Source organism: Callospermophilus lateralis, chromosome 2, assembly GCF_048772815.1.
Source record: "Callospermophilus lateralis isolate mCalLat2 chromosome 2, mCalLat2.hap1, whole genome shotgun sequence".
Lineage (NCBI taxonomy): Eukaryota > Metazoa > Chordata > Mammalia > Rodentia > Sciuridae > Callospermophilus > Callospermophilus lateralis.
Window position 1 is genome coordinate 70541032 of NC_135306.1, and position 144179 is coordinate 70685210.

Genomic DNA, 144179 nt, shown 5'->3' on the forward strand with positions numbered 1-144179 from the left:
ATATGAGAGACCCTGTGTTTCCCATCAGCTGGCTGATTTGTAGCAGCCACATTTCTGGAGCTCAATCAGTTGCCTCACCTGATAGAAAATGCTTACAAACCTATAAATCACTTTGGAATAAAATTTCTCAGTAGAATTAGAACAGACTGCTAGCTCCCAAAGGCCTGAAATGTGTGTATCAACTTGTATGTCCAATTTAACAATTGGAGAGGATTAATGACTAAAAACTGTAAAAAAAATAAATAAATAAATAAAAATAAATAAATTCTATTAAAAAAAAAAAAGAGAGAGAGATAGACAACAAGTGAACCGCTTTGTTTAGGGTTAGAAGTCCAACGAGTAATATAGGAAACTCAAATAAAAATAGTAGATGAATGCAATTGTGTTTGAATCACACACACACACACACAAAAATTACAGACTGAAGTTCAACAGTGGGCCTATTATTGTGTTAGTACAGTGATTCTGAAACCTGGCTTCATATTAGAATCACCCAGGGAGCTATAAAAAAAATTCCAATGCCCAGGCTGCACCCATACCAATTAATTCAAATCTACAGGGTGGGGTCCAGGCCTCTGTATTTTTTAAAGCTCCCCATGGTGATTCCAATGTGCAGCCAGGATTGGAGACTATGGTCCCACCCTGCTGATGCTCAGCCTTACAAAATCTACTCACTGGATTTGCTTTCCTTATTTCCGCCAATAACTTCTTTGCAGCTAGAATGCGGAACTTTAAAAAAAATCACAGAGATTCACAGACACACATGTATAAAATACATGCATACATTATTTTTATTTATTTAACTTAGACCCTGATTATTAGTATATAAATCAGAAAAAAATGAGTGCCTTGAAACTTACCCATCCTCCCCAAATCTTTAAACAACCAAACTCTAAAAATCACACATCATAGATATTTAACTCATAAAACACACATACACACAAACTTTAATCACTTTCAGGAACCATGATCCAATAATATATTTAATAGGTAAGATCTCACTCATCACTATACAAGGGAAACAACAACAACAACAATAACAACCCACACCCAAAAAACAGATAACCAAACTTTGATTAAGACACGTGCCCTTAGCATGAGCACTTACAGTTAGAATGGTTTATCGGTAGCACTTTGAGGTAGCATATTCTGTAAAGTAACAGAAGTCACAGAGCTGCTCTGTAGTGTCTCCTGGACACAGAAGTACAGGCCATCTTTCTTGGCCCTTGGTAGAGGAAAGTGAATTTGTTCATGCTTATTTCCAAAGTCCGCCTGAACACCCTTGGCCATCCCTCCACCAGACTTGTGCCTTGTGGGTTTATAGAAATATAAAGGCATTTTGAAGTATCTTTCCTTCTGATGTGTAACACCCAGGCTGTGGAGCCAATCTCCTTTTGCCACACACAGCCGTCACTGGCAGGAGACACATGATCCCAGCGGAAAGGGAAACTGGGTGTCATGATGCCCTTTTTAATTCTTTAACCATTTAATGCAGAGTGACTCACTCCTTTAAGGCTATGAAGAGGCTCATTTCTCAATATTCGCTTCATGATTCTGACCCTTAAAAAGCCTGCCTCCCCCCATCATTCTGGAGTATCATTAAGCTTTTTGATTTTCCTGGCAGGATGGTGAGCAGAGAAGCTACTGAAAAATCCACACTAAAACATTAACAAAAAACCTAGGTGCAAGAGCAACACCAAGAACACACTTCCCTTGTGCAAGTTAAAAATAACACAAAGTTTACAGTTCAGGAAAACATCCTGCTTCTTTAAAACAAAACAAAAACAAAAACAAAAATGCAACTGTTCAGCTCAGCTCTGCACTTCAAACAAATACACAGTCAAGACAGACTAAGGATTAAAGCTGCAAAAACTGGTCCCAACAACCTCAAACCCTGGTGCAGGTCAAATTTTTTGTTCAATGGTCACAGATTAAAGGGATTTCTCGTCCCCCAAAGCCCTTTTGCCCCAATATACTTCCTGTTTGAAAATTGATTCCTTAGAAGTTATCAATATACAAATGAATAAAAATAGCACATGTCCAGGCAAAAAAGGGCATGAGCTGGGACTGAGTTGTCATGTAAAATTCTGTCATTTGGCATCATACAAAATTCTCAAAGGCTTCTCAGAAATAGGGCCCCAGGTATTGTTGAATGAGCCAGACACCCAAATCAACTGCTTTATGACACAACTGAGCGTTAGACTTCAAGTATCCAAGGTGCTACAGTAGCAGGTCCTCTAAAGAGCTCAGGCTGACTCTCAGAAGTCCCCATCCCACCCCGCCATGCCCATTATACAAAATGTATATATATATATATGGTCATTACCAAATAGTAGGGCGCAAGGTGAGGAACAAGAGAACTGCTCTCTGAATACACCAGCCTTACCAAGACAAATAAATCCTTAAACATTTTGTACAACTAGAAGGTGCGCGAACTGGTATTCAAGCAATCCCTTTAAAATTCTTTTCTCCCCTTTTAGTATCAAACAAGAAAATGGTTCTGTTGGGTTAACAGTGTCATTTTTAAATGCCATAAATTAAATAAGTTAGTTCACATTTTTTCCCCCAGCACTTAAGTTACAGTCAGTCTCTAAAGCGCTTTTGAAGCTTGCTTTAACAATTCCAGATCTCTTCTGCGGATGCTTCCGGCCCTGGGACATCCATAATCATCTAGCTGCAAAGGTATGAATTCTTCAAGCACCCCAAGGCCCTGTCCAGCAGGACTGGTAAATAGCTTAGTCCATGATGGTTTAAAGTTTCCACTGAATCCCAAAAATATGGTACTCCCTAAAAAAAAAAAAAAAAAAGTTCAATTTGTATAGTTACTAATTTCCAGCAAGATAATGCAGGAGGTAAGTCAGGGCTGAGCAAAACGAAGATATATATACATATAAACACTCTACAATTCCTCATATCAGCAAACGAACTCATGAGCTCTTACCACCCAAGTAACAAACCATATCCCAACACACTTCCTCTAACACTGTCCCCCTTATATAGACATTATCTTAATGATGCCCATACCTGCCAAACAAGCTCATGAAAACAGACTGGTAGCTCAATTCCACTGGTAGAAGTGTATATGCTGTTAGCCTCACAAGAACTTGATAGAATAATACAAATACAAACCTTTGTTATAAAGGTGAGCTGGTTTGGCTAATCCCAGAGGTATTAATGAATCTGAAATATTCAACCGCTTTATTTCTCCTCTTGTGCTCAACAGAACAATAGACCTGTAAGTGAAAGTGAGAAAATCGGTGTCAATTCTCATCATCCAGCATTTATTGAGTACCTTTTTGAACAGAGTACAATATAGAAATTCCAGATAAAAGCAGAAATCAAAAAGAAAAACAGCTCAGATGCTTTTTTATTCTTGCTAGTACAGGCTCCAATTTTCTGGCTCCAGATGGAACTTCTCACTTTACTACAACATAGGAAAACTCCAAAGTAGAGAAAGCAAAAGTTACTGACGTCTGACCCAGAGAGCAGCTAGGACTTGGCTCTTTTAAGGAATAATTTGTTGCTCATGAGAGTATGGCTTTTGTTTTACTTAAGATTCTTTATTTACCTATGGTTATCATCATAAACGCAATCTTCTTTTTTAAATTTTCATTTGTTATATATGACAGCAGAATGCATTAACAATTCATATTACACATATAGACCACAATTTTTCATATCTCTGGTTGTACACAAAGTATAGTCACACCATTCCTGTCTTCATACATGTACTTAGGGTAATGATGTCCATGTCATTCCACCATCATTGCTAACCCTTCCCTCCACCTCCCACCCCTCTGCCCTACCTAGAGTTTATCTAATCCTCCCATGTTCCCCCTCCCAACCCCACTATGAATCAGCCTCCTTATATCAGAGAAAACATTCAGCATTTGTTTTTGGGATTGGCTAACTTCACTTAGCATTACATTTTCCAGCTCCATCCATTTACCTACAAATGTATGATTTTATTCTCTTTTATTGCTGAATAATATTCCATTGTGTATATATACCACATTTTTGTTATCCATTGATCTATTGAAGGACATCTAGGTTGGCTCCATATAAACATAATATTAAAAAATAAAAATAAGAGTTGAAAATGTAGCTCAGTGGAAAGATGCTTGTCTAAGATGCACAAAGCCCCGGGTTCAATCCTCAGGACTACAAAAATAAATGAATAAAAATAAATAAATAAATAAATAAATAATAAAACAAAAGCTGTTCTCCATGGTTTTTGAAAAAAGTTTACATCTTTTAAACCTTGCCATCGTTATAATATAGTAAATCGCCATAGTACTCTGATCCTTGTGGACCCTTTTCCTGGTTTAGTTACTATAGTTTCAAGGTTTATTTTAGTATTTTATATTAACAAGTCCCTTGTATTATTGTAATTTGTTTAAAGAGTTTATACTAATACATTACTGATGGGATTACAAATTAGTACTGCCACATTGGAAAACAGTATGAAGATTTCTGCAAAGACTAGGAACAGTATCACCATATGACCCAACTATCCCACACTTTGTTTTTTATCCCAAAGAACTAAAATCAACATATGATAGTGATACATACATACCACCTTTTATAGCAACACAACCTACAACAGTCTAGTTATGAAACCAGCCTAGGTGTCAGTCAGCAGACAAATGGATAAAGAAAATGTGATACACACACACACACACACACACACACACACATATATATAATGGAGTTCCACTCAGACAAAAAGAAAAATGACATTATGGCATTTGCTAGTAAATGGATGGAAACGGAGAACATTGTGCTAAGTGAAATAAGACAAACTCCCATAGTCAAGAGTTAAATGTTTTCTCTCATACGCAGAAGCTAGAAATAAAAAAGGAATACAAAAAGGAGATCTTATGAAAATAGAAGAGATCAGTCAAATAGAAGAGGGGGACCAATGAGGAGGGAGGAGGGGAGGGAAAGAGGAAGAACTGAGGAATGAAGTTGACGAAATTACGCTATGTGCATGTATGAATATATCACAATTCAGTATTGTATTTAATTTCTTAATGTGGGTCTTGACTTTTAGACTAAGACTGTTAAGTTCTGTGCTGGGGTTGATCTTTCTAAAGCAGTGGAACCTCAATTCAAAATCAGCCAGAGGACTGTCCCCAGCAACCCTGAAGACATGACTTTTGTTTATAGGTCAGAATTACTCAGGACTCTGTTGTGAGAACATTAACAGATCAGCTTGCCACCACGTGCCACCGTGTGCCCCCAGGTATATGCACACAACCACACACATACATGTACACACACAAGCAAGCCTTCAGTCTTCCTAGAAATCACTGCCAGTTGCCCCATAATTTCTCAATACTTGGTTAAAATGCAACATACATACAGGAACACATTCCTAAGTGTCCAAAAGACTTAAGTTTTTGCAAACTTAACATAGTTGCGTTACCAGCAGCCAGATCAAGAATTGGTATTACTGATCTCTCAAAAGCCTTTCTTACTCTTTCTAGAAACTACGTTTTTAATGAGTTAGTTTTTAACTCAAATCTACAGGTTAACTTGCAGGACTTCTGTGTTGTCCTAAATATTTGTGGTGAAATTTATATCCTAGACTGTTTTAGGGGAAATAAGTGCATGTGTTTTCATCATTAGGAAAAGCTTTGAAACCCTTAAAGAATAAGGTAACCTCCAATAATTATCTTGAACCATAAGATAAAACTATAGCCAACACTCCATATCCACAGGTTCTGAATACATGAATTCAAGCAATCAGATCAAAAATATTTGGGAACAAAACTACATCAGTATTGCATATGAACAGACTTTTTTTCTTTGTTATTGCTCCTTAAACTATACAGTATAACAGTTATTTGCACAGCGTTTATACATAATCTAGAGATGATTTGAAATATACAAGAGGATATGCACAGGTTATATGCAAATATGACATCATTTTTATATGAGGTGCTTGAACACCTTCAAATGTTTGTATTCACAGGGGGTCCCAAAACCATCCCTCATGGATACTGGAGGATGACTTTATATTACACATGGAATACTGCACCAAAATAATCCAGTTAGTTCATGGGACCTGGTCCTGTGATCTATAAAAAACATAAGTAATAACATCAACTGAAAACGATTTGAAAGCTAGACAGGTCTTCACTCCCTGGGAAGCTTATGCTCTTCCCTGAATGGCTGCACTCAGCATCTGCAGCAAAGCTAAGGGGCAGAGAGGACCCTGAGTTCACATCTTTTCCCCCAGGAAAGGTCTGACCAACCCAGCAAAAGAAAGGTTTCTCTCCTGTACATCTTTCTTCAGATATCAACAACAACCCAAACCAGACAGACCAGACACTCAACCACTTAAAAATTAATTTACCCTTTTACAGTCATTTCCAAATGACTAAGCAATGACTTCCTAAATATAGTAGAGTGCTGTGTAAGGGTCAATCAATGGGACAAAGAAAACTGCCTGGAAAGGTACTTCAAAATGGTAATAAACCTTCATAGAGCAATTTAGTACTAAAAAGCAGCACAGTAGTGTTCCACACAAGGAACTTTCCTAAGAGCATTCCTATCATTTGCAAAATCTTCTAACATCACAGTTCTGCCATGGATAAGTAACAGCTTGTCAACTGATTGGACCACACAGGCATCACGCTGAGGTGAAAAGGAATGAGTACCTTTCGCAGAGCCCCGAATGCCCACAGAGTTAAAGACCAGATAGACATACCAAAGCTGCGAGGTGACCAGTGTTACCTGTGTAGAGGACTCCACATCCTCAAGATGGCTTATCCCTGGTACAGAGTGAGCCAGACCTACCTTGGAGGGATGCTTGTTTTCAAATACTCTTCCATGCGACTGAAATCAGCAAGAAGGAAAAACTTTCTTTCTGTCAACCGGAAGGGAACGCTGCACGCATCCACGAGGAGGAGGAGGACACCTGCGCTTCGGAAGGGAAAGTCGGTGCCATTGACCTGAAGATACAAAATGTCCTCTGCTATCATCACTGTTGCAGGAAGATCTTTGGGATAACTGGTCTTTCTAGCCCCTTGTAACCCATGAATCAGACTGTATTTCAAGGACTCGAGTTACATGTTTTACTTATTCTTCCCATCCAATGTCTGAAACTGCACCTTGTTCCTCTAAACTCTGCCTACATACTGTGCTTTGATCTTTGCTGATAGAGTAAGAGGCTCTAAGCCCCACCAAGCTGAGCTGGGTGACCCTTCTGCACTGCTTGGGACCTCATGTCTACACACAAGCACTGTCACTAGGACGAGAGCTCTACAGTGACCAGGGGCTGGCCTCTGTGCTACACCTATATACAGATCACAATCTGATTCATGGAGTTTGAAATATCATTTAAGTCCAACTGTTCTATCTCTTTTAGCTCTAAATATAGCCCTCTTCTGACGTCAAAAGAGCAAAATGGTGCTTTTGAATGAGCTACATTGTATTTTACAATGATCATGAGCTGAATTTTCATAATCATCCTCTTTAATGGTTTGTGATCTTTTCAAGAAAGAGGCATACTCTGGACACATCCAAATATTATTAAGTTCTCGGCCAGAAAGGAAAAATAAAACAAAGCTGGCTAAATACTACTCCACAGGCAATGTTTCTCTTTGGAAAATCATAAACTGAACTAAAGTGAGCTAGCCAAGGAGAAACACTCTCACCACTTCACCTGACCTGACTTGGAGATATTATATTCAAATTTTATTTCTAATCATATTGATCTTCCCAAAATTCAAAATAGTCTTGTTACTTATGTTTAAATTGCTCTAATCTAGTGAAGAGATCTGGAGATTCTGAAGTAAATTTTCTATGTGCAAAGACTAGAAGAGATTCCCTTATTTTTAAAAAAATCTGAATGCTTAAGATTGAAGTACAGCTGGATGTGGTGGCACATGCCTATAATCCCAGCAGCTCAGAAGGCTGAGACAGGAGGATTGCAAGTTCAAAGCCAGCCTTAGCAATTTAGCAAGGCATGAAGCAATTTAACAAAACCCTGTCTCAAATAAAAAAAGAGCTGGGGATGTGGCTCAGTCATTAAGTACCCCTGAGCTCAATCCCTGCTATCAAAAAAATTTGAAGCACATTTGAGAAAAAAGTATATAATGATTTTCAATACACTCCAACTGTTCTTGTGAAAAACTATCCTCCAAAACCTGTTAGTTAAATTAAAACTTTCCATAAAAGACAACGCAATGCCAAGTCCCAGGAAAGAATGCTTATATTATGTATCTGCAAGAGGGAAAAGCTGTTTTTCTGTCAACCAGAAGGGAACGCTGGAGATACACAGTGTTCCTTGATTTTTCCAGGGTCCCAGGCACCCAATGTGCAGTAGTAGAATCAAACTAAGTCTTCAGACCTTGGGCATAACCTTTCTGAAGGTTTGTTGTTGTTGTTTGGGGTTGGGGGGCAAAACAATTTCTTCTTCAATTATCTAGGGAGCTATTAGAACAGTGGGCCTCAGCACCTACCCTCCTCCCTTATGCAACCCCCAACAGATGTAATCAGTAGGCTGGGATCTGCCTTCATGAATGCATGAAGAGGCTGAGCTAACAAATTCCATGCTCATAAAATTACATCTTCAGCATCCAAAATAAAGGACTGTTAACACAAGGGAATGAATGTCAATACAGTCTTTAAGAAATCTTTGAGCTACATCTAAACAGGAATCTCCTTAATTCAAAGCTATTAAGTAAAATTTAAATTTAAATTCTGGAATTAGGGTGGTGGCGTTTGCACAATATGAATGTACTTCACACCACTGAACTCAACACCTAAAAATGGTTAAGATGGTAAATTTTGTGTTAAGCGCCTCTTACTACAACAAAAACAAATTGGGAAAGAAAAAAAAAACTAAAATTTAACTTTGTCCACGTATAAATGGATTTTTGATCATGTTGTCCACCACTGGGGAAAAACAAAAAATGAACTTCTAAAGAGATCATGTGAGACAGGGTGCAGGTCCTGGCTGGCTATGAACGGGACGGCTAGATACCTGCTCCCCCAAAGAGCTCTTTACAAGGTGGCTCCCAGGTCAACCTGGTTTGGGATAGGTCACAAGCCAAGGTTCGATTCCCATGACTAACTTGACTCTAAGCTCAAATTCTAGCGTTGACACTGAGACTCACTACTGTACTTCCATTAAACCATTTTTTAAAAGACAGCTAATTCTTGTATTTTCACTTTCCTCACCCCCCCCCAAAAAAAAACACTAAAAAAATAGACAATCTCAAAATAAAAAGCTAAAGAAATTTTAAAACCTTCATTCCCCATATCTTGAGAGCTCATTTTAAGTTGCAAATCAAGGTAAAACAGTTTTCTATGTGATGACTGCCTATAGCAAACCAAAGATGCCTTTTCTCTTATAGAAATGAAATCAGGGTCATCTATAACAGTGACTAAAAGATAATGTGAACAAGTGTTAACATTAGCCCAAAAGTAATCAGTAAACAATCCACTTGGAAAAAAAGAAAATTTTGATAATAATGTATTTCAAAACACATTACAAATGTTCAAAGAGGTTTTTACGCCTCATTGTATCATTTGCCACCAATAATCAAAAGGTTGTTGAAACCAGTGACTACTATCAGAGTTAATATAGGTCATCAGGATAAAGGATAAAAGCAAGAATCCACCGCAGGATACACACCTGCTCTGGTCAGAATGTTGTGGGGGCAAAACTTCTGTTGTATTCCTAATTCCTGAAGTGGTGGTATTGGGAAGCGGGGCCTTCAGAAAGTGACTGGGACATGAGAGGGAAGCCCTCAGGATAGGGACTAGTGTCCTTAGAAAAGGAACTCAAGAGAGAACCCAACCTTTCCACCATTTGAGGACACAACAGAAGGCACCAAGATACAAGAACCAGAAAACAGATCCTCCTCAGAGGCCACATCTAACAGTGCTTTGACCTACCTGAGTGCTGCCCAGCTGCCAGAACTGAGAGAAATAGGTTTCTGTTGTGTGTAAGCCACCCTGCCTCACAGCAGCCCAAATAGACTAAAACAACACAAGACAGTACTTACAGAAATAATAGATGGGTCTCCGCGCTGAGTCTCTGCTTTGCTGGGTGACTGAAATTGCACAGGGAGGTAGCTCTTGTGAGGATCACTGGTAAACACCACCTAGATAGGAAGAGGTTCCATATTTAAGGTGACTATATCCTCTTCCCAAATGGTCCATCAAGAGAAACTCAATTATATTATTAGTGCCATTGTGTTTCTATTTCTGATTTTTTTGTACATATTGCAAAACCTTGAACTCCGTTTTTTTAAAATGCTTAATACAAAAAGTGTAATTTTTCATTTTCTGGAATAATCTGTTTCGAACAAATATAATCTTGACAAAATTAATTCAGGGGCTGGAGGTGTAGCTTAGTGGTAGAACATGGGCTCAGTATGTGCTAACCCTTGGGTTTGATTCCCAGCATCCTCCCCTCAAAAAATTCAGTCATTTCAGTAAGTGCCTTAATAAATATGCATTGAATTTAAATTGTTGTAAACATTTTGGGCAAATATAGATACAAATCTTTTTAAAAGTTTTTTTCTGATCAATTATCGTGAACTGGGGCTCAGTCATTCTAGGATTGAGGAAAGAAGTACCTACAACAAGGGCTACTCTGTTTAAAATTTCCAGTGGCCTTGTACATGACCAGGTCTCAGCATACCTCTGTGACCTGCAGAGTCTCATGACAGAGCTACACCTAGGGACAGGCCTTCATTTCTCTCCAACCTATCACATTCAAGAGGCAGGGCCTCTCCCTCACTTCCCCATGAGCTCTGCACCTTCTTCCCCACACCCTGCCTTTGTGATTCCTTTTCCTCATCCCTGCCGCTCCTCCAATCTCGCCCCAGGAGGCTTCTGCTCATTCAAAACACTTAACTCTCACATAATTTAACACTTCAAAGCGTATTTTCTAATAAATCAATGTCAAAAACTTTTTTGCAAGAAAAAATAATCATCAGAAGACTAAGCAGCATTCAGAATCTGGACATTTCTTTGAATTTCAGGTTTGGAGTCAAAAGTTCATCTGAATTTTCCTACTTACTTCTAAATACATATGTTTCGTTTTGATATTCAAAATAAAAATTCCTCCCAAACTTCCAAGTAAAAGTGATATTCCCAAATACTTCAAGTATTTTGCAACTGAACAAAGTCAGTACTATAAGACATTAAAAAAAATTATGATCAGTGCTTCTGGCACAAGAATAAAGAATGCTACACGTTAATGCATGAAACTGTTTAATGAAATAAAGCCTAGGATGTTTCCAAGGATGACTTAATCACTGTCACAAATAATGTTGATCATAAGTTATATAAAGTCTCTTCAGCAGCATGCAGGTGTAGCTCAGTGGTAGAGAGCTTAACTGGTATGTGACGGGGCTCTGGGTTCAATCCCCAATACCACAAAAAAGTAAAAATTAAATAAAATTTCTTCAGCAATGAAGAACTCTCTGAACAAATCCAACTCAAGAATGAGGCTGGAAAAAATAGTCTCTCACAAAGATTATCTCAAACTATCACTTTAACAGTCAAAATATTGCATAGGGGTTAGGGTACAGCTCAATGGTAGAGAGTGTGCTTAGCATGTGCAAGGCCCTGGGTTCAACCCAAAATACCACAAATAAAGAAAAAAGAAAGAGAAAACACGGACCAACAAAGGGCCCGTAGACATGTACATATACCCACAAACTCTTCATATACACAAGGCTTTTTTGTTTTGTCGGTTTGCTTTTTGGTTTTACTTGTATGGGAGAATATAGGCAACTCAAGAGTATGGGAGACTGAGTTTGTGATAGGAGTTGCCATTAAAAAACAACAACACTCAAATCCATCTTTCTCTCCCTGCTTTCACTGCCACAAAGCCAAAAACAAATGAAAAGAGAGAACGAAATAAAGAATTTATGCAGTGAGAGATTTTGTTTCCTCAAATTCATCAGGCTGATTAGAAATGAAAGCTCAAGCTTTAGAAGTCTTCTCCGTATAAGTAGGCAGTATGCATTTCTGTGATAATTCAATTCTTGCTCTAAAAATCATCTTCAGTAGAACTCAAATGTGAATAGAATTAGAATTACCTGCAGGACTATTAAACTGCAGGCTGCTGGGCCCCTGACCCAGAGCTGCTGACTCAGTAGAACTAGGGTAGCCCAAGAATTCCCACTTCTCACAAGTTCCCAAGGATGCTGTTGCTGCTGGTTGGGGGGGCTACACTTAGAGGATGATTACCCTAGCCCATGTAGGTGAAGACTAAAAATGAGTCGGGGCAGTATTCATTCTGTATTTCTTTTTCACTTGGAACTGGTCTGATTCCTTTGGAACCCATTCATATGTGGAATTTAAGCACATTGTTTGGGTTTATTTCCACTGCCATTTTTGACCCAAGATCTATTAAAATATAGTAGTCTAATCAGAAATCTATCAAAGGAAGCATTTTTCACTTCTAACCAAAGTCAGTCTGTTCTTTGAATTACAAGAAAATTTAATAGCACATGCTTCAAAATTAAAGAGTGGCTTTTCACCTTAAAAAAAAAAAAGGAAACAATTCTTACACAAGCTGCACATTTTGAGGAGAAATTTCACACTACCGATAAAACAAAGCATTTTTATATCACTTTTTGATGTATAAACCAAGCAGCAACATTGTAACAGAATCACAAATCTGGGAAAGAAAAAAGGATGGCCAATATAGTAACCTCTAATTTCAAACTATAAAAGCCACAGCTAATCAGAATAAACTGATGTCTCACAGGGAACAGGTACTTTTGTTATAAATTTGGACTACTTTGCTTCTTATAAGGATCACATTCTAGAATAGGCCCCAATTTAGGAGACACCAGCAAGTGTTTATAAATTGGCAACACATACGTTTCAAAGAAAAGTGCTCCTATTCCAAAGAAACCCCCTGATTTTTGCTCCCAAACCACAGCCCACTCTTCTTCCTTATTTACCTGGTGAGTGCCACAGCCTTGACAGAGTCTGGTGAGCACGGACGGCATGCGCTTGACCACTGATGGCTTTCTATAATACTGTGGATATGCTTTGGCCATGCAATTACTGACGTCTTTTGAGTCTGTTGATGCCAGGATCTTGACTCTTTCACATCCCTGAGATGAACAGTAACTGTGGCCATCCCTGTGGCTTTTGGCTTTGAGATACAAAAACAGTAACCTGCACAAAGCAAAGAGCAATCCATTTGGTGTTAGACTTCCTCTCAAAAACTTATAAAATTCCTCAAATCAACTCATGGCCAAAGGGATTTCTCCAATAAGTAACTTTTCATAGGAAGAAAAATTAATTGCAAAACCAACAGAATTGTTTCTCTTTCTTCCCTGTCCTTATAGGGTATTAAGTCAAATGCGGTACTGCTTTGGAAAATATTTCAATTCTTTGATTCAGTCATTCTGGAAGATATCAAAGTTGGTTTCTGGTTTAAATTAGTTAAATAGGTAATCTGAGAGCATGGAATTTGGCCTGGCTCAAAAATTCCTTAGAAAACTATATACTTGTATTGAGCTTAGGATTCCTAAATTGATGTGGTTTCTTCTTCTTCTTTTTGTCTTTTTGTTCATAAATCATTTTGGTTTAAGGTGCAAAATTGAAGTCATAAAACAACAACTCTGCTTGGCTATGGTCAAGATAGTCTCAAATCAAATCCTGTGATGTGTTTCAAGAGCACATGGGCCTGGGGTCCTTCAGTCTGTAACTGAGCAAAACTCCGTCTAAATCAACAGTTCCACCCTTTCCAACTTTTCCTCCTACTGCCAAGATGGTCAGAAAAATCTAACCAGGCAGCAGTCCAATATCTATCTGCAAACCCAGTCTTTCTAAACCAAGGCAAGTCAAGATTCTAAAGGACTTTGATAAAATGATTGATAACCAGTAATCAAGAATTCATATTTTGGGCTGTGGCTGTAGCTCAGTGGTAGAGCGCTTGCCTCGCATGTGTGAGGCACTGGGTTTGATCCTCAGTGCTACATAAAAATAAAAAATAAATAAAGCTATTGCTACAAATAAAAAATATTTAAAAATAAAAAAGGATTCATATTTTAATATGAGGTCACTGAACACTGCAATGTTGTGATTAAGAGGTAAAAAATTGGGCTGGCTGTAGTTCAGTGGCAGAGTGCTTGCCTACATGTGTGAGACATTAGGTTTGATCCTTAGCACCACATAGAAATAAATAAAATAAAGGCATTCTGTCCATCTACAACTACAAAAAAAAAAAAAAAAAAGAAAGAAAGAAAGAAAAGAAAAGAGAGAGAGAGAGAGAGTTAAAAAGGTAGTCACTGCCTTAACATCCAATAATTTTAGAATGTCAGGGACCTGAATTAAGTGTAATTTCTGAAATATAATTAAAATTGTAAAAATAAAGGGAATTTAAAACAAAATTATTGTTCAGAGGCTGATGGATTCTTGAGATACCCAGACCAGAAAATATTTACCTCTTATTATTCAGGTAAATCATTAATTTGTGGTTACCAGACTATCCTTACAAATCTGGGTACTCCATTTATTTTTGTGGAAAAACAACTGGGAATGTGGAATTTGTCATCTACAGAATAAAAATGCAGGCAGATGGTTTGAACTCTAATTAGAAATTAAGAATTAGTGATGATTATTAAGAAAAAACTTAGGCTGATCACACCAGTCACTGCAGGTCCTGGAGAGAAAATGAGTTGCAATTTTTTTAAAGGCCAACCAGACACTCAACAATTGAACCCTAATTTTCTTCCCCCAATCAATCCTGCCACCCTTCTCCCCACTCTGAGCTTTTTGCCTTTCCCCAAACATGCCATGCCACATTCTTCCATGCGTCCATGCATTTGTGCACACTGTTCTTTCCGCCTGCAAACCTCACCCATCTCTTTTTCCATCTCCTAATTGTTCCTTGGGAGGTCCAGTGTCACCCTATCAGGATGTCACTGGTTACTCTAGGGTAAGTATCCACAAAGGCACATTAAATATCCCATTATAGAACTTACAGCCTTTAAATCTTTCACTCTCTTAATTACTTGCTTTGCATGCCCACATCTTTCAATGGACTGTGAATTTGTGAAAGAAATGCATCTTATTTACATTAATATCTTTACAGTACCTAGACAATGGTATATGGCTGGAATGTCAGCTTAAGGATGGAGACTGAAAGAGCATGCCACTTGCTGGAATAAGACAGGAGGTCAAGCCTACCATAACCCACAGGCTGAGAGACTGTAACTGGACAAAAGCAGACAAAGCCAACAGGACCCCAGGAGAACAGGATTAGAATTAAACAGTGGAAAGATGCAGCCTAGAGAAAGTTGAAAGCAAATATGCCATGGTTATACAGTGACCTTCAAAAACTCAAGGTCAACTTGAAAGACAACCTTAAGGCAGCAACAGGAGAAAAATGCGCTTCCACTGAAATCTGAACTCTATTACATGTAAATAACTACCTTAGGACTTGAAGAAAAAAGGATTTTCATTTTCAGTTGGGTCTACTGGTTATTCATTGTCAAAGATAACTTCTCTCCCTAAATTGTCTTAATATGTAAATAGCAAACATCTTCACTCAATTCCTACTGCCAGCTATAATAACCAGTCATTCTAGTTCTCCTCTAAACCCTTAATAACGATGTGCAGAGAAGCACCCACATCAGCTGCTTTCCTAAACAGCTATCACATCACAGGCAATTCTTGGCTACAATGAAGAACTAGTAATTTCACCATTAAAGAAAAATAGCATTCATTCTCATGACCTGGTTCCACTGAATTACCCTGTGCTGGAGTCAAAATAGAATTTCCTCTCAGACTGCTTCCTCTGCAGTTCTTCCAGCGAGTTCACGGGCTCATATTCTTCAACTTTGGATAATGAGCCACTCTGCCGTTGTAAAAAGCCAAAGGTAACTTGAAAACTTGTGTTTGATGGATAGCAGAGGCCTACTCGAATCCAGTCATTCCTTTAAAGGAGATACAATTAAAAAAATTATAATTCACACTTGAGTTAAAATCCTTTGGGAATCATGGTATATATAAATTTTAACTATAATTTATTCCTTCTTAAATTTCCACTATATGTTAAGCCACTAACAATGAAAATCCCAAACCCTGACATACTAACCAATCACCTCTGTTGCCTACATTTCTCTTATCAATAAATTTGCAGAATATATTCTACAGAGAAAAAAAAAATCTGGTTTCAACAGGATTTGGGAGGCTGTGAATAAACATTGAATAAATATACTCAGATACTCCAAATGGATAATAAAGCCAAGTGAGATGATTGGGTATGAGTGTATCGAGACAGAAAGACTAACAGCCTGGTGGTGGAAGTGTACAATGGTAAAATCATTCTGAAGACTTTTTCTATTCATAAATATATTTTTATCTTTTGTAATAATATTAAGAAATTTCTAGTGGCAGGCAGAATTGCTTTTTTAATGCCTTTGATGTGTATCATCAAATTACGTTAGTATTTTTAATGTTGATAGATATTGAGTTATCCTTTTAAAAAGTCATTTAAAATAATTTACTTTTTTTTTTTTCATCTTTTTATTGTTCACCATTTTAACCACTTCTAGCTGTAGCGATCAGCGGCATTGGGTGTATTCACCTGGTTGTGCACCCATCACCACTCTTCATTTCCAGAACTTTTCCATCGTTCGTTCTAAAGAACTTTCTCAATCTGTTATAAGACCTTTAAATTGTCATACAAGTTTTACCCAGTAATCCCACTGATGAATAATTAGAATGCAAACAGATATTCCATGAAGTTTTTATACTAGCAAACGAGCAGGGGACAGGAGAAACACTAAATATTGATGCAGGAAGGGGCAGTTAAAGAAAATTTCTGCACACCCCTATGTGCAGGAAAATCTGAGTGTGGATAAAGAAGAGAACAATATAAATGTTTACATGCTACTCTTTAACTAGAACTACAGATTTTTTTCAATTTTCTTTTTTTAATGTTTTTTTCCCTGTACTTTCTTTATTATGTTAAATAAGTGAGTATGGCTTCCTAACTCTTTTGGGGGGTACATACTGCGGATTGAACTCTCATGGTGCTTCACCACTGAGCCACATCCCTAGCCCTTTTCTTTTTCTTTTTCTCTTTGAGACAGGGTCTCACTAAGTTGATAAGGGCCTCCTTAAATTGCTGAGGCTGGTCTTAAACAGGACAAACCTCCTGCCTCAGCCTCTTGGTTGCTGGGATTATAGGCAGGCACCACTGTGCCCAGTGGTTTTATAACTCTTAAAGTGTTATTTTCAGAAGTGGAACTATGACAAAGTCTATGATTGCTCTATAATTATATTAAATTTGGGAAAAGAAATTACCCACGTCTTCCTCTTGCCTCTCCTCATCAAATAATTTTTATAACTTCTACCTAATTAAATAGAAAAGCATGACTAACTTTTAGGCCCATGTGGATTTTGAAACTTTTAGGTTCAGCCTTTTTTTACTTGAAAATGTTTTTTACTTGCTTAGTATGCGATGAAAACCTTGCATAGTACTTTATACAGAACTTGTGCATTTTTCCCCCCAGTACTGAGGACTGAACCCAGAATCCTCTGCTTGCTAGGCAAGAGCTCTACCACTGAGCCACATCCCCAGCCCTGCATCATTTGATTCTAACATTTCACCTCAAATGCATAAGCCTGCTCCATGTAACTTTTTAGAATACCGATCACTTGCTGACATTTCTTCACCATCCTCCCTGACTATTATTTGTTTCTTTTATTGAATTCTCTGGAACACACTGACAGTCTCAGACTGGACTTTAAGAAATCTCACCCCTGGAAGAGGGTATTTCCTCCATAAAAAAATAATAAACACTTGAGAAGACAGATATGTAAAACTTGACTTAAATACGCTATGCATACATGTATCAGAACATCATGTGGTAACCCATGAATATGTGCAATGCTTATGCTTTCATGTATCAGTTTTGAAATAAGCTTAAATTTACAAATAAAAAAAAAAAATCTCTCCTTGAACACAATGTGAACTAAGCATCGTACATAGGGAGACTTAGTAAGAGGCTGCTGCAGGGTTCCAAGAGATGGTGATGGAAGCCGGGCATACTGGGGCATGTCTGTTATCCCAGAGGCTCAGGAGGCTGAGGCAGAAGGATCGTGAGTTCAAAGCCAGCCTCAGCAAAAAGTGAGGTGCTAAGCAACTCAGTAAGACCCTGTCTCTAAATAAAATACAAAATAGGGCTGGAGATGTGGCTCAGTGGTTGAGTGCCCCTGAGTTCAATCCCTAGTACCCATCCCCTCAAAAAAAGGCGGGGGATTGATGATGGCCTGAATTCAGTCATAATCTGTGGGAGTAGAAAGCAGTAGAGATCTGAGTGACATCAGGAGCCAGAACCAACAGGGATGAAGAGGGAAGAGGGAAAAGGCAGAGTGAGGAATGAGTATGGGAAGTTTTAGAGAAGTGCTAGAGAGAAGCCATGGTTCAGTGTAGAGCACGTGCCATCTGCCTAACTATTTCAGAGCAAGGGCACCCACCATGATGAGCACCCATTCTTGGAAGTGACCTATTTATAGCTCAACTGTAAGTTCTATTCCTCTCTGTTTACTTCAACTGGGTGTTCAAAGAGAGTCCGATGAGTCAGAGCTTTATGACCAGTCAGGTGAATGAGCCATGGCAATTTTCTAGGCACATATCTGAGCAGCTTCATAGAACCCCACAGGTTAACAGTTTTATAGATCTAGATGGCTTTGCTCCTGCCCTTCAAAATACAGTGGGCCCTCCTTATCTGCAGAGTCGACATTCACAGGATTCAACCAATGAACCCCAATTCAAAAATATTTTCAAAATAAAAAATTGCAGCTGTAGTGAAAACACACTCTTTTCTTATTATTGTTCCTTAAACTATATATAATTATTTGCATAGCATTTATATCATATTAGGTTTTATAAGTAATCCAGAAGTGGTTTAAAATATGCAGGACGGTATAACAGGCATTGAGCATCCACAGATTTTAGTACTCATGGGTGGGTGGGTGGTCCTAGAAACCAGTTCCCCAAGGACACAGAAGGACAACTGCAGTCCCCTTTCTCCGATCTGACTTCACTTTGGGTCACTTTTCCTGACACCCTATGTTCCCATCTCACCAAATTCATCATTCCCCAGGTAGAGTAGGCCCTGTCCCAACTCTGATTTTGTAACAAGACTGACCAAAGTATCACTTTCTGACTGCAGTCTGGCCGCACTCCCTAAGGCAGATTTAGTTGCCATATCCTCTACCCACCACAGGGAAAAAAGAGTTTGGGTTTATCTATTCATTCAGGTTTTGTTTTTTTTTTTCTGCACATCTAGTATGAGTTCATTTTTTTTTTTTTTATCAACTGACACACTCGCGTAAATTAATGTAAACATATCAACTTGGATTGAGTTTGATATCATTGAGACAAACAACTGAGAAGGGACAAAATCATGCTTTAAGTCAGGGCATTTAAACCCCAACTCCCCCCACTTACCCACAGCAGATATTACCAATCTAACCTACTTTCTTCTGTCAAGTCTAAACCTGGCCTCAAAAATCCTTTAATTTTACCGGTGCCCATTTGGAAAATCATATAAAACTTCTTCCAACTTCAACTACAGGGACTTAAAGTTCAGCAGCCTACCTTAAAACTTATTGCTAAATTGCTTTATGTACACAATACCTTGGTCTCAGAAAAAAAGAAAAGTTTTCAAAATAACAGGACCCAATTTATATAAATAATCTCTTTACTCCATCAACACAACACAGTCTCTCCACAACAGGAACAAAGTACATGAAACAGGCATTCTTGATAGGAAGGAAATATGTTATTGTTTTCTTCACTAAGTCAGTACTTGCTCAACTGTTTGAAATGACAGTAATAGAAACATACTTGTTGAAGTTTACGAGGTATAGAAATGTAGTCCGTGGTGCTGGCCCATTCCAATGGATGGTATAGCCCTTCTCCAGCATGATCACAGGCTGGTACTGAGGAAAGGCAGCCCTCTGGTTAATCCCCCGGAGTACCATAGGGTGGGATGGATACTCATCTCGTGTGATGGTCATACTAAGATTCTGTGTGTTCCATGTCTGTACATAGACCTTGAAAAAACAAATAAGAACTGAATGAAAGAGGATGAAAATTGAAATAACTATACAAATCTTTCTAGCATAAAGTCAAGGGTCTCTACATTAAAAAGAGAGATTCTGTGATCTGTGCCAGACTACATGAGCAGTGGCCAACTACATCCTAAGCCACACTTAACAATGCAGCCTGCTTAAACTAGATGTGGTCAGAACAGACCCTGCGTTCTTGCTAGCCAAGATCTTCATCATCAGTTCCACCACTGCAGGCCAGCTTATTCATCAGAATATAAAACTCCTGTGGCTTATTCAGCCTGTCATGAAATCCCTCAATCTGAAGAACACATGGGCAAAAAAAAATTAGTAAACTAATGTGAAAACTGATACCCTCTACTCAAATCTAAGAGATTTTCCTCCAAACCAAGAGATGGAAAATTTATATATCTTGGGGCTTTGACTTTCAATTTTCCATGACCTACATTAGCCCAAGAAGTCATTTTTCACCCATTCAAAAAAAAAAAATTATAAAGTACTCTGTAGCAACTGGAAAAACATTAAGCTGAGACAAATTTGAAAATCTTGATTTTATTCCAGAGGCATTAGAGCACTCTTCATGCCAAAACAAAACCTTCCACAAATGCATCTTCCAAAGGACAAACCTCAGAACAATTTCCTAAAACAAAGCAGTATCCAGTAACTAAATTCTCCAGAATTATTAAAACGTTTGGAGAATATTGATGCTTAATGAAGAATACTTCCATATTTTTTCTGCCATTTCTTACAATCTTGTCTATAATGACTTAATTACATATATGTTCTTTTGTTCATGTCTGACTAATTTAATACTCTTCTAAACTGACATCACTTAAAGACTTAGAAATAGATGGAAAACATACTTTTAATATTTCTGATTGTTTTCATTTAAATACCCATGTAATATATACTTTAATATATATTATTTTCTTAAATCTTTTATTTATATTTGACATATATTTAATTTGGGAGGAGGTGGGCAGGCAGACATGTACATCCCCCACTTCCTGCCCAAGGATGACTGGAGGTGGCAAAAGTGACCTTAATTCTTTGTTACCACCTTTCTTCCTGAGTATCTTTATGCATCAGGTATGCAAAGAGCTCATATGCCATTTAAAAATGTTTACATACAGCTATAAAATAACTATTCTATGTTGGGATTCAGATGCTACTGTCTTTTGCCTACAAATGTTTGCTACATTATTTCTAAGCGAGAGCAAATGGTTACAGATGAGAACTTCCAGCCCAAATTACAAATTCTCAGGCGAGAACTCCTGACCCGCAGTTTTACCATTCCCAGAGTCTCCTGGGAGGTCCCTGATGACTTATTTTTTCCTGCATCTACAACTACAAATGGAACTATTCTTCTGCTTTGTTAAGATAGAAAGATTAAGTTCCTACCTCAAATAATGTTAAAAACCCAAAGGGATAAATAATTCATGAGTAAATATTGAAAAATAAATAAAAAATACATATAAAATTTATTAATAAAATTAATTTATAAAAAGTATGAGTTATCATAACCATGTACTTTATAAATTCATAATAATTTTCATCAGTGAGCATCTATCACTTTAAGAAAGCAGACAGATACCCACATGTGAATACACATGGTTGACAAAAAAATTTAATGAAAACTGTAGCTATTAAAAGACTGAGGGCTTTTTATTTTTGGCTTTTGCTTTAGTTTTAATTCTAGAATGGCCATAGATTCCTAAGTACAGATGGGCAAACAATTTGAAGCAAAGGAAATTCTGGTTAAGAATAAAATGAGAGAAAAAAAAAAGAAATCATATTTTCGAATCATTCTTCTCAGTATTATACTGCAGTTAATTCTCCATTCTCTCCTTGTCCCCCAGGACTTAGTCCTATATTACTTTTGTTCTGTTTTTTTTTTTTTTTTTCTTCTTGGTAATGAGAAATGCCATAACACAGAAGCTAATAACACATTAAAATAAATGAGAAGCACTGTCCAGTCTTTATCACATTTAAGCCCTTTGTCTTGTTGATAGATCAGAATCCAAAAATTGTTTTTTAAGTTTTTAAATGTAAAAGTCACATATTTTAACAGTCATGATTCAAAGTCAGAAGCGTGGTGAACAATTCCACTATAAGACGCTCCAACTACAGAAGCCCAAGTGGTACAAATACAGTAAGCTCCGGGTGCTCAGAGAAGGGACAGGCAGAGTCCACGAATGCACGCTTAACAGGCAAAGCAAGCAGAGGCTGGCCGTGGGGAAAGATCACAAAACTGGTCCCTTCCCAGGAAGAGTCCAGACGACGGAATAAGAGCATCTTCCCAAAAAATGGAGGGGCAGGAGGGCTTCTTCCCTGCCTTGGGGGCTTACAGAGCCCAATTCCACTTAAAGGATCTTTGCTCTTCCTTTAATTTCCCTATGTTCTAATCATCCCCTTTCCTTTATTCTTTTATCTCCCCTGACAGTCTATTATTAAATCCTAACCTCTCATTGTCTAGAATATGGGCAGGGGCAAGGGGGGTCTGCTTCCTTCAAAATTCTGGGCTGTTGGTGCCTCCGTTCTATAATCTCTTCCATTCAAATCTCACTGTCAAATCACCTTTGCAACTTAGAGCCCTGACTTTCCTGTGCCATTCCACACACTAAATCTTTTCCTTGTATTCACGTGTCTGTCATCAGGGTCACCTCCCAGAGAGGAACTTCCCACTTTAGTCAGATTCCCTAATTAAGTAAAGAAATATGTCCCTGAAAGCAAAGGATAAAACTTCCTCTAGGGGGACAGGGCTGGGACAGGGCGAGAAACCGAAGAGCCAAAACACAAGCGTTCTCTCCACAGCAATATTTCAAACCTATTTCAACAAGGGTGAATCATTTTGTCCCACTACAAATCACTTTTTCATTTGCCAAACTGAGGTGGCTTTCAGGAAAACTCACTCCCCCACCCCTGAAAAAAAATCACTCTTGGCAAAGCACCAATCACACCAAGAAGCCGAAGTGACCTCCTCACAGAGGCAGCGCTAGGAGAAGCTTGAGGACTCAGCATCCAACTGCCTTCTGGGCCTACCTGGGCATAGGTCCCACTGCAAACCACTGCATTCCACTCAGTCACGTTGACACAGCTTGGATGGCGGATCAGGTAGTTGTCCATTCTTCCCACATAAGTATCCTTGTACCCTGTCACAGAGCCATCAATGTCATGGAATATGGAGTTCTTGTCCCCATCCAGCTCACAATCTTCAAACCAGGGCCCAGGTTTTCCAAAGAAGACATTCAGAGAGACCTGATGGCAGTGAAAACCAAGGACATCACAAAATAAGGGCTCCTGCCATCTCGGCATCAGCCTTCGATGACCCAAGTGCCTGCCCATCACACAACTGCTTTAAAGTGAAAACAGTTCGGAGTTAGGGTTCATTGTTGGTAACTATGGCACCCAGTCAATCAGAGTTTTCTACTTAATTAATAGCCTGCTTGGGGGAAAAATGTCTAAAGCCTTACAAAGGTCAATTGGCAAATACTGAATCTCATCTTTTTATTCCCTTTTTTTCCCCCCACTGAAAACTATTAACCTGCTCTGACAAAACTAATTATGGTAAGGGAAACCAGCAGAGTTGAGAGAAAACTAATTATGATAAGGGAAATGAACAGAGTTGAGGGAAAAAGAACTATGAAGTTGTATATAGAGAGTTGCCAAAAATTATAAATTCCACACATAAGACCTATGTATTTCCCTGCATGCAAATTATACCTCAATTAACTAAAGACCTATTAAAGTATATCTTTAGAGCTAATTAATGTGTTTTACCCCAAAAGCTTTAGCTACTTATTCATATGACCCTCCCCACCAAAAAATAAGTATAGTTCAAAACTGATATATCATGTAAGCAGTAGCTTAGTATATCTGGGTTACTACTGAACTCACTGAAATCTGCTGAAATGTGTAGACTGCTGTCTCTCTCTCCTCAACCTGACCATGCCCAGCTCAGTGATTTTTATATCGGGTGGTTAATTTAAAGCCTTTACTAAACATGTAAAAGTGACCTGCAAAGCAGATTGCAGATGACAGTTTATAGCTGCTTCTTATTTGTGGAAAATTACTGATTTCCTCTAACATTTTTTTATTCTTACATCACCCAAGGACATTTATCATTTAGATAAAGCTACTCATTGGAAAACAGTGAAGTTTGTAGTCAAGTAGGTCCAGGTTCTTAAGTTCTACAGTTTTCCTTTTCCTTTGTGCCTCCTATGGTTAAATCTGAGAAAAGCTCATAGTACATTTTCTACCTATTTATGCAGAACAAATTTTGCAAACTGTTTCTTTTAGAAACTATTCCCAGAGTATCACCACCACAGAAAACTCCAAGCAGGATGAACCACTGAACTTAACCGACATGCATGCTCTTATGCTGTTACAATTTAACATTACGACTCTCACAATAAATGCAACATTTCAAAAACGGCTTTTCAATGTGACCACATCAGTGGTCACTGAACTCTATGCATGGAGGACTATGGGGAAGTCCACATGGGCAGTAAGCAAACAGCCAACCTTCACACAGGAGAGGTGCTCTAAGGTCCACCATAAAGGGATGGGGTTGTAGCTCAATGGAAGAGCACTTGACTAGCAAGGCCCAGGAGTCAATCCCTAGCACTGAAGAAGAAGAAGAAGAAGAAGAAGAAAAAAAAAAACTTCCTACTTATTTTATATGGGAAAACATCTCTCAGTATGGCCCACCTCTTAACCTGGGGTCACGTCACCCAAAAGAAAATCAACCAATTAAGCTGAGGACCTAGTTTTTGCCCCTACCTCAGTCTAGTTTTCTAAAACAGCCTTAGCTGTCTCTATCTAGATAGAGATAGAGACTGATAAACCTATCTTGAGCTTTATTTTAAAGTGGTCAACCATAAAGTTTGTGACATGAGTGAGAGAACTGAGAGCTTTGAGCTATTCTCCAGTTTTGGCTTATGTCACCACCACCGTGGACCTGGCAAGATGGCAAAGTCCTGCGAGTCCATAATCGAACTGTCCTGTGTATTACGGACAACAGGGAAATGGTGAAACTGCTAAGAAATTCACTTCTATGGGCTACTACACTGTAAACAATGGAAGTCTATCTTCTTTGCAATTTTTATAAAATCCACCCAACAGTTCATGACAGAACACGATGTTGATCACACTTCCCAGCATTCCTTTGTGTCCCCAATTTTTTATATTCTAGTTACCCAGAAAAACAGCTTCATATAAGTAAAATACCAGATAGGTCCCAAATCCTCCTAGTGGAGATGGGGCTATAGTACTAGCTTATTATACTCAATTTCCCAAAATCATAAGTCCTCATGTTCCTGTGACATGCCCCTCTGTCATCACTTTAAGTCATTGACCTAATCAAGATTATCACTTGAATGTCAGAGATACCCCAAGTCATCTGGGACTTCTGTTCTTGCCTTGAACTCAGTGGGAAAGAGTGAATGGGATTAGGAGTTACATGTATTCTTCTTCCCCAACAGTAAGACTTACTATAAACCTTTGTGTTTTTGTCCTTCAGAATCTGTTATCCCTCCTTTTCCCACTAAAGTCATGTGTAGGAACCTTAAGAATGTACTTACATGTGGACCAAACTTCACAAGGGAAATGTTATTTCTGGGGGTTATCTGCCAGGTATTCTTCATGAGGAAGCCAACTGCACTGCTGTACCTGTCTGGAGTTGGCACATATTTTTTGAAAGTACTCCTGGTGAGATGAATGGGCCCGTCATAAATCTGAAAGCCTCTAATTGGGAATGTCCTGTTAAAATACAAGATTTTGTTTTATGCAGATAGGCCTGCCTCTTGACCAGCACTTATTTGTGTTTACAAACTGCTAAATATCCATAATTCCAGGGTACAGTGGTAACCAAAACAAGTCCCTCCTGGAATAAAATATATACTGCAGTGGGAACGATAAACAAAAAAAAACAAAGTGAAAATTTCAGATACTGAGTGCAATAGAGAGAAAAAGATATAAACACAATAGACTGGGGGAAGATAGGCTACTTTTGGACAGAACAGAGGTCTCACTATAGAGGTGACTTTGGATTCCTTGCATCAACTCAGTTAAGATGATTTATCGAGGGCTGGAGATGAAGCTCAATTGTGGAGCACTTGCCTAGAGTGCGTAAGGCTCTGGGTTAGAGCCCCAGCACCAAAAAAACTCCTCTGAAGCCACTAAATGACAGTAAAAGGGTGAAATGATATAAATAAAAGTAAAAAGCTTAAGTCTTCAGGGCTTGCTATGTCAAAGGGCTGGCTAGATTGAGAACTTCTTTGTATTCATATCCTTCCTTTCTCCTTAGCCTACTAATCATAAATCTTTAGCCAGAATTAATGTACAAATCCTATAATATTCTCAATTCCTTAAGTTTAATTTCTTGTTGAATTCTTTAATCACACTGCAAAGATTTCTACAGTAACTAATTACAACTTGGCGATATGCTACAACAAAAGCATACACCCTAGCAAGAAAACCCAGTATTCTGTGTGAAAACCTGTGCATCGTGCTATGTTTCTAAGCACATAACTCAAAATGGTTTTCCCTCATAGAAAATATTATAAAAATCAGTATAACAAAAATAATCCATTCATCAATGTGAAATTTGTTTTGAAAATCTTCCTGGGCAAACAAAAACAAATTTGAAATCAAACTGGAGGACAATGTCCAATAAAAAAAAAATGAAATCAAATCACCCACCATGATACTGCGGCCCATTCCCCAACCAATGTGGCTCCTTTTGTTTTTTTTCCATCTACACTATTAGGAGAGGCAGGTGCAGCCTAATTATGTTAGCTATTAAAAAAATTCATTAGCTTCTTTTCCCAGTGGCTTCCATGGGATTTCTACATACTATAGCATATCCTGATGCTCAATATTCCACAAAGACAAGCACCACTGGGTTACATCTTAGTGGCAGAGGATCAGTCTGATGTGCAGGCCCTGGGCTCAATACCCAGCATCACCACAATAAAACAGAGTCTCAGAAAGCCAGGCACAAGGGCAGAGAAGCCAAGCACAGGCCACCCTTTGCCAGAAACTAGTAAAGTTGAGAGTCTGTTTGCCCAATTCTCCTACCTCTGACCCAATATCCAGAGAGCACACTCCTTTAAGGAGCTGATTCTTGATGAATATGGCATAAATTTATATTTCAGGTCTTTAGAACATGCTTTGATTTTTCTCTACCTGGTTTTCTCTCAAATAAAATGAGGATGACTCCAAACAGACTCACAGAACTGAAGTAGAGATTAATTAGTTAACAGTTTTCTAAAAGCTTTGAAGAATCTTTCTAGTGCTAAGTACTATGTTAATGGCTCTGATCATGCTGACAGAAAACAAGCCAAAAGTCTGCCCCTCCCTAACACCTCAAACACTGTGAATTATACAGTCATGGTGGGGTTTTGAATCAATTTTGGCATCAACCATCTCCTATTTTCTAGGACTCGTTTTCAAGAGGTAATTTCCTTCTTCCAGTGGCTATTTCTGAAAACCAACATCACAAACCGAGGGAAAACTGACCTAATGTCATAGTTTATGGTTTGGCAACTTTTTATGTCTCAAGAAAGTAAAAAGAAAAATAAAGAAAAAACACCATCTTACATAAGGTCTTACATATAAGAAACAAGGTAGACTTCCTTGTTATAAAATCAATGATAGAATCTATGAAATGACTAATAGTTAATGCATGAAATTTGATGAGGATAATATACACAATGATAGTAACAGGAGCAACAGTAAGATACGAAGTTACAGTAGGAACAATCTATCCAGAATTATTACAGAAAATTTTTCAGTGTTACATTTTCCTTCTATTGCTTAAATTAAAAATCTCTATTACCAAAGCCATGTTTACCTATTCCGAGGTAATGTCCGAAGCTTCTGGTCTATTCCTCCAATGCCAAAGTACTTGTTCTGACCACCCTGAAAACCGTAATTCCTGCTCTCCCCAACAAAGAGGGATTCAGATACCTCCTGGCTGGAACCTTCATCACTTGGGAAGCTTCCATCACTGTTAAAATGAAGACAGTCATCAGCCCCACTCCTTCAAAAAATACAAGTTTACCTCACAAGAATGCAAACTATAACTTAAATAGCTTAAAAAAACAAAGACTTCAAAGCCAATACCTTTTTCTACTACACTATCAATTCAATAATTATCGAATCACCAGGAACTGACTTTAAACTGTGAAAATACCTCTTATAAATTATTAAGTGCCTTGCAATTTACACAGAAACAAAGGAAATTTAATTTAGTAGCCACAACTGATTGGTTTCAAGCAACAGCACTGCAAATGAAATAATAACATGGCGACAACAATGATTACCATCCAGAGAAAAATATTAACACAAAATGTTTAGTTCTTAATGCTAAACTAAAGCAGCTTCTAAAGGAAAAATATTGGTTTTTAACCTCCTGTTTCTCTTTCTCTTTCATAGCCTACTTTTTAAAAACTGCAGTCTAAATCTCAAATGCTTTCTTCTAAGCAAAAATTATGACTGGCTTGTTCCTCTGCGGAATTCCAGCCAGATTAACCTACTGCTTTGGTATGAATTCAATTAGTCAACAAAAATGTATTTTTGGCCCTCTAGTGGTATCAGAAAGAGGGTGCTAACTTTTTTTTTTTTTTTAATGTTCATGAATAATAAAACATTCCTGTGCATTATCTACTCTATTCTCCACCGGCCTCCCATCCCTGGAAAAAAATCTAGGGTAATTTTACCTGGCTTTATAATAATCAAGTAAGCATTTTTAAGCAATTACAAACCTGGCAAAGGTTAGTCCTATTCCATTATCTGCAAATCTGTAAGAGAACAGATGATGACAGAACACTTTAATTTACCACATAAGAGATAATTCTCTAATACATAATTGTGAAATCCAGGAAGTCCCCATGTTTACTCTCTCCAACCACACAGAAGCTGAACTGCACACTGAAACACAAACTGTGAAGCGGTGGCACCTGGTTCAAATCCTGGCTTTGCCAATTATTAGCTGTGTGACCTTGGGCAAGTTATTTGACCTCTTTCTCCCTTGATTTTCTCATCTATAAGCTGAAATAAATAATATAACCACCCTTAGAGAATTCTCTTTCTTCATTTACTGGGAATTGAACCCAGGGGCACTTAACCACTGAGCTACGTTCCTAGCTCTTTTTATGTTTTGTGATGGGGTCTTGCTAAGTTGCTTAGGGCCTTGCTAAATTGCTGAGGCTGGCTTTAAACTTGCCATTTTCTTGCCTCAGCTTCCGGAGCTGCTGGGATCACAGATAGGAGCCACCATGCCAGGCCTCGGAGAATCCTTGAAGCATTAAATATACTAAATAACTTCAAGTATTTGGAATAGTGTCTGACACATAGTAAGCAGCATGTGCAAGCTAAAATTATTATTTTTAGAATTATTGTTTGGAAATAATTAGATCATAGTATTCTTATCAAAAATGTATAATATGTGTTGCCTAAGTCATTTCTACAGATTCAGTGTAATATCAATTTCCTCCCCACCTTGGTGATAAAAGTCAGAAATGATGGTGAAATGCCAAGAAGCTATTGGTCAGTGCCAGAAAAAAAAAAAAAAAAAAAAATCAAAATCTTCTTTCCAGATGGTTGAACACCAAACCTTTAGCTCAACCTGCATCACCAAACTTTTAGCTAAACCTGCATCAGGCCTCTCTTCAAACAAGTAGAAAAAAAAGAAATGAGAAACTTCCTGCTTCAAGTCATGGTAAGAAATAAGTCAACAGACTCAGTAAGGTGGAATTATACAGCTTTGCTTTGAATGGCAATGGAGAAAAAAAAAAAAAAAAATCAGAAAAACTTTCAGGACTTTCCAAGAAGGGGGAAAAAGAAATACAGGTAGTTTCAAATATTTAGTGCTCTGACATAAACCACGTTAGTACATAAAGTTAGATCCTAAGCTTCTGTTCAGTCTCATTGCAAATCTCTCATGTCACCAGACAAGTTCAGTTCCAATAAAAGCACAAGAATGAGACGATTCCAAATATTTGCAGTCTGTTAACTCTAGCACACTTCCTTAGAGCTTGTCTTATTAATAAAAATAATAATAACAATGTGATTCCAGGAATCACCACCATACTTTCATCCTATTGGTTTAAAAAAAAAAAAAAACTTAAAAACAAATATATACATGTCATCAGATAATAACTTGGTCAAGAATACCCACGCTGAATTCTGAACGATAATATCCCCTCCTCGCACCCATGCTCCATAATCATTGTTTTTAAAAGCAATAAGTCTGTCGATGACAGCAGCAACTCGTGGCTTTTCAGGGTCTGCATCCTGATGAGGTCGAAATCTGAGGGTTTAAAAAGAGGGCAATTTTATAAAAAATAAATAAATAAAAAGGAATAAAAATTAGCTGTTTACAGTCATAAGCTGAAGTATCAAGAAGCAGGATTTAAATTTGGCCAAAACAAACATCTTAAGACACAATAATTCATATTTCAAATGTCAAAGAAAAAAAGTAACATTCATTTACACACAACTTCCCACAGAACTTCTTCTTAGCCTCTTTTTTTTTTTTTTAAGTCAGATTACAGAATGGACACCACATAACATTATAAACACAAAAATCATTTTCATTAAAAACAAATACACACCCACTTAAACCAGGAAAATTAGCATGTTTTCACAGACTCTTAGGTTTCCTGTTACTGATGTAAACTAATCACATAAAGTAATCATATATTTCAACATACACATATGTGAATTGAATTATTTGAATTGTGTACTGGTTAAATGTTTCAGATGTAGAAATACAATCTATTTTAGATTTAGTAGTCTAAATCTAAAATAGATTGTATTTAATTGATTTACTTATAAAGCCTGAATTTCACCTTTTCTCTTTCTTCTCTCTAAACCATTTGTGAAAACCTTAATGAAAAAGTCAAAGACTTGGTGTCAAAAACTATCCACTATAATGACTCAAACAAATAATCCCCTAAGCCCACTACTTCACAAAGTTAGGGGAAGAACCTTTAAAAAACAGACAGCTTTTCAAAAATCAGTTCATCAGGTTGAGATTCTCAATCATACAGTCAGGAAATAGCCTTGCATAATGCTACTGTCACACTGACTGGCATACAGTAGGTGCTCACTAACTGCATGATGTGAGAAGCAGCTCTGTAGAAAGAGGAGCAAGTACACATGCTCCTGGGCACACATGAGCTCAGCACTCCACTCCAAGAATCCATTCCAAACTCTAGAGAGCAAAGCAAGGAAGATGGGCTGGAGGGCAGGCTCCTGCCAGATGAGCATGTGGGTCTTCCTTCATTCAAGGTGCAATGGGACCAATGGAAACTTGGAATTGGGAGTGAGGTATCAGGTTCTAGCAGATTACAGGCTGCTATTTAGGAAATGAATGGCCTCCAAGGCCATTCTGGAGGCTGTATTTCAGGCAGATGCTGGAGGTTCAGACTAGGGTGGTAGCAGTGCAGACAGGGCATTCAATCCAAGTATGTGACTCAGGGCCTTTACCCTAACTAGCTCTGACTTAAGTGGTAAAAAGTCTGACTCTGAGTCAACACGTACTCATCTGTCATCACACTTGCTGCAAATAGCTGTGCAGATATGACACAACATTAAGCAGATAGACGAGTTCTACAAAGGAAGCTATCTATACAAGGTAGAAACTATTCAAAAAAAAAAAAAATCTACCATAAAGAAACAACTGATTTTCTGCTCTAGCCATCTTACCTCTTCTCAACTCCCTATCCATATAATTCAGTCATTAACCACTTGCTTCAATATCCTTTATTTTAATCTTCTTTCCCATGTGGTATATAGAAAATATGGCTAACTGTCCTGATTTTTCATCATCATCTATGTGACTCAGCACACTTTCAGCCTTAACTGTCTTCTGCTTTAACTGTACTGGGTGGTTCTAATGTTCTGTCATTTATTAGATAACATTTCTCAATTTCAAATCAAGTGCTTCCATGAGTTAAAATTTCCCATTTTTGGATTCTTGTAAGTTCACACACATCTTAAAGACAAGGAAAGGCTCATCTGATTAATTGTGAGTCAACTTCCTCTTTGATGAACTCAGTATCTTCTGGATCCCAAGAGCCTGGCATTTAATTTGTAGACTAGTCTACCACTCATTTATGTTTTAGCATTTTTAGTCATGTCTGGATTATATGAATACAGGTGGACACATTCTATACATTAGTCTATGCAAAGTTAAACGTATGGAACACAGTTGCCAAATGTCTCATAACTCATCTTCTATACTAAGTTCATCCAAATGGAGTCCAGTTCCTTACCAATCTGTATAGCACTTACATACTGGTAAGAGAAATAATTGGATGCATTAGAAAGATTATCATTTTCATAACACCATAAACAAACCTCTGATACAAAATTTCTTAAGCCATAATGAGTAGAATTTTATTGTCAAATCTAGTTAAACTATCAATGGATTCTTAAATATGTTTACTCTTCTATTCACACTTGTGTTTGTATATATATTAATTATATGTATATGTGTATATATACACACACATATATACACACACAGCAATATTATTTAAATTATATAAACAATTTTTGAAGGAAAGGAAAGGAGCCAACTGTGCTGTATTTAAAGAGTTACCTGGAAGCACTAAGTTAGCAATGTACATATTACTAGTTCTACAAATTATACTAGTCCTACAAATTATAATAAACCCTTAAAAAGCAGGAGAGACCTTCTAACATAGATTTCTTTATTTGCTAATATTCTTTTGGTGGTTCATAATTTGTTCTCATCTTTATGCTCCTTTTTATTAATTTTATCGTCCCTATCTATCCATTTCATGTGTTGATTAACTATGAACTATACAGTATCTTGTGTTTTACTTAAATAGTGACCATCATTTCTGGGCTTTCCGATGCTATCTGATCATAGCTCTAAAATATGACATTGCTCAAATTGACCTATGAGGCATCCTGATGAGTAATTTACAAATTACTTTCCCCAGTTTCTCCTGACCTCATGCTCTAGTGATATATTGCAAGGATTCTGCATCACACTTAGATTCATTAACCAACAGTATGGTTCCTCCTTTATTCCCTTAAGAACAAATGGGCCTGGCATTCCTCTCTTAAATTTCTATTAAAAGAGCCCATTAAGTCTAGCACCTGTTCAACTCCATAAACTTGTGAATCAACCTGAAGTATAGAAAAATAATATTTATACCATGTCTACCAAATATGACTGTAAGTTGCCATCTTTCCCAGAAAACTTTATTTCCATCTGAGATCCTTTATTTATTTTGGCTCACATACAGGTTGTAACAGAACTCTGCTGAAATGCTGATCCATATCCCAACCACATTCTGTGGTTACATAGGAAGCAATACAGAGCCTGGCTAGGATGTGGATCTGAGGCCACAAACAACTGAACCAGAATCAGCTTGGTCATCAAATCAGGGATCTTTCCCTTTGAAATCGATTCAATGCAATGTTCCATTTTGACCGCTAAACAAAACTCTATATGTTTTGGTTTTTCAGGATTAAAGTGAAACATCTTAGTTTAACTTATTTTTCAATGAGTCACACTTTTCTCCAAATATGAGAACTTTTCAACATCTCTTTCTTCTTTCTCTTTCTGTAACTCCCTCTAACATCAATTTATCACAATGAAAAAGGAGAAAAGCACCAATTTGTTGGCATTTCAGTAAGATAAATGCCCAAACTCAGGACCTGGGACAGCAGAGAAATGTTTTTCCAAAACCCTCTGTACACTTTCAAAACGTTATCCCAAATGTGTTGCCAGAGAAAAGAGCACAATGTGCTCCACTCGGAAAGTTCTGCTTTGGCAAGATAAGGCTTGAGTGTGAGTTACAAGAGCCAGCTCTACCTTGCACTGTTATCCAAACAGAGGTATTCCCTCGGGTCAGCAGCACTGGAGTTGGTTGTTTTGACACCCTTGTCAATAAATAAGCCAGCCTGAAATACATAATAATGGACTAAAATAAATATGCATCCCAAGTTACACCTACATATATTATGAGTCATGTAAATAAGTTCTAGTTTATCACTTCTACCCAGAATGCTTGTAGGGGGAATGGGGTAAACAGCAGAGCAAAGGCAAGAAAAACAATGACATTCCTGGATATTTTTATGATTTTACTCATTCAATCATTCAACAAATATTTATCTAGTGCCTACTCTGCGGGAGGCACCAAGTGTTATACATTAGCTAACAAGTAAAATATGATGTGCAGTTACTGAAGCAGAAACTATCAGGATGACCTGAAATTAAGTAAATAATTACAACCCAACACAAGAAGCTTATGACCAAAAAAAAAAAAAAAAAAAAAAACAGATGAAGGCTGAGAAAGGCAGGAGAGAACGGCTCCTAGATACGGCCTTTTTCGTGGGTGGGACAGCACTGAGGGAATGTTCCCCCCTTAACAGAAATGACCGCGTAAAGCTGAAACCTTCAGGATGGGAAAGAACAACCATGCATGGCAGGGGAAGGTGGGGAGCGGCTGAAGATCCCAGAGGTAAAAACTCAGGGCATAGTTTGTACAAAAGTCTCGAGATGAGAGAGAACATGGAACAGCTGACGGGGGAATAATTCTGGATGGACTGATAAGAATACACCACATCAGGGGCTGGGGTTGTGGCTCGGTGGCAGAGTACTTGCCTCGCACATATGAGGCACTGGGTTCGATCCTCAGCCCCACATAAAAGTAAATACATAAAATAAAGGTATTGTGTCCATTCACAACTAAAGAAGTATTTTAAAGTATATATACACCAGATCATACAAAGGTGATATGCTGCAGGAATCAAGAATTCAAAAACTATCGCAACCAAGGACAGCTTAAGAAACAAAACAAGCAGTGTAGCTACAAGATGAAACCACAGTTGAAAAGGAGGAAAAGAGACAAGAAATGAAGTAGAAGATGACTTCAGTTCTCCAGAAGAGAAATAAAGATGACCTAGACTCGTGGCAGGAGGAACAGGAAATCAGACAGACTGAGAACTCCTTTGTTAGGTAGAACAGGGTTGATTTAATAGTCGATAAGATGTCTGGACGGAGGGAAAGGCAGCCAGAGTGGCTCATGTTTTTTGGTTTGGGCAACAAGGAGACTAGTGGTTTCACTCCATGAAACAGACATTGAGGAATAGGTCAGGGCCTAGAAATAAGGATTTTAATTTTGAGCATTTTTTTAAACGTGTCCATGAGACACTGAAATGGAACTCAACAGGCAGGCACATAAACATGGCCAACCTGGACTAGATAGAGATTTGAGAGGCATCAGCAACCAAAGTCATAGGTGTGTGTTTCAATGATGGCAGGTTTCTTTTTGTGGACTCCCAGGGTTCGGTTGCCTTTAGCTATAAGTATTATCCACTAACATAGTCCCAAATTTAACAAACTAAAACCTAATTATCCACTCATATTATTTACATTTACTATTACTATAATTAACAAGAGATTACTACATCATGGCATGTGACATTAACAATTTAATTAGAATCAGGTGGTTTCTGTACCATTTACAGTTATTAAAAATTGAGGATTTTCACTTTGAGATGTTACTTTCAAAAATTATTAGGCATTAACTCACAAAAATCATAGCAAAGCTATCTCCTCTCCAAAGTATTCACCAAGTGATTCTAAGCTCTTCAAATCACAATACATGTTTGTAAAGAATCTGAGTATCATTCACAGAAAGAATTTATTGAACCAGGTGCAGTGGTGCACACCTGAGTCAGTGACTCAGGAGATTGAAGCATGAGGATTGCCACATTTGAAGCCATCCCCAGCACCTTAGTGAGGCCCTATCTCAAAATAAAAAATAAAAAGGGCTGGGGATGTGTGCTAACACCTCTGGGTTCAATCCCCAGTACCAAAAAGTTTATTGAACTTTGATATGAGTCACATGGAAGTAAAGGATTTAGTCATTATATATATATATATATATATATATATATATATATATATATATAATGAAAATATTTAAATACTTTTCAAACACAAAAAGAAACAAATGCATTGATCCCCAGGGCACTGGGGAAGGGGGCAATGCCAAATACCATGGAAACTGAAGCTTCTGAATCACCTGTAGGTTACTTGATCTGCAGCATTGTAAAGTAGGTCAAATATTCTTAAACAATATTTCACTATCTATATAATCAGTATTAAATGCCGAAAAGAATGTTTGACCAGACCTGTGATGGACAGAGGGAAGTATGCAAGCTTCCTAATCCCCATAAGTACTTCATCCAACGTGCACATTCCAACCCATAGATGTTGAAGATTAGAAAGAAGGTGAAAGAGAAGGAGGGAAAGGAGAAGGCGATGAAGACACGGGGATCAAGTCCATGGCATAAGTAAACAAACTGTGTGTGTGTGTGTGTGTGTGTGTGTATGTGTGTATGTGTGTGTGTTGTGCACACCTGTGTATGTACAAACAGAGTGCTAAGTGGAAAGGTTAAATGTCTTTTTGATCACAAATTACTTTCTCCAATGACAAGTTTTACCAAAAACTGACATTTTCCTTGTGATCTCTCTGATTTGAAGATGTCTCCCAAGACACAGGTGTTAGAAACTCAAATCTCATTGCAACAGTGCTGGGAGGTGGGGCCCAGGGGTGTGGGCTAGGTCAGGAGGCTCAAGAATTGATTCACACCAGCCATAAAAGAGCTTGAGGATGTGAATTCAAACTCTTGCTCCTCTTTGCCCTCTCTTGGCCTTTGTATCACACAGATAATGAAGCAAGAAGGCATTCATCAGATCCACGGGACCCCTCCATCTTGGATTTCCCAGCCACCAGAGCCATGAGCCAAATAAATTTGTGTTCATTATAAATTACCCAGTTGGTGCTATATTGTTACATTCTGTTACAGCAGCACAAGAAGGATTAAAACATAATCACAAGAGTTCATCCTTTTACCCTGTAAATCATAGGTACTGATAGTTAAAATTTAAGAACCTACCTTAAAACTTGAATGGACCCTGTTGTTATAAAATATACCCAGTGGAGTGAGTTCTGGTTTCTCTAAGAACTGCAATCCACTGGACTCCCCAGTAGGTTCCTTGTGGAATAAATACCATATTCCAGCATCCTATAAATGAAAGAGCAAGATCATTAAAGCCTTATTTTATAAAGACACTCTATGAATCACCCTCATACCTTAACTGCTTTGCCAGCAACATTAAATCTTTGTAACACAAATTTTTCATTGTTTTTGGTCCAGAATTGACTACAAAAAGCTGTGCACACATCTAGCAGCCTCAAAGCATTATATGAGGCATATTTTTAAATCAAATTTAAAGAAATAATTGACTGATGCTAAAATTTCCTTTCAAAACAACTTTCTCTTATTATCTACTTTACAACATTTTGCAGACTTAGAATCAAATAAGCCTTCCATGTGACCAGGACAGCACAGCCTTTAAGCAATGTGGTTTTGTTCTGTTTACCTCCAAACCTGATCAATAGATGAGTCATGCCTATTAAACAACTGTCCACTAGCATGTAGAGCTCACTGACTTCTTTCAAATAACTCCAATGCCCTTCCTGTCCTGAGGCAAATTCGTGCCAAAGGAAAAATAAAAACCACCACATGCATGAATTGGGATGCTGTCTCCGTCTGGAGTCTGTCTGTTCAATTTCAATATTGCTGCCCATAACAGGAGAACAGTTTAAAAATTTTTGACAAAATGAGACATGAAAATGGAAAATAATGTTCTTAATGCCTGTAAAAATTTTTTATATTATGATTGAAAATTGGCCCAATGTGAAGGACAAAACTTCACATTTTGGAACGTTGATTAAACAGGTTGTTCAAACATAAACATACAGTATACAAGGATTAATATTAATTCAAATTCAGTACACTTTTTTTAATGTACACTACATGCCAGGTGTACAAAAAAAGACTATTCTCAAATAATTCCGTCTTATGAGAAATACAGAAATACCTAAAATATATGTAGTAAGTATTATATTAGTTGCCAAATCCTCTAGGAACATAAAGGAGAGATGAATTATAGAAAGCATATGTACAAAATGAATGTAATATTTAACATTTTTCCATGATAAACATTTACAAATGGGTTTTAATAAAATAAACTACTCTGAAAAAAATGTTTGCCTCTTCAACTCTTTTGGAAACAAAACAGACAACTCAACAGCAGACTTGAAGTGCTGGTGAGAAGTCCAGTAACATACCCCTATGAGCTGAGGACCCAGCGGACCCTCCCAGAATGCAATGGGGTTGAAGGGTAGCCTCTGTTTGCTGTTAAACTCTGTGGTGTCAAAACAGGTACAGGAAGCATTGTAAAAGGCAATGGAAAGATACAATAAAGAAACAGTTTGGTTTACTTTGGGTGGAAAACTCTGCCAAACACTAGCTTTACTGGAGAAGACTTTTTTTAGAAAGAAAGAAATCCACGAAATGAAACAGAACATACACAGGATGCTTTCATTATTCTTATCGGGGCCCTGGAAGGGCATCTGGTAATCTCACCTCACATTTTCATGGAGGAATTGAAAATTGCTTTATTCTTCAACCCTTGACTTCTGGAAAGAGCTAAAAGAAGCTCTGCTCTGGCTGCTGCCATGCAAGGCAGCATAGATCAGAAGATGGTGCCCGGCAAGGCTGCAACCTACTCTCAGCCATCCCTTCCCAATTAGACACTCTCGGCACAAACCTCACACAAGCTCAACAAATATTTGATGGAAAATGAATGAATAAAAGCCTGAAATGATCAAATGCCCATGTCTTTGCCCTGTCAAATAAAAACCTTCAAATGACAGGGACCTCCAGTCTACGTTTTATGTTTTAAAGAAAAAGCACAGATATGAGTTCAACTGTCACCCAGTGACACTCATATTCTTATCTAAAAGAAATACCTCCTTCAACTAATCTTTTACTTAATCCTTAGAAATGACGTAGGTATTCCTTTCCTTTTTAAGTTTTTAAATAGTCATGATGTAGCAACACAAATATTTAGGTATTACTGCAATGCTGATATTTCTCTACTGTAATTTTCAGCACAGTTACAGTCTTAACAGTATTCGTTCATAGTTTACATTAGTAGTTTTAAATCACACTCACTTGTAAGTGTAAATTTCTCCAGGTTTATCAAGGGAACATTTCTACCATTTAAAAAATATTCTATTTATTTATTTTCTTAAACCTTATTCGTGTGTGTGTGTGTGTGTGTGTGTGTGTGTGTCTGTCTTAAACATATCAGTTGAATCATGGCACATCACTGAGTTTTTAGCTACATTATCAAGGACATAAAATACCTAAAAGCTCACAATCCCTGCATTTAATAAAAGGAAGTGCTACTCAATCAGAGTGACTACTAGGACAGTATTCAAGACTAATCCACTCCCACAACAAAAAGCTGAGGCTTTCTTTGCTCATCAACACTAGAAATTGAAATGATCAGTTTCTTGACAACGGAGGACTGAAACATGAGAATCCAGAAACTACGAATGCACTCTGGAGATGATCTAACCCTGGAGATCAGCTCACCTCTTTTCCCCTTAATAAACTATGGAAATGAACTGTCATAAATGATTTAGAAAACCCACCTCAGATGTCTCCTGCTCTCAACCAGTCAAGCAGTATCAGAAACGAGGTTATGCTTGGGTTCCAGAGGCACGCAAGACATCACACCCTTATAAACCAGAGCATTTTTAAACATGAATAATACAAAAAATAATCTGAAAACACTTCAGTATTATTTACCTGGGAACCTGCAGCTGCATTATCAATTAGATGATTGTTGGGATGAGCGATCCAGAAAGTTGAAACAGCCCTGCAAGGCATTTTTGAAGGTGATTTAAACATTCTTCATGAAAAAGGATGCCCATTAACAACTTCCTCTAAAAAGCCTTCCCCCAAAGTCACAGGCCTTGCCCATCAAACTGAAGTTTTCCTCTCTGTCAATTACTCACATACAGTCAGTGGCGGGGACAGGGACGTAATTCCCAAATACTTTATCTCGCATGTTGATGCACATGGAGTTGTTCCTATCAGTGGGGAGGAGAGTGCCTGGCTTGGTGAGTAGTCCCAGATTGTGAAACAAAGTATTTCTCTGCTCAATACCATCTTCCAAAAAGAAACAATGACCTAGTGTGTCGAATCCAATGGTGTCCTTTATCTGCAGAAATACAAGTATATAATGTCATTAGTAACAAGATGGACTGGGATTTAAGTGACAAGTGTGGCTCAGCACAGCACACAGTACAAATGCAAAAAGAAGCTTTTAATCTTAGCAGAAGGGGCAAAGTCAAATTTTATTTCTCGCCGAAGAAGATAATTTGGATGATAAAAAACGTAGGCTTCCTTCAAACAGAAAAACAGCAGAATTCTCAGTAACAGCAGTTTAGAGTAAGGTATGGAGAGAAATAGTTTACTTAAGCAAAACTGAGAAGCCTTGGGAATTAAGGAGAATCAACCTTTCAATGACAGATAATATCAACGTAATGGAAGCTACTCACCAGTAAGCCATTGGTCCCATGCACAGTGATGCATCTGGAGAAGCTGTGATGAATAGACAGTCCATCCACAAATGTTGTGTGTCTGTACCCGCCTTTATAATCCACATCCCCACACAGATGAAAATGAATAGGGTAGCGCCCCAGCTGCTGTTGACCCATGTGCTTCAATTCCACATAAGAGAGATGGACTGCAGTAAAATTTTTCCTTATCTACAAAACAAGGTAATCAAAAGCAAACTGACACTTCAGAGAAGAGGAAAGGAGCAAAAACTATTGTTTAAATACCAAACATCTGAAGGATACTACATGTTCAAACATTTCTTTTGCACCCTGTTTTCCCAGATCCCTAATTAATAATTTAGGAGATGCTTCATTATATAAGTGAATGCTTTAAAATACCATAAAAATAGCTTTCAATTAGGAATAAAGGCAACTGTAACCAGGAAAGCTGCCAGCAATGATTTCTGTATGTTTTAACTTGTTCAAATGCAAGTGCTCCCTGACAACTTTGGATGGGGTTATGTCCAGATAAAACCATTTATTAAACTGAAAATACTGTAAGCCAAAAATTCGTTTAGGGGGCTGCAGTTGTAACTCAGTAGTAGAATGCAGGCCTAGACATGTGAGGCACTGGGTTCGATAAAGATATAAAAGATGAAAAAAAATTTGCTGAGTACCCAACCTACAAAACATCCTAGCTTAGCAACAAAGCTAAGTGTGGATTGTTTCCCCTCGTGGTCTTGTGGCTGACTGGGAACTGCAGCTCACTGCCACTGCCCAGAATCTCTAGAGTACAGAACTGCACAGCTCTCTCCCCAGAAAAGATCAAAATTCAAAATCTTAAGTAAGGTGTCTACCAAATGCATAACACTCTTGCACCATTGTAAAAATTGAAAAATTGTTGAGTCAGGGACTATCTAGACTTTGGTCATTCCTAACCTCATTCTTTTATTTCTATAACCTCCACCAGAGTCTAATAGTTATATATTTCTAAGTTCTCCCCAATATTTTAGTTACCACAGAATATTGTTTGCTTAGGTTCTTTTAAAAAAATTCTTCTGTGATCTGAAGTTGGAGCAATATTTTTAAGCACTAGATTTTCAATGATATAACTAAGAACATAGGAATAATGATGATCAACATTTCCAAAGTCAGTAAAACAGGAATGCTGCTAACACCCACAGCCTAGTCAGTGAAGAAAGTGACTTGGAACACATGTTGCCAGAAATCAATTAGAATACAGAATACTGCCTCCTGTGTACTAAGTACTCAACATTCTTACAAAATAAAAATCTGCATTAAAAATATATACAGAAATAAGCAAATATACTACTACTTCTCACTCTTTAGTAATATCATATTTTTTAAAGAACCAATTGAGGGCTGGGGCCATGGCTCAGTGGTAGAGCACTAGCCTAGCATGTGTGAAGCACTGGGTTCAATCCTAAGCACCACATAATAATAAAATAAAGATATTGTGCCCATCTATAACTAAAAAATTTTAAAAAAGAACCAATTGATTCAGAAATTTTATGCACTAATAACAAGATTACTCATTCTTTTGTCTCTTTATATTTGGGTTTTTCAAAATATGTTGATTTAATTCTTGAAGGAACATTCTTTTTTTTTTTTTAAAGAGAGAGTGAGAGAGGAGAGAGAGAGAGAGAGAAATTTTTTAATATTTATTTATTTTTTTTAGTTATCGGCGGACACATCTTTGTTTGTACGTGGTGCTGAGAATCGAACCCGGGCCGCACGCATGCCAGGCGAGCACGCTACCACTTGAGCCACATTCCCAGCCCCGAAGGAACATTCTTAAATGATTGAGCTATAGGCCCAGGTCAGCTAAATAAAGAAGCAATTATTTTGTTTTGTTTTTTAAAATATCCTCATTTATTTAAAAGATAAATAAAATATGATTTCTTTTTATTATCCATATATCTCAACCACTTGAAAGTTTCTTCAAATATGTACTCAGCAACTAGGATTTTCAAAGAAATCGTCAAATCCTTTTGCTCACCATGATGTGTCCCCCAAAGGTATCATAATCAAAGAATTGGCAGTGATTGTCTCCATAGCATGAGTCCTCCATTTCTCCATGGATCACAATATTCCGGGTGAGAATTCCAACCTCAGCTCTCATATCTACACCATCTATGATCTCTCCCATGTGCAGGAACTGAGGGGTTTCTGGTCAATGTGGAAAAAGAATATTCCAACAAAGAAAACATGGAACTTAGTTCAAAACTACATTCCTCTCCATTCCATAACTCCAAGACACGTACAATAGCTTGTCATCTCTCATTCTCCAAACTTCCAAATCACAGCATCCCAGGAAGAACAATTTCAAAGATTATCTGGTCCAATCACCCACCCAAAGCCTAAATCCTCATTACCAGTTGTCCTCCCAACTCTCAAACCCTGGCAGGAACAGAGAGCTTGCTGAAGAAGCCCAATTCTCCTGTAAACAGCATTAAGGACCTGGAATCTGCCTAATAATCTAGTCTTTCCCTCTAGCTCCTGTCCTTGTTCTAGCCTAGGACAAATGAAGAACCAAATGCAGTGAATCTATTAAAAAAAAAAAAAAAAGAAAGAGAGAAAGAGAGAAAGAGAGAAAGAGAGAAAGAGAGAAAGAGAGAAAGAGAGAAAGAGAGAAAGAAAGAAAGAAAGAAAGAAAGAAAGAAAGAAAGAAAGAAAGAAAGAAAGAAAGAAGTTAAAATCAGGGTGTCAAGTTGTTTATGCTCCTACTTCAAAAGTAAAGTAATCTGCAATGGGACATTAGCCATTCAAAAATTACCATCTTTTCTTTCCCACTTCTTGTTTTAGTATTAGTACACATTTTTTTAAATGGCTACCTTTACTGGAAGTTCAGAAGTAGTTTCATAATCAGTTTTTTTCTCTGATGCTCTTAGATAAACTCAGGAAGGAAAAATACAAATAAATCATCAAGTTGGGCTTACAGAGATCAAAATCATGTAGATTTGTCATCAGGAGTGGGAATTTCCAAAAAATTTTTAATGCCAGATGGTATCATTCTGGGGGATTTTTTTTAATTGCTTTTATTTGGGGTTTTAGTTTTTTTATTTGTTTGCTTTGCCTCTGCCCTGTATTATCAAGAGAAGGAAAAGTATAACATTGAATGAAGCGCAGAGAAAAAAAGCTGAGTAAGTTAATCATCATATCTTAAGTAGAAAATGCTCCTTTAAAATTCAAAGCTCTCAATGATCTATTACACTAAATTACTGGAAAATTGGGCACTTATCAAAGTTACTGTAAACTCTTTTGTTTTATACCATCATTATACTACCTTAAGTACAGAAACAAGGAAAACAATAAGTAGATGTGCAATGAATCTCATATATGAATCTACAGGGGACTGTGCAGAGTATCAGGCTCACAAGAAGTACCTGGTGTCAGCCATTCTTTCTATACTCAGCTTACAATGACAAACCCTTTGTGTATTACTCTCCTTCAAAAAACTGTATTAGTCAAGATTATGACAGGAAAGATTATAAAAATATCAGATTCCATTTTAAATATTGGTGAGATTTATTTTTATCAAGCAAAACTCAAAAATCACAAATTTTTTGGTTAAGAAACATTTCTATTAAAAATAGATTTGGTTAATAGTTGGTTTGTTATTATGCAATAATGGGAAATTAATAAAGAAGAAACTAAAAAGGACTTGGAAAATCCATTCATCTGGTTCACATCTTTTTTGGTACGAGGGATTAAACCCAGGGATGCTTTACCACTGAGCTGCATCCCCAGTTTTTTAAATTTATTTTTTCTTTTTATTTCTTTGAGACCGGGCTTGCTAAATTGCTGAGGCTGGCCTCAAACTTCTGCCTCCAGCCTCAGATTCCCAAGTAGTTGGGATTATAGGTAGATGCCCAGGTAGTCCACATCTTTATTTTTTTCCCAAAGAAACCTAGGCACAGAAACACTAATCTGCCTGCTACACATCATTAATAGCAAGAATGTTGTGTATTAAGTATTTCTAATTCCCTCTGGAAGCTAATGTTCAATGTTCTACAATGTTAAAATCTTTTATTATTATTATTATTTTTAAGGTGGAGGGTATCAGGGATTGAACTCAGTGGCACTCAACCATGCAGCCACATCCCCAGCCCTATTTTGTATTTTATTTAGAGAAATGGTCTCACTGAGTTGCTTAGCACTTCGCTTTTGCTGAGGCTAGCTTTGAACTTGCAATCCTCTGGCTTGGCCTTCCGAGCCGCTGGGATTGAGGCATGCACCACAGCACCTGGCCAAGATCTTTAATATTGATGATGATCATCATCATCATGGTAAGGAATGGGTAGAAAAATGATTCCAAGAATCAAATCCCTAAGAAAGAGTGTTTCCCATGAAATACTCTTAATAGTCTGATACCTTTAACTTTGACCTGAAAACGGTTACACTCTGGACAGGGGAGAACAGTGAACTCCTCAGCTTGGTACATGGAATAGTCTGTGCTTGCAACCACAATCTGGTCTCCAGGTTTCCAGCTACTAACATCATCCAGCAGGTGAAGCTTCACTCCATCTACAGGCTCCACCCGGAATCCTGAAAGAGAAACACCTAAACAAAAAAACAAAAACAAAAAAATGATGTATTAACAGGATTGTATTTTTCTAAAATCAACCTTCTTCCTGATTCACAAATCAAAAGTTAAGATAAAAGGAATTTAGGAAATATTTACTAGTGCTATGCACATGCCAATCACTGCATGTATGAATGATAAAAATATGGAAATATATGTCCTAGCTCTCTAGGAAACAGATCTCCATGCACCACCAGCCATGATACAAAAACATCACATTCGTAAACTATGCTTTAAAATGTTGACGACTCTCAATCCCCAAATCCCTTGCTGTATTTCAACTCAGTGTTACAATTGTAACACTGCCCCAAACAATCTTTTTGTTTAAGCATTCTTATTTTTTCTTTTTACTTTTATTTACTTACTTTTATGTGGTACTGAGAATTGAACCCAGTGCCTCACACATGCTAGGCAAGTGCTCTACCACAGCCCCAGCCCCAGCCCCACCAAAACAAACTTAAATATGTAATAAACACTTCATCCTTTACCTGGACTGCCCCCCAACTCTTGCTGTTCACCATTTTGGGGGAGGGTGGGTACTAGGGATTGAACCCAGGGGTGCTCTACCACTGAGCTACATCCCCAGGTCTTTTTATATTTCATTTTGAGACAGGGTCTCACTAAATTGCTAAGGCTGGCCTCGAACTTGCAATTATCCTGCCTCAGTTTCTGCAATCATTGGGATTAAAGGTATACACCACTGAGCCTTTCACTGTTTTATTTTTTATAAAATTTAGGTGAATCTTTAAAGATTTCTCAAACATCGTTGCCAGCAGTAAGCTCTTTCCGGTCTTCTACACATTCCCATCATAACAGTTACGATGGGAATGTATAGAAGAGCTTACTGTTGGCAACGATGTTTGAGAAGTCTTTAAATCCACCTCCTCACAAGGTGCATCAGTGAAAGCTGCTGCATGCTTCCGTTGATGTACTCACTACTCTATGTTCTTCAGAGCACAGCTCCACAGATGTCTGCTGAGTGAACAAATATGACTAGCTTGATCTATGTGAACCAAGGGCACATGACGCTGCTGCATTCCTGGGATGATGTAAATTATATAACCTAGTAACTACTAATGACTGATCTTTCCTAATATCTTCTTTGAAATTCAAAGCTGGTTCCCAATTAGGCAGAGGAGAACTAAAAAGATTATCAACTCCTCCATCACTTATACTTCTTCAAAATGCAACCCAGGGTTGCATTTCCTACTTCTACAACATCCATGATGGAATCTGTCATGAGCCAAAAGCTGATCTCATGGAAATGTGTCTGGAATAGAAGAGAGTTACTTCATAACATCAATGGAGAAAGAGAAACAGCCCATTTCAAGACATCTGTAATAAACATCTGTACTTCTCTCTCATTCTAACAACATACTACTCTGGGGCTACTTTAGGATGCTGACTCTAAAGGGCAATAACGAGAGCCAAAGAACACATTTACTTAAGCCAGGGAAATCAAAAGGAAGGAAATTCAAGCAAGGAAGAAGGAATAATATACAGTCTTACAGCCTTAAGCCAACTATCCAGATAAAACCTAACCTGGGAAAATTTTGGATTCTGTCCTTTTACACTTTGACTGTCCTGTTTCTGTGTGTCATAAAAATACCTCATAAACTTCAGATGCTTTTTGATATAATTCTTTCATCCATATACTGAAGCCTATAATAGCATTTTATCCAAAAAAGTAATATAAATAATAATAACTCTAGTAATTATAATAACAACTTTTAAAAATTTCACATGCATAATCACCTTTCATCCAACTGTGAGAGACAGGAATTATATTCACTAGAGACAAAAAAAAAAAAAAACAAGATCTAGGAGCTTGGATAATAGCTAAAAATTATAGCTTAAAAAAACCCATAACTGAAAACTAATCTATTTCCAGAATTCAATTTCTTTATTTTTTATTTTGAAATAGGTTCTCATTAAATTGCTGAAGCTGGACTCAAATTTGTGATCCTCCTTCCTCAGGCTGCCGAGTTACTGGGATTTCAGGCATGCGCCTCCTCAGGCATAATCCAATTTTTTTTTTCAGAGAGAGAGAGAGAGATTTTTTAATATTTATTTTTTAGTTTTCAGCAGACACAACATCTTTATTTTATTTTATTTTTTATGTGCTGCTGAGGATCGAACCCAGCACCCCGCACATGCCAGGGGAACGCGCTACCGCTTGAGCCACATCCCCAGCCCCATAATCTAATTTTTTTTTTTTACCTGTATATTACTCTCTCTTTCCAAGAATAAAAACAGGAAAATTGAGAACAAAAATAATTAAAAGCTCCACAGCAGCAACAACAATCATTTCCCAAATTTTCAGTTCTAATAAAAGAAAACACTCCCCCTATAAAAAGGGCAGCTAGGACAGTCATGGTGACAAATGCCTATAATCCCAGCAAATCTGAAGGTTGAGGCAAGAGAATTGCAAGTTCAAAGCCATCCTCAGCAACAAAGCAAGAGCCTGCATCAAAACTTAAAAAAGGGTTAGAGACATAGCTCAGTGGTAAAGTGCACCTGGGTTCAATCCCCAGAAAAAGAAGGGCAGGGAAACATTCAGTTTCACATGAAAATACTTTTTATAAGTCTGAATTTGAAAGATGATGAGAATGGATTTGTTTTAAAAGAAAGTGAGAAGGTTAGATGGGAAGGATCGTACCATTCAACAATTCCTCACTTTTTTCTAGGTTTAGAAGAAAATTCTACAGGTTATCTCCTATTAGCACATTGAATTGGAAGTTAAAAAGGAAATAAGTTCAGTCCCCTGCTTCCTGGGGAGAATTTCCACCTCTTCCAGAAACTAACAGTCACTGAGAATACTGGATACAAACAATAGCCTATGATACAGAAAGAATGTTCCTTCCTCCAGAAATGTCATTACTAATGTGGAAATGAAGACATTTTCTACAAAGGAAAAGCTGACTCAAAGTCCGTCAGTAATCTCCCCTGCCTGGAACCTTCTGGAGACAGGATCACGAAATTCCATTGACAGGACCAGATACTGCTAAGAAAAGCTTTTCACCCACCTATTTCGATAGAGACAACCATGGTGCGGTAGAAAGAGCAATAGTCTTGGAAGCAGAAAGCTGGGGCTTGGTTCCAGAAAGTTGCTTGGAGGCAACATGTGAAAGTTCCTGTTATTTGTCAGGGGTTCCATTTAATTGTTGTTTTAAAGCAAAAGAATGTCTTTAATCATAGTGATAAAAAACATCCTTATAACCCCAATTATGTTTGCATCATTGTTAACATAACTGAGTGCGACATTCACTGTACTAAAAATAAAAACTTCACATTCTTCACCTCTGCAACCCTGTGTGGTAGCTTCCATTGAAACTGAGGTTTGGGAAGTTAAAGTTACATGCCCAAGATCACATATTAAGTGAAAGAGCAAGGCTGGGAGCTCAGGCATTCTGTCAAGAGAAATCCATGTTAGTAAACACTTTGCTACATTGCTGCTCAAAACTGAGGTATGGCCCAGGTTAAATCAAAGTTTTCTGGGTAATCACACATGTGATAAGCGCCTCTTAATTTTGCTCATTTCACATTAATTCTGTTTAGATTTGGTTAGAAAAGAAAGGCATTATGTTCAGTTAGAAAAGAAAGATAATAGACAAGCACAGACAAGAAGAAGCTAAGATAATTTGGCAGCAAGATGGGTTAAATTTTTAAATTCTACAGTAAACATCCTTAAAAGAAAAAAAAAAACAGATGCTCCCTAAACACCCTGTGCTAGGCAATATTTGAATAAACTATAATCCTGAAAGATGAACTATGAAAAAATTATGTTGAAGAAAATTCAAATAAATAACTGTTAGGAAGAAGGTTAAAGAAAAATGCAGGGAGGAAGACATAGAAGAAAAAAGATCCTAGACTATCATGTACTGAAATAATTCTCTCCAAATAATGGGGCTGAAGATTAATTTTTATCTTATACTTCTCTGTGTTTTCGATTCTTATGATAAAGTGTATTTGCCAGATCATCAGCGGGGAAAAACTGCCTAGTAAGTGAGAAGTCTGTTTGCACAGCAAGTGTTCAAAGGTAATATTAGGTGGTATATCTACATAAAGAGAAGATTCAAAGTACAAATCAGGCTCACTATCATTGCACATAACCAAAGAAAGCTCACCCTATCACATTCAGATTGGTTCAGTTAGTGCCAACAGGAAACAAATTAATTTTTACTACTTAATCACACTCTATGACTCAAAAAAAAAAAAAAATCAAGAACAAAGTCCAATTGGGATGTTCAAACTAGAACAGATCATTTTTCGAATCCAGGAAGAGCTCTTGAATCTAAAAGATTTTAATAGGGAAACAAATCTCAGCTTCAACTGGTAAAGAATCCAACCAGTCATGTGAATACTATTTTTTTAAAAATCTAGTCCAATACTTACCAATGTCTTACAAGAGTATAAACCACCCTTGCCTACCTTCAATCCATTCACTATAGGCTGTCACAGAGAACTTCTGACCATCCACCGTATAAAATTCTCTTTGGGCCAGAGCCTTCCCGCCACTACTATGGTTTTCATAGTTTCTCACAGATTCATTGCAAGAAGTACTTCCACCATCAATGACACCAACTAAAGCCCAAGCTTGCCTAAAAGGAAAAAGAGTGTGTCCATCTGATTATCTGTCACAGTAATGACCTAAATCGCTAACACAGATGTGATGGTTGCTTTTTAATTTTTAGATTTCTTTTTTTTTAATCTATTTATTTATTTTTTGCATTACAATTCTTAATACATCTTTATACCACGATTTATCGTATCTCTGATTATATATAAGGTATGTTGACACCAAATTCATATCTTCATACATGTATTTTGTATAATGATGAGGGTCTCCTTTCACCATCCATGCTATTCCCCTTCTCCCTCTTTTTCCTTCCCACCCCTATTCCCTATCTAGAGGTAATCTTCCTCCCATGCTCTCCCTCCCAGCTCCATTTTGAGTCACCTCCCTTATATCAGAGAATACATTCGGCATTTGTTTTTTTGGGATTGGCTAACTTCACTTAGCATATAGATTTCATTTTTACAGATTGCTTTTCCCATGAGGTTGTAATTCAAAACTTTGAAGTAACCACATGTTAGAAGCAAACATGCAAACATGCAAATACTTGCTTGTCTAGCTCTTTAACAGGTGGAACACTGACGACTATGGTTTCAATTAATCATGGACTTCCTTCCTCAGCACACACCCATATCACTCACATATCATTCTGGGCACAGATCCATTTACTGTCTTTCTCTTTAAATGATTACTCCCTGTTCTCTTTTAAACTATCTTCTATAATGTTCTCAAAAATCGAGATGCATCATAGAATCACATAGGGAACTTTAGAAATAAGATCAATGCTCAGACCTAATTCAGTTCTACGCAATCAAAATATCTAAAGCTTGGGACCAGCATTAGGATGTTTTTCAAGTTCCCTAGGTGACCTAAATATGCAGGTAGACTTCAGAAGCACTGTGTTACAGCATGGCCCTCAAACTTAAGTCAGCATCAAAACCATCTAGAGGGTGAGGCAATATGCTAGATCCACCCAAGTACCCAAAGTGGAACCTGAGAATCTCCATCTCTAATACATTTCCCAAGGATGCTAATGCTGCTGGGTCAGGAGACGGAACTGTGAGAACCCCTGACCTTGAGACCTTGCTTTTCCCATGAGGTTGTAATTCCAAACTTTGAAGTAACCAACATGTTAGAAGTAAACATGCCTGATTCACATCTTCATACATGTATATTATAGTAGGGGTTCCCAATCTTGATTGCATTTCAGTTGAATATTACAGTAGGAATTCCCAATCTTGATTGCATTTCAGTTGCTTGGGGGACCTACCTACCAGTAAGATCCTGCTCTAAGACAGGCTTTAGGCATCAGGAAGTTTTAAAGTCTCCAGGTGTGCAGGCAAGTTTGAAAAACAGCTGAGTTAGACTTTCTTAACATTCTTAAGTCTCAGAATTACTATTCAACAGAGTTTTGATTTTATATACCACTGTCTATTTGTTGAAAGCAATGTATTTGAAAATGCCACTTTACTTCTGTGATATTAAATATCCAAGGGACTTGCTCAAGTGTATGGTGGCTAAAATCAAAGGGGAAAAAAAAAAACACACAATAACAAAAGCAAGAAAATTTGCCTTAAGCCTCCTGATTCAAAACATGAAAAGAAAAATGTGAATTTCCTACTTTAGAAAAAAAAAATGCCAAATATAATCTATGCCAGACAGATGGCTGGATATTCACAGACAAAAGCTAACCAAAGCATGCCTACACCCTTAGAAACCCAAAGCCACCCCTGTGTGGATTAGCTACTCTTTGGCTGACAATGCTTTGTAGCTCTTATTTGTATCCTTTGGTACAGCAGAAAAGATCAAATAAAGAATGTCTCAATTTATTATCTCCTATTTGAGAGGGAAGGAGAGAAAGAATGTCAGAGGCTTCCTTTATTTACCAGAACTGCCTCAGCAACTATAAAACAATGTTCCATTCTACTGACATTATCTCCAAAACACTCCTACTTCCCTCCTCCACTTGGTGAAAATTTCAATGCACTAGAACACTATCTTCAAAGGAGTGCATGTTTATGCACATTGGAGATAATGTCAATGTAATGGAACGTTGTCGAAAGATCACAATTCTAATTCCTCCATGGAGTCAGTGAAAATATTTCAAAGGGAATTTAGAAACCATTCTGAAAGGTAAAGGAACCAAAGTCAAAATAGTCACAGTCGGTGATCATAAAAATCTAGAAACAATAATGGTGTTAAGAAAGAGAAGTTTAGCTGGGTATGTGGTGTCACATGCCTATAACCTCAGCAACTTGGAGGCTTAGGCAGGAGGATCATTCAAGGCCAGTCTCAGCAACATAGTGAGAACAAGTCTCAAATATACAAAAATTAAAAGGTCTGGGAATGCAGCTCAGTGGTAGAGTGCCCCTGGATTCAATCCCTAGCACTGGGAGGCGGCAGGTGGAGGGGTGGGGAGGATATACATTGCAACCCCTGCCATTGCTAAACAATAAAACAAAGCATAACACAGCAAGTGTTAAAGTTTAGATCATAAACATCTTTCAAAAGTCCATGTGCTAAAGGCTCAGTCCCCAGCTGATGGTGTTATTGGTGGTTTTAGAGCCTTTAAGAGGTGGAGCCTAGTGGAAGGAAGTTAGGTCATTGGGGGCAGGCCCTTGAATTGGATATTGGGACTCCAGCCTCCTCTCTGCTTCCTGGGCCACCATGATGAGGTCATCAGCTTCACTCCACCACTTGCTCCCCATCATGATGTTCTGCCTTCCCACAGACCAAAATGATAGGGCTAAGTGACCATGGACTGAAAACTCTGAAACTGTAAGCCCAAATAAGTGTTTCCTTTTCATAAACTGATTATCTCAGATATTTTGCCATATCAATGGAAAACTGACTAACACAGTAGATGTCTAACTTTGAAAAGACCATGTTTCTACTCCTGGGTCTATAAATTACAGAAATATCTGCACATATACATCAAGAGGTAGTGAAGGAACATTTACAAAGGGATTTCTTATAACAGGTCCAAACTGGAAATCCATTCAGATGTCCACCAGTAACTAAATGGTAGTAAATTCCTACAACAGAAAATAAAAGCATAACATGCAACATGTATGACATTCAATAACATAATGCTGAGCAAAAAAAGGCAGACACAAAATCTATTGTCTGCTTCCATTTATATGAAGCTCAAACAGAGACAAATAATTGAGGAGAATGGAAACATTTGCTCTGGAGGGAGTGATTAGGGCCCAGCTGCAGGTGGATGGGCTGCTGGTAACACTTTATTTCTTGGTCTAGGTGTTGGCAACTCAGTGATCATTCTGTGATAAATCAGTAAATTCTCCATTCTTTTTAACACTTTTCTATATGAATTATATTTAAACAACAACACAAAACCCTCTGAGGTTTTGCTCCTGGTATAGGAAGCTTTCTTCCTTCACTGTCTACACAGCACACTGCTGAAATTCCTCCAGGCCTCTTGCCTTTGGCCAGCACCAATTCCCTAGGTCAGTTTAGGGGCTCTTTCTATTTGTTTCCATTATCCCCTGTAACCACAGTGACTTACTGCATAGTTAGCATGCATGTAAGCCTTAGTTTACTCACTATATTAAAGACAGACTCTAAGGTAGTATCCTTGTACCTAAACATTAATGAGCATCCAGCACTTAGCATCTTCTAATCAAAGGTGACAGAAAGGCATTTCCAAAGCATTACACACCCTTTCTCTTCACTAATTTTTGTCTTCTAGAATTTCTATAGCTGGGCAGGGTGGAGCACGTCTATAATCCCAGCAGCTCTGGAGGCTAAGGCAAGAGGATCCTGAGTTCAAAGCCACCCTCAGCAACTGAGCAAGGTCCTAAGCAACTTAGTGTGACCCTGTCTCTAAATAAAACATTAAAAAGGGCTGGGGATGTGGCTCAATGGTCAGGCATTCTTGGGTTTAATCCCTGGGGAAAAAAAAAATAGAATTTCTATAGATAATACTCCATTCAATAACCTACCATCAAAGAGGAAAAAAAAAAACTACTACTAGATCACTTCAGTCTCTGGGTTTTGAGGTCCTCTTACTTTTCTCATTGCAGATATTTCCCAACTTTACTAAGAACATTCAGCAGAATTAAAACTTCTGTTTTTTGAATTAAATGTTGAGCCAGCTACTTTCCGCAGACTCAGGATTGCATTAGGAAATCACAGTTAATAAGTAGATGCTACGAGAACCATAAATAGTAGAAATAAATTTGGCTGTCTAGATGACAGTAAGACTTTTTCCTTCCTCACAGATGCTAGGACTCTAGAGACCTGAGTCAAACAAGTGGGTTCAAAGTATAAACATGCACTCAAAGTATGAAATATAGTATGCAAAGGGTTCCAAAAGAAAAGGGAAACTGGGAATGCCCTACCCCTTTCGGTTTTAAAACTTAGCATGGAACTGTGCCCTAACCTTTCAACCCCTAAGTTCCCTGAATCATTCAGAATTTCTGTCTTCAAGAGGTAATGAAAAAAGGAAGTCTCCTTGAAGGCAAATCAGCCTTTATGCCACCCGACTGGTTTTCAGGAACACATTTCTGTTCTGTTCCCAAACCTGACAAGATAATTCACAAAGGCCTTCATAATTGACAGTCAAGACAAGCACTTCTGAATCTCATATCTGGTGATCCAATTCAGCTAACATGGGCATTATGTTATTGAATATCATTCATGTTGCACGTAGTGCTGGCTCATTTTTAGTGCTCTTTGTTTTCTATTATAGAGGGTGATTTCTTCCCCACTTCCTTTTTCTTCTCAAACAAAGACTCCAACACAGAGCTAGAGAGAAAAAGAATAAGGCATGCCCACCTGTAGCCCAGTCCTTGGATCAGCTTACTCCCCAGCCTTTCCTGGATCATCTGGATAGTTCCTTGTAACAGGCTCTTGACAGCTGAATCTCCCACAGCTATAGCAACAATTCGACCTGGATCCTGGACTCTCAGAAATTCCTCAAGTCGCCTGCTCTCATTTTGGTACTCATGCGTATCAAACTTCACATTTTCCAAAATTTTGGCCGTGTCTTGGTCAATGACCCTCACATTGAGGCCCCGGGAAAAGTCCTTCTCAAAGGTATAGGAGCCAAATGGCAAGCCTGAGGTATTCAGCGTCTTTGCCAACAACGTCCACGATGTCTTCCGTGCCCCATGTAATTCCAGTGTCCCGCCAGCTTCCACGCCAATAAACTTTTTGCCAAATGTTGGCATACTTTCGCCTTCATCTGATTTGCCATACAAAGCAATTGTCGCTTTGGATTTATAGCGACATTTTTCTGCTCCAATATGAAGCGCCCCACCATCCTGGATCAGGATGTAACGAGTTCTCAAAGTAATATTTCTGGATCCATCTTTATCATCCCCAAATACAAGCAGCCCTGTAGGGAACAAAATTATTGTAGGCCAACTTCTGGAACATCTTTCTGAGACACACAGGAATAGATTTCCCCTCAAGTAGGAAAAAAGAAAGAAAGAAAAGATAACACTTCCACTATTAAGTTAGGAAAGATTTGCTTAGAAACTGAAACTAGTTTTCAAAATAAAGCCAATGAAAAAGTGAAGAGTTGATATTTCAATCCATTCAATTTAGAAATAAATCATTTCTAGAAAAAATAACTAAGAGTCTATAAATCTGAATCTCATGTTTGTTTATGCAAACCCATGTTAACTCTCTCATCATTCTCCGTCAGTTGTAATACAGATTCAGCCTGCAAATAATCACCTTTCTTGTTCCCTGTCTATAAAAAGGATCGAGTGATTTGTAAGGTCCTTAAAGTTTTTGAATTCCATGGCTCAATCTTGGAAACACATTTCCATAGTTAGAGTGACATTCTATCCCCAAATCTCTGCCATTTAAGAATAGTTTATAAGGAACAGAAAATATCCCCCATATTAAAGATCAACCCTGCAGTCTCTGCAGGCAGGGACAATTACCTACCTCCATTCTCAATGACTATTGAATTCACCGTGACATCTGAGGTCAGGCGGAACATATCTCCCTCCTTGATAACAACTTGTTTTGCAGGATCTTGTCCTGGGTCCCAGTTCCTGAGATGCGGGTTTTGATCTGGGCAATTCTCTATAAAACAACACAACGCTGATATCCCATCCAACCCAGCAAAAGGCAAGAATACCATTAACCAAATCCAAGCATTTTCACTACTACATACAGTTTTGCAAGTAAGGTGTTGATATATTTTGATTTCCTAACATCAGGGTAGAAATTCCACCCCTTTCCTGTACTGTCCCAACATTTAAAAAAAAAAAAAAATGGTTACCACAAAACTAAGTGGCCAGCATTTAGTTCAGGTCAAACTTCACAAGGCAAAAAGGAAGTTCCCTCAAACCATCTACTCTCGAAATAAATTCACAGTAAGAAGTGAAATTATAAATTACTCTTGGACTCACACTAAGTTGTTTTAGAAAAGAAAATATAGGACTGGAGATGTAGCTCAGTGGTAGAGCACTTGCCTAGAATGTGTGAATCCTGGGTTTGACCACCACCACCACAAAAAGAAAAAAAAAAAAACACAACCAATTGGCAAGTGAAAAATGGAGATTGCTAAATAATACGTAGATTGGATATCCACAAGTTCCTTCCTATGCACAGTGAATCACAAAGTGGGCAATCGTAGCACCTCCTTCCAAGGCAGAGGCTGAGGAATACTAGCATCTTCAGTCATGTGTGCTTTCCCATGAAACTGCAAGAGGCAAATAGCCACAAACATGACTTCTCATTTGCAAAGATGAGGAAATTTCAGATTAGGGGAGCCAAACCCAAGATCACTTAGCAAGCTGAGTGATGAGAAAGTTCTGCTTCTAAGAAATGAGGTTCTTCACTGGTAGTGTTCCTTTACTAGAATTACAACTTGCCTCTCGAACAGGTGACAGTGAAACTGCAGCTATTTATGCATGAAATCCTTATTCTGTGCCACAATGAGAAAGACGAAGGGAGAAAATCACACCTTCACTTCTGATCAACTAATGACCAAGTATTTGTTGAAGATTGATTTGTGCATTTGTAGTATATACTATAAAACTTTTAAAGCATAAAATGAGCTCACATTCAAGTTTACCTGCTAGCTTAGAAGAAAAAGCCATCAGTATGATATAATTATGTGCTGAACAAGGTGGTAGTTACTTTAAGGTACAAATGACCTCAGGGGAGGATGGGGCCAGAGTAATTACAGCAGCTTCATGAAACAATTGGCACTAGATCTAGACCCCAAAAGATGGATAGTACTTAAACAAGATGAGCATGAAGGGGAGATAAAAATACTAAATATGCATGTATCCCCTGCCATCCAAGTCCACATGATTCATCAAGCTAGACTAACAAGTCACTTGTATTTAAACTAAGCAAAGGTAGTAATAAGAAAGATATGCTCGAGAAACATATGAAGAGCCAGGCATGGTAACGTATGCCTGTTATCCCAGTGGCTCTGGAGGCTGAAGCAGGAGGATCGGGAGTTCAAAGTCAGCCTCAGCAACTTGGAGAGGTCTTAAGCAATTTAGTGAGACCCTGACTCAAAATTTAAAAAAAAAAAAAAAATGTCTCGGGGTGTAGCTCAGGGGTTAAATACTGCTGTATTTAACCCCTAGGAACTAAGGCTGGGGAAGGGAGAAGAAACACATGAAAATATATCTTTGTTAAAGTGGCAAACTGAGTGTAACACAAAAGAAATTCTATATAGAAAAATTTCTGATTCTTCCCTTTGAACTTGCATAACCTTCTGCGACCCTCTTCCTGTTTCCAAGTGCCTATGTTGTCTTAGTCTTACTGCTTTCTCTTAGAGATGACACTAACCACGCCTCAAATTAGTCCCACTAGCTAAGTCTGTTGCAATTACTTTAGGAAATAATTTTTCTCATAGCAGCTGTTTTATGACTGATATTTAATTCTTCAGATAAATCAATGATCATCACTGTTATACTAGAATCAATTCTTGGGACTGCAGGTATAGCTCAGAGGTGAAGCACTTGCCTAAGATGCACAAGGTCCTAGGTTCAATCTCTAGCACTGTAAAGAATAAAATATATAAAAATAAAAACAATCTGTCAAGCATGGTAACTCATACCAATAATCCCAGCAACATAGAAAAGGAGACAACTTAGCAAGACACTGTCTCAAAATAAAAAAGATAAAGGGCTGGGATGCAGCTCAATGGTAAAGCATCCCTGGATTTAATCCCCAGAACAGAAAGCAGGGTGGGAAGAAATCCTTCAACTTTTCATTCCCTTAAGGAAATAAGAATCTCTTAAATTTTTTTCTGACAACTACTAAGAATTTCTTGAACTTTTCTTCAACACCCCACTCCCCCATAAAACATCTAGCTGGAATTCTCCATGGAGTTTTATAAGAAGCAAATGTAGCCATGGGACATGCCTGAAATACTGGCACCTGAGGAGGCTGAGGCAGGAGGATTACAAGTTCAAGTCCAGTCCAGCCTCAGCAACTTAATGAGGTCCTGGAAACTTTGCAAGATCCAGTTTCAAAAAAAAAAAAAAAAAAAAAAGTTGGGCAGTGGGGACTGAGGATGTAAGTTAGTGGTAAAGTGTCCCTGGGTTCAGTCTCCAATAAAAAAAAGAAAAAAGAAATAAAGTTAATTTATGCCACATGTAACAAGCACTATTCTCAGCTACAGAGAGGGAAATCCCATCCTTTGAAATCTGGAGTCCACTAAAACAGTTATATAATTCCTCTTAATTGGTTATAATTATTCCCCAGGGGAGCACTCTTCATTAGAACCATCACAAAAATCCCAATCTGTTCCCTTCCAGTAAAATTCACTTAATGACAAAATGTGGGGTGTGCAGACAGCAGTGAAAAACAGCTCAGTCAATCTCACCTTCTCAGCTACCCACTTTTAGAGTGGTAACAGCAAAATGCTGAGCCTGAAATTTTTCAGCATGCCAGATCTTTCCATGGATGATCTGTATTTATATTGCCACAATATGAAACTAAAGAATGTTGACTCAAGGAACCACATTAGCAATTCAATATTTTCAATGGACATGAAAATACAAAGGAAAGTCATAGACTTCAGATCTGATTCCCACTATCTAACATCCCTTTACTGCAGATTACTTGGGAAGTAGGAAACAGCAGAAGGGAACTTGCTTATTCTGCTGCGAAAAGGAGAGAGGAAGTCAATACTTCATAGAATGGAAATCAATGTTACAAATTTATAATGTATTCTAATGGTTTGAGGAACAAAGATGTTGATACAAATCTTTTTTTTTTTTTTTAAGAGAGAGTGAGAGAGAGAGAATTTTAATATTTTTTATTTTTTAGTTTTTGGCGGACACAACATTTTTGTTTGTATGTGGTGCTGAGGATCGAACCCGGGCTGCACGCATTCCAGGCGAGCGCACTACCGCTTGAGCCACATCCCCAGCCCCTGATACAAATCTTTCTTCTTTTGCATCTATCATCTCAGAAGCACTGGCACTAACACCCCCGCCCTTGGGGACCCAAAAGCATCTGTGAAAACTAAATAAAATAATGTTTTTAAGTCTTATAAATGGCAAAATGTCCCTCAGCTGTTATATCCAGTTAAGGAAGCATCCAATTTAACTAAAGGGGTGGGGGAAATCTATTATAGAGTTTAAAAAAAAAAAAAAAGTAGACAAATACAGCATCCAAGCCAGGCTGAAATGGTCTGATGATCTCATTCACAGCCCTGAGCCCTCTGAGTTTTGGAAGACACATAGGTTTCTTTTATGAGGCAATTCTTCATTAGTGTTTTATTAAAGCTGAATGACAACAAAATTCTTCAAAACCATTCAAAGTAAATATATTATCACTGAATTGCTGATATTGTTTCTTGAAAAGCAAAGACCATTCAAGAAATAAAAATTTCCCTACATGATATTTAACTATGAAGTAATAGGTTTTTTTTTTTTAAGTGTCAGAATTTACACATACTCAGAGAGGCTTTGCTTCAAGGATGTACACTGTATATAACTAAAAAATATTTAAAGCTCCTCCTTTGGAACTGTCTACTAAGCTCATTCCAAAACATATTATGATTATTTTTAATCACTTTTTTTTAAAATCAACACCAATTTATCATATTTATGACACAAAAACATACTTTCGGTAGTCCAAAAATCATTCTACCACAAAGGATGAAATTGTGCTACCGCAAGAATTCAGTAAATACTCTTAAAAGCATTTCCAAAAGAGAGATTCCAAGAACAACTTGAGCACCAGGACCAAGGGGAAAAATAGCAAAGAAGAACAAATCTTTGAAATTTCAAGGAACAATGGATTCCTTGAACAACTGTTCTTATTCATTTATTGCCTAACTGTGTCTTGGCTTGCTAGAGCCAACTTATGGGAAAAAAAAGTTTTTAAAAATTATTCCAATATTTCCTCCTTTCTTCTTTGGGAATGTGTTCTAGGTATGCAGCATATACACACATGCGTGCGTGCACACACACACACACACATATATACTTACCATCTGGAGCATATTTTGAGGATATTCCTAAAATGACTGCAAGTGCAACAAAAAATGAGAAACTAGTTATAGCAAAGCAAATGAAAGTATTCTTGTGTCGCTTCTGCTTCCGGCTTGCTCTCTGTGTTTGCTGTTCTTCAGGTGAGAATGCAAAGGCTGCCTGTGCTTCTTGTCGGATGGAGGTAAACTTGGCTGAAGCTTGGCTCTTTGGAGGAGGAGGGGGACGCAGGGGAACAACCTTCCCTGGAACATAACCAGGTGAGCGATGGCTGTTTCCATTCTGAGTTTGCAGGAAAGCAGGGGAGTGTCCCCTGGAATCAGTGGTATACATGATACCCTGTCACTGTGAAAAGAAAAAAATAATACAGTTCAGAATATGTCAATTATAATGTCTTTTAAGAGGTTTTTTTTTTATTGTGGCAAAATATACATAATATAAAACTTGCCATTTAACCATTTTTAAATTCTGTGGCATTAAATATATTTACAAAGTTGTGCAACCATCACCACCATCCATTTCATGAACTTTTTCATCATACCAAACAAAAATTTTATGCCCATTAAATAATCCCCTATTCCATCCCAATGCTGATAACCACTGTAATGACTTTTTGAAAATTTCAAGTCATCAAACATCCCTGATATAATAAATTATGTCAACAGTCACCTTCACTAATTGTCTTCTAATACCACTGCTTCTCTACTCCAGCTGCCCATTATAATCACCTCCTAATGCTAATACCGAGGCCACACCCCCAAAACAATTAAATCAGGATGGCTAAGCCAGGATCGGAGCATCTGAATCTTTTAAATGTTCCCCAAGTGAATCTAGCAAGCCTCTAGAGTCAACTGCCTCACCAGATGTTCTCAATTTTCATCATGCCTAAGAACCACCAGGGAAGCTTGTTAAAAATGTAGATTCCTGGGCTCTCTGCCCCTGTGCTTATGGTCCAAATGATTTTACTTTTATTTATTTATTTATCTTTTAATGAACCTTAGTAACACTGAAGCAGCTGGTCACACTTGGAGTATTATTATGCTAAGTTCTTTAAACTGAAATTCTTTAAACTCAAAAATCCCTATGAGCACCATGGGTGGCCCTTGAAAGTTTCAACAGATAGGTGCTCATGTTTGGGTGTTGAATTTTCCCACTATCCTTGGGTTAAGCAATTCAAGTATTTCTACCTGTGTTCTCACTTCACTACAGACTCTGAATCATTGGGTGGGAAAGCCTAAAGGCTATCTTATCTCTTTAAATTCTGCATTTCTTTTCTTAAAAAAAGCAGACATTCAAATATTATGGTTCAGGTGATTAAAAAAAAAAAAAAAAAAAAAACAGCTAACATGTACTTCCTGCCAAACACTGTTCTAAACACCTTATGTGTTATTAACTCACTATTAACAGACTGCATACAACAAATCTACAAGTAGGTAACATTATTCCCATTTTGCCCATGAGAAAAAATGGAGACCCAGAAAGGTTAATAAGCTTTCCCAAACATCACACAACTAGTGCAGACAATCAAGACTTAGACCCGGGTACTCTGACTCTGAAGTTAAGGCTATAAAGTTACACACTGCATCTTTCCAAAAGAATGCATTTTTCCAAGAATGTGATAAGAACCTTGCTGGGCATGGAAGGGCATATTAATCTTGTCAGGAATTTTTCATGTAGAACTTCACTAAACTATAGTACACAGTTGTTTTTTATCTAGGAAAAGCTCTCTCTCTCTCTCTCTCACACACACACACACACACACACACACACACACATAAATGGAAATCCTTTTTTATTTTCTTATGTTTACAGTGATCACTTTCAGGTCTGGAATGAAACTGTTAATCTGTAAAAGAAAGGAGGCAGGCAGGCAGGGAGGGAGAGGGAGAGAGGGAGGCAGGGAGAGGGAGAGAGGGAGGCAGGGAGAGGGAGGGAGGGAGGCAGGGAGAGGGAGAGGGAGGGAAGCAGGGAGAGGGAGAGGGAGGGAGGCAGGGAGAGGGAGGGTAGGAAGGAGGGAGGGTAGGAAGGAGGGAGGGAGGCAGGGAGAGGGAGGGAGACAGGGAGAGAGGGGGAGGGATGGAGAGAGGGAGGGATGGAGAGAGGGAGGGAGGGAGGGAGAGAGGGAGGGAGGGAGGGAGGGAGGGAGGGAGAGAGGGAGGGAGGGAGGGAGGGAGGGAGGGAGAGAGGGAGGGAGGGAGGGAGGGTGGGAGAGAGGGAGGGAGCAGGGAGAGGGAGGGAGGCAGGGAGAGGGAGGGAGGCAGGGAGAGGGAGGGAGGAAGAGATGGAAGGAGGAAGGAAAGGATGGAGAGATGGAGGGAGGGAGGGCAGAAGAACTAGTTAAACCATATACTGTTTTGTTGCAATGACTGGATAAATAAGGTGTGCTCAAGGGCTTCAGAAACCTGATGTTCTTCCTCTCCCACTATGCCCCTTCCTTAACTAGAGCATCTAAGCATCACCTGACTTCATTCAATACCCTTACAATTAATCCCCTCATCTTCTGCCAAACAATGAACAAGATTCTAGTAATAAGGGTGCCTCCCAAATGCTCTAAAGCATCCACAAACCCTGCGAAACACAAAACAATCATTAGAGAAGCCACAAATAAGCATTCCCAGGACGCAAAGGACCTGAAAATTAATAGGGAAAGAAAGGAAATCTAATCCACAATCAATGCTGATTTTACATGGGGCAAAGAATGTTCTAGAGTCAGTGCATTTGTGGAAAACACTAGTTTTGTGGGGTTTGATTTGTGAACAAAGTAATTATTTAGATAAACCTTATGCTTTCCGACAAAAGAAAGAACACCACCATTCAAGGTGCTATTTGAAGAAACTGCTGCAAGTACCAGGTAACAAACCAAAATAATGAATACATCCTGCTGGAAGAAAAGGAGGAGCATAACAAAGGGCCTCTTTATGATCCTCTGTTAACAAAGCAAAGACTAAACTAGGTATTCCTGAGTGCCAGTCTCATCAGGAGGGGAGGGAATTAGACCATAATCCTCTCTGAAAAGGAGTGGGAATCCTTTGTTTCTCAGGCTGCAATCATCTGATACCTCATTGTTTGGGGGTGAGAAAGGTTGTTACTACTTGACAGGCTGGAGGGCCCTTTTGTGTGAGATAGTATGTCACCAGATGTACCAAAAAAAAAAAAAAGGCAGTGAGGCACTCAATGGAGTCACTGGTCCACTGAGAATAATTTGTGTCTTCAAGGTCACAAAATGGCAACCTAGGATGAAAATTCAAATCATGACTACCACAAGCTAAATGGGGATAGATGATAAATAGATATTTATTCTAAGTCCATTGGCTCTATTTTACTGAAAAATATGTAAATGTACAAGTATTCATTTCCTAGAAATTAACATATTGTGAACAATTGTATCTTAGAATAAAAGCAAAAAAAAAATCATTTTTTAAGCAGATATCTCCCCTCAATGTAAGAGGTAAATACTTTAAAATTTTATTCTACAAATATGGGTTTACTGGGGCATAGTATTATGATCAATTATTTTAAATTCTATCCAGAACAATTAAGCAAGAGAAGGAGGGAAAGAGGATAAAAATAAGAAAGGAAAAAAATCAAATTATCAGTTTGTAGATTATATGATCCTGTACCTAAAAGATTAAAAAAAAAAAAATCCCACTAAAAGACTGCTAGAGCTAATAAACAAATCTGGCAACGTAGTAGGTTAAAATCAGCATACAAAATTCAGTATGTCTCCGTCTCCTATATAACAACGAGTCTGCTAATAAAGAAATCAGAAAAAACAATACCATTCGCAATAGCCTCAACAACAAAACATCTAGGAATAAATCTAACCAAGGAGGTGAAAGACCTCTGCTAGTTTCAAATCTAAATTGTTCATGGGGAAAAAATGGCATTTCACTCATTCAGTAAGCAACTGGGAGTCCCTGCTGTCAGACGATTGTGGTGAAAACTATGGGGGACATACAAAAGCTTTATAGTATTCTCAAGAAATATAATTCCTATATTCGATTCTGAATCACTTGTGGAGAGCAGAATAAAAGTAGCCAAGAAAATACCATTAAAATGATGTAGGTTCCCAGGCTACCTCCAATGGCTACCTCATCCAAAAGTTGTTAACACTACTTGCAGCATTTGAATTTGGCATCCTGAAAACAAAGGAGGGAACTACCAGGGGAAAGACAATGAAGAATATCCTCTAGCTTTCAAGGCTTTAATGCAAACATTCTGCACCATATCAATTTTACACTGACCAATTTCACTTTAATATGGTGTGTCTGTCTTGCAATATATGCTGCTTTTTAAAGGGTTGTACTTGTCGTAGAAAGCACAATCTACATAGAAGGGGTCTAGCATATTTTACAATGCACTTAGGGGTATTACAACTGTGATGCCCCTAAAATAACACAGATAATCCAAAATGGGCCATAACCCAAGTTATTCATACTGAAATGGAAATGCATTCCCCAGTTTTTAAAAGCATAATTTTCGGGCATTTAGATGTTCCTTGAAATAATTATTTTGTGAGTATTTATTTACTGGAAAACAAAAAGTGGTAGCTCAAAAGGTTTGTTATGCATCAAACAAATTAACAGGCACTTAAATATTTGCATAGGCAGGATGGAGCAAGCTATAGCTCAGTAACAGAGCACCTGCTTAGTGTTAGCAAGGCCCTGAATTCCATTCCCAGCACCGCAAAAATAAAAATTTAAGGCAAATATGTGAAGTAGTTAATTAAAGAAATTACTAAGATGTTGAGAACACCACAGACTAAAAAGGTATACACATATAAGTTAGGAAAAAACATTCAAAGAAGTATCTAGTACTTTTGTCTAATTCTCAGCTGCCCCAAAAAAGATACCTTAAAAACTCACTATTATTTTAAATAAAACTCTTTTCTTGGAGAAAGGATGCCTTACCTCAAATAACAGCTTGAGGTAGGAAGGACATACACAGTTGGTAAAAGCATCCAATTCATTTATTTACAATAAATTACACTAAGTACTCACAGAATGCAAACTATTGTAAATTTCAGTAACATTAAAGATTGTTTTTAAAAAACTGGAAAAAGGGCATAATTTTGAAGAAAAAAAAATCTTGAGATACTCTCGTTCAAAGTTTTCAATTCTGCACTGTCTCTTTCACAAGGCCTCAACATTCCCTGTGTCCACACATCTGTGTATTGTGCTTAAAACTCTAAGAGGATCGCCTTGCTTTTGGCCTTAGGTTCCATTTGTGGACTTGCCCATCTCCTGCAGTAGACAGTTTGCCTCTTGAGACCAAGATGAGGTCTTTCTTGTCTTGGTATATACATAGGACATGTATGCATATGAGGCACTCAATAAGTGGTTGTTGAACTCAGATCACAAATTCCTGCAAAGGAATTCAGCATAAGTACTAGGGTGTGTGTGTGTGTGTGTGTGTGTGTATGTGTGTGTTTATTCATATTTGAGAGAAAACAGACAGATGGTTGAAAAAAATAAAAACAAAATGTACCCCCTTTCAGAGATGTTTGATTTTGTGTAAGTATACTCCCAAACAATCTGTTAAACTAAGATTCCTCTGTTCTGCTCTTTCCCCCACCACCTCCCTCTCTCCCACCACCTCCCTCTCTCCCTCCCTCTCTCCCTCCCTCTCTCCCTCCCTCTCCTCTCCTCTCCTCTCCTCTCTCTCTCTCTCTCTCTCTCTCTCTCTCTCTCTCACACACACACACACACACACACACACACACACAGAGACTGATACTAAAACTTTCCATTTAATCCTTCTTCAACATTCTTGAGGCCCTGAGAAATTTAACTAATCTCTACGAGTGTCTCTGATGTGGAAGAAATGAAGAACATTACTTAAAGCAAAAAAGTCAATGGCCAATATGAAATCTAATTGGTGACTAAAAAAGTATAATTAACAACTGCTGACAGGAATGCTAAAGATAAAGAGTGGTAAACTAGCTGGACAAGTTTAGCCTTTTATAATTTTTTCAATGGTTTAACCATACACTATGAAATGCAACCGGCACATAGGAAAAAGGAAAACATTCCAGCCACTTTATATTGTTATGCTGACAGCCAAGAAAAGCTGTGTTCAATATGGAGACTGCAGCAGTAATTCAGAACTAGTAAGAGTTCTTTAGAAGGGCTAGCTTCTAATGGTCTTTCTATGGCTGAGATAACAATAGGCAAAACAAATTCACTCCCCTGTGATTATCACTTACTGGAATAGCTGAGGACACCTGCCCACAGGCCATATCATCAGTCCCACAAACCATCAACTCGTCTAGCCCAATGCAGAGGGGTCCCACAGACAGTGTCAAGACACGCAGACTAGTCCCATATTGAGCACCTAATAAAAATCTAATTATTTTGACTTATTTAAACTTCTTTTAATTCCACCTACACTTGTTATGAGAACTTTTCTTGGGGTGGGGGTAGGGTACTGGAGATTGAACCCAGGAGTGCTTTACCACTGAACTATATCCCCAGTCCTTTTTTATTTTTCACTTTGAGAGAGGGTCTAAGTAAATGCTGAGGATGCCAGAACTTTTGATCCTCCTGCCTCAGCCTCCAGAATCACTGGGATTACAGAGTGGGATTACCACACTCAGTTTATGAGAATTTATTTTTAATGGGAAGTTCAGGCATGAAAGAACAGACAAGAAGATAGGCTGATCTAATTTATTCTTCTTCTTCATTTTTTTTTTAATCAAGGACATGATTTTAAAACAGTATTCAATCCATGGGTTAATTCCACAAGTTCCAGTATCTTAGCTTTTCTACAGTTTCAATACAGCAAATCAAAGAAGTAGGTCCAGTGGCATGTGCCTGTAATCCCAGTGGCTGGGGAGGCTGGACAGGAGGATCCCAAGTTCAAAGCCAGCCTCAGCAAAAGCAAGGCACAAAGCAGCTCAGAGAGACCCTGCCTCTAAATAAAATACAAAAGAGGGCTGGGAATGTGGTTCAGTGGTCGAGTGCCCCCCGAGTTCAATCCCTAGTACCCACCACCAAAAAAAAAAAAAAAAAAAAAAAAATTGGGGGCCAAAAAATTTTATCTTTCATAAAGATCTTTACAACATACTGACTGGTATGCCCAAAAAGTAAAACATGTCAGGAACAAGATATGCATGAATTATCATGAAAACAAATCATGGATTTTACTATTAGTATATCTGACCCAATAAAATCTTCAAGGAGTTCCTAATAGCCTTGAACTTTTAATGAATAATTCTATATTCCCAACTTACAACTTTTTTATAAAAAGGCACAATGATGAGGTGATTTTCAGTTTTTTGGTGGAAGAGGTAGGTATTTCATTTAGTTTTGTTTTAGATTTAGATCATGTGTGTTGATACAACAAGTTCATTATCTTAGTCATATAGAACTGTTCAATAGAAATAAGCAGGCCATGTGTGGGAGGCTGATATTAGTACTAGAAATATTATAGGATTATTGACTGTTGATTATATTAATTAGTGTGTATGTTGGATAAAAGACTATAAGCAACGTGCCATTATATAATGTAAACTGCAAAACTTAGATAAACTGCAGAACCTAGACTTAAGTTAGTAATAACAGTCTACACCTGGAGCATACACCCAGACCTCACCCAGTTATCAGCTGCAAGCAAATGAATTTTAAAATGAACTTAAGAACCCAGACTTCTGAGGGGTGACAGGACTAACAGGACCCAGGACAGAGAGACCAAGGCCTCCATTGCTGTTGTCCTCCCTGCACCAGACTCCTCCACCCCAGATCAAGTTCCAGCAGCCCGGACTTAAGACAGGTCACGTCAGCGTGAGCGTCTGGGACCCTTGGGTGTAGACTGTTAGGACTCAGAATTAGGATGTGTGTCTGAAGTGTGATTAGCATCAATAAAATAGGTTTGATTAAATCTAACTATAGGGGCTGGGGATGTGGCTCAAGCGGTAGTGCGCTCGCCTGGCATGCGTGCGGCACGGGTTCCATCCTCAGCACCACATGATGTTGTGTCCGCCGATAACTAAAAAATAAATATTAAAATTCTCTCTCCCTCTCTCACTCTCTCTTTAAAAAATAAAAATAAAAAAATAAAATCTAACTGTACCTCAGACTGAGTCCATAATAAATGCTTGTGACAGAGGCCAAGGCAGGAGGATCATGAGTTAGAGGCCAGCATGGGCAAGTTAATGAGATCTTGTCTCAAAATCTAAAATTTCTTTTAAAAAGGACTGGGGATATAACTCTGTGGAAGAGTACTTACCTAGCAGGTGTGAGGCCCTGGGTTCAATCCCCAGGGAGGGAGGGAGGAAGGAGACAAGAAATAATCTTAGCAAAGTTGACTTTTTAGGTCCATTAATTTGTTAATTTTTCAAATAAAATATTTAAGTGTGACCAATTTTCTCATGAAGATCATGAACTTAATGTATAATACAGATTTTCTATAAACAAAGAGTTTTTTGAGAGGGTCTTTTTATACAATGCAGAAGAATATTATGCATTGCCTATTCTATTTCCAGAGCATACAGAATAAAATACTTTTTCTAAAACAACCCCTGTAAGGCATTCAGCATAAATGCTAAGTCCATACATACAGTTACGTGCAAGAGATTGTTGAAAAAAATGAAGTCCGCTTTCATTCAGAAATCTGTGGGATTTCATTTAAGATCCCAAACAAACCAATTTTTCCCTGAAAACAGGAGATTCCAATTTACTCCAATCGGTAGAATACAGAAGTCCCTTCTGCTTTAAGTCTTATACAAAAAAAAAAAAAAAAAGGAACTTGCAATAATCTGATGTTAACCAACCAGCTTTTTTCTAGCGCTGTTTCCTTTTTTCCACCTTATAAAATCCACTGTTCTGCCTCTGCCTAGTTAGGAGCTCTCCTGTTTTGTTGCATGGAGCTGCCTCGTTTCTTGAATTTTCAATGAAAGCCCAGCAGATCCATAACTAAATTTGCTGTAATTTTGTCTTTCTACAGAACTAAAAGATAAACTCCTGGAAGATGTTCTGGAAAATTAGACACAGAGGGAGTGGGTCATTTTATCTATCAGTCCTTCTCTGCTCATCTTTTTCCTTTTTCCTATTATTATTCATCAGATTCCTTTCTCTCCTGAATTCTTTCTACTGAAAAGCTGCTCTCCTGGGTCCTCCCCTCCTCCCCATGCTCCTTAGACCATCCTCCACGCCCTCCTTCCCAGCCGCTGGTAAGACCCAAGAGAGGCTTCCAACCTGCAGACAGTGATGGATGGCTGGGCAGAGGCACACAATGGTGGTGCAGGCGTGTGTCAGCCTTGCAGCTGACCTTCAAAAGAACAAGCCAAAGCTGAAGCCTGACCTGAGGGAGGCTGATTTAATTAAGGTTACAGCAAAGGCTAGAGTTGCCTGTGGGCTGCATTCTCTACAGAGTGCCAGGGACAACGCTTTCAAATGCTTCTCAAGAAAAAAGAGCCAGGAAAGTTATGTTGGTAGAATGCTGGAGAGTGGGGGGAAAGATAAAGCCGAGATGTGCTACATAAACAAGTATAGGCACACGAAAAGTTCACGATCTAGTGATATACAGACACTGAAATGCAATGACAATAGGAAATACACAATGAGTATGTTTTGACATGCCTTTCAAACCAAAAGGAGGCTAGATGAATAATCAGATGTCCAAAGTGAAATGATCCAGGGCTAGAAGAAAAAGCAACATTTTGGTTAATGGCAAGACCAGGACTCAAGTGTACCATTTCTTTTAACTGTAGTACATAACCTATTTTTAATACAATTTTAGCCACTGGGAGCAAAACCTTTTCAAACCAGGTACAAGTTTAGTTTTGAGAATCTCTTGAGGACTCTGCTAAAAAATGTAGACACCGTGGTGAAAAAATATATATATACATGAACCCTCCAATCAAAGAGCTCCAAGCCTAGTGCTAAGAGGAGGTGGGGAGACAATATCAGTGAAGGAGAAATTCCAGGTCACACTGGGACAAAGAAACTGGTCTGGTGGGTCTGAAGAGGTGATCACCTCAGTTTCTTAAATGTCTGTGAATGGAAGAAAGTTTAAATTTTCTAAAAGCCCTGGCAAATGTAGTAAGGCCAAAGTGTACCATCAGATCATTACTGATAACTTCTTTACTTTGTAAGTATTCACTAAAATCTATCACTAAACTGCCACAAAAATAACAATACATTGTCCAACACACCAATAGGGCAGGGGAAGCAACAGACCCAAGAAGTCTTTCCTATTCTTTGGAAAGCAAGTTCCAAGCCAGAATATAAACCCAATCTCTACGTCCTCTGAGGGCATGTGAAACCTAGGCCAAATAAATGGATCACATAACCTCTTCTCAACAGTTGCCTTCTGCTCTCCAAGACTCAAGGATGCCACAGTCAAAAGACAGGACCTCCATGAACAAGCAATTGCCCAGCACTATGGTGATGGTTGGCCTTTGTGTACCTAAACAGAGATACCTGGAAGCAGGGCAGGCTATTGTTACCAGTACAAACAGGAGGCAAGAAGGTTAAAGTCAAGCTAAGACCACATGGTAACCAAACAGCTAGGAAGTTATCCACTATCTGATCCTATACTGGGAGCAGTTCCCATGCAGTAAGTACAAGCGGTGTCCAAGTCAGGGTAGGCCTTGGGAGAGCAGAGCATTGTCAGGAATCAAAAGATGTCATGAACTGTACTGAAAGGCTATTCATCCCTCATTCGGCTTTTTAAGCTATATGTGGTCCGCTGATTTGGAAATGGCTACCAGTATGTACATACTGAGCAATTAAAGTCACACTTTTTTCATTCATGAGGTATAATTTTTTAAATTATAACATAAAGTTCATTTTATAGTGGTGGCACTAGTGGTATCAAAAAACAATATTTTATGGGTTTGTTTTGCTTTGTTCTGTTACAATCTTTAAAAAAAAAAAAATCATTTTTCTCATTCCTTCCAAAACAGGACTCTGACATTTTTTCTTGTGCTAAATTAAACTTGCCAATGACTAAGATGTTAACAATTAATTTTCCCATTTCATTGTGTGTGAAACCATTCATTTTCAGGAAAATGAGTCACCATTAGCTCAGACCATTATGACAACAGAAGGTTTGCCTCCTCCAAAGGGCAAGACAGTAATTTGGGGAATATCTTCAAATCAGTTTCACTCTTAAGAGAGACTTGGTAACAGACCTGATGAAGACATCTAGTTTGTGGTGGATGTTTGTATGTTCTAAGATACTTACATCAAACTCACAATCAATGAGGACAATTCTTTATTCTGAGTGGCTCAATGTGGATTATAACTCTTCAACCAGCAATGTCCTCAGGGCCCTTCTATGCAGCATTAAAGCTGTGAGTGTGTGAGTGTGTGTGTGTCTGTGTGTGCGCACGCGCACATGTGTACACTTTAATACACTGAAGCTAAAAATGCCACAATCTCTCTTCAGCAAATTTTTCATTATATAAAATTCATCAAATACTGCTAAACTTTTACTTACTGTCCAAACTAAAATGAAGCCCTGATACAATAAATGTAAAAGATGTACCACTCTTCATGCTATAATGAAAATATGTACCTTGCTACAACTCTGCTTATAACTTTAGTCTAATGACAACAATTTTAAAACAGTTTTGCTTCACGGATCACCAGATTCATTTGTTAGGAGATAATAATTACAGCTTCCAAGTCGGCTTCACTTTTTTAAGAGGTATTTTAATAAAGACCCCATGTCTCATTTATCTTTGTTTTGCTCACAGAAAGCAGCAGGACCTTGCACATTTTAGAAATACAACAAAATATTTGCTGAATGTAGTTTCTAACAACCAACACTAAAGGTTTCCCAAAGCAAATAAAGGAAAAACAAAAGAACATACAAACTATTTCTAGTATGCTTTTATCCTGTGATTCACAACACAAATCTGAATAATGTTTCCAGGAACTTGCTGCTTTGAAAAAAAAATGTTCACTTCTACAATATTTTAAACTTGGTCCTGTTTTTAGAAAATGCAAGTAAAGCTAACATTATTCTTACACTTTGTTCCCTATTTGACAGAAATTTATTACAAGTAACATCACCCCACAATGATCACCATATTATGTGTAAGAACTCGAAATGAAGAGATACAGGGTCTGTCTTTAACTTGGATGCAATGGTTTTCTATGCTCAAATGCATACTATTTGACCATAAAAACGTTCAAATAACTAGATTGTTAAACAAAGCCAAACTGGAATAAATGAGAATATATGGTGTGTGAGGGGGTATTGTCTGGAAATAAGAGACAAAGGAGGTCTTGTCCCTGCTTAGTCATTAAATTACTATATGACCTTACCTAATTAGTAAGCCTCTCTGGGTCTCAACTTCCTTGTTTTAATATTATTTTTAAGATCCCCCGGATATGTAGCACTGTCCAGAAAAAAAAAATTTACATTCATATCATCTCCTTTCTTCAAAAAAGTCACACTTAATTCAATAGCTTTAAATATCTGAGTTTGGATTTCTATCAAAGGCAATTTATTAAAATGTCAGATGAGCTTAATTCTATTTCAAGTAGAGAACTAAAGCAAGTATTGCTTACAGATTCAAATTTCACCTAGACAGCAGCTGCTGCTATTGAGAGAAGAGCCTCTAACAATCTAGTTGGAAATTATAACTCTTTTCAAATGGAGAAAACTAGTCAGGTGATTTTCATGGTCTCAAAAATACAGAGCTTTTCTTGCTTTCTTTTCTTTTCCTCTTTTCTTTCCCATATTCATCTTGTAGGATAGAGGGAAGTAAAGGCCAGCTTAGCTTGGGAGGCAGGGTGATATGTGTATGTTACAGGACAAACCTTTCTCCATGGTTGCACTGTACCAGAAAGCTCATCCTTCTAATTAATGCTCACAATCCAAATGAAACCAGAGAATTTCCTGTGTCTGGGATGAGAAGAAGCCTGTCTAGGTGAGGAATACCATTTAACAAAAGCTAGAACCTAAAACAAAGACTTGCTCCCCAGAGGGGGTTCAAAACTGTCTGGAAGAAGCCAATAAATCAGAAATCTCTGATTAATACAAGTTCAAGCTATGCTTTATAACTAATGATAGTTTTTAAAACACACACATATTTAAAGTCCCTTTGGATAACACATAGCACTAGCTTATGTAGTATTTTATCATATACATAGCAAACTTAATCCAATTTAATCCTCAGAACATTCCATAAAGCATTTGAAAACTCACTTTACAGATGAAGAAAATCAGAGGATTTTCCCAGTAGCAAACAGTTGGTTAGCAACTGTATACAGTTGGTTAGCAACTTGAAAGTTAGCAACTTTCAAGGCGCCTAAAATGGCACCCTGATACCAGTTTTCAGTCCCATTTATTTTTTTCTGATTTAATAAATTTTATTTTTCAAAAAACTGCAACACAACCCCATTCCCAATCAGTTCCTTCTCTGGCTTCTTAAAAAATGTGCATAATGAGCTGGGTGTGGTGGTGCCCGCCTGTAATCCCAGCAACTCAGGAGGCTATGCCTTATTCATCTTGGTAGCTGGAGACCACCACATGGGGTAACTTGGTACCATGTGGTCTCCACAACAGCTGCCACTCCACCGGTGTCCCTCTGTTGCTCCACTTTGCTCCATGAAGCAGGTGCTGAGACTCCTTCCAGAGAAGTCTATTGTAATTCATGGCCTAATTACAATAGGTAATTAATAATTGTTAGTTAAATGAATGGACAGTGGCTGGGTAGATAGAAGATGTGAGACCCAAATGTTTTAGAACACTTTATAATGGAGATATTTACATGCAGCATTTCAAACATGAGTCTCAAGCTGTAAATTTGAAAGCAATGATAAAGTTTTCTCATTCTGAAACATGATTCATCTTTCTAAATTTCAAAAACTTACGCAGAGGCACATAGCTAGAAAGGAGTACCCTTTCAACTTCAAAAATGGCCCACAAGATTACTTTACCCCCACTTGTCTTCCCATTTTCTAGGTAGCTGTTTGAGGGCAGACTTGATTAATTTTACCAGAATGTGGCTAGTAAATGGTTGCACCGTTCAGGTTTCCTGTTGTGACTGTGACTTTGACACTTCTGAAATTCACCAGTTAAGTTAGATCAAGGAAGGAGACTTTACTCAATTAATCACAACACAGAAACTTTACACAAGCAACATATAAGAATTTACAGATGCTACTTCCTGAATATACACATGCGCATGTGCATGCACAGACATGCATGCACAGACATACATACACAACCCAGTCTTCAACTTACTCTCTTATCCACAGGCTAATAAAATCGAACAGCAGAAGATTCAGGGTTCAATCCTAACCTTAGTTTTCTGAGCATGTAAGTACACATAGATCAGAAAAATATAGCACAAGGTAGACAAGAATGGAAAGCCAGAAAACAGATTCCAAGTTCCAAACTGTCCAGCTCCTCTAGTACAGACAGACAGAAAGCTGAGGGGAGTCATTTCAGCAATAGGATAAAGCACCAAAAATTGTCACCCAATGTTTACTAAGTAGAGGACGTGTTTATGTGATCATAAACACAAACTCAGAAGAACCCTTTGAATAGGTAATGGGGCATCCAACCAGAGCATGATGCCCAACTGCAAAAAGAGCAAGCTTTCTTCAACTGTCAAACCAACAACTCTGTTCTACCCAACCAAGGAACTAAAAAGCTATGTTATATGTATTTGATTTTAGCAGTCATTTCCTGGGAATTCAGGCTTCCCTCAGCTCAGAAGAAGCCTCTCCACCTTTTTATCAATTTTTCTCACTTTTCCCTGGAAGGAGCTCACATCTGCACACCCTCAACACATGCAAATGGGCAGGATGGCAGTTTTGTTGTCACACTGGCACAAAGGGAATGAAGTTAAGGTAGTGAGAGGCTCAGGAGCAGAATTAAAGTTCTTAAATTATTGGGCACTCTGTCTTTATCCTCAACTGCTGATGAAAGGAGACATATATCAAAGTCTGTTTTCCTAACCTTCTGTGGAGAATTTAAGTGAGTTGTTTCCGCTCCAGGGAGAGGTCTGGTGACACACATCAACCCTCAGCAGAGAGCATCTAGGGAAGTCAGGACCTTGGATTTATTGCTGAAAAGTGCAGTGACTGCAGCACCTCAGGTCCTCAAGGAGAGAGCTCCTCCTTTGCCAGGATCTCCCAACTCTGCAGAGAAAAGCTCAGAGTGGAGTCCGTCCAGTACTAAACCTATTCCCCAGCTTTAAAGTTTCATGCTATTTAAAAGCCTCATCTTACCCTAAGTAACACAAAGTGAAGTGGGGGATGGAGGACCCACCAACCTAGGGGTACAGTAAGGAGACAAAGATCCCCCCCCCGCCCCCGCAAACACACAAGCGCCCGCGCACCGAAGCTAAAACTCTACAATACACATTCCATCAACCTTTCACTGTAGTCGGCTTCCTGTGGGGTTTAATCCCAGCCCTCTACAGAAAGTTTAAGGCTGTTCACACAGACTTTCAAAGATCCATTGTTCCGGTCCCCATAAACGTAATGAGAAAATACAGGGAAAGAAAGAAATCAAGACACGGTTCCCAAGGACCCTTTCTTACTGAAAGAACTGACTCTAGAGGAGTCTGGTTACTTCTAATTCAAAGAGACTGGGGAAAGGAGGAGCGCGGGAGAGGGAAGGAGGGTGCTGCGGGGAGCAGGAGAATATTTTTCATTTCGGCAGAAATGCCCAACGCTAAAACGGGCCAGGCCTCCAGCGACCGGGAAGGTGCGCAAGACCCGGGTCTGCGCCCTCGCAATGGACTCCCAGGACAGCAAAGGAGGCGGGGCAGGGGGCCGGCGAAACCAACGCTCCTTACCTTCCCCTCCCCCGCCTAGCGTCGGTTAACTCAGGTGCCTACGCAAGGATCCACAGAGACTGAGCGGAGCTCCCGGCGTCGCCCGGTCCGGATCTCCTCTCCATGGCCAAGGAGCCCCTCCAGCCCCAGTGCCCGCCGCCGCTGCTGCTGCTTTTACGCAACTGTAACCGCAGCCTCCGCTTGAAGGTGAAACACTCTCCTCCCGGGAGTGACGCGCACTTCCCTCTGCCTCGGCCTCCGCCTCCACCTCCTCCAGCCCGGAGCCCCAGCTGCAGGGGCCTCGGCTTGCGCTCTCCCGGAGCAAACGCTCGGCTCTCTCCTTTCCCTCCCCTCCGGGAGGAAGAGGAGGAGAATCGCGACCCGGACGGCGCCGGCCCGAGTGTCCCCGAAACAATAGGGGTAGAGACGGTGGCGCGAAGCAGAGCGCGTCCCAGGAGTCGCGCTTGTCCCTGGTCGGCGGGCGCCACGGCTCACTAGGGTCGCGCTCAGCCTCCGCCGGCCAGACAAGCGGCCCGGCTCTGGTGGGTGGAGGGCTGCGGATTCGGCGGGCGGGCAGGCGGACTGGAGAGCCAGAACGAGAGAGGCGGAGAGAGAGGAGGAGCCTGTGGCGGGAGGAGGCGGTAGCCTCGCAGAACTCCTCCCGCCGCCACCGAGGGCCGAGAGCTGTAGACTCTCCCAGCTCAGCGCCACTCGCTGCCGCGAGCCGGAACAACGCCCTGGCGCGCCGCGGACCGGACCAGAGCCCCCTACAGCGTCCCGTCCTGTGCCTTTCAGGCTCCTACCTGTGCTGGTAGCGCGCACCTGACCTGGTCAAACCTGAACCGACGCCCCACTTCACCCCAGCTGAGCTTCGTACTGCTCCGCTGTCGCCTCCGGCGGGACCTGTACCTGTGTCTCCCATCACGCCCAACTGAGCCCCCAATCACCTCCGGCTGAATCTGAAGACGCTGCGCCCCCATACGCCGTGGTCGAACATGACCCTTATACCCTATGGCTGAGCTGGACACCACTTTTTCAGCGATCCCTGCTGAGACTTACTCGGCGTCCCAGCATTCCCAAAGGAACTTTCAAACTCCCACAGAATTTTCTGTGCATAAAGTCACCGTAACACGGCTGCCCCCACCTGGCCAACCAGGGGTGCGAGGTTCTTAGTCCTCTCTGAAGAATCAGACTGCTGGGACAATGATAGTTCCTCTGGTAGCTTGTAGCACTCCCAGCGTCCGACTCTCAGGCCAGAATAAATACACCTACATCTCCCCACGCCCCCTGCCCGCGCCACTCTGCAGTAGCTGCCTCTTACGGGGGGCGGGGCGGGGACGCTGAAAGCCACTCCCCGCCCATCCCACTAGGAAAGTACTTCTCTAGGGACACCCGCACTAGGTCTGGAGGGATCTCGCCCCCCTCGCGGAAACTGCTTGCACAGAGGAAAAGCGTTGGCTCAAGCCGAGGGTGCGGCCAGGCTCGATCCGTCATCCGCAGGCGATCCCGAGCTAATGACAGCTACAGAACTGCCAAATCCCGTCCGTCGTCATTTTCTATTTCATTAGGAATTGTAAATCTTCCCTCAAGGGAACACTTTCAGTGAATACTGTACAGAGAGGATTGTTCACTTTTCAGGGATGCTCTTTTTTGTTTGTTTACCCCACCCTCCCAATAAAAATTCAGTCATGGAACCGTGACACACCCAGCAAGCAGGAAGGGGAATACCCTATTTCGAGGGTTTCAGTTCAGGGATTTGTAGAAGGAATCAGTATTTCCAAATCTTGGCTGATGAAAAGAATCCTGAGACACTTTGGGGGAAAAATGTATTCCTAGACATCGCCCAATCTACTGAATCAGGAAAATGTAAATTTGGGGAACTGTGCTAAAATGTGTCCACAATTAAAACCTTGGAAAGATGCTCCAAACAGGACTCCATCTACTGCTGGGACTTTATAGAACAAGTACCCGACTCCCTTTGGAACCACTATCCCTTCAGGGAGAAAGAGTAAAGGAAAATCCTTTTAAAAGGCAGATGGCTTTTAATGACAAGCCGGAAGGGGCAAAGGACTACTTTACTGATCTCAAAGTGAACTGCTTAGAACTATGCCTTTAAAAGATAGCACAGATGCTGAGGATGTAACAAGGCCCTGGGTTTGATCCCCAGCACCCCACCACACACACACACACACACACACACACACACAATGGGCAGAAACTGTCAACTACCCTATGTAGTTGTCTGAAAAATGCTCCCTCCCCCAAGATACCAGATTCCAATCTCTGGAACCTATAAATGTTAACCTGCTAATAAAAATAGGGTCTAGGCCCATGTGATTGAATTAAGGGTCTTGAGTTAGGGAAATTATTCTGGGTTATCAGGGTGGGCTCTAACTGCAACCACAAAAACTCTTACAAAGGGAAAGCTGGAAATCTAACACAGAGATGAAGAGAAAGTAATGTGACTATGGAAGCAGAGATTGCAATGCTGTGGCCACCAGGCAAGAAAGCAAGCAGCCACCAGAAGCTGGAACAGTCAAGAAAGGGGTCCGTCCCCTCTAGAGCCTTGACTTTAAACATGTGCAGCAACTGTGTTTAGTTGTCTGGCCAAATAATGTGAAAATAAATTTCTATGGTTTTTGATCCACCCAGTTTTGGCATTGAGATACTGAAGCCATAAGAAATTTACATTCACTGAATCCTTTACTGTGCCAGCTTAATACAAAACTGCCCCACAGCCCCAAACCATTTTTATGTTTTATTTAGAGACAGGGTCTCACTGAATTACTTAGGGCCTGGCTGAGTTGCCGAGGCTGACTGAATTCATGATCCTCCTTCCTCAGCCTCCTGAGCCACTGGGATTACAGGCATGGGCCACCATGCCTGGCGAAACTGCACCCAGCAACTAGACTTTGTGGTGCATATCTGATATCCCAGCTACTCAGGAGCCTGACCAGGAGGCCAGCTTGTGCGACATAACAAGACCCTGTCTCAAAAAACAAAAAGGGGGTAGGGTATAACTCAGTGGGAGAGCACTTGCCTGGCATCAGTGAAGCCCTTAGTTCAATCCCGAAGAGAAGGAGAAGGAGCTGCCGGAAGTGATGGCACACACCTGTAATCCCAGCAACTCAGGAGACTGAGGCAGGAGGGTCATGAGTTCAAAGCCAGCTTCAGCAAAAAGTGAGGCATTAAGCACCTGAGTAAGACACTGTCTCTAAATAAAATTCAACAATAGGGCTGGGGGTGTGGCTCAGTGGTCAGTGCCCCTGAGTTCAATCCCTGGCACCTCCCCCCTCCAAAAAAAAACACCAGGCACTTTGCCTTGAGTTAGGATTAGGATATGTAATTAAATCCTCCCAAAGGTTATTATTTCAATTTTGGAGGTAGGACACTGACTCTGAAAGCTTAAGGATCGTGCCCAGGCTACAAGGCAAGAGCCTATTAAAATCAAGTCTACCAACTAATCAAATGTTAAAAATAAAAATTACAAAATAATAGAAATAATTCTAGTAAAAGTTTTTGATTGTAAAGAAGTCTTACTTCCACAATATATATCAATAGCCCGAACCAAGGGAGATAGGTGCTAAGATTGGAAAAAAAATGAGCTCAAGGGTGGGAGTGCAGGGTTTGGAATATCTTACAGGCCAACTCTCTGTAACTTTTGCTCAATTTTCATGGGAATCTAAAACTACTCTAAAAACTAAAGTACATTAACAAAAAGGGGACGGTGACTATATGACCTTCCTTGGAGAATTTTACCAACTTTTGTTCTTAGATATTTTTCTAGAAGTTGAAAAATCAAAGGAAACCAATGTGAAAGGAAGTTATCAAGGAATCAGAGAGGACACAGACTTCTCTTCACTGGAATTGATGTCATAGATTAAGTCCCCAGGGAAGCAGGCTTTGAGACAGAGTGGCAGGATGTTCATTAAGGAATACCCGTGGGGTCAGCAGCTGTGGCGGGAGGGGCAGGAAGCAGGATGGGACAGAAGGAGAAGTTGAGCTGCAGTGTGCACCCAACCGCCTCCCCAACCCCAGCGGCAGCTCTGGAGCTCACAGGCCCATCAGAATATTGGGCCTGTATAACTGGACCTTTAGATACCCCCCCCTGAATCAGTCGCTATATGTGGTCCATCCTGGGAAGGGGCTTAACCTTGGACAGAAGAGGTCCCTCACCCCAAGATAGGCATCAGTCCTTCTTTGCAGGCAGATCTAGGTGGTACATTTCTGTGTCACAAGCTTACTTGGTATGAGACCTCCTCACCATTATGCTGTTTTCTCTGAGTGAGACAAAGCTTCTGGAGAGTGGGATACTCGAAGTATTCATTTTTCTCCTGGTCATGACTGTGCATTCGTCTTGAGGGAGGATAGCTCATTGGCTAAGAGTGGTGACTGTTAAGTCACATTGCCTGGGTTAGAACCAGGTTCCACAGCTAACTAGTCTTACTTTGGACAAGATCCCCAGCCGTTCTGTGCCTCCATATTCTCACTTTTAAAAAGGAAAAATAAGAGACCGGAGTTGTGGCTTAGTGGTAGAGCGCTTGCCTGGCATGTGTGAGGCACTGGGTTCGATCCCCGACACCACATACAAATAAAATAAAGGTATTGTGTCCATCTACAACTAAAAAAGATATTTAACAGGAAAAATACTAGTACCTAGTCCATGGAGATATTATGAGAATTAAACATGACCATGTTATAATGGGGTTAGTGCTCATCAAACTGTACTATTGGTGCTTTTGATGGTCTCTTCTTTAGTGACCCTCATGATGGGCTAATTTTGAGTTTAAATCAGCTTATATTCAATGACTTCTAGATGGGGATAGGAGACTAATTGTCCTTGGGATGCAGGCCATAGGTGAAAGACATAAAATAAATATAGTAAGTAACAGAATTTAGAATTTTCTAATATTGAGAAACAGCAGCCACCCTGCAAACATACCTTGTTCTTTCATGAAGAGCTCCCCCACACACACACACAGATACTTCTATCTTTCTAAAATTACAGTCTTCCCCTTCCCACAACCCCTGTGACCACTGACCTTCACCAAATTTGCCCTTTTCCTGAAGACTATAGCAAATGTCATCTCTCTGTGAGACACACCAGGGTCAGCCATGGCCTGCCCTCAGCACCAATGGCTCTGTACACACATTGTCTACAACCCTAACCCAGCTGCTCTGAGACTGTTTAACAAGTCTTATCCCAGGGGTCCCATCCTGCCTGCCCCCATAACTGATAGACTGGATACCCCAAGATTCAGAGGTTCAAAATGGAATCTTATTTATGTTTAAATCCTCAGGGCCCAGCACAGTGTTTGCTCTTTTGCTAAGATGAAAAAGGAGTTGGCCAAGCCCTCTGGGAGAGGGGAGAGAACCAAACACCATGGCATGGAAAAGTGTATGCACTTATGGGCTCAGCACCTCCTGTGTCTCCACTTGCTCTGCATTTTCCAGCTCTAATCCCTTTGAAGAGAGAAACTCCTCTCTCCCACTCTTCCCTCTTCTCTTTCCCCTCAGGCTGTCATAAATTAATGCCTTCAAACAGTCTTTCATTCTATGAGGGTCAGAATGGATCATTTTTAAAATCATGTTTTGCTCATACTCGTTCCTGTTACACCTCGTATATGGGTGTGGAAATGATTCTCAGGTGACTAATGCCTCACTAGGAAGCAGTTGGTATGGTGTTTGCCATCTTCACTTTAATTAAAAGTCTTAGAAGAATTTTCCCCCCATCTGCTCAATGTAATAACATTACCAAATGTTAGTGTGACCTTTCTCTGCTGAGGTACAGCTGCACATCTACAGACCATCTTTTCTTTCTTCATTTCCTTCCATCCAAACAACCTTATTCTCACACTTCATCAGCTCATTATGAAGGCTGCTTGTTTCCTGTTGAACTCTCTGGACACTTGTGTTAAATGATGATGTAAGCAACTCTGATATAGATAAAACTCTGACAACCTTTTCAGAGAAATGAAAAACATTTATGTGTTATGTTTTAAGTCTCTAAATTCTATCAGGTTGATTGGAATAAACCTCTTTTCTCTTTCTCACTCAAAAACATGACTTCTTACTTCTACCATGTGGCCAGCGCAATGGTTTCATTAATGAGGTTCTTGGCATAAAAGTTAGCTAGCGAGATCGAAATAAACACACAGACTCAGTTACCTTTTTTCTATGACCAGGTCCGAGACGGCTCCCCTCTCTGGTTCCCTCCTCTAACCGCCCGGCAGGGCAGCAAGGATTACTCAGGGCTAGCAGGAGAGAGAGAGAGAGAGCACGCCAGGGAGTAGCCTTTTATTGGGGAGCAAGAAATTCAGGGGATAATTCCATCCAATGAAGGTTGAAGGGGGGCCGCACTCCAAGGTCAGGGTCAGTGATTGGGCCTCCGGGGTCAGTGGTCAGTTACACCCCCACACGGACAGGTTCTCTCAACAGGAGAGGGCCGGGAAAGCTCCGACACAGCCAGAGCGCCTCAGACCCTAACCGGGAGTCACCCAGTCACGTGTGAGAATGGCTTCCGACACTTACTCAGAAAAAAAGGGGAGAGGGGGAGTCTCCCATCCAACATCTTTAAAATTCATACAAAATCCTTTTAAGTTATATACTCTTGGTATTTTTTTCTATTTCAAAGGCCTACACAGACCGCTTTACCTAGGTGATATTGCTTTGCTGCCAGAACTCAGACATAAGAATTAGAAAGGACATCTCCCCAGTTCTCATTTTTTTAATATTTATTTTTTAGTTTTAGGTAGACACAATATCTTTTATTTTTATTTTTATGTGGTGCTGAGGATCGAACCCAGTACCTCTTGCATGCTAGGTGAGCACTCTACCATTGAGCCACAACCCCAGCCCTCCCCAGTTCTCATTTCACAATTGAGAATGGAACTGAGTTGTCTGAGGTCACTCAGATAGAATGCAATTGTTTCTATAACTTATTTTGGATTAAGATTTTCTGATAACGTGTCTAAAATAAATGCAGTATCGCTACTAATATCTTATATTTGCTCTATGAGGATTACATGACGGACACTGAAAACACACACAGGAAATGTAACATCTATTCATTATATTCGCATGTGGATATGTACTGAGAGATTTTTAATAATGAATTTGTGTAAGAATGGAGAATACTTGCTATGTATGTGCTATGGTTTCAGTGTGTCCCCCAAAAGTTCACATACTGGAAACTTGGTCCCCAGTGTGGCAATGTTAGAGGTGTAGAACACTTAAGGATGGAAGGTGATAAGGTCATTGGGTTGATGCCCTCAGAAGGAACTAATCTGCTCTATCTAGGGACCCCAGTTAGTTACTGGGAGAGGAGGTTGCCAAAGCAAGACTGGCCTCTCCCCACTTTCTGGCTTTCCATAAAGGAAATAGCTCCCTACATGACATCTTCCATGAGGCCCTTGCTGGAGACCAAATTGATGGGGATACCCACTCTTGGAGGTTTAGTTTCCCAAATTGTGAGTTAAATAAATCTCTTTTATTTATAAAGTACCCAGGTGTTTTGTTACAACAACAGAAAATGGAGTAATACAGTTTATAAATTTTAATTTGAAATAATATGAATATCCTGAAATCATATATTGTCTTCTAAGTTTTAACCCTTCCTTCCTGTTCCTTCTTCCAGACAGTTAAAAAAAAAAAAAAAAAAAAGGATTTTACCTAAAAGGTTAAGAATCCTGTGTACTCCTTATAGGCCCAAAATTAGTAAGGAAAAGCAAGATTACAGTATCTGATCTGCTTACATGCAAAGCCATCAAAATTCCTCTAACGTATATTGCTTAAAATCTCTCTGCATTTTCCAGATTATTAAAAACTTACAGTACAAGAAAAAAAAAATCCTGCAAAAGAGCACTTTGGGAAACTTGAGTTCACCTTGATTTGAAAATCTACAGTTTAACAACTTCCCAAAAGTCATCATCACTCCAGCTGAACTCCACAAATCTTTTTTTTTTTTTTTACACTTCTGCATTACTCTAAAGAAATGACCATGAAAGTATTTTTAAAGATAGTCAAGATTATTGATTACTATGTGTGGATATGTTGATTGATTTGATTATGGTAATCATTATGCAACATATATACATATCAAATCATCACAGGACATACCTTGCACATGCACAATTTTTATTTGCAAATTATACCTCAGTAAAGCTGCAAAAAAGGTTATTTGAATTAATATTAATAAGCTAACAAATGCCAGAAAGTATTGCCTGTTTCTAAGAAGATAAAAAATGCCAGTCTTGACAAAAGTAGGTAAATCTGATTTTATATTCCATTTGGATGTAAGAATTTACCACATGATTAAGTTTAAAGCATTATTTTCAGAAAACTACTGTTAAAATGTACATGGTGCTTTAAAAGGAAGCAAAGTATTTCAATCCCTTCACTGGTTAGCATGGGGTCTTTTGTAGATGAGCTAAACGCTGTTTAGAAAACTCAGAAATCTCAGTTATTTCCTCAACAATTATTTAATTTTGGCCTTTATGCAAACACTGATAGATTCTTGAGAGTGAATCAGACAGCAAAGCCCTCGCCATTTAAGTAGGGGTTCCTCCCCTAAGAAAACTGGGCAGGGGTGTTGCTCAGTGGTAGAGGGCTTGCCTAGCATGCAGGAAACTGAGTTGAATCCACAGTACTGTAAAAAGAGAAAACCAAAAATGATAAAGCAGATGGTGATAAACTCTCTAATGGAAAAAAAATTGGGAGTGAGGGGTGAGACAGAAGTTGCATTGATGGAGGTTGGGAGTATAACTGGGTGGTAGAGACATATTTAGCATGCATGAGATCCTGGGTTCAATCTCCCCAGCACTGGGGGGGGGGGGAAGGTTACACCGAGGGCCTTCAATAAACCATACTTCCTGACGTTTTCTATATTGATTCTGGACTTGGCCATGTGACTCGCTTTGGTCTGTGCAACAATAGAATGTTTAAGCAGAGGCTTCAGAAGCACTTGGATGAGGAAGTAGGGTGCATAGGATAAGGAGTATTTAAGATAATGTGGGGCATCATTACTCTAGGTACATGTATGGCTGTGCATGTGGTGTGACGCTACATCGTGAATAGCCAGAGAAATGAAAAGTTGGGCTGCAATTGGGTACAATGAATCAAAATGCATTCTACTGTCACAAAAACCTAATTAGAATTAATTAACTCATTTAAAAAATTTTTTAAAGGTAATGTGGTCAAGGACTGCCTCTCCAAAGAAGTGATAGTCAGCTAAGATCAGAAGGAAGTTAATCCTCAGAACAGAAATTTGAGAAGCAAGATGAGTTATGTTGGTTGAAAAGGAAGGATCAGAGCCAGTTAAGGCCTGAAGACCACGGAATCCTGACTTGAAGCCTTGTGGACTCTGGAGAGGCCAAGGGCAAATTTTTTGCATAATTTCTGCTTGAACTGACCTTACCCAGATTCCCCAATAAATCAAAAGTAGACATGAAGGTCCACTAATTTTCTGGACAAACTCTTCACTTTATATAGAAATACAGAAATATTGCTCAGTTGAAAATCAGAAACAGTTTTAAGAAAGCCAGGCAACTTTTATTCTTACGTTGATGGAAGCCTGAGTTGCCATATAAAACCCAGATATTCTGCTGGAGAGACTTCCTGGATAGAGAATTATGCCTTCACCTTTTCACTCTACTGAGAGGACATGTATGAAAAATGAAGACCAGAAATATCAGAGAGAGAAGGCCCAGCCATATCAATATTCCAGTTGGGGTTAACCTACCTACCCACCAAATAAATGCAGCCATTAGAATGACCACTGAAGAATAGTAGAGGACATGCCTCGCTGAGCCCAAGTCAGATTTCAGAATCATGAGCAAATAAAGTAGTTGTCATTCTAGGCCACAAAATTTGAGGTGGTTGTTATGCAGCACTTAAAAATCTTCAACCTGTCAGGCACAGTGGCACACACCAGTAATTCCAGCAACTCAGGATGATGAGGAAGGAGGATTGCAAGTTCCAGGGCAGCCTGGGCACTTAGCAAGACCCTGTCTCAGAATAAAATAAACAGGGCTGGGGATGTCACTGAGTGCTGCTTAGCATTTGTGAGGTTGTTGGTTCAATTTCCAGGATTGAAAAAAATTTTTTTTTTCTTAGAAAGAGAAAACAAAAACAAAAACCCTCAACCAGTGGTTCTTAAATGGAGTAATTTTGTTCTCCAGAGGATATTTGGCAATGTTTGGATATCTGGAGGAAATTTGATTGTCACACTCATGTGTGGAGGGTATGGGTACTTCTGACATTTAATGAATAAAGGCCAGGCATGATGTTAAATATCCTGCAATTCACTGGACAAAGAACTATCCGCCCAAGATAATAGCACCAAGGTTGAGAGGTTCTGACATAAACAGAGGACACAGGAATTTATGATTTGGACAGGTAATTGTTCAACAGTCTTCCATAGAGCCAATGCCAATATACTTTCCCAAAAGTAATATATGAAAATATCTATTTTCCTATTCCCTCACCAGCAGTATATATCAGAAGACACATAGAAATATAGAAATAAGTACAGGCATACATAGATTCATAGATTTATATTTGCCATAGGAAAAAGTGATATCATCACTTCAACAGAGTTCTCTAATAATAATCCAGAGTGTCTTTTAGCATATACAAGAGACATTTGTAGTTTGTTTTTATGGTGGTCTGTTCATTCATATCCTTTGCTCTTTTATTTTTTTTAATGTGGCTATTGTTCTTTTTCTTATTGATCTGTAAACACTTCATATGTATTAAGGAAATTATCCCTTTGTTTATGATTTGAATTGAAGCTAGCTATGCTTCCCTATTGCACAGACTGACTTAAAGTAGTAAATAGCTAAAAACCAAACTATCCTAAGAAAAGTACACTTAAGTGAAAAAATATGTTTAAAAGCTGCAACTTTGAAAGAAGTTAACAAATGATGTGTTGAAAAAAAAATACTAATATCTGTTGCCAAGAGCTGCGTGGTGGAGTATAAAGTGAGCCAGCTCATGTGAGTAGGAGGCTGAGGTCAGGGTGCTGAGAGCAAGGAAGCCCGCTTCAAGGCAGATGAGCAGACTGTGATTCTGAGGGACTGGATTTCAAAATGTAAGCAATTATTTAAAATAGTCATGATGACACTAGTTAAAGACCAGACTCTAAGTTTAGGCTTTAAGTTACCCTTTACCTTCGTGAGACTCTCATCCTTCATTCAGCCCTTCTTAATTTAAAAATGGCTGCCAACTGTGAGCTGGAGCCACATGGCCCAGACCCATTCTCAGCTTTGCTAATGACTAGCAGTGTGGCTTTGGACAAGTTACTTAACCTCTACCTCCATTTTTTTTATCTGTGTAATGAGAATAATAAAGGTGCTTACCCCACAGAGCTGTTATGTCAGTGAATTAATCAATGTGACCCATACACACAGTCCCTACTGCATGAATGCAGAAAGTTATTTAATTCTTTTTGTTGTTGTTGTTCTGAGGATTGAATCCAATGCCTCATGCATGGTGACAAGTGGGCTACATCCCTTTTTATTTTGAGATGGAGTCTCAATAAATTGTCCAAGCTGACTTCAAACTTGTGATCCTATTTCCTCACCCTCTCAAATAGCTGAAATTACAAGTGTGCACCATCACTCCTAGCTGTTTAATATCATGAATGCACACTAATACATATACATCATTAATGTATTTCAGAAAAGTAACCCAAAATCTGAAATTTTGAATCACCTGTTAAGTATAGTTACTCCCACTTCACAGATAAAGAAAACTGAGTCTCAGAGAATGTAAATAAGACCCATTTTCTTCATCAGCTTTAGGTCATTTGTAAAATTAAGTAAAGAATTATCTTTATAAAGAAAACCTGGAAGGAAAAAAAGAAGAAGAAAATCATCACATAGGCAACTGGAAAACTATCTTCAAATATAAGAAGGATTCTTGTGAAAATCAGAAATTAACCTTGTTCTCTGTTGTTCTGGAGGGAAAGGTGATATCAATAGTTAGAAGGGATGCAGAACTTGGTCCAGTCTTATGAAGAACTTGATGTTTTCATTTCTTATCATATCCCTATACCTAGCTCAGCACAGGACAGATCTCAGCTCTCAATAAATATTTGTCAAATAAACAAATGAATGAATAAAATAAATGATAAGAGCTGTCTAAAATGAAATAGCTGCCTCAAGTGCACTCCATTCTGGCTTTGTCCTAGAAGAAGTGACAAGCCAGACATGGTGGTGCATGCTTGTAATCCCATCTACTCCAGAGGCTGAAGCAAGATGATCAAAATTCAAGTCCAACCTTAGCAACTTAGTGAGGCCCTGAGCAACTTAATGAGACCCTGTCTCACTAAATAAAAAGGGTTAGGAATGTCTCTCAGTGGTGGAACAGTCCTTAAAGAGTCATAATTTCGGTGGGACACAAGTTTCCAGAGGCAAGACCAATCTATTGATACTTTATACAGCTAAAATGAAGGAAGGGAGAATGTTGAAGTTATCCTGCCTCAGCAGGAAAAAGAAAAAACAAAAGAAAGAAAAAGAAGGCATGTTTCAAAGGGCATTGACAAAGCATTGTTTCATAGAAATTAACAAAAGATTAATTCTATCATAAGAACTATGTGCCAAACACTGCGAGAAACTAAGTCTCAATGGGAAAATAACAGCTGCCTTCCAATATTTGAAGATTTTAGGGCCTAAGAAGGCCAAGTTCAAATCCTGACTCATCCATTTACTCATTGACTTTTTCCGAATCCTCCACATGCTTTATTTTTGCCACATGCAAATCATAAAATGAAGACAAATAAATTCCACAAGGTTACAACACACTGTACACAAAAAAAATCTACCATTGTATCCAGTTTTTTTTTGGTACCAGGAATTGAACTCAGGGAAACTCAATCACTGAGCCACATCCCCAGCCCTAGTTTGTATTTTATTTAGAGACAGAGTCTCACTGAATTGCTTAGTGCCTGGCCATTGCTGAGGCTGGCTTTGAACTCAAAATCCTCCTGCCTCAGCCTCCTGAGTTGCTGGAATTACAGGTGTGTGCCACCATGCCAGGCTGTATCCAGTATATTTTGATACTATATTTCCCTTCTCCCCAAATCACACAATATAAGGAACCACATATGACACTTGGAATTAGCCAAAGATTAAAATGGCTTTTTTAAAGAGCTACGGACTTCTCCACCCCTGGAGGTGTTTATGAAGAGGCTAGATATCTACCTGCTGCAGATGGTAACACATATAATGCTTACTATGGGCCGGGCACTCCTGTATGTGTTTTACAGTTGTGTATTCATTCTACTTGTCCACAAAAGTCCTTTATGAGATAGGTATTATTATTGTTGTTGTTGTTGTTATTATTTTAACAGGTAAGGAAACTAAAGCAGAACAATTAATTTTCAGAAGACTACACAGGTAGTAAGTACCAGAAATTTGTACCCAGGGAGCCTTGGCTGCTCCAACTGCATATAAGCAATAGTGTGAAGGGCATTTGACTATGATGGGGGTGGGTGGGGATGTTGATGACTTGGACATCTCTTCCAGCACAGAGATCCCCTGGGTGCATAATCTCAGTGAGGTGTGAACAGCTAAAGGGATTCAACCATGACAGACAGAGAAACAACCAGAATAAAATAGTAAGCCATAGTTGCCTGACCTGGTGAGGCCAAAGGAGCAGAATCCTCCAAGCCGGGAGATGGACCATCACTCAGAGATGTGGCTACTCAGGCAAAGCAGCAAACTACAGATATTTCCGAACAAGAGACCCTAGGTGTCACCAGTGTGACAGGGTGACCTGTCATGCCTCCATCCTTTTGTACTTTCATTTACACAGGAAATAACACTGTCAGCCACACAGTTGCTCATGGCGTGTACTTCAGGGACGCTGACGCAGGGAGGGGGAAAGGGTGGAGGTGGGAGAGAGGGTTGTTTGTGCCAACATGTTACACTGGTCACGACATGCTGCCTGCTCTACTTGCCCCTGGCCATGTCTGGCGGCTGCTTACACAAGGCTTGGACTGTTTGGAACAGGGGAGTGGGGACAATCCACGTTATATATTTGCAGACTTGGTTTTAAAAATTATTACCATCCGTTTAGGTTCAGGGTTTGATTTTGAGGGGAGAAGGGGAACCAAAAGATGACTAGGTTCAAACAGAATTTTTCTTCCCTTGCTCCCCCTACCCCTAGAAGCATTCAGATTCCATGTCTTATGCTACTTATGCTAATTCTAGAGTTCAAAGTGATTAAGTCATCCTGCGAGAGAAAATAATAAAAATAGGACTGGCCTATATGTGGGTTTTTTTGTTCTGTTTTGTTTTTTGTATTTATATCAGGGATCGAACCCAGAGCTACATCCCCAGACTTTTTCTTTTCTTTTTTCTTTTTTTTTTTTTCCCATTTTGAGACAGAGTCTTGCTAAGTGTTGAGGGTCTTGCTACAAAATTGCTAAGGCTGGCCTTGAACTTGTGTTTCTCCTGCTTCAACTTTCATGTGCATATAAATTAGTGAAAGAATATTTTCACACTCTGTCTTGTTGGCACACCTCGGAAACAGACCAGATAAGGATTACCATCCCCATTACACAGATGAGAAAAGTGAAGCTCCAAAAGATGGTCAACACTATTCAGAATGGTACTTAGTCTCTTTCTAGGAAAGAAAAACATCTCTGGTTTATAATTAAATATTTTTTGTATAATTAGCACATGTTAAGACTCAATCTTATTCAAACTCCTTACTGATCCTCCCAACCCCCAGACTCAGATTATTCACTGGACACAAAAATCAAAAAACTAAAGGCCAGAACAAGAAATGGGTCTATTCTAGGTTGCAAGAGACTTGTAGTGATACACACCTGTAATCCTAGCAACTCTGAAGGCTGAGGCAAGAGGATCACAAGTTAGATGCCAGCCTCAGAGATTCAGCCAGAACTTGTCTCAAAAATTAAAAAGGGCTCAGTGGTAACTTCTGCTAATTCTAGAGTTCAAAGTGATTAAGTCATCCTGCAAGCGAAAATAACAAAAACAGGGCTGGCCTATATGTGGGTTTTTTTGTTCTGTTTTGTTTTTTGGTTTTTTGTGTCCCTGAGTGCAGTCCCTTGTACCTCTGGGGGTGTAGGGGGAGGTACAATATAATCAAGTATAATACATGGTGTTTGATTGTATCTTGATTTAAACAAATCAATAAAAGACTCATTTGGAATCAAATGGGAAAATTAAACCTTGTTAGGTAGGAGTGAAATGTCATAATATCTTTAAAACACATTAGCACAAAATAATAAATGAAGCATATATGGCAATATATTGAAAACTATAAAATGAACACCCATATAGGTTACAGCTACATGGGTGTTCATTTTACAGTCCTCTCAATATTTCTATAAGTTAAATTTTTAATAACAAAACTGTTAGAAAGGGGCTGAGGTTGTGGCTCACCGGTAGTGCACTTGCCTAGCACATGTGAGGCACTGGGTTCGAGCTTCAACACCACATATAATAAATAAAGGTATTATGTTCACGTATAACTGAAAATATATTTTTAAAAAATCGGTTGCAAAATAATCACCCATTCTTTCTTTTTCATTTGAATACCTTTGTATTTTTAAAATTTTTATCCTTATCTTTTCTTTCATTCCCTTTCATTCCCTTTCAGTATATAGAAAATTTGGTGTAGATGAGACATAAATTGAAAAAAAAGACCAATCACGTCTGACTAAAATTTCATAGCTATTGTCTTTGATTATATCCCACAACCTTGGGGGGGAAAAAGTTCTCTGAAGAGCTCATTTTTTTTTCTTTTTTCTTTTCATTTTGATATAATTTCAAACTTGCATGAATAGTATGAGTACTCTGTTGTAGCCTTCACCCAGATTCATCAATGATTAAGGTTTTGCCACATTTGTGTATCTTTCTCTCTGTCTTCACAATGAGATGTATGTTGTCTGAACCATTTGAAAATGAATGTCCTTAATGCCCAAGTGCTTCAGTGTGTATCTTCTGAGAACAAAGATTTTTTTTCCAGATGACAACATAATTATCAAATTCAAAATTTTCAACACAAAGTTCATATTCAGACTTTGTTAATTGGCTCAACAATGTCCTTTATAGAATTTTCCCGAAATCCAGTGTTCAGGGCCTGGTCCATTATTGTACATCATATTTGTAGTTCCCTGCAGTCCTTCTTCATCTGGAATAGCTTTTCTGTCTTTCATGACATGAACATTCAAGTGTACAGGCCATTGTTTTGTGAAATGTCCCTTAATTTAGGCAGAAAAGTTAATAACTATAATCAAGTTTTTGTCAATTCAACCTTTCTCTTCTCCAAGAATGGCTGGAATTATTTTTAGAGGAAAAGAGAAAACTTCAACTGTTAAAACTTGAAAGGAGCATTATTCTTCAGAAGAAGATTCAGACAGGCTCTGCTCATGAGTGAAATCAGATTAATTTATATGACACAATCAGGTTTAAGCTAGGCAAAAAGAATAACCAGCAGCTACAATAATTTAGTATCAAAACACATTCCAAGGGAAAGGGTAATGATCTCTAAAAGTTGAAGTTTTGTTTTTTAATTTTTTTTTCAATTTTTTAAGTTAACATACATGTTCTCTTATCTGATGTGCAAGATATGTTTATATATAGCAAGAAAATCAAGTTGCAAATTTAGATATATTCCTGCCGCAGTCCAGCTGCAGCAGAATAAGGGGGGGGGGGGCGACAAATTACTTGTGTATGTTGATGCAGCAGGAGTGGAAGCCGTTTATTGTAGGATAACAGAGGTATTTATACATTTTGCACAGCTTATCTTAATTAGCATAAACTAGATACAGCAGTCAACCAATCAGGAATCTCCACACTTAATGGCTCGCTTTTGTTACTTCACAAACCACTCCCTCTAGCATTTTGCCAGGCGCCATGCAGACTTGTTTACAGACTCTAACAATTCTCTGTCAATATACCAGGTGCCATCCTGACTTGTTTACAGACCTTAGCATATTCCAGAATTGCATTCTTAGATAAAACCTTTAAGAGATCATCTAGTTCAATTCTTTCATAGGAAGATCCAGACTGCTCAAAGGTCAAGATACAGAAATATTCAGACAAGTGCCAGTGGATATTTGTACAAGGATGTTCACCCAGCACTGTTTGTAATAATGGGAGAAAGGAAATGATCTCAATGTTACTCAATGGGAAGTTGCTTTAAAAAATTATTTTGTTGATACAATAGATTCTCCATAACTACTGACTAATGATGCAAATGCACATTTGGTGAAAGATACCCCTCACAGGTGAAATGGAAAAGCAAAATCTAAAATGGCAAGCTTAATATAATTCCACTTTGTAAATATTAATGTGCATGGGTGTGGAAAAGTCTACAGATAGACTTATATGCGAAAATACAGCTAGTGATGGCTTCTAGGCAGGACAATAATTGATTTTAACTGATTGCTTTTTTTAAACAGTACTGGGTATTGAACCCAGGGCCTCTGGATTGGTAGGTAAGCACTCTATCTCTGAGTCATATCCCTAACCCTTAACTAACTTTTAATCTTAATACAGTGAGAATTTTTATTTCCATTATTACTTTATAAGGAAAAATAAAGTCCTTTTCATTTCAACAAACAAAAATCATTTCATTTTCACTTTTATTAATGAATATTAACTACCATCAAAAGTGTGTTGAATGATATTTAAATGATTTCTGGAAATATTATTATTTTTAAAATATTTTAATTGTAAATGGACCTAATACCTTTATTTTACTTATTTATTTTTATGTGTTGTGAGGATCAAATCCAGTTCCTCACATGTTCAAGGCAAGCACTCTACCACTGAGCTACAACCCAGCCCTTGAAGTATTGTTTTCAATGTCCAAGATCAGATCTTCATTAATTTATGAAGAGAAAGCTCTCTCAACAGTGGGTCTGACAGCAGAATAATACCACTAGGAATAGAATTTGTTTTGTAAAGAAAACAGTATGTCTCACTTTTTGGAGAAAGATTTACTATAGGGAGTTTTGTTTTATGTTTTTATTTTTATATTTATTCATTGTTGCAGCACAGGGAATGGAACCCAGAGGAGGATACATCCCCAGGCCTTTCTATTTTTTATCTCACTCAATTGCCAAGACTGTCCTCAAAGTTGGAATCCTCCTGTCTCAGCCTCACAAATCACTGAGATTACAAGTATGTGCCACCAACCACATGTGGGAGTTTTTTGTATGGATGTGTGAATCCATACAAGAATCCTCTGCCCCCCATGGATGGACAGAGAGTTTGATGAATGGATGAACAGAGAAATGGATGAATAGATGGATGCATGCATGTATGAATATACTTAAATATGTTTGAACATGTATTGCATATTATTCTTTAATGAATTGGAAATGGCTAGGAGAAGAGGTGTTTTGTTTTTGTTTTTTTGTTTTTTTTTTGTTTGTTTGTTTGTTTATTGTGATGCTGGAAATTGAACCCAGAGCCTTGTGCATGCAAGGCAAACACTTTACCAACTGAGCTATATCCTCAGCTCCCATCCTAGGTTTCTATTCTTTAGTTTTCGTAGCCAACTTTCACTGTAACCATATTTCTTCAGCTGTTAACACCCTTTTAGGGTGCCATCCTGAACATCTAACTAGTTCTATATCATGAAATGTTCTCAACCAGCTTTGAGGCTCCAAAGAGTAGATGGAAGCATCAATGGTGTCAATCACAACTATGGAATTCTTAATCTTTCTGGAAGGTACTGGGTCCCCTTTAAAGTTCGCAGAAAGTTAAGGCTCATTCTTCTAGGAAAAAAAAAAAAAATGAGCACAGTATTCTGGCATAATTTCAGCAGATTCGTGAGCTTCCAGAATCCCTGAGTTTCACCAATTCCTTGTTAAGGACTCCTAAGCTCGCCAAGCATGGTGCATGTCTTTAATCTTAGTGACTGGGGAGGCTGATGCAGGAGGATTGCAAATTAGCAAGGCCTTTAGCAATATAGCAAGATCCTGTCTCAAGATAAAAAATAACAAAAGGCTGGGGTGTAGCTCAGTGGCAGCACGCCTGGGTTCAATCCCCAATACCAAGAAAAGAAAAAGAAAGAAAAGAGAACTGCTAAGCTGTAGCAAGAAATGACTGATGGGGGCTGGGGATGTGGCTCAAGTGGTAGCGCGCTCACCTGGCATGCGTGCGGCTTGGGTTCGATTCTCAGCACCACGTACAAACAAAGATGTTGTGTCCGCCGATAACTAAAAAATAAATATTAAAAAAATTTTCTCTCTCTCTCTCTCTCTCTCTCTCTCTCTCTCTCCCTCTCTCCTCTCTCACTCTCTCTTTAAAAAAAAACAAAAAGAAATGACTGATGTTGGTAAAGACAAGTAGAAGTGGCCACAGAAGCTTTGAAGGTCAACTCCTTGTACTTCTGTTTGACATGGAGGATCCTGGCGACATTAAATGTAGCTGAAGAAACTAGGCATTTAAAGTTATGAAGAAGAGATCAGGCATGGTAGTACTTGCTTGTAATCCCAGTGACTCTGGAGACTGAGAGAGGAGGATCACAAGTTCAAAGTCAGCCTCAGCAATTTAACAACACCCCTGTCTCAAAGAAAGAAAGAAAGAAAAAAGAAAGACAGGCTGAGGATGTGGCTAAGTGCCCCCCTGGGTTCAATCCCTGGTATTGAAAAAAACAAAACCAAACAAACAAACAAAAATTAGGAAGAAGAAGCTAGACGTTAATATGGCTAATTTATTTTTCTGGTTGATACTTTGAGTTAAAACAAAGCCTTTCAGAAAAAATAATTCACCACAGTTCCAAGTGGTGAAGTAAGGACAAGAGTCCATGATTCCTTACAAAAAAAAAAGAAAGAAAACTGAGGAGGTATTCATTTATTCAACAAATCTATATTGAATTCCCACTATATGCCAAGCCTTGTTCCAAGAGCTAGAGACATAACAAAGAACAAAACTGACAAAGTGTCTGCCACGTGGAACCTACTTTCTTGTTGAAGCTGGGGAGGGAGACAATAAACAAATAACCATGTGATGTAATTTTGCATTGAAATAAGTGCCCCGAAGAAAACTTACAGAGTCAAGAGAAAGAGGGCAACAGGAGGTTGTGCAACAGGGGACAGTTAAGCAAACTAAACCAGAGCAGACGCAACTGCTGGGCCAGATCTGATGCTTTAACAGAGAAGATTAATATGGCCTCAGGAACACAGTATGCAGCCACTGAGTTTCCAAGTATGTTCTTTTCTACCCCAGCCAGGAAAGCAGGGCCAGAAATAGTTGGAATTCACATGTACTGTTACCAGACAATAATACACCTTTGCAGTTTCACCCCCCCCCCCCCCGCCGGGGGGTTGTATGAACCCTTAGCCCTCTGCCATTGTATGGTCCAAAGAGATCTGGATCATCTGGCCATCCCACAAAACATCCTATTGTTCCATTACACTGGTGACATTGTGTTGGCTGGACTGGAAAAGCAAGAAATGTCTAGCACACTGGAGGCTTTGGTAAGATGCACGTATTCCAGAGAATGAGAGAAACTCTGTGAAAATTCAGGATTTGTTCATCTATAAAATTTTAAGGGGCAAGAAGGGGATGCTAAGATATCCTTCCAAAGTAAGAGACAAATTATTGCATTTTGGGTTTCTTACCATGAAGAAGGAAGTACAATGGCTGCTGGACTGCTTTAGGTTCTGAAAGCAGCAAATTCCACCCCTAAAGGCATGGCTTTGGTCCACATATTGGGTGCCATCCCAGACTGCCAGCTTTGAGTGAGGCCAGAGTAGGAGAGAGCTCTGCATTAAGTCCAATCTGTGGTGCCAGCAGCCCTGTCACCATGGGATCTGCCAGATAAGCCCTAATAGAGTGTCCTGTCTTCTTAGGGTGTTGCCTCTGAGTTGATCCTCCAGCTTGGCAATCTATAGGCTGTCCCAACACTCTCTCCAGGTGGCAGCTTCTGGGTGACCCGGGATTTAATAGGATCTTGGTCATGAAACTCCCCCCACATCTCCTTTGCTATAGAGTCCCTTGTCTGATCCCCAAAGTTACATGGGATCCCCAGGCCAGTGAATTAAACCCTTGGTAAGTTTTCAGAGTGTGGTTCATCTTGGGGCCCAGAATTCAGGAAGAGGTAAACCCGCACCCAGAATATGTGTCTATCCCTCAGAATGAACTACTGCCCCTTCAAGAACCAAAGGGGCTCAGTGTAGTCAGCCTCTCCCATAGTCTCCATTGCTGGCAGTTGGACATTTGGCAATGGCAGTTTTAATATGTGAGAGCCCCACAGTGCTTGTTCCCTGCAGGACCTCCGCCCCTGCTACTATGTATCCTTCATGCCAGCACTGGAGTGGCCAGTGACAGGGGCTGGCTATCAGACGATTGGCCAGCTTATTCAATCCTCTTGGTTTTCTGTGCCTCTTCTGTGGTTATTCTCTGGTGGACGTTAACATTCCTGGATATTGATCCACATTCTCTACCTAGACCTCGGATCTGTTTTCCTCCCAGGCCCCTGGCCAACTCACCAGGCCATTTATCCCTGCCCATAAGTATATTGGAAACCCCGGCTACCTCTCTTTCTGCATACTGGGAATAATCAAGTGCACCACTCTACCATTGGGAGAATTTTCCTCTTCCCCTGTCCCAAGGCTACCTCTGAGTGGACTGTAGAGAAGCACCACCCATTTTCAGCCTGCACTCACACACAGGGTAGATCCATCCACAAGGCAAGCTCAGACTTTTTCAGACTCCCCAATCAGCCAAGGGTGTGCCTTGGAGGAGAAAGGCTGGGCAACAGTTGGGAGGTACATTGGGGGTCTGTGCTACTTTTCACAAAGCTTATTTGTCCCCTCTGGTCCTTCTTATGCTGGATCCTGAGTGTAGCTCCTTCATTTTATGAGAGATTACTGCTGGGTCCCCTTCATCTTATGATTTGGTTGAGTATGATGAGAAGCTTTACTGCAAGGTCATTTGGTGAACTGTATCAGAGCCCTGTAGCATGGTAGGAGTCATTTTCCAAAGGCCTATGAGTCTCCACTGGAGATAGCATACTGTTACTCCCAATTTCCAAAGACCTTAATTGGGGTTCTCCCACTGGGGACCTGCCACAAAATCACACCTCATCTTTTCCCACCACTGATACTTCCAACTGCAATGGGTCTGCTGAATCACATGGCCCAAGTGATAGGGCCTGGACCTGTTGGAGAGCCCTTCCCTACACTAGGCCCCATGCAAACCTTGCAGTCTTTCATGTCACCAAGTATATGAGCTGGAGCAGTAACCAAAATATACCATGTGTCTCTAAATGCTCATTTATTTTTTTTTGTTAAACATAATGAAAGTGATTGAAAGTTGGATGACCCAGTAAAAGTACTTCAGTTTCTGTGAAGGGTTTCAGCCTAAGTATTTAAAAATAATAGAGTAAATCCCTCAAAAAAAAAAAACTTAAGGCAATTTTGGTTTGCTTTATTTCTTTCTTTTTATTTTTGAGGCATGCAAAACCCAAACTTTCTAATTGGTGAGCCAAGCATGAGGGGTCTACCAGAACAAGAAGGAAGTACCTTCTGTAGTCCTCATGCCTTGATCTCAAATGAGCTCTTGTCAGATATTAATACACTGCACTTTCTTAAACACGGGAAGTGACTAGGATCAATTTTCTCAAAGGTTCAGGATGGCACAATGCTCCTCCCTGCTCCCCTGCCCCACAGAAGCTGTATGAGAATATATCTAACTAGCATGCATAAAGTTTTCATTGACTCAAGTCCAGCAGAAGGTCCAAGAAGTAATACAGTATCCTAATTGTTCTAGTGTAAATAAAAGCCCTATACTTGTTTGTGGTTATTTTAAGAGAATTGACTTTGGACCATGTTCAGAAAAGTTCAGGCTTGGTTAATGCTATTTTTCTGTCTCATGTCTTTTAGCTGATGACTCATATTTATCATGTTATCATAAGATAGATAATGTTGCTACCTATCATTTAGTATGTTATTTGTCCCATTTATTTTAACAGATGACTCAAATTAATCATGTCATCTCAATAAATAATATTGCTACCTATCATTTATTAGTGTTTTTTTTTAAACTATAAAATAATGCTAACTATAATCACACTTAATTTTTAGATAAATCTAACACAAGGGGCTATGTCAGGGCCATTCCCAGATTGCTACAAGGATTACAGGACTCAGGATATAGTACTACTCATGGCTATGATTTAGTCCAGTAAATAGATACAAAGCAAAATCATCAGAACAGGGACTCATGAGGCATCCCTGTAATCACAGCAAATTGGGAGGCTGAGGCACAAAGCCAGCCTCAGCAATTGAGCAAGACCCTGTCTTGATGTAGCTTAGTGCCCCTGGATTCAATCCCCTGTACTGTGGGGGAGGGGGGGGGGGAATCAGTCAAGGGGAAAGGCGCATGGGTAAACCCAGAAGCAACCAGGCACAAGCTTCCAGGAATCCCCTCCCAGTGGAGTCCCACAGGATGTGCTTAATTCCTCCAGCAGTGAGTCATGGCATTAGTGTACAGTGCTGTCTACAGGGAGGCTCACAAAAGACTCAGTGCCCAGGATTTTATTGGGAATTGATCACATACACAATATACCTGGTACCTCCGCAAATTCCTAACACCTAGATGGAAAGCAGATGTTTGGCATAAACCATATGTTTGCACAAAAAAATTTAGGTGTAGTGAGATACCTTTACCAGAAAAGCTTCCTGAAATCCAGGCTCCCAGGTGCCAGTTAATGGCCAACCTTGCAAGCAGGCTTTCTAAAAGATGATGCTCTCAGGAGAACAATGCCTTTCTAATCTATGTCTTTAAACTTCTTTCTTCACACAGGCAATATTGCCATTTTTGAAAAAACAAGTATGTTTCTATTTTATATTTGCTCATATTCCATTATATTTTTATTTTATACAAATCTTTTTAAAAATATTTTTGGGGAACTGAACCCAGAGGTGCTCTACAATTGAGCTACAGCCCATACCTTTTTAGTTTTTATTTTGAGACAGGTTCTCACTAAATTGCCCAGGCTGACCTTTAACTTGTGATCATCCTACCTCAACCTCTCAGGTCGCCAGAATTACAGGCACACACCACCAGATACAATCTACATTATATTTTTGTAATTTTATATATTGTATATAATGTGTGTATATGTATGTGTGTATATACTCATATAGATACACTCCCTGTTTTGTGAATGTAAAACTGAAACTCAACTAGGTTAAATATTTTGTTCCAGATCAACAGGTCATATGTGACAATATGAGTCTGCTTCCAAAGGCCATATGTTCATCACTATGTTGTAATGTCTCAAATCCTAGCATCTAATATACATGTATAATATACTCCTTTTTGTGGGGGGGTGGGTAACCAGGGATTGAACTCAGGGGCACTCTACAACTGAGCCACATCCCCAGCCCTTTTTAAAATTTTATTTAGAGACAGGATCTCACTGAGTTGCTTAGCGCCTCACTTTTGCTGAGGCTGGCTTTGAACTTGCAATCCTCCTGCCTCAGCCTCCAGAGCTGCTGAGATTATAGGCATGCGTCACAGCACCCAGCTTAATCTACTTCTTTTAAAATCAAGATTAAATTACATACTTTCAGATTTTTCTACAAACCCTTTCACTGATAATTGTGGCAGCTATGAATCTACAGTTAGAAGAAAAGGAGCAGGGGTTTTGCTGAATGGACAGTACTGGGGATTGGACCCATGGCCTCCCACAGGCTGAGTACATGCTCCACCACTGAGTTAGACCCTCAGCCCCAAAGAATGGGTTTAACATCAGTAAGGTTTATGAAGGAGAAGAAATTTCAGCTAATTAGTTTTGTTTGTGTCTTGTGTGATCATTTGTTTTTACTCTGATCTGCAAAATGAAATCAAGTCCCCAGTCCAGACACCCAAAAGAAGGCTCCAGGTTGGGTCTTCTTTGGTATTGTGCAGCAGAGGAATCTAGGAGAGGACGTCCGGTGAGTGCCTGTGAGTGAGGGACAACCTCTCCTCTTTCAATGTCTTCCTGGGAAGAAACGGGAAGAAGCTGCCTCTGTATCAGAGCCTTCCAGGTATCCACAAGACACACATTATTTCCACTTCAGTCATTCCTCTGGGGGAGATCTCTGACTTAGATGTCAAATGAAATGAATGAAGAAAGAGCATGTGTATTCACAAGCCTCTTGGACAAAAAAAGCAAGGCCAGGGACTGGGGATGTGGCTCAAGCGGTAGCCCGCTCGCCTGGCATGCATGTGCCCGGGTTCCATCCTCAGCACCACATACAAACAAAGATGTTGTATCCGCCGAAAACTATAAATAAATATATTTTTTAAAAAAGCAAGGCCATCCATGAAAGCTCTTTATTGACCCTCTTTGCTAAAGTACTGATATGGAAAGATAAACATGTTGTCTATAAATCAATCAATCAATCAATCTGTCCACTCTGACCTGCATCCTTGGGCCCAAAGGAATTACAATGTCACCCAGTCTGAACAGTGTTGTCCTGGCATGGTTTCTTTTTCCTTTTCTTTTCTTTTTCTTTTTAGTATTAGGGATTGAACCCAGAGGTACTTCACCACTGAGCTACATCTCCAGTTCTTTCTATTGTTTATTTTAAGGCAGGGTCTCACTGAGTTGGGCGGGGCCTCACTAAATTTCTGAGGCTGATCTCACACTTGAGATCCTCCTGCCTCAGCCTCCCATGCTGCTGGGATTACTTACAGGTGTGTACCTCACTGCCTGGCACAGTTTCTTAAATTTGATTTGCCTAGCAGCCGCAAAAGAAACTCTCACAGAGTATTATTTACATATCAGAACAACATTTGCTTTGATCAACTACCCAATACAAAAAATATCAGGGCCTATTTATGATTCATCTGACTCTCACTTGTTTGCTCCAAGCCTAGAAACTTGGCATACATAAAATCAGATTTAGGGTTAAGGGATGAAGTCAGTGATTATTTCAATCACCCCTTCACCCATATGCCCTTCTTATTATCTCTCCAACTAGTAATTTTTGACCACATGCCTCTCTGAGTTTGGATGAAAATTTTAGCCTATAATTCACAACTAAAGTGAGCTTTGGGCAAGCAACTTAAACTTTCTGGGTCTCAGTTTCCTCATCTATAAAATGGGGATGATAGAATACCTGGCTCATAAAGTGACTATAAGGATTAAATAATAAAAATGAAATGTATTATTCTAAGTATACTCTCCAGCACATAATAAATGCTTTATAAATTTGTTTTTCATTATCATAATAAGGGCTATTCAGTGATAATTTGCAATCCATTTTGAAAACTCCATACAATCTATTTAGAACAGAAATCCTTTCTTTTCCTCTGTTCTGAGGAAAATCATTTATATATTGTTGGCATTGTTCTTATCTCTGGGGACTGGGTAATGGGAAAGTCATGCAAAATTCCGGGCGAGAACTCTGTGCCAAATGTTGGGTGTATCGGGGTCCATCTGGGACTGAACAAGAGCTGAATGTCACCAGATGCCAGGAAGCAGGAACACTGAGCACCAGCTGAGACCCTGGAGGTAACTTTGGAACTAGGAATGGAAGCTGAATTTGCTGGCATTTTCTTGTAAACTTTCCCGATAAAAATTTTGTCTATTTAGCATGTGGGTTGCTATGGTAATGGGATGATGAGAAGGAGTTGTGCAACAGATGGCCCTAATCTATTTAAACTTTACTAAAGTTTATTGTTTTGAGGCAAAACTGTGACCCAGCTCTCAAGAAGCCAGTAGGCATCCTGAGTTCAGATTAGCCTCTATCTTCCCTATATTTCCTTTTGACCCAGAAAAGCCACCACATGGGCTGAGGAAGAGGGTATGGTGAGGGCTGGGGACTGCTGCCGGTAGCAGGAAGAGTTGGCTTAAAGGATTTAGACTCCTTATTCCAAGATTGGAAAAAGAAGTCGAGATTGAGAGTAACAAGAATTTGAGGTCCAAAGCTTGCCTCCACCACTCAGGAGCTCTGTGTGCTCAGATATGTTAATTGACTTCTAAATTCTTATAAAACAGAACCATAGTGTCTGCTTTCACTACTTGAGGGTTGTAATGAGAATCAAATAAATTACAAACATAAAAATGTTTTATGAACTGTTAAATATCATAAAGATATTTCCACACTACCAAAATGACTGCCCTGGAGTGAGGCTTCTGACCTGTTCAAAGAAGCTGCTTCCTGTCTCTCGGAATGAGTTCAAGGAACTGAATGAGCAAGTGACACTCCTCAACAATTCACCAGCTTAGTGAGTGCCACAAGTAAAAACTCTGAAAAAGTACTACATTCAACATAATTTCTTTTAAACCTATTTACCTTCCCTCAAATTTCTCAATAGGAGAAACTGCTTCAAACAAAATTATAATTGTAGAATTAAAAGTTCGCCTCATGCTTAAAATGCGTCATAGTCTGGTCATTTTTTGTTTATTTGTTTTTAATAAAATAGAGATTGGAAATAGTACAGGCCCCTTCAAAACTTACCTAAGTAGAAAGAACTAAGCTACAAATTTGATGACAGTTCAACAATATGCTTCAGAAGAATAATGTTTTGATCTGCAAGATACTGAGGTTTATCTCTATGGAAAACATCATTGGGAAATATGAGAATATTGCTAAATATTTTGGGATTTGTTTGTTTGTTTGTTTGTATTAAGGATTGAACCCAGGGGTGCTTTACCACTGAGGTACACCTCCAGTCCATTTTATTTTTATTTATTTTGAAACAGGGTGTAGCTAAATTGCTTAAGGCCTTACTAAGTGGCTGAGGCTGGCCTTGAACCCTCTTTTGATCCTCCTGCCTCAGGCTTCTGTGGCACTGCACCTGGCTTTGCTGAATATTTTTGAAGCTGATTTTTTTGTGTGTATAGGTGCAACACTGGGAACTAGACCCAGGCCGTCACACATGCTAGGCAAGTATTCTACCACTGAGCAATCTCTTCCAGCCCTTTTTTTTTTTTTTTTTTTTTTTTTTTAAGAATTTGACCACTGGAGTAGAGAAAAGAGATCAGAGGGACGGAGTAGGGGAGGAAAGGGCATAATAATGGGGATTTCAATGGAGAAAACTATGTTGTATACATTTATGAATGTCAAAATGAATCTCTACTGTTATGTATAACTCTAATGTACTAAAAAGAACTCACAGTAAAAATAACATAACGAAAAAGAGTTATTCTAAAAAAAAAAAAAAAAAGGAATTTGAGAGAGGGTTTCACTAAATTGCCAAAGTCAGCCTCTAATTTATAATCCTCCTGACTCAACCTCCAGAATAGCTGGAATTACAAACATGCACCACTGCTCCCAACTTCAAACTGACTTTTTAGCTTAGTAATTATTTAGACAGGCTAGACCTCAGTTTACTTAAAATTGGTATTCTGAGTTGTTACAGGCCAAATCTCAATACTTTTGAACTTGGGATTATGCTTTTTATTTTTGTGCATATTTCATACAAAGCAATTGTCAATTTGATAAATGAGCCATTTTCCCATTCTCTAGCTTTGACAAGATTCTTTTAAAATGAGGAAATCAAAGACCAAAAAAGTCTCTTATTTTTTACATGCATTTAATTTTTTAATTTTTATTTGTATATATTTGTTCTAATTGGGTATATATGACAGCAGAATGTATTTTTGACTCATTATACACAAATGGAGCACAAATTTTCATTTGTCTGGTTGAAAATGATGCAGAGTCACACCATCTGCGCAGACATATATGTACCTAGGGTAATGATGTCCATCTCATTCCACCATCTTTCCTGCCCCCATGTCCCCTCCCCACCTTGCTCTTCCCTTTGCCCAAAGTTCCTCCATTCTCTCCATGCCCTGCCCATGCCATCTCTTATTTTTATTAATATTTTTATCTTTGAATATTTATTCTAACATGTGGGGTACATAATTTGCCTAAGCCCTTTACCATAGCAGAGCAAGCCAAATTTTAGCATGTTGGGTACACATCATTATAGAAGATCACCTCTTAAGCATATGCTTCCATTTTTTTATCTGTTCTGTCTTCACACATGTCATATTCCTTTGTAAAGAGCATAAATAAACTATAAAATATGATATATTTCCATCTTTGTAGAATATTTTTCACTTCACTAAAACCTAATACACTGATTTCCATGTAGAATATTATTATTGTCTATATTAAACTTTAATCATTTTTAAAATTGTTTCTTCCCTATGGAAAAGAAAACTCATTTTTTAAAATATTGTGCAGTATTACAAAGTATGCAACATTTTAAAAAGAATTTCCCTCTCAACATGAATAGTCTTTTTCTTCTTAATTATGCAATAAATAGAAGTAGACAGAAGACGCTATTGGTTTAAAAACACATAAGAATATAAAAAGGCTTTTGTTTTCCCTTCCTTTGAGGAAATTCAATATAGTGTTTTGGAAAGATTGGCAGGGGCACCGATGGGGAGAAAAGAAGGGCCCGGTGCCCCAGTTTCAAATGTTTGAAACTGAACTTGAATTCTAGGCCATCTACTATGTGTGGTAGTTAGGCTTTGGTTTAGAATATTTTACATAAATAAAGAGAGCATTAAAAAAGGAGTCTCATAATATTATTAGAAATAAAAATAAGGACCTAGGGGTATAACTCTAACTCAGTGGTACAGTGCTTGCCTAGCATGTGTGAGGCCCTGGAGTTCAGTCCCCAGTATCAAAAAAGAAAAAAAGAAGAAGAAGAAGTAAAAGAAGGAGGAGGAGGAGGAACAGATGGGTGCCCCACAGAAGATGAGCAGCAACTCACACCACATTGGGACATCAGACTGTTTGTGCCAAATTCTTCATTTCCCAAAACAGAGTAGTCCTCAACCATTGGCTACAGGATAATTTCAGGCTTTTATTGGCAGTGACACCAGGAGAGGAAAATACAAAGCCAACGTTGTTATTTTGCTACATTCTCTATTCATAAATGACACTCAGCTCGCCTCTCCAAAGCTGGTTCATTGTCAAACAGCTCATCATCTTTAGCAATTACACCAGTATATGTTTATACCAGCACAAAAGAGCTAGGAAATTCGAATGACTAAGAGGAATAGAATAGCTGAATTTTTTAAAATAGAAAGCAGCCTTTATATCTTTTTGTAGATTACAATTTGGATCACTGAATCTAAAATGGTGGTATCATGGCTGGGCGTGCTGACACACACCTATAATCCCAGCAACTGAGGAAGCGGAGGCAGGAGGATCCCAAGTTCAAGGCCACTGTGGGCCTTGAAGATACTCAGATACTCAGCAGCTTAGCAAGACCCTGTTTCAAATTTTTAAAACAACAACAACAACAACAACAACAAAAAAAAAAAAAAAAGGACTTGAGGTATTGCTCAATGATAAAGCACTGCTGGGTCCAATCCTCAGTACCAAAAATAAATAAATGAATAACGGAACTCATGGCATCCATCCAAGTTACTCTGTAAATAACTTCAAGTTCAGACATCAGTGCTGTGTAGGTGGGCATTCACAGCTCTTTCCCAGGGAGAAGAATGGAAATACAAAAGTTAAGTATTTAATAATTCAGCTTATGCCAGTTTATTTTTCCTTTTATAAAAGCTACCAGGGGTTCCCGCTGTCCTACCATCAGAAGAATCAGTCTGACCACCTGGAATATATCTTTATTGTTACTAAAAACTAAAAGAATCAGGGTCTTTCTTTTAAATATGAGAAACATATTTTTTAAAGAACCATATATATGTATATATAGTGGAAGGGGGTACTGGGATTGAAACCCAGGGGTGTTCTATCACCATGTTCAGGCATGTGCCATGGCTCCCAGCATGGGAAGACATTGAGCGTGGATGAAAATATAGGGCTTCCCAAAACACATTTTCACTCATCCTGAAAGCTGTCATTCTTCTATGGCGAATATTTCTATTACTATTATCATTTTTACAGCGTTGGGCTTGGAACTCAGGGAATCACTTTTTTAAGTATATTGATATAGACCCTAATCATGCTCATGTTTTTTATGAGAATGCTGCAAGTTTATAAGATTACAGGGATGGTGATATAGCTCAGTTGGTAGAGTGCTTGCCTTGCATGCACAAAGCCGTGGATTCAGCACCACACACACACATACACACACACAAAAAAAAAAAAGTTTACAAGCAGAATGTGATGAGTTTGAAAAGATCATAAACAACCTGGAATAAGGCCTTTTGGGTGGAAGTAAGGATTCATGTAACAGGCAAACACAAGGCATTTGCCCTGCACAAAGCAACAGAAGAAAGAACCAATGTCATGCAGACCATTTTGGTCTCCCAGCAGCATCCCCACTATTTTTGGATGTAATTAAGATGCTACTTTAGAACAAAGAGTCACCACTGTGAAATACTTTAAAGGTTTAATGAACATGCACAGTAAACTTGTAGGTACACTCCAGAGTATGCTAGTATGGTAGAAGGGAATTGAGCATTGGAGTAAAACTTTGCTCAAAGGAACTGAATACTTTTTTTTTTTTTTTTTTTTTGGTGCAAAGGATTGAACCCAGCTTGCTTTGCCACTGAACTCTTTCCAGACTCTTTTATTTCTTTTTTTTTTTTCATTTTAGTTGTTGATGAACCTTTATTTTTTATTTACTATGGTGCTGAAAATCGAACCCAGTGCCACACACATTCAAGGCAAGCACTTTACCACTGAGCCACAACCCCAACCTTGTCTCTTTTGAGACAAGGTCTTGCTAAATTGCTGAAGGTCTTTCTAAATTGCTAAGGCTGGCTTAGAAATTGCAACCCTCTTACCTCAGTCTCCCGAGTCACTGGGATCACAGGTGAGCAGCACTGAGGTTAGCAAGAACACTTTTTATGAGCAGTAGATGAATTTGCAGCTTTGTGATATGAAAAAACATGGGGAACTTTGGAGACTGCATTTCTTTTAAGAAATCTAATAACTACATGCTAAGCATTCCATATTTAGAATGTGTCTATTTTGCATTAGGGTTTAGGAGAAGTAGTTGGTTCTCAAAATTGATCAACATTTGATTATAAATATGCATCTATTGAGGATCCAACATGGCGGCCGGCGAGGAAGCTGCACTTTCAATATCTCCACATTAACGGGATCAGAAACACCAATTAAAACAGCTACATTCTACCTACTGAGGATCTTCTAGCAAAATTCCGTTGAAAGGAGACCTGCCGAGAATTAGTAAGTTTTTTAGACGTGACAGTTTGCCCCAGAAAGTGAAACTTGACTGGCAGCGCGGGCTCAGAGTCCAATCCCGCGGCCACCCGCCGCTTCTGCAAGCGGCAGGCGGCCCAGAGCAGCGCGGCAGAAGGGTCCCCGCCCAGCCAGCAGACAGCGCCCGCCATCCCGGCTACCCTGGCGGCCCTGCTTTCGCCCGGCGAACAGCCACCCCACCCGGCTGGTTCTTAGCCACGCCGCTGCAGCCACCCGGCTTTACAAGCACCCCCGGCGGCCCTGCTCGGCGAGAAGGGTCCCCGCCCTGCCGGCAGACAGCTCCCGCCATTCCGCTCTTGTTCTGCAAACAGCTAGCCCGCCCGCTTGGTTCTTAGCCACGAGGCTGCAGCCGCCCGGCTTTACAAGCGCCCCCGGGGACCCTGCTCGGCGAGAAGGGTCCCCGCCCTGCCGGCAGACAGCTCCCGCCATTCCGCTCTTGCTCTGCAAGCAGCCACCCCGCCCGCTTGGTTCTTAGCCACGAGGCTGCAGCCGCCCGGCTTTACAAGCGCCCCCGGCGACCCTGCTCGGCGAGAAGGGTCCCCGCCCTGCCGGCAGACAGTTCCCGCCATTCCGCTCTTGTTCTGCGAGCAGCCACCCCGCCCGCTTGGTTCTTAGCCACGAGGCTGCAGCCGCCCGGCTTTACAAGCGCCCCCGGCGACCCTGCTCGGCGAGAAGGGTCCCCGCCCTGCCGGCAGACAGTTCCCGCCATTCCGCTCTTGTTCTGCGAGCAGCCACCCCGCCCGCTTGGTTCTTAGCCACGAGGCTGCAGCCGCCCGGCTTTACAAGCGCCCCCGGCGACCCTGCTCGGCGAGAAGGGTCCCCGCCCTGCCGGCAGACAGCTCCCGCCATTCCGCTCTTGTTCTGCAAGCAGCCACCCCGCCCGCTTGGTTCTTAGCCACGAGGCTGCAGCCGCCCGGCTTTACAAGCGCCCCCGGCGACCCTGCTCGGCGAGAAGGGTCCCTGCCCGGCCAACAGACAGTTTCCGCCATCCCGGCTACCCTGCCGGTCCCGCTCTTGCCCTGCAAACAGCCACCCCGCCCGCCTGGGTCTTAGACACGCGGCGGCAGCCACCCGGCTTTACAAGCGCCCCCGGCGGCCCTGCTCTGCGAGAAGGGTCCCCGCCCTGCCGGCAGACAGCTCCCGCCATTCCGCTCTTGTTCTGCAAACAGCCAGCCCGCCCGCTTGGTTCTTAGCCACGAGGCTGCAGCCGCCCGGCTTTACAAGCGCCCCCGGCGACCCTCCTCGGCGAGAAGGGTCCCCGCCCTGCCGGCAGACAGCTCCCGCCATTCCGCTCTTGTTCTGCAAACAGCCAGCCCGCCCGCTTGGTTCTTAGCCACGAGGCTGCAGCCGCCCGGCTTTACAAGCGCCCCCGGCGACCCTCCTCGGCGAGAAGGGTCCCCGCCCTGCCGGCAGACAGCTCCCGCCATTCCGCTCTTGTTCTGCAAACAGCTAGCCCGCCCGCTTGGTTCTTAGCCACGAGGCTGCAGCCGCCCGGCTTTACAAGCGCCCCCGGCGACCCTGCTCAGCGAGAAGGGTCCCCGCCCTGCCGGCAGACAGCTCCCGCCATTCCGCTCTTGCTCTGCAAGCAGCCACCCCGCCCGCTTGGTTCTTAGCCACGAGGCTGCAGCCGCCCGGCTTTACAAGCGCCCCCGGCGACCCTGCTCGGCGAGAAGGGTCCCCGCCCTGCCGGCAGACAGCTCCCGCCATTCCGCTCTTGTTCTGCGAGCAGCCACCCCGCCCGCTTGGTTCTTAGCCACGAGGCTGCAGCCGCCCGGCTTTACAAGCGCCCCCGGCGACCCTGCTCGGCGAGAAGGGTCCCCGCCCTGCCGGCAGACAGCTCCCGCCATTCCGCTCTTGTTCTGCAAGCAGCCACCCCGCCCGCTTGGTTCTTAGCCACGAGGCTGCAGCCGCCCGGCTTTACAAGCGCCCCCGGCGACCCTGCTCGGCGAGAAGGGTCCCCGCCCTGCCGGCAGACAGCTCCCGCCATTCCGCTCTTGTTCTGCAAACAGCTAGCCCGCCCGCTTGGTTCTTAGCCACGAGGCTGCAGCCGCCCGGCTTTACAAGCGCCCCCGGCGACCCTGCTCGGAGAGAAGGGTCCCCGCCCTGCCGGCAGACAGCTCCCGCCATTCCGCTCTTGTTCTGCAAGCAGCCACCCCGCCCGCTTGGTTCTTAGCCACGAGGCTGCAGCCGCCCGGCTTTACAAGCGCCCCCGGCGACCCTGCTCGGCGAGAAGGGTCCCTGCCCGGCCAACAGACAGTTTCCGCCATCCCGGCTACCCTGCCGGTCCCGCTCTTGCCCTGCAAACAGCCACCCCGCCCGCCTGGGTCTTAGACACGCGGCGGCAGCCACCCGGCTTTACAAGCGCCCCCGGCGGCCCTGCTCTGCGAGAAGGGTCCCCGCCCTGCCGGCAGACAGCTCCCGCCATTCCGCTCTTGTTCTGCAAACAGCCAGCCCGCCCGCTTGGTTCTTAGCCACGAGGCTGCAGCCGCCCGGCTTTACAAGCGCCCCCGGCGACCCTCCTCGGCGAGAAGGGTCCCCGCCCTGCCGGCAGACAGCTCCCGCCATTCCGCTCTTGTTCTGCAAGCAGCCACCCCGCCCACTTGGTTCTTAGCCACGAGGCTGCAGCCGCCCGGCTTTACAAGCGCCCCCGGCGACCCTGCTCGGCGAGAAGGGTCCCTGCCCGGCCAACAGACAGTTTCCGCCATCCCGGCTACCCTGCCGGTCCCGCTCTTGCCCTGCAAACAGCCACCCCGCCCGCCTGGGTCTTAGACACGCGGCGGCAGCCACCCGGCTTTACAAGCGCCCCCGGCGGCCCTGCTCTGCGAGAAGGGTCCCCGCCCTGCCGGCAGACAGCTCCCGCCATTCCGCTCTTGTTCTGCAAACAGCCAGCCCGCCCGCTTGGTTCTTAGCCACGAGGCTGCAGCCGCCCGGCTTTACAAGCGCCCCCGGCGACCCTCCTCGGCGAGAAGGGTCCCCGCCCTGCCGGCAGACAGCTCCCGCCATTCCGCTCTTGTTCTGCAAACAGCCACCCCGCCCGCTTGGTTCTTAGCCACGAGGCTGCAGCCGCCCGGCTTTACAAGCGCCCCCGGCGACCCTGCTTGGCGAGAAGGGTCCCTGCCCGGCCAACAGACAGTTTCCGCCATCCCGGCTACCCTGCCGGTCCCGCTCTTGCCCTGCAAACAGCCACCCCGCCCGCCTGGGTCTTAGACACGCGGCGGCAGCCGCCCGGCTTTACAAGCGCCCCCAGCGGCCCTGCTCGTCGAGAAGGGTCCCTGCCCGGCCGGCAGACAGCTCCCACCATCCCGGCACTCCTGGCGGCCCGCCCGCTCTGCGAAGGGTTACCCCACCCGGCTCTTAGCCACGCGGGCGCCATCTGCCTGGCGCTGAGGGAGCCCCCGGCGGCCCAGCGCAGCCAGAAGGGTCCCCGCCTGGCCCGACAGAAGGCACGTGCCCTTCCGGCTCTGCTAACGGCCCTGCACACCCAGGAAAGGGCTCCCCACCTTGAGAGGATGGGAAGGAAATCTAACCAAGCCTCTATGAATTAGCGAACTGGGATCTAAAACCAGAGATTATATCAGACCAGAGACAAGCCAGTTCCACCTCTCCCTTCGGTCACTCCTGCAAGGAGCCAGGGGCCCGCCATAGCAGAGAGGGGAAGTCACCAAAAATCGGCCAAAGAGATTCCTTCCCAGCGGACTCTAAATTAGCAGGAGCGGCGAGGGAGCCGGACGGAGCTGGCGGGAACCGCGGCAGCGGCACGGGAACCGGCAGGAGCTGAGGCGGCGCTGACGCAGGAGCCGGCGGGAGCCGCGCGGCGCGGGTCTCCCAGCTACAGCCCCCACCAGTGCTGACAACTGAGGTCTCTTGCACCAGATACGGGGGCGTGGCTACCAGAAGAAAGAAACGCGATCAGTATGAAAAGACAAGGAAAGAAAGGACCACAAGCAATGCAGGTCAACTCAACTTTAGAAGAGGTAATATCTGTAGCAGATGGAATGTCAGATAAAGAATTCAGGATATACATGCTTCAGATGATCTGGAGTCTCAAGGAAGACATTAGACAGCAAAATCAGACAATGAAAGACCACTTCGACCACTTCGACAATAAATTACACAAACAAATCCAAGAAGCAAAAGATCAATTATACAGGGAGATAGAGGTTATAAAAAACAAACAAACAGAAATCCTGGAAATGCAGGAAATAATAAACCAACTTAAAAACTCAATTGAGAATACTACCAGCAGAGTAGAACACTTAGAAGATAGAACATCAGACAATGAAGACAAAGTATTTCAACTGGAGAAGAACATAGACAGCTCAGCAAAGCTGTTAAGAAACCATGAGCAGAACATTCAAGAAATATGGGATAACATAAAGAGACCCAACTTAAGGGTCATGGGGATACAGGAAGGTATTGAGGTCCAAACCAAAGGAATGACCAATCTATTCAACGAAATAATACGAGAAAACTTCCCAGACTTGAAGAATGAGACAGAATCCCAAATCCTAGAAGCCTACAGGACGCCGAATGTGCAAAATCATAAGAGAGCCACACCTAGACACATTATAATGAAGATGCCCAACATACAGAATAAGGAGAGAATTTTAAAAGCTACAAGAGAAAGGAAGCAGATTACATTTAGGGGTAAACCAATCAGGATAACAGCTGATCTTTCAACACAGACTCTGAAAGCTAGAAGATCCTGGAATAACATATTTCAAACGTTGAAAGAAAAGGGGTTCCAACCAAGAATTGTGTATCCCGCGAAATTAAGCTTCAGGATAGAAGATGAAATTAAAACCTTCCATGATAAACAAAAGTTAAAAGAATTTGCAGCTAGAAAACCAGCTCTTCAAAACATCCTCGGCAAAATATTACAGGAAGAGGAAATGGAAAATATCAATGAAAACCAACAGCGGGAGGTAGTACAGTAAAGGTGGGGGGGAATAATCAAAGAGGAAAACAAACCATGTTTAGTAACATAAATAAACAAATATGGCTGGAAGAACAAACCATATCTCAATAATAACTCTAAATGTTAATGGCTTAAACTCACCAATTAAGAGACACAGGCTAGCAGAATGGATCACTAAACAAGACCCAACAATATGCTGCCTTCAGGAGACACATCTGATAGGAAAAGACATACATAGACTGAAGGTGAAAGGTTGGGAAAAATCATATCACTCATATGGACTTCGCAAACAAGCAGGAGTGTCCATACTCATTTCAAATAAAATAGATTTCAAGCCAAAGTTAATCAAAAGGGATGAAGAGGGACACTACATACTTCTCAAGGGAACCATACACCAACAAGACATAACAATCATAAATATATATGCCCCAAACAATGGAGCAGCTATGTTCATCAAACAAACTCTTCTCAAGTTCAAGAGTCTAATAGACCACCATACAATAATCATGGGAGACTTCAACACACCTCTCTCACCACTGGACAGATCTTCCAAACAAAAGTTGAATAAGGAAACTATAGAGCTCAATAACACAATCAAGAACCTAGACTTAATTGACATATATAGAATATACCACCCAACATCAAGCAGTTACACTTTTTTCTCAGCAGCACATGGATCCTTCTCAAAAATAGATCATATATTATGTCACAGGGCAACTATTAGACAATATAAAGGAGTAGAGATAATACCATGCATATTATCTGATCATAATGGAATGAAATTGAAAATCAACAATAAAAGAAGTAAGGAAAAATCATGCATCACTTGGAGAATGAACAATAGGTTACTGAATGATCAATGGGTTATAGAAGACATCAAGGAGGAAATTAAAAAATTCTTAGAGATAAATGAAAACACAGACACAACATATCGGAATCTATGGGACACATTGAAAGCAGTTCTAAGAGGAAAATTTATTGCTTGGAGTTCATTCCTTAAAAAAAGAAAAAACCAACAAATAAATGATCTAATACTTCAACTCAAAATCCTAGAAAAAGAAGAGCAAAACAACAGCAAAAGAAGTAGAAGACAAGAAATAATTAAAATCAGAGCTGAAATTAATGAAATCGAAACGAAAGAAACAATTGAAAAAATTGACAAAACTAAAAGTTGGTTCTTTGAAAAAATAAATAAAATCGACAGACCCTTAGCCACGCTAACAAAGAGAAGAAGAGAGAGAACTCAAATTACCAGCATACGGGATGAAAAAGGCAATATCACAACAGACACTTCAGAAATACAGAAGATTATCAGAAATTATTTTGAATCCTTATACTCCAATAAAATAGAAGATAGTGAAGGCATCGATAAATTTCTTAAGTCATATGATTTGCCCAGATTGAGCCAAGAGGATATTGACAACCTAAACAGACCAATATCAATTGAGGAAATAGAAGATACCATCAAAAGACTACCAACTAAGAAAAGCCCAGGACCGGATGGGTATACAGCAGAGTTTTTCAAAACCTTTAAAGAGGAATTAACACCAATACTTTTCAAGCTATTTAAGGAAATAGAAAAAGAGGGAGAACTTCCAAATTCATTCTATGAGGCCAACATCACCCTGATTCCTAAACCAGACAAAGACACTTCAAAGAAAGAAAACTACAGACCAATATCTCTAATGAACCTAGATGCAAAAATCCTCAATAAACTTCTGGCGAACCGGATACAAAAACATATCAAAAAAATTGTGCACCATGATCAGGTAGGATTTATCCCTGGGATGCAAGGTTGGTTCAATATACGGAAATCAATAAATGTTATTCACCACATCAACAGGCTTAAAAATAAGAACCATATGGTCATCTCGATAGATGCAGAAAAAGCATTCGACAAAGTACAGCATCCCTTTATGTTCAAAACTCTAGAAAAACTAGGGATAACAGGAACATACCTCAACATTGTAAAAGCAATCTATGCTAAGCCTCAGGCTAGCATCATTCTGAATGGAGAAAAACTGAAGGCGTTCCCTCTAAAATCTGGAACAAGACAGGGATGCCCTCTCTCACCACTTCTGTTCAACATAGTTCTCGAATCACTGGCCAGAGCAATTAGACAGACGAAAGAAATTAAAGGCATAAAAATAGGAAAAGAAGAACTCAAATTATCACTATTTGCAGATGACATGATTCTATACCTAGCAGACCCAAAAGGGTCTACAAAGAAACTATTAGAGCTAATAAATGAATTCAGCAAAGTGGCAGGCTATAAGATCAACACGCATAAATCAAAGGCATTCCTGTATATCAGCAACAAATCCTCTGAAATGGAAATGAGGACAACCACCCCATTCACAATATCCTCAAAGAAAATAAAATACTTGGGAATCAACCTAACAAAAGAGGTGAAAGACTTATACAATGAAAACTACAGAACCCTAAAGAGAGAAATAGAAGAAGATCTTAGAAGATGGAAAAATATACCCTGTTCATGGATAGGTAGAAGTAACATCATCAAAATGGCGATATTACCAAAAGTTCTCTATAGGTTTAATGCAATGCCAATCAAAATCCCAACGGCATTTCTTGTAGAAATAGAGAAAGCAATCATGAAATTCATATGGAAAAATAAAAGACCCAGAATAGCAAAAACAATTCTAAGCAGGAAATGTGAATCAGGCGGCATAGCTATACCAGACTTCAAACTATACTACAGAGCAATAGTAACAAAAACAGCATGGTACTGGTACCAAAACAGGCAGGTGGACCAATGGTACAGAATAGAGGACACAGAAACCAATCCACAAAACTACAACTATCTTATATTTGATAAAGGGGCTAAAAGCATGAAATGGAAGAAGGATAGCATCTTCAACAAATGGTGTTGGGAAAACTGGAAATCCATATGCAACAAAATGAAACTGAATCCCTTTCTCTCGCCATGCACAAAAGTTAACTCAAAGTGGATCAAGGAACTTGATATCAAATCAGAGACATGGCGTCTGATAGAAGAAAAAGTTGGCTATGATCTACATACTGTGGGGTCGGGCTCCAAATTCCTCAATAGGACACCCATAGCACAACAGTTAATAACTAGAATCAACAAATGGGACTTACTAAAACTAAAAAGTTTTTTCTCAGCAAAAGAAACAATAAGAGAGGTGAATAGGGAGCCTACGTCCTGGGAACAAATCTTTACTCCTCACACTTCAGACAGAGCCCTAATATCCAGAATATACAAAGAACTAAAAAAATTAGACAATGAGATAACGAATAACCCAATCAACAAATGGGCCAAGGACCTGAACAGAAATTTCTCAGAGGAGGACATACAATCAATCAACAAGTATATGAAAAAATGCTCACCATCTCTAGCAGTCAGAGAAATGCAAATCAAAACCACCCTAAGATACCATCTCACTCCAGTAAGATTGGCAGCCATTAGGAAGTCAAACAGCAACAAGTGCTGGCGAGGATGTGGAGAAAAGGGTACTCTTGTACATTGCTGGTGGGACTGCAAATTGGTGAGGCCAATTTGGAAAGCAGTATGGAGATTTCTTGGAAAGCTCGGAATGGAACCACCATTTGATCCAGCTATTCCACTACTCGGTCTATTCCCTAAAGACCTAAAAAGAGCACACTATAGGGACACTGCTACATCCATGTTCATAGCAGCACAATTCACAATAGCAAGACTGTGGAACCAACCTAGATGCCCTTCAATAGACGAATGGATAAAAAAAAATGTGGCATTTATACACAATGGAGTATTACTCTGCATTAAGAAATGACAAAATCATAGAATTTGGAGGGAAATGGATGGCATTAGAGCAGATTATGCTAAGTGAAGCTAGCCAATCCCTTAAAAACAAATGCCAAATGTCTTCTTTGATATAAGAAGAGTTACTAAGAACAGAGTAGGGAAGAAGAGCATGAGAAGAAGATTAACATTAAACAGGGATGAGAGGTGGGAGGGAAAGGGAGAGAGAAGGGAAATTGCATGTAAATGGAAGGAGACCCTCAGGGGTATACAAAATTACATACAAGAGGAAGTGAGGGGAAAGGAGGGAAAATATAAGGGGGAGAAATGAATTACAGTAGAGGGGGTAGAGAGAGAAGAGGGGAGGGGAGGGGGGAGGGGGGATAGCGGAGGATGGGAAAGGCAGCAGAATACAACAGACTCCAGAATGGCAATATGTAAATCAATGTGCAACTGATGTGATTCTGCAATCTGTATATGGGGTAAAAATGGGAGTTCATATCCCACTTGAATCAAAGTGTGAATTATGATATATCAAAAACTATGTAATGTTTTGAACAACCTACAATAAAAGTTAATTAAAAAAAAAAAAATAAATAAAACATATTGAACACAAAAAAAAAAAAAAAAAAAAAAAAATATGCATCTATTTACAAATAAACTTATCATACATAGCCAGCCCCCAAAACAGGCAGAAATGAGATGTTTGCCTGCTTAAAAAATTGGAAAAGCCATTTTAAAGACGAAGGTGCTACATATTAGCTGGCTGTAATGGTACAAAACTATAATCCCAGTGACTCAGGAGGCTATGGCAAAAGGATCACACTTTTCAGGCCAGTCATCCTGCATAACTTAGGGAGACCCTGTCTCAAAATAAAATAAAAAGGGCCTGGGATGTAGCTCGGTGGTAAAGCAAAAGCCATCCAAGATTTTTACTCTACTGGAGGGAAAAATAAAATAAAATAAAATAAAATATATATATATACATTTATATATATTATATATATATAAATATATATATTTTTGTGTATATATGTATGTATATGTATATATATTTATATATACAACATATGTATATGTTATATATATATACAACAAATATATATATATATATATACAACAAACATATATAACATATATGTATATTTGTTGTTTAATTTATTAGTTAGCTAAAGAACTATTTTTTTCATGTGTGCATGCTTATAATCCTAGCAACTCTAGAGGATGAGGCAGGATGATGGAAAGTTCTAGACCAGCCTTGGAAACTTAGTGAAACCCTCTACAACTTAGGGATATACTCTCTCAAATTTTTTTTAAAATAAAAAGGACTGAGGATGTATCTCAGTGGTAAAGCACCCCTGGGTTCAATCTTCAATATCCACCCCCAAAAAAGCTAATTTTTCAAACCTTTATATCTGAAATATTATCTTTGTATTTTCTGTGCTTCTGCATGCAGTTCCATTAATCATCTTCCTGCATTAGCTTTTGGACATCCAAAGTTCTACTACATATTATTAGTAAGGGAAATTTGAAGGGAAAGAGAGCAGTTTTTGTACTTTCAGGCAGTGGTACATTCCTTAAATCCCAGCGGCTCAGAAGGCTAAGACAGGAGGATCTGGAGTTCAAAGTCAGCCTCAGCAAAAGCAAGGCACTAAGCAACTCAGTGAGACCCTGTCTCTAAGTAAAATACAAAACAGGGCTTGGGATGTGGCTTAGTGGTCGAATTCCCCTGAGTTCAATCCCCAGTACCCCAGAAAAAATATATATGTATAAAAGCATGTCTTTTTGCACCTTCTTTTATGATACTTTTTTCCCACAAATATGCTTTTATTTTTATTTAATGACTTGGGTTCATTCCTAACAAAATGTTTTGGCAATTATGAGATTTATATAAACAACATATTAAAGAATTATTTTGAAGAAAATATTCGTATTATTGTCTAAAAGGATATGATGATGTGCATAGAAAAGGAATTACTATAAATAATGTTACATTGCCATGGCAACTTTCATCATTAAATTGAAAATGAAAATATACTGTTTTTTCATTTTTAATTCAAATAAAGCTTATAATAAACAACCAAAAAGTTATCAGGAATATCTTTGCTTGTACTTATGGTCTGACTTAGTTGAACACTCAGCCATCAAGGCTCCATCCCCTTTCTGGCAATGGCTCCATTTTGCCAGTAGAGGGCACCATCTGCATACTGGGCAGAGACTATGGTTAAGAACATCCTCCTCTTTGCCTTGGTTTCATTCTTTTTGAAGGGATAGCCCAGCCAGTGTAGGTGTGGATGGAAATCACAGGTGAGCTGTAGGTTGCTACAGCAGAAGTTCTGTGGAACTTCAACATTTTTTACCATCCTCTTCAGCAGACATGCCCCAAAAGAGTCTAAGTTCTTCATTGGTCCAAATGGGAACACAGTGTAACTATAATCAAATGGGTGTTTTGGGCGGTTACTGTCAAAATGGACAAAGAGTGAGAATTGAAGAGGGTTTTTGGTGTGTGACTCAGTCCATGTAACAAAAATCAGAACAAGCTAGTGGTCAGGGGACCTGTCTCTAATCTGTTGTACCAATTTTTGAGTCACTTTGTATAAACTAAGAGGGAAAACTAAGTTCTACATACAGTTAGAAGTTTTGCTTTGGCTTTCATTACACCTGCTCAACTAAAGAATTACTCATATTTTATTTACTCTGCTGTTTCAATTGTGGGAATTTATATTCCTGATCATTTAAATATTCATTAAATATTTGGTTTGGAAGACTACATTCAAGTTTCTTGTGCACAGTATATTTAAAGATTTAAGTCCAGCAAATTTTTATTTTAACTATGCAATGCGAACATAGCTCAGGTTAATCCAACTAATTTTCAAACTAGCAAAGAACAAATAGCATTGACTGAGGTTAATGTTGAAATTTCTGAAGTGTACATATTTTTTTTTTTAAGATTTCATTAAGACTGTCTAAACAGCATGCAAAATGTCCAGTTTTCCGGAGGTAGAATTTCATACAGAAAGAGTATTTACCTTGTAGAATTGTTCAAAATATTAGAGACAATATATGTGAAGTAACTGGTATGTACTCAATGCATGAACTTGTTTTCTGTTCCACCTACCAATCCCCACCCCCTTTTTTTTTTTTTTTTTTTTTTTTTTTTTTTACCAAGGATGGAAACCAGGGATGCTTTACCACTGAGCTACATCCCCAGCCCTTTTTATTTTTAATGTTGAGACAGAGTTTCACTAGGTTGCCCAGGTTGGGCTCAAATTTATGATCCTCCTGCCTCAACCTTCTGAGTCCCTGGGATTACAGGTGAAAGCTACCACACCGGGTGTAGCCTTCCTTCTTAATTCTCGAACTCCTCATTCTAATTTTTTCCCTTGGGTAGTTCCTTGCCCTTGCCTCTGTGGAATAATGATTCATCTTTCTTTCTTCCATGTTGTGTATTTTCCAGAAATATTATTTCTATGGATCCCACATATGAAATGTTAAGACAATCACACTGCCAAAAAGAGAAGGGAAAGAAACTACTTCTGTGAAGACTTCAATCCCCAGGTTCAATTCCTGGCAACAAGCCATCTCTCTTAGGAGTTTCTTTTTCCGTTACAATCAAAGAAAAACTTTTCTACTTATACAGATAATAAGGTTAATACTAAATCAAGTATTTATTAGTTGAAAACATTTTCCTTCAAATTTATACACTGTAAAGATTTTGAAAATATGGTTTATGAACCAGACCCAATGGCACACACCTGTTATCCCAGCAACTTGGGAGGCCGAGGTAGGAAAATCTTAAGTTCAAGGCCAGCTGTAGAAACTTAGCAACACTCTGTCTCAATAAATAATAAAATGGGCTCGAATGTAGCTCAGTGGTGTCCCTGGGTTCAATCCCCAGTAAGATGAAAATGAAAAGAAAGAAAAATATAATTTATAGACTTTTATAAAAGTATAAATATACTGGGGGTTAGTAATGATGGCGGAATGTGATGGATATCATTATCCAAAGTTCATGTATGAAGACACGAATTGGTGTGAATATACTTTGTTTACAGCCAGAGATATGAAAATTGTGCTCTATATGTATAATAAGAATTGTAATGCATTCTGCTGTCGTATATAAATAAAAGAAAATAAATAAATATATATATATTGGGGGTTGAGGGTATAACTCAGTTGGTAGAGTGCTTGCCTTGTATGCTCAAGACCCTGAGTTCTAATCCCCAACACCACAATAAATAAATAAATAAATAAATACACAAATATATTGGGAAAATCATTTGCAAATAAATATTCTGAAAATATATTGACAAAATTATGTGTAGATAATATTATACTAGTTGTCTTAAAATAAAGTCTACCTCAAAGCTTTTTTTTTTTAATTGAAATTTATCTCCTCATCTCCATTTCTTTGGAAACAAATATAGAAAGCTAGTGTTTTGTTTTTGGTTTTTCCTCCTTTACCATGTCTGATTTTATTCTGAGATCAAGTACAACTCTTCAGAGTAGGACATCTTTCCTAGCACCATCACAGACATTAGCAATGCAAGCTTCAGTAATTCCCTAGAGCTCCTCCGTACAGGAAAAGCTCCTAGATTCTGATTATTGAAACATGCCAATAAGCAAAATGCCATCTTCCTTGCTAGAATCTTTTAGGTAATTTTACCAAAATGATTCAGATTTTTCTTTCCCAGATACCTCTACATTATGCAAAACAACAATACCTACCTTCTTTCCTTCTTTCCTTTTTTTTTTCTTTCTTTCTTTCCAATGCTAAGGACTGAACCTAGGCCCTCACACATACTAGGCAAGTACCCTACTACTGAGTCACATCCCCAATCCCTACATTTCCATCTTATCAAAATATTGTTACAAATACTGTCAGCATTGATCCTGACTTTTCTGATAGATACCTAAGAAACCCTCAGAAATAAAGGGTTACTGAAAATATTCTTTATCATTACTGCAAAAGTCAGGATGACCACTTTTCTCCTTTGCCAAAAACAATAATATATATATATATATATGGGGTTATCTGCTACAGGATGAATATTATCATCTGCAAACTACATCCAGAATAGTATCATAGGTTTCAGTATGGTTAAAGAAGAAAAGATTATAATTTGCAAAATAGCTCAGGTTGTCTTTATCTGGGAACAAATGCAACTGTCATGAAACTTTGAAAGCTAAGCTTGATTTATAGGAAGGGAATGTGTGGTGGTTAGCCGCCTACATTTCAATGTAATGGTCAAATGCTGTCATTTTTCACTTCTCACATTAGCAAAAGATTTTAAAAGTTAACTTCCTATGTTGGTGAGGACATGGGGACATTTGTCCTCCAATACGTCATGGGTGGGGATTTAATTGGCATAACCTTTCTGGAGAATAACTTGGTAGTGAATAACAAAAATTTTAAATCTAGAAACTAGTCATGATCTTTGACTCAACCATTTTATTTTTAAGGGGCTGTGTAGCTCAGTGGCAGAGCACTTGCCTAGTATGCATGAGGCACTGGGTTCGATACTTAGCACCACATAAAAATAAACAAATAAAATAAAGGCATTCTTTTCATCAACAATTACAAAGAAAAAAATTTTTTTTTAAATTTGCCTAAGAAAACAATCAATTAGAGTTAAGGAGAAAGGAGGTTTATCTCTACAAAAAAAGATAAAAAGCTCAGCAACACACGTCTGTAATCCCAGTGACTGGGAGGCTGAGACAGGAGGATTTTGAGTTCAAAGCCAGTCTCAGCAACAGAGAGGTGCTAAACAACTTGGTGAGACCCTGTCTCTAAATAAAATACAAAATAGGGCTGGGGATGTGGCTCAGTGGTTGAGTGCCCCTGAGTTCAATCCCCGGTATCAAAAACAAACAAAAAAAATTTAAGAATTGAAGAATGCATAAATATTCAACAATGGGGGATTGGTTGGCTATATTGCAGTGTGAGCTTAGGATGGAATACTATACAGTTGCTGAAATTATTGTTAAATAAGATTTAGTGGTATAAGAACATATTTTTAAATATTTGCAGATTTGAAAAAGAACCAAATAGAACTTGCAGAAATATACATATATATATATATATATATATATATATATATATATATATATATATTAAAAGACATATATAATATATATATGTGTATATATACACATATATATAATTAAAAGGTCAACAAATGGGTTTAATACATATCAACAAAACTGAAGATTCTGCACGAGATGGAAATTGGGAACAAATATTTAGACTTTTGATAAGCAGTCGGGTGTGGTGGCATATGCCTATAATCCCAGCTACTCAGGAAGCTGAGGCAAGAGGATCAAAAGTTTGAGGTCAGTCTAAGCAACATAGCAAGATCCTTTCTCAAAAAACCAGTGACAATAACAAAAAGCACACACACAGAATTCGTGTGTGTGTGTGTGTGTGTGTGTGTGTGTGTGTGTGTGTAGTACTTTCGTAATTAAGAAGAATCTCTGTGTGAAAGCTGGGCCTTTCTGTCGACTGTCCAAAAGTGATGAGGACATATATTTAGCAGAAAGTCTGCAACAGTGCCACAATGTGTTCCGATCACACTTGCTGTTGCAGTTGTGTGCAAACCATTTGTCAGGCCTCAGTACACCCTTGGCTCTGGAGCTCAGCACAGCCTCTTTTCCTTTAGCAGCATGCGATCCAAGAAGGAGCACCTCAGTGGGCTGGCCGGGAGCCATGAAGCCTTCCAAAACCCTGTTAGAGTAGCAGAAAGGCCAATTCCCCACTGAACAGGCAGATGGCGAAACATCCTGTTGGCTCTCGTACATGCAGCCATATTGGTGCAGTCACAGCAGAAAAAGGCAAGCAAGTTCTCCAAGGCCAGGCAAAATTAGTCCTCTCTCAAGGGAGCGCGGTACCATGCCAGCTGGCATTTCCAGCAATGCCCCTGATTCAAGGGTAGATCATGGGTGAAGAACAGAGAGGGCTTAAACAGAAACCTGTGTGTCTCAGTCAGTGAGGAGCTGGGTTTTGAGCACTGTGAGGAAGTGACAGTCTCTGAGGAAGCCAAGGGGGAGGAGGCCTGGATTTGGAACCAGAAGCCCTGGTGCTCATTACTTCTCCCTTCTCCCACCCCTCTGAATTTCAGTTCCTTCTTGTATAAAACATGGGGACTAGGGGTGGGCAGTAGACAGATGAAATGAACTGTAGAGTTGCTTCAAGTCTCCAAAACCTTTGGAGTTATTTGTATTGGAATTATACTTCGGTCAATAAAAATATAATTAAAAATATAATCAATGCTGATTATGTGACAAGGAGAAATAAATCACTGTGCCCATCCACAGGACATAGTGCACAGCACTGAAAACTTCCCAATTCCAAAATGTATGTTGATCTACTTGCTTTGGTTTGAATCTGAAATGTCCCCCAAGGACCGTGTGCTAAAGATTTGGTCACCGGCCTGAAGTGCTACTAGGTGATGTAACCTTTAGGAGATGACGCCTAGGAAAAGGATGTGAGGCCACTAAGGGCAAGTCCTTGAAGGAGATATTGAGACCCTGGTCCTCCTTCTCTTTTTTTGTTCCTTTCTATGATGCTCTACCTCACCACAGGCCCAAAGCTATGAGACCAAGGAACCATGAGCCAGTATCAAATCTTTCCTCCTTTTAAAGTGTTTATATCAGTTATTGTGTCACAGCAATGGAAAGCTAACCCACATGACACAATTTTTTTGAGATAATATTTTTCAGAAAGATATCATTTTCTCTGTTGCCAATAAAGCTTCTGAAACTGTTTGTAGTGCTGGGGGATCCTACCCAAGGCCTTGCTTGCTTACTTGCTAGGCAAGCACTCTCCCACTGAGTTACACCTCCAGTCCAGCAATAGAGGTTCTTATGACACTGTCCATGAGTGATATGTGTCCCACAGACTGGAAGACAATATTACAAAGCATAAATCTAGAATCAAAGAGTCCCAGTTAAATCTGGGCTCTACTATTTCAAACTGGTTGACCTTGGAAAAATCACTTTAAATCCCCTTGACTTCAGCTTTCTCATCTTTAAAATGGGAATAATAATACCTACTTCCAAGGTACTACTGTAGGGAGTAAGTGACCTGAACCATGTCAAGTCAGTTCTCAGGAAATTACTGTTACTGTTGCTAATATGCATAACCTACAAATAATTTTAGTATTAGTTTAAATGAAACACAAAATTGTGAAATGTTACATTTGAAATGGACCTTAGAAGCGGGGCATGGTGGCACAGGCCTGTGATTCCAGCGGCTCAGGAGGTTGAGGCAGGAGGATGGAGAGTTCAAAGACAGCCTCAGCAAAAAAGGAGGCACTAAGCAACTTAGTGAGACCCTGTCTTTAAATAAAATACAAAATAGGGCTGGGGATGTGGCTCACTGATCAAGTGCTCCTGAGTTCAATCCCCAGTACCAACAAAATAATAATAATAATAATAAAATGGACCTTAGAAATAATCAATTTCATTTCAATCATGTCCTTATCCATAAGGAAATCATAATTTAGAGAGACTGAGTGGAAACCAGAGATGCCTTAGGAGTACTTTGTTCTTTTTATACAAAATGTTTTCCGAGAAAGGATGAATTTTTTTTTTTTTTTTGCAAACCATGTAGAATTATTTCTACCATTTTTATTATTTAGAACCATTTATTTGCTGCTTATTGAAAATTTACTATAATTCCATAACATTTTTCCCAGAAGAATTTGGCATTTTGGCTAAATTACTAGGTTGACCTTTGCGTCAGCATCACAAAATTCACAGTGATTGATCCAAAGAGACTCAGAATTTCCTCCCTGTGCATATATGCTGCTCAGCCTGTATTACTTTTCCTTCTTGGTTTTCCTACTCACTTTTGGTTAGTCCAAAAAGTAATTTCAAGTTTAGACAAGCCAAGTTTATATCATTGGCTCCAAACAGACAGAAATATCTTTTCTAGGAATCAAAACTGTATATATAACAGTGTCAGGAGGGTAACAAGAAAATAAAGAACACAGAGAGATATGTACTGCATGATCTCACTCATGTGTGGAATGTAAGAAAGTTGATCTCAAAGAAGTTGAGATTAGAGTGATGGTCACCAGAGGCTGGAGTGGGGGGGTGGATGTTAGTCAACGAGTACAATGTCACAGAGAAATTCTGGTGTTCTGCACAGTAGGGTGACTATAGTTAACAATAGTGTATCCTACATTTCAAAATAGCTTGAAGAGAGGATCTTGAATATTCTCACCTTGAAGAAATGGTATATGTGATAAATATGTTAATTTCTCTGATTTGATCATTTACTATGGATACATGTATCAAAACATCATATTATAACCCATAAATATGAACACTTATCATGTCAATCAAAAATAAAATAACTTTAAAAATTAAAAAAATAACACAATATTAAAAAAAGTGTCTACAACCAGAGACATGAAAAATTGTGCTCTACATGTGTATCATGAATTGAAATGCATTCTACTGTCATGTATAACAAATTAGAATAAATAAATAAATTTTTAAAAATGGAACTATGGGCTAGGGCTGTGGCTCAGTGGTAGAGCATTTGCCTTGATAGGTGAGGCACTGGCTTCGATCCTCAGCACCACATAAAAATAAATAAATAAATAAAGATATTGTGTCCATCTACAACTAATATATATATATATATATATATATATATATATATATATATATATATATATATTTTTTTTTTTTTTAAATGGAACTAGAAAAGATTAGACAGAAAGGGTGTTAGCCTTTTCCTGTGCTTTCTATGTACCCAGGGACTCACTCAATCCACAACAACTCATTGAATTTTACATGCCCCTTACAAATGAAAAAGCAAAGTCAGAGGGCAATTAGCTTGAAGTCACACAGACAGGAAAGGATGGGATTTGACTCTGAACCCAGGCCAGTCTGTTTCCAAACTCTTTCCAGTAAGTCAACCACTTTTATTCCAAGCCAATCTATTAATGATATTCAAGTGATAAAAATTATCTTGATGCAAAAGATGCTTTAAAAATTAAATTAAATGGCTTCGACAAGATGTTGTACAGTCAGTCACCTATCTGGAGAAAAGAGACCCACTATGCAATTCACTAAAATGTGTTGAATGTTTTCTGTCACCAAAGCACCGAATTTCAATCCTTAAGACACATCCCAAGTATTATAAGTAATGCTTTAGTCTTTCTAAATATGGCTTTGTTGTATTATAAATTGCAATTCTTGTTTTATCAGAAAAAAGGAGAGAAACTTAGATGAAGATGAAGAAAGAAATGTGTATATTTTGTTTATAGAAAAACTTTTCTCTAATTCCAATCTACTTATAATCAATCAATTCATTCCTTGTGGCCTTTTTAGAGAAGAGAGATTTTGTGTTCTCCTTCACCTCCCACCCCTGGCTTTTTGTCCAAGTGTTTTTCCAGTCCACTTACAGTTCAGAACAGATGTAGATGCTGGCCTGCTTCCAGAATTCTGCTGCTAAGTCATGACTCCGCCATTCCCCATAGACTGAGCTGAGCTGAAGTAGAAAATGACTTCAGCCTACAGCCGAATCTACTTTGCTGCCAATCCAACTGGAGCCCAAAGGAGTCAATCCTATTTGCAGCACTTTTTTTTCTTTTTCATATCCAGTTCATGCTGAGATGGTATAGGACCTCACATTTGGATGATTTATAGAGTATATCCTATAGCCTCCCCCACAACATTGCCACTTGTCAATTTCCCAAGTTTGAAGAGCAGGAAAAAAAAATAAATTCTTTAGAAAACCTGGGAGACAATAGATGAAGAATATATAAATCCCAGCTAAGTGACAGGCCAAAGTAGGAATTCAAGGTCAACCTGGGCAATTTAGCGTAGCGCAGACTCTGTTTCAAGACAAAAATTATAAAACGGGCTGGGGATGTATCTTAGTGGTAGATCACTTGCTTAGCATGCACGAGGTCCTGGGTTGAAAGTCCCAGTTTGGGAGTGGGAGCAAAAATGAGAGAGAGAGAGAGAGAGAGAGAGAGAGAGAGAGAGAGAGAATATCTAAAATTGTTGCTCTGCAAATGAACATGAACTCAAACAGAAAATAAAATGGTCTTTAAGAAAATAACTGACAATCATTCAAAAATGCAAATAAAGTTAAAGCATATGGCTCAGAAGACTAATAAGATTAATACGGAATAACTTTAGATTACTCATGTGTACAAAGTCAGCTGTATCATTTCCCCATCGTGACTAGGACAGGAAACTGTACTGTGTTGATAAAGAGCAGATGAGCAAGCGGACAGCTGTCGGTAACTCAGCCCTTCATTACAGTAAAACTATTCCAGAAAAAAAAAAAAAAAAAGAAAAAACAGACTCAAAATACTGTAATATACAACAGCAGGAACACAAAGGACTTTGCTATGGTTTGGATCTGGAATGTTCCTCAGAGTCTCCTGTGTTGAATGCTTGGTCTCTAATGCAGCCATATTCAGAGGATTTAGGGAGGTGACTGGATCATGTTCTCTAAAAATCTATTGAGGGGTTTATAGATGAATGGACTACCAGGAAGTAGTGGAAACCACAGAGACTGGAATCTAGTTGAAGGAAGTCGGTCCTTGGGGGCATGCCCTTGGGACAATTCTTGTCCCTAGTCCCTTCTTCTTCTCTCTGCTTCTGGAGGGCCATCAGGTGGGCAGCTTCTCTTCCACCACACCTTCTCCACTATGATGCTCAGCCTCACTGCAGGCCCATAGCAATGGCAATGGAACCAGATGACCATGGACTGAAACCTCTGAACCCACGAACCAAAATATACCCTTCTCAGGTATTTGTCACAGCGATATAAAACTGACAACACATGACTGAAAGACATTTTAAAACCTTTAATTGTGCTGGGCATGACGGTGCATGTCTGCAATTCCAGGGACTTAGGAAGCTGAGGCAGGAGGATCACAAGTTCAATTTCAAGGCCAGCCTCAGCAATGTAGTAAGGCCATAAACAACTTACCAAGACCCTATCTTGAAAAAAAAAAAGAATTGAGGAAATACTTCAGTGGTAGGGTATCCCTGGGTTCAATCCCCAGTACAAAAAAAAAAAAAAAAAAAAACACTTTAGTTGCAGAAACATTTAGAAAATCTCCTATATAAAGACTGTGGAGACCTTGATTAGTTAGGTTGCTGCATAGCTTCATCATAGATAAAGCAGAAGCACCATGTGGTGTCTTCCTGGCAAATGTGGGGATTCAAGAACCTACCTGTTTAGGATTCTGTTTCACACTGGCTTCAATATTTTTAGGCTCTTTGAGCTATGACATTCCCCCAAACAAGGGGCATTGAGTTCACTCACCAGACATTTGTTGAGCTACTACCTACAGGTTAAGCACAGTCAACAAGATGGACACAGCACTTTCAACAAGATGGACAGGGCCTTGCTGTCATGAAGCTCACACTCCAGAGTCAGACTTCTCATGTTCCCAAAGGGCACATCCCAAGCATGTGCTATATTTCATCATATAGAAAATACTCACTACTCACAAGTGACATTTCAGAGTGAATGTGTTTTAATACCAATACCGAGATTTTCCTTCCACAAGGGATTCCTTCTTTTTTTTTGGTGGGGGTGGGGTGGGGTGGGGGGTGGAAGGTACTGGGCATTGAACTCAGGGGCACACAACCAGTAAGCCACATCTGCAGCCCTAGTATTTTATTTAGAGACAAGGTCTCACTGAGTTGCTTAGTGCTTCCCTGTTTCTGAGGCTGGCTTTGAACTCCCAATCCTCCTGCCTCAGCCTCTCAAACCACTGGGATTACAGGCATGCACCACTGTGGCCAGCTATTTTGTTTACATTTTTATTTTTTGTGGCCTGGAAATTGAAAGCAGGTGCTCTACCCCTGAGCTACATCCCCAGCTCTTTAATGTTTTTGTTTGTTTGTTTTGTTTTGTTTTTGAGATAGGACCTCTCTGTTTCTGAGGCTGGCCTCAAACTTGCCATCTTTCTGCCTCAGTCTCTTGGGTTGCTGGGATTTCCAGGAGTGTGCTACCTTGCCCAGCCTATAAAATGCATAGCTGAATAATATTAAAAAACGAGCAATGAAAACTTAAAACTCGGTCCCATTCCTCTGAACGGAGCCTCCGCTGCCATTAATGAGATCCAAAGCCTTCGCAATGTGCTAGGCCCATCAGCCTCGGATTGGTCTATTTTGATTCTCAGAAAGCAACAGATGCAGGAGCTGGGGGCACACTTCCTGAAGGATTCCTTTCCATCCCACGTACTCTAGTGGCCCTGGCCTCTAGCCTCGGCCTAGAGGAGCAACTGGTGCAGAATTGGTTTATGGTGCAACAGAAGATATACCCGAACTCTGAACCAGGCTATCACCCATTTGCATGACGCTTCGGCAGGCCTTCGCACTCATCCTGGGCACACTCAACCTGGGCGGGCCCATCCTGGTCTAGCTTCTGTTGTACATGCCCATCCTGCAAAGATGTCCACTACCCCAGCCCAAGAAGAACCAGAAGCTTCTCCATTCAGGCCCAGGCCGGTGGGAACCTATGGGGCAGTGCCCAGGAGAGTGCCTGGCGCCTCAGGGGAGAGGATGAGGAACTAGAAGCTGCCTTGAAGAGATTCTCCACTGCAGAGCCTGAGGAAGGTGACCTTGCAGAGGCAGACAAATCAGGTCCAGGAGATTTCTGAGTGGATGAGGGTTCTGCACCTGCCACATTCCACAAGTTCCACAGGTCCTCACTCTGGCTACTATTTCACCTAATTGTTGTCCCCACCTATCATTTGAGTCACCTGGGGAGTGTCTGGGTCTCCAGTCTAGGAGTGGAATGGGTGTTCCTGGGTGCACTTCCTTCCTTTGATGTGCCCCCACCCCTAGCCAATTTGATCACTATCTTTCCTAATTTATGGGGATCTTAGTCTACAGCCCAGTGCAGCGGCTGCCTGTATCTCCATGAATGAAGGACCTCTGCTTTCCCACAAGGATTTTCCCACAGTCCTCTGCTGACAGCCACACCCACATCAGATCCCCATCCCCCACCTGCATTTTTAGATACCATATCCAATACAATTTCATCATTTTGAAATAGTTTGGAGCTTTGTCTTAATTTAGGTATCTTTTCCTCTTATTTCCTTTTAGTCTTTGCTTTGTTACTTGTTTGAGGTTATTTTTTCTGTTTGATTTTCCTCGATTTTCAATAAATTTTCTTGTTTTGCTTCAGTGAAAAAAAAAACTTAAAACTCTGATATGAGTCACGTATTGCTACCCACCATAAAGTCTCTGCAGAGTGAAGACATAAGAAAGACCTATTGTGTTTCATACTGGTCTTTGAAGCATATAATGCTGAAGAACCATTTCTACTAATATTTGATGAACTTCAACAAATTTGCACAAAGGATTAGGCCATGTGAACTGTCTCAACAGGAGTTTTAAGCAAATTAAACAGAAAATAGTTCTCCTACAAGGGGGATGTTGGACTAAAGTGTACTCTTGTTATAGATGAGTAAACCGGGCTGCCAAGAGGTAAAGCAACTGGCTCTAACACACAGAATGCAGGTAGAGGGAAGGTAGTCGCTTAGGACGTGGGAATGGGGGTAAGTCCACAAGGAACAGTGATGACTGGTTGCTAGATTTCAGCACCTCATCAGTAAAAGCTCACTTCCTCCACATGGAGAAAAAGTCAGGGGAAAAAAAAATCTGGGAGAGTAGCTAGGAGTCATACCTCAGCTGTAAACAACAGGAAGCAGCAGAAAATGAGTGTCCTTGTGGCCACCACAAAGGGCAGAAAGGAAGGAACCAGTACAACCAACAAATAAAAATGCATCTATGAACGATAGAGGACAGAACCAGGAGTTCAGACTCTGGGGATAAAATAATGAGTAACTCTCTGTTCTGAAGAATTCTGAGTTTAGAAGAGGAAACAGATTCCAGGTGCTGTGGTGGTGCACACCTGCAATCCCAGCAACCTGGGAGATTGAGTCAGGAGGATCGAAAGTTCAAGGCCAACCTCAACAAACCAAGTGAGATCCTGTCTCAAAATAAATAAATAAATAAATAAATAAGGGTTGGGTATGTGGTTCAGTGGGGGAGCACCCCTGGGTTCAATCCCCAATAGCAAAAAGAAAAAAAAAAAAGAAACAGATTAATTCCACTGAGTGAGAAAAGGGGATAAGAGTCAAATTGAGGAAAACAGTGAGCCCCAGGGGAGGCAGGTGAATAATTCAGTCAAATTACACAGGCATCTTACCCAGAGAGTATACTGCAGGTACTGAGGTATAAATAGGAAGTAGGGAAGATCATAGCATTCCAACTTGGAGAATACCATGGACAAAGGTAATAAACTGAAATTACATAATAATGCTGAAGCTTAAACACCAAGGGGGAGTGGCAGATGGAGACTGTGAGGAAAGCCAGAAATGCATTTTGTTTTGTTTAACTTCATTTGGGAAACACTTTTAAGCTTACCAAAAAGTCATAAAAATAAAAAGGATCACATAGAACATATGCTTATGTTCATTTATTTTTGTTAACATTTTCCCCCATTTGATTTATTCTTCTCCCTCCCTCAAGAGGGTCACAAATTTAAGGTCAGCATAGGTAATTTAGTGAGACCCTGTCTCAAAACTTAAAACAATAAAATAAAGAAGAGCAAGGATCTAACTCAGTGGTAAAGTGCCCCTGAGTTCAATCTCCAGTATCAAGAAGAGGAAATAAAAATTGCTTTGACGCGATATAGAAAAACAAACTAAAATGTGAAAAAGCAAAGGATGTTTTCAATCACAAATTCTTTCAAATTAGGTAAAACAAATATATATGGAAGGTAAAAATCAATTTTATTTCTATTTCTATATTTAATATAGTTTTAAATAACTGGAATGAAAAATCAGCATCTCCCAGGCGCCCCCTTGTGGCTTGACTTCATGATTTCCCCAATTTTTTGATGGACAGAATTGACCTGGAGAATTTTATGAAAAGTTCCTAAGGCTGCATCTCAAAATATCAGAGCAGGAGAGGGGCTATATATTTTTTTAAAGCTCTCCAAAGTGATTTTGTTGACCAGGCATTGAAAACATACGGCTTAAAAAAAAAAAGTTTTTTTCCCCTGAAATTTCAGAAACAAAGTGTTTAGAGCCACAAGGAAATGTAAGAGAACATTTTGTCCTTTTATTTCATTTGACTTGTGAAAAAGTTGAAACCCAAAACATGAACTGGCTTGCCCAAGGTCACAGAGAATGCAAATGTCAAAATCAAGAGCAGAACCCAACGTCTCCTGGCTCTAAATTCAGCATGATTAATTGGAACAATGCTGTCTAATCCAATCCATCTCGACATGTTTATCCCATAACCCACTGAGAGTTCTACAATGTTCCCTAAACCCCACATCACCTCTGACTGAAGAGAGCACCAGAAAAGTTGGCAACCAATAATCTTCGGAGATAAACCCTTTCCTTCTTAATGTTGGGCATACCTTAAAGGTTGATTTTAAGAAGGCACAGGGAAATAAGCAGGAGAACTTGTAGGACAAACCACTTAAACAAGTTGAGTTTTGTCTCCAGGAACTGTACATAACTGACACTGGGGGAGTGCACAACAGGGACCCTGCCCAACAAATATCAAAGCACAGCTGTCGTTTCACATTAAACTTTTGTTTCCTTGGGTCTTGATATTTGAAAGTACGTCTGAAAACACAGCTTTCCTGAGGGAGGATGGGGAAGTGTAACAGAAAAAAAAAAAAAAAAAAACACTTTCTAGTCTGCCTCTGGGCATTTACCAGCTGCAGAAAAAAGGGAGGAAGGGAACACCCAGGCAAGGTGTTCAATGAGGAATGGAAATTGTAAAGCAGGGAAATGGTCCTGACATCTTTTGTCTGACCCCATCCTTAATTACAGTTTTCTGAGATTGCTTTAGGTCCTTTGCCTCTAATCTCTCTCCATGTGCATACTTACTTATTCCCCACCTGGGGTGTAGCTCAGTGGAAGAGCACCTGCCTACATGCAGAAGGCTCTGAGTTCGATCCCTTTTACAAAAAGTAAAAATAAAAAAAGAAGAAGTTCATCTAAAACCTTGCTTTCTTAAAAGTCAGATTGGTGGCATGGGTGTCCCCTAGGAGGTTGTTAAAAATGCAGAAACTTGGGGCCCCACCCTGGACCTACTGAAGCAGAAATAGCACCTTAACAAAATCCCCAAATGGTTCATATGCAAGTTAAGGTTTGAGAAATGGTATTCTAAAAAATAAATTTCAGAATCCTATGGGTGGGTAAGAAACTGAAGTTTATCTAGGCCAATTCTGATTTTTCTCAATTGTATTGAAATCTAGGGAATCATGGAACATTTCCATGACTCCACATAGCACAGTTGCTGAACATATACACATTTTAAGTTTGAGGATTATAGCAGAACCCAGTTTCCTTCTCTTTCTTCCAATCTCACACTTAATTTCATATGTGGCACTGTATTTATTTTCACATATGATTAAAAAAAAACTGTATAGCAAACAGTTCAAGCACTGTCACTTCAAGAAGAATATTTAAGAAGCCAGAAGCTCTCAGTATGTGGACTAGAGCAAATTATTAGATATTCTTGAATGTTAGTTACTTCAGCAAAAAAAAATGGAGACAGTATTCCCAAGCATGGTGGTCCATGCCTGTAGTCCAAGCTCTTCAGGAGGCTAAGGCAGGAAGATGGCGAGTTCAAGGTCAGCCTCAGCAACTTAGAACCTGTCTCAAAACAAAATTGAAAAGCTGGGAATGCAGCTCATTGCTTGCCCGGCAGATCCAAGGCCTTTGGTTCAATCCCCAGTACTGGAGGTGGGGTGGAAATGGAGGAAATGTTGTCTGCCTTGTGTATTTCCCAAGCTTGTTAAAGGATCAAAAATTTCTAGTGTGTAGAAACAGTGCTGCTAACTACTGACTAGTTCAAATCAGAACTGTGATATCAAGAGCATCATTTCTCTTTAAACTTTCTATTTATCCTCACTACCTCAGCTCTGAACCAACATAATATTTTTTTTTCCAGACTTCTTCTTCATGATCCCTGTCTCTACTACCCTTCAAATAGTCATTTAGCCTGAGACTAGAGGGATTTTTAGAAGAGTACCATATTGCTCACAAAATTTGCCTACCTTGAACTGCTTAATGGCTTTCTAAGAAGGCTCCTTAAAGAAAGTCCCACATCCTTCCGATGACTCAGTCCACACTCAAATGAGGCCATTGCCACTTTCTCTATAGTCTCTTGTCTTGCCACCCTCTAGTTATACGTCTGTTGAAAATTAGGACCCAGACAACTTAATCAGAAAACTTTATCTGCCTCCCACTGTTTCTTCTTGGGACTGTTACTTCTTTGACACTTGGATGAAAATGCTGGGAGTTTCAATGATTTCTTGGGTCCTTTTTGGATAATAGAGAATATTATAGTCAGGCTGGAGATGAAGCTCAGTATTAGAGCACTTGCCTAGCACATTTGAGGCCCTGGATTCAATCCTCAGCAACACATGAAGAAGAAACAAGAAAGAAGAAGGAAGAAGAAGAAAGGAAGAAGAAGGAGGAGGAGGAGGAGGTGGAAGAGGAAGAAGGGGAGAAGAAGGGGAGGGGGAAGGGAGGGGGAGGGGGCGACGGTGGCTAGGGATGTGGCTCAGTGGTAGAGTGCTTGCCTAGCATGTGTGAGGCACTGGGTTCCATTCTCAGCACTGCATAGAAACAAATGAATAAAATAAATGTTCATCAACATCTAAAAAAAACAACATTTAAATAAAGAAGAAAAGCAAGCACATATTCAGTTCCATATTTTAAAATAGTTAGTCCCAAATAACCATCAAAATGACAAACTTGATTTTAAATTAAATCTTGACCCTCCCCACACTGGGGCCCGATGTTTGTGGAGAAAAAGGTGCATCATGGCTCCTTCTCAGGTTCCTCTCTCTTGTGCTCCCACCTTCTCTAAACACCCCCTTCCAGCAAAATCTGGTTTCTGACTCTACCAGGGGGTTTAAGGGGAAGAAGGGAGGTGAGGTGGTGGGAGGATTAATGGTCTTCCTCAGCCGATGTTTGAGATATCAAAAGCAAAATATAAAAGTGAAGCTGCTCCCACAGCTGGCCTCTCCTGACTGCAACTGGAGGCAACTCCTGCCATTTTGCCTATAGACTTTTGTTGGAGGGGTGGGGGGTTACCTTCATATTTTTTATTGGTTCATTATAATTATCCATAATGATGGGATTCGTTGTTACCTATTGGTACACACACACTATATATATAATTTGGCCAGTGTCATTCCTCAATATGTCCCCTTTCTCTCCCCTGTTTCCTTAAAAGTATGACTTGATATGAGTCCACCATGTTCCCTGAACTCCTCAGGATACTTATCAAATTCTGACTCTTTGCACTTAAGTTCTTCTCTTGTCTGGAAGTAAGAGTAATATCCCTTCCTCTGCCTCTTGGAGGAATCAGAGGAAACAGTTCTCCCTCCAAATATCATCTCCATAGATCTTTCCTACATCTCTGTTATTTCAATCTTTTTATTTTTATTTTTTTATGGTGCTGAGGATTGAACCCAGAGCCTTGTGCATGCAAGGCAAGCACCCTACCAATTGAGCTATATCCCCAGCCCAAGGAGTGAGTATTTTTAACTAAAGATCTTATATATCACAGATAAGAGCTGGGATTTGTTTCATACATGAGAAAATAAGAAAATCCAGTAAACATATGGAAAATACTCAACCTGAGAAATGATACAGAAATTATGAATTAAAACGAAGAGATACTATTTTCCCCTTCAGGTGTGACAAGGCCAAATGTTGAGACAATAGAAAAAGATTTAACCATGGCTGGTAGCAGGACAAGTTGGTCCAAGCTATTTAAGAGAGAACCTGTTATTACCTTGTGAAGGAAAAATGTATGTGTATCCTATGATTCAGGATTCATTTTAATCATATTTATATATTTGTTTCTACCATATACCTAGAAAAGCACACACTGGGTGTGGTGGTGCACGCCTGTAATCCCAGTGACTCAGAAGACTGAGGCAGCAATTTAGTGAGACTCTGGCTTAAATCAAAAAATAAAAAGAGGCTGTGCTGGAACTCAGTGACAAAGGACCCCTGGGTTCAATCCCCAGTACAAAAAACAAAACAAAAGATATAGGGAAGAAATGATACATGTAGCTGGGTGATAGACACATGATTGCTTATTATATTTTTTATAAATTATATTTTATATTTATAAATAACATTAATAAATAATTTCACATGTATAAAACATTTGATAAAACAAATAAAACATTTAATAAAAAACAGCAGGGATGTAGTTATTTCCCCCTTTATTATAAAATTTCTTTGCCATATGTAATCATCTCTGTTACATCAAAGTGCTTGAAACAGCTTATGATTTCTTGAGTCCAATTCTGAGAAGCCATTTTTCTCATACACTAAATCTGATATTATGCAGTTGGGGGAAGTAGAAGATAAGAACTGTGCTCCAAGGTGGCTCTGCTGTTTACCAGCTGTTCGCTCTTAAGAGCTGGCCTGGCCAGGCACAGTGGTACAACTGTAATCCCAACAACTCAGTGAGACTGAGTCAGGAGAATCACAGGTTCCAGGCCAGCTTGGGCAACTCAACAAGACCCTGTCTGAAAGTAAAAAGTAAAAGGGGATGGGAATATAGCTCAGTGGTAGAGGACCTCATGTTCAATACCTAGTCTCTCCCCGCAAAATGTGTTTGCCTCAATTTTCTTGTCTACAAAATGGGACTAACAATGTCATCTTACAGGATTGCTGTGAGAATTAAATGAGATAAATAAACATGCACCATGTTCTTGGGACACAGTGCTAAGAACACATTATTAGCTTCCTTCCCCATGATGAAATAAATAGGTAAGAGTGAGTGTTCAAAATGGCACACAACTATTGCCATTCCTTGGAAATTAAATTTAAACCTATGCATTATTTTAATCTGCTCATTGCTTCGTTGGACAGATATTCACTGAGTGGCTACTATGTACAAGCTATTTTGATAATAGATAAGTAGCTTCATTTTCACACAGATGAAAAACGGCGTCTCTTCCAACCTCAGGGTAGACCTAATGGAGAGAAGTCTGACCCAGGCCATGCACTACGTAAGAATGGAGTTGCAGAGACTTAGGCTCTGGGCAAGCAAAATGTTTAATAAGTAATGACAATGTGACCCTTGGCGCCAGCATGCTACTTAAGGCCATTCATACTCCCCATCATCCGCTGAGTCATTGCTAAGCCAGGGAAACATGAGTTCCTGAAGCTACCTGGAGGGTTGGTTATATCATCTCTGGTTAAAATGGATCCTGAAATATATGTCACCTCCTGGGTGGGGAAGGAAAGGTTTTAACTCCCGGGAAGTGAGACAGTACATTGTTCCAGCTTACAAAAAAAAAGATCTGTTAGTCTATCAGACTCCATTTCCAGAAACCATCTCCTGAATGACTTAAGGCAGGGCTAAGGAAACAAAAGCATATTTTTAATTGATTGTGTCTTTCTTTGAGCTGAGATCCAAGTTGCCTAATAAATTTTTAAATTCCCAAAGAGCTAGTTGCATTCAGAGTGACTCCACAAAAGATGTCATAGGCATCACAGCCATAAATCATCACCAACCAAATTGCGGCTTTGACTTAATTGTGGGCTATATGAAAGGATGTCCTTTCGCCCTTCTCATCTGCTTTCTCCTCCTCCTTCACTTTATCAGGTATCAGTTCTCAAAATTAGGGATATGAATCCAATCTATCCTCCTATTAATAATTCAGATGTTAGATCATAGAAGTACCATAGGGCTTCGGAACTGGCGACTGCAGCTCAGAGTTGCCTTCATTGCTCAAGGTCATACATCTTAGCTCAGGGTTTCTGCATCACCATCACCTGGAGGATTTGTTAAAAAAACAGACCACCACTGGGCCCCATCCCTGGATTTTATAGCCCAGCATATATGGAATGAGGCCGGAGAATTTACATTGCTAACAAGTTTCCAGGTATTACTGATGCTTCTGGTCCAGGTCCAAGAATGACTCATGAGAACCAGCTGTGTAGGTAAACTAGAGGCCAATTCTCAAGTAGTCAAGTACTTTTTTTCCCAATGGGTTCTTTTCTAGGGAAGAGTCTTTTGTTATTTGTTTATTGCAGTGCCAGGGATTGAACCCAGGACCTCCTGGATGTTAGGAAAGCACTCTAACAATTGAGCTACACTTCCAAACCCTTAGAACCCAATCTTTTCTTTGTGGGTGGGGGGTACCAGGGATTGAACTCAGAGGCACCTGACCACTGAGCCACATCCCCAGCCCTATTTTATATTTTATTTAGAGACAGGGTCTCACTGAGTTGCTTAGTGCCTTGAATTTGCTGAGGCTGGCTTTGAACTCGAGATCCTCCCGCCTCAGTCTCCCGAGCCACTGGGATTACAGGCCTGCACCTCCATGCCTGGCTAGAATCCAGTCTTTTAATGCTAGGTTGATTTTTTGTTGTTGCTGTTTCTGCACTAGGGATTGAACCCAAGGGTGCTCTACCACTGGGTGACATCCTCAACCCATTTTATGTTTTAATTTGAGACAGGATCTTGCTAAATTGCTGAGATTGGCCTGGATTTGCCATTCCCTGTCTTAGCCTCTGGAGTCACTGAGATTACAGGTTTTACACCAACAAGGACAGTTTGTTTTGTATTAATCTTTCACATTGGTTTAATATTTCCAAACTAGACACTTCAAAACTAAGCATTTTTTAGTAAAAGTCCATTCATGTGGCAAGATAGAATTGCAGGTTTATGACAAGCATTTCAGAGAGACCTATTAGCTGCAACCTGTGATTTAATACACTCTTCAAAATACCACTCCTCATCAAACGTTGGGAAACATTGGTAACGGTGTCAAAGGGCAAAATTATTACCATTTAGTTTAAAAATCTTAATGAACCTTATTTTCAATTCTAGAATCAGATATTTTGTTCCATAAATAGAATGAGGGCTCCTATGAGCTGAGCGGCAGAGGTTGGTTTTATAGATAAGAAAGAGCTGAGGGCTGGGGTTGTGGCTCAGCGGTAGAGTGCTCACCTAGCACGTGTGAGACCCTGGGTTCAATCCTCAGCACCACATAAAAAAAAATAAATAAATAAAGGTTTAAAAAAAATGAAAGAAAGAACTAAAACAAACAAACAAACAAAAAGCAGAAACAAAAGATGGACTGGTCATTCTGAAGGTACATTTCTTGTAAGGCAGGATCAGGCCAACAGAACAAAAGAAAACTAACCAACTGGTTAATATGAGGTTACTTCAGGTTACCTGTTTTTTTGTAAGGATTAAAGCAGAGGGAACTTCATTATCATGCCATTTGAAACTAGTCTTTCTGGGAAATTTGGTTGTTATCTCTCATTTTTCCTGGTTTCTTTGATGGTCAGATAACAAATTTGTTTTAGCATGACTTTTAGTATGAGAAATTTCATTTTTATTTTGAGTCTGGTCTATTGGGATTTGCCTCCGAAGCTTAGTCCAAAACAAAGGCTTCCTGTAATATTTAATTTTTGTGTTTTTCCAGTTGCTTTTATTTTTTTCCCATATTTTCATTGGTACATTATAAGCTGTACATGTGGTGGAATTTGTTGGTACATATTCACACATGCGTTTCCCATAATTTTAATTTAGCAGTAGAAAGATATAAAAGAATTTATTCTGCTCACTCCTAACTGCAAAATGAAAACTTATACCTCCACATTTTATTTTATTTTTCTTTACAATACATTTTCAAAAAAGAATTCTCTGGGGGCTGGGGATGTGGCTTAAGCGGTAGTGCGCTCGCCTGGCATGCGTGCGACCCGGGTTCGATCCTCAGCACCACATACAAAGAAAGATGTTGTGTTCGCCGATAACTAAAAAATAAATATTAAAAAAAAAAAGAATTCTCTGTTTGGCATAATAGTGTTTTGCAAAAGGGGTATGGCTATTTTCATTAGCTATTAGCAATTATTACATTTTAGAAGTGAGAGGTTAGAGGATGGGAAACCAATTTCCATATAAAATGAAAATAAATATTTTAAGGGGGAGAAAAAAAAAAAAAAGCAAGTCAAAGGTGTCCCTCAAGCTGTACTTGGTGTACTGTTCAGGGACACATAAAAATTAGAATGGGCAGAGCAGCTAAAACTCTTCATCTAGTAGATATGAACCCTGTGACACAGAGGTGGTCAGAGATCTGATAACTGAGTAAATGAGGATGGAGCTCAGGGCTCCTCAATCCTGGGTTCAGGGTTTTTGTCACTGTGATCAGTTCATCATCATCATCATTTTTTATTTATAGTTTAATATTTTGATGAAGCCAGGAAATAAAGCGCCAGTGTTGAGTATTAAGACACCATGGCATGCTTTGGTACTCCCTGATTATTTGTCTTGATATGAACTGACTGTTTCACATCTGTTTAAAACAGTGATCCAAATATTTGTTAAAGATGATAAGGCAGACAATTCAACAGGGTCCATAGTGATAGGCATGGAGACTGAGGCAGGGGAGCAGGGATTGAACTCAACTCTGATTCCTCCAAGGACAAGTGGGATTTGGAGCACGGTGGGGGCCAACAGGATGGAAATTACCAAGAGGAAACATCAAAACATGAATAACCTGACTTGATAAAATTATTGTTGCAGGCAGGCCAGGATGATGAACTATGGAAGGTGAAGACACCAAAGGTTGGGGGGATTCTCACTAAGCAAAATGGGTTTTGTTTTTTTTGTTTGTTTATTTTTAAGTCCTGAGGATTGAACCTAGGGCCTAGCACAAGCTAGCCTTTTCTCTTATTTGTTTGTTTGTTTGGGGGATACAGGAATTGAACTCAGAATCACTGGAGCACTGAGCCACATCCTCAGCCCTATTTTCTATTTTATTTAGAGACAGGGTTTCACTGAGTTGCTTAGCGCCTTGCCATTGCTGAGGCTGGCTTCGAACTCTCAGTTCTCTTGCCGCAGCCTTCGGAGCTGCTGGGATTACAGACATGCGCCACTGTGCATGGCTCTCTTTTCTATTTTGAGATAGGCACTTGCTAAATTGCCCAGAATGGCCTTGAACTTGTGATCCTCTTGCCTCAGCCTCTCAAGTAGCTAGGATTATCATCAGCATGTGCCACCAAGCCCTGACCCCATTTAGCAAGAATTCTCACACTGGATTCTACAAGGACACAATGGGAAGCTCAAGACTGGGCCTAGTCAAGCAAAGAACTCAGGAGCCTGAGTGAAGTTTGGATCAAACTTCGTCACACCTAAACCAAACCTTAGTCTATGGTAAGACTAGGACAATAGTGCATTTTATAAAGTTCCTTTGGTCCAAGGAACATAGTAAAACTCTCTTTCTGAAAGGAGAGATCCATTAAGCGGTCACTAGCTAGCTAAGTAGACAAGGAAAAGATCTTTTCTCACAGCTGTTTAGCTACAGTTCAAAGCTTCAGTATCTGGACTTATTCAGTGACACAGACATTCTCACATGGCAGGGATGTTCAGTTGCCTTGGAAGGACACCGATGTGTAATAGATCAGATGTATTTGCAGCCAAGGAGCAGGAAACTGTGCCTATCAGGAAGCCCATGATCTCTGACAACTAACAATCCTCACTGATAGAAGGTGTTGTCCCAGGAAGAGAATGGAAAATCCCTTTCAAAAGCTACTTTGACCGTGGCCAAAATTTGTAACGTGTCCTTCCTCTGATGATTTGGAGCTCACTTTAATAGGCCTGAAAAATCTGAGAATAAATCATTGTGAAGTGATGACATAAATTATGTATGAGTACCAACTGAATATTCAAGTATAATGAGTTTATGGAATACAAGAGAATGTTTCTTTGGAGACACTGCAATACTGCTATTGTTGGGTTTAGGGCCCAGCTGATCGCTTATAGGGAAGCTTTGTGTAAACTTGGAAAAGGCACCCCTGGGTGATGCAGCTCCGCGGGTACATGATTTGGCAGGCAGAGCTTGGGCTAGATCTTAGCTTCCTTTTGTCCCATTGGCTGAGTGCCTTTATGCAGTGCACAAACTGCATTCCCTTAAGTGGTAGCCTTGGCTCCTATTTGAAGTCTTTAGAAAGATTTCAAGGCTTGAAGCACATGCATTGGTTGTTTGAGAGTACATCTGAAAAATGTAGAAGTGATTTGCTCCTTCTCTTACCACAACATAGAGTTTGTTTGCAAGGTGTAAAGTGTCAATTAAGCTTAAAAATGCCATGAAAGCAGGTAGAGCCTTCATGATAGAGAATTGAGATCCTGCCTTATTGGGCATGATTTTGGAAGAAGCACATCTGGTGGGGCCACCCGTCCAGAGCCAGACATAAACAAGTCAACACCCGGGAAATTTAGAATTCTAGCACCAGAAATGACTAATTTTTCTACCTGCTGTACTGACACTGAAAGGGGAGAGCTGAGTTATGTCAAGAATAGAGTTAAACCCTCTATAGTACCCACCTAAATGGACCAAAACTTGGGGGGGGGGTATTAGCAATAATTACATGGGCTTTGCCAGGTATGGTGGCACCCATTGTAATCCCAGGGACTGGAAGACCAAGGCAGGAGCATTGCAAGTTTGAGGCCAACCTCAGCAACTTAGCAAGGCCCTAAGCCACTTAGGGAGCTCCTGTGCCAAAATAAAAAATATAAAAGGCTGGGGATGTTTAATGGTGAAGTGCCTCTGGGTTCAATCCCCAGTACAAAAAAAAATTATATGGGTTTTAATGTCATAAAACTACTTTTAGTAGTTTATGGTGCAGTGAGGGCAGAACCACAGGAATCTGACACTGAGTCTCTAGTTCGAGAACAAAATGGATAGATACACATCATCCTATTTCTCCTGTTAAGTATAGCCTCTATATATTTTTTTATATCGTGTATAAAATAAAGATGGAGAAAAGGTGGGCTTGACGAGGAATCTCAGGGCTCAAGGAAGGACATGGCAACATGGATTTTCTTCTTGCTTCATCTACCCAGACTGGCTATAGAGAAGCAGGCAGTCAAAACAACAACAACAACAAAAACCCTAAGTAAAGTCTACTCTTCCTCTAGCTACAGGACAAGGAAAGGGATGGCCTAGTAAAACAGATCACTTTTAGACATAATTGCTCTATTTTAGTCAAATACAACAGAAAAAAGTGTGACCCACCCACATCACAGTAGCCAAGGCCAAGTGGGCAGCCTGGGCTTATGCAGCTGCTCAGTTGTGTAGACCATCTCAGGTATTTTATCACAGGGATGTATAGCTGACACACATGTACTAAGCAAACCCATGGTAATAGAATCCACTCTATCAGTATATCACTGAAGTTGTCTGAGATTAATTTTAAGGACAAACTTTGGTTTTCATAGCTTTTAATACCTTTTGTGAATATTTTCTGGTCTCTAAGTATTTAGGTGGCAAAATTAAGATGAATGTGTTTAAAAATAAGTTAAATGTCCTCCCACCCCTACAGTACTGGGGATTGAACCCATGGACACT

At 39.7% G+C, this 144179-nt stretch overlaps 1 protein-coding gene across 2 annotated transcripts; it reads right to left on the bottom strand.

Annotated features, from left to right (window-relative positions):
* Positions 1–854: 854 nt before the first annotated feature.
* Positions 855–76393, bottom strand: Cemip2 (cell migration inducing hyaluronidase 2). 2 transcript variants are annotated; one of them, XM_076843482.2, is made up of 24 exons: positions 75956–76393; positions 60192–60534; positions 55664–55804; positions 54542–55103; positions 49600–49769; positions 44958–45146; positions 42583–42752; positions 40563–40772; positions 40017–40222; positions 39808–39877; positions 37039–37167; positions 33944–34032; positions 30266–30397; positions 28851–28886; positions 27938–28093; positions 25665–25842; positions 23125–23340; positions 19859–20067; positions 15750–15932; positions 12945–13164; positions 10023–10121; positions 6805–6959; positions 3130–3233; positions 855–2787 (listed from the first exon to the last, which is right to left on the bottom strand). In XM_076843482.2, the coding sequence occupies exons 2-24, from the start codon at positions 60520–60522 to the stop codon at positions 2591–2593; spliced, it is 4152 nt and encodes a 1383-aa protein (XP_076699597.2). In that variant the 5' UTR covers positions 60523–60534; positions 75956–76393; the 3' UTR covers positions 855–2590. The 2 variants fall into 2 exon arrangements, with proteins under 2 accessions (XP_076699597.2, XP_076699598.2); XM_076843483.2 differs by lacking the exons at positions 42583–42752; positions 54542–55103; positions 55664–55804; positions 60192–60534; positions 75956–76393 and having other exon boundaries at positions 49600–49664.
* Between the last annotated feature and the right edge of the window lie 67786 nt (positions 76394–144179).

Bases quoted from the DNA above. Each gene is read 5' to 3' on its own strand.
- Cemip2 (XM_076843482.2), bottom strand. From the start codon at position 60,522: ATGTATACCACTGATTCCAGGGGACACTCCCCTGCTTTCCTGCAAACT. The intron at 42,753-44,957 runs GTATCAGACTAT...CACATTGACCAG, and splicing joins TTTTCAGGTCAAAGTTAAAG to AAACCCCTCAGTTCCTGCAC. The intron at 30,398-33,943 runs GTAGAGCTGGCT...TTAAACCCTCAG, and splicing joins TGTTTGGATAACAGTGCAAG to ATTTCGACCTCATCAGGATG.